At 42.7% G+C, this 144,179-nt stretch overlaps 1 protein-coding gene and 1 non-coding gene across 2 annotated transcripts; both read right to left on the bottom strand.

Annotated features, from left to right (window-relative positions):
* Window positions 1-28,495: 28,495 nt before the first annotated feature.
* On the bottom strand, window positions 28,496-143,146 carry DNTT (DNA nucleotidylexotransferase). The gene is made up of 7 exons (XM_040322156.1): window positions 142,959-143,146; window positions 102,016-102,190; window positions 68,097-68,213; window positions 51,340-51,510; window positions 49,461-49,532; window positions 37,767-37,890; window positions 28,496-28,851 (listed from the first exon to the last, which is right to left on the bottom strand). Exons 1-7 carry the CDS (start codon window positions 143,144-143,146, stop codon window positions 28,496-28,498), a joined length of 1,203 nt encoding a protein of 400 aa, XP_040178090.1.
* Window positions 98,977-99,134, bottom strand: LOC120912473. The gene has a single exon (XR_005743074.1). It is a non-coding gene; the product is annotated as a U1 spliceosomal RNA (small nuclear RNA).
* Window positions 143,147-144,179: the final 1,033 nt, after the last annotated feature.

The raw sequence follows: 144,179 nt of genomic DNA, 5'->3' as shown, positions 1-144,179 counted from the left end.
ACTATATATCTATCATAATTGAGAAATGTACAATCTCTATAGCATTTCAGAAAAATTTCTGGAAATTTTTTAGTTAAGTCATTAAAGTAGATTTTTCCTCAAAATAGAAAAGGAGGTTCATACTTACCTGCTCTGTGCAATGATATTGCAAATTTTGCCGCCCCTTACTTCTTCTTTAACGGTCCCCCCCGCCAGTGCTGCCTGCATCTTCTTCCTGCGGGTGTCCACATGACAAGCCATGTGCCATGGCAGGATCTGTGAGAGTGCGCTTTATAGACACACACAGCAGGTCGGTGAAACTCCCACTCCGTCTTCACAAGATTTGACTGACAGCAGCAGGAGCCTATGGCTGCCGCTGCTCTTACTCTGTCCTGTGAGAGCATAAAGAGAGACCAACTCTGCTGCAGATGAGACAGTGCTGGATTGAGATTGGACCCAGGTATATAGGGAGGGAGAGAAAAAAAAAGTAGTGGAACACTTTTTACCTTAGGCAGCCCACACATTAGTAATTTTTGTCATTCAACCAGAGAGTTGAGCCCAACAAAATTACCCAATTTCCCATCCACACATTCAATGTAGATGTGGGAATCCTTTCTGCTGGGTTATTGTATTCTGACAGTGGGGAATCTTCCCCACCATCAGAATACACTGATCAGTGCTGCCTGGCTATATTGCAGCACTAATCAATCAGGAAAAATCTGACAGGGTGGCTGTCCAGTAGATCAACTTCAGTACAACAACCAGCCAGCCCATACCTGTACATGAATCGAAAACTCATCGGGTCTCTGTGCTTCAGGATCCCCCCAGCCCTGCCTTATACTCACCTGAACCCGGATAGTAGATGCATTTTTTACAGTGAATCCATGGCAGTCAGCATTTTGGTTAAAGGGCATGTTAGCCTGTTTTTATTAAAAGGAAACAGAATAAAAGTTTCCTATGAGAGCAGGTTTCCCACATAGGGATCCTTCTTCAGCAAACACAACAAAAGTAAAATACTGAGCCACCTGGCTCTTACTCTCACTCAGCCTTGTTTGTAGTACCTTGCTGCTCGGGCTCACTACTGGCCTCCAAATATAGTTCTCCAGTCCCTCCTGGGTTTGCTCACTCTCTTTGAGACTTCCAGACTTCCTCCCAGCCTCCTTGAACTCACTAGCCGCCTCGGCTCTCCCAGCCTTTCAGACCTCTCTCGATCTCCCAGGCCCATGTAGCCATCCCGACCTTCCCAGTTCTTCAGGCAAGAAGTCCCTCACCAGGGATGCACTTTCTGCCAGAAACAACCAGGTCTCCTGACGGGTCTATCTTAGCTGCAACTGCCCTGAGCTATGCCCAGATCTGGCTTATATCACCTCTGCACAGGCAGCCGGCAATTAGCAAAGCCTGGACACAGGACTAAAGGCTCTGTCCCACCTAATACTCTTTGGGACCTTCAAGCTTCCAACCCTGATCCCAACTTACCAAATCCAGAGAAAACTTAAGACACAATTTTCGCTGCTCACAAAATAACTGATGATACTTTTCAAACGGACTCTTTGAAAGTAGTCCTGTGTCCTTTTTAAACCCATTTATATAGTGGCAGGGACTCTCACTGTCACAGTCTGTACATAGGGTAAATGTTGGATATATATTGGCAAGTAGTCATGCACATTAGAAACTATCATGTACAAACGGCAGTGATATTGGCACTCAGTGGCCTATACAGTATTACCTGCAGAAGGAATTACTGAGTGTTATTCAGCTTGTCCTTGTTTACCCAAGAGCTGATCTGCTGATTCTGCCCTACCTTGTATGACCCTACTTGCCTCCTGACCTGCTTCTGAACTTCTGCTTTTTTTTTGTGAGTGGGGTCTGCTTTCTGTACTTTGCTTATTGCCTTCTGCCTTGTACTTTGTTTGCCCAGCTGTTACTTACTTTGCTTTGTTAGCTGGACCCTGTCTTTGCCTTCAGATTCGGTACTACACTGCTAGACTGTTCCTTACCTTGATGTGTGCCCTGACTCTGCCTCTGTCTCCTGATCCGTACCACATTTCCTAACCATGTCCGCCCTTGACAAAGACCTAAACCTTGTTCCTGCCGCCTACTCCAGTACCATGGTGTTCCCATGCCTGGTTTCTGCTCCGTGATCCTCGGTTCCCAGCTCTACACAGATCTGGTAGGGCCTACAACTCTGGCACTTATGCCACTCTGTGCCCTCACACTCTCTGTCACCACTTTCAGGAGCATCGGGCAGGAAATGCAAGAGAAGCCTCTATATATACTCAGTCTCTATCAGGTACGTGATAAGAAGCCTATATACATCTGTGCAAGACTAAAGGTAAGGCTGGAGTTCAGATTTAACTTCTATATATTGTTGAAGGGAAACTGTTAAAACTAGTCAAAAGCCTTTTGTGTGCACTTGTTGAAGAGTAGTTTTAGATATTTTAAACTGATCTTGAAACCTATAGTCTGAACACGGTGTCTCCATATGTATATTTGTACTCTACTTCCATAGTAACCTTATGTTTCAAGAAGTGCACAGCACTTAGAACATATTGTACTCTTTGCTTGGCAACTCAGATTCCCTCCACTAAGCCTATTCACAATGGTATTCTAAGTACACCAACAGATGAAAGTATAGAACTCTGGAAATGTAAAAACAGAATGTAATTAATTGATTATTGAAGCAGAAAGATTAAAAGGAAAAAAATGTTATTTTCTCTAGCACAAGAGACTTTCCCTCCTATTCCCTAATTAAGCAATACAGCTGTTCATCCTAAATTTCCTACAAGCCAAACTTCAAATATATTTTGTTGAATACGGCTGCCTTAGGCAACATCCTTTCAAAATCTGTTCTTTTTTACAGGTTTTCAGAATGGTACAAATATTCTGTATTTTACATATGCAGTTTTCGATGTACGACATCATTGCTTGTTAAAATCTATTTATTCAAGAAATTTGTGCTGCTTGAATATGATGGGATCAATTCTATTTGCCCTGGGATCAAAATGAGGCAAATTCAAAGAGGCCATTTATAACGGATATTACGGACAAATTGATGCATAATATTGTTTTAATGGAGCTAAATCTCATGAGTTCAGCAGCTCGATTATACAATTAGTGACATGCGGATGACATTGCTCATTTAAGTGGTTGACATTAAAATGTCCTGTGCCCACACACCAGCACTTGGGAAAAGCTCCTAGAGACTAGCTTTAAAACATTCTTACGGATAAAAATGATGGGCTTTTCAGAGAAGATGAGTTTCTGTTGGTAGACACATGTGGAAAGGAAAATCCAAAGATGCTGCAAAGCCTGGATAAATTATAATAGACATTTACCGTGGTGTACTATATGAAGAAAAATACCAATTGTGTTTAACTTTAAAGTGTATATAAACCCAATAACAAAATGTAATATATTTTGCAGCTCTTAGATGCAGTTGCTGCATTTGTTTTATCTTTTTCAAGCTTTGTTTCTTTATTTTTACCTGGTGATCTTACCAGTCATGCCCCGTACACACGGCCGGGATTTTTCTGAGGGGAAAAATGGCCGGCAAAAAAAAAAGAGAACTTGCTCTCTTTTTTCCCGTCAGAATTCCAGACGGACTTTTTCCCCTCGGAAATCCCGGCCGTGTGTGGGGGGCATCATAGTTTTCCTAGAAAGAATGCTTATCCACTCACTTGATTTCTTACAGAAACAACGTTTTTTTTATCTGTAACTGTCAAACAGATATAACTAAACACTTTCAACTGTATATTTAACAGACCAAAAAACAGCAAATAGGAAAAGTTCATTTTAATGCCGCGTACACACAATTGGAACTTCCGATGAAAAAAGTCCATCATACTCTTTTGCGTCAGTGTTTAGGAATAGAACATGTTTTATTCCATCGGAAATTCCGATCGTGTGTACGTGGCTTTAGAGTTTTCATACACTTTAAGCTAAGCCACCGGAGAGATTTAAAAGAAAGTGCCGAAAAAGTGACTCATTTGTAAAGAAGTTGGATGGACTATCGATGCAATGATTTATGCATCTTTATTGATTTGCACAGCACATTTTTGTCATGAATTATTGTTTTTAATTATTTATTGATGCACTGATGTATTGATTTAATGCACTTTTTATTTGTATAGATTGTTTGTATGATTTATTCGTTTTTTATATATTTATTTTTTGGGTAGTGCTGCATATTGCAGTGACATCACTTGACCATAACAAAACTGCTGCTTTTTTTGAAGCTTCAGCACATTGATAAAGTGTTGCTGCTTGCTTTATAAGTGTGCTTTGTTTGTTTTTAAGTATATATTGATTAATTTATACATGTGCTTTTCTTGTAAAGCAAGTGTGATAAGCATGCTCTCCATATAAAGCGAGCATTGCTTGCTTTAAAGGGGTGCTTTCCTTAACTTAAACAGTGCATTGGGACAATGCAGCCCATTTAATCTAGAGAATAAAAGAAAAATAAAGTGGGCCAGGAGGAGCAGGAATCGTTTCATACGACTTGCTTAACCACTTACAGCTGGGCACTTATACCATCTTCCTAACCAGGCTAATTTTCAGCTTTCAGTGCTCTCACATTTTGAATGACAATTACTCAGTCATGCAACACCATACCCATATATATTTTTTTCCTTTTTTTCCCCACACAAATAGAGCTTTCTTTTGGTGGTATTTAATCACCACTGGATTTTTTTATTTTTGTGTTAAATAAAAAAAATACAGAAAATTTAGTAAAAACTTCACCCTTGACAGAATCTTGAAGGATTGTGACTTTCAGTGGCGGCTGGTGCTCTATTTTTTTGGGGGGGCGCAAACAAAACCCCAGTCAACCCCCCCCCCGCCACTCGCAGACAATGGGACCTGCAGACAGACAGAGAGACAGATAGATAGATAGACAGACAGATAATAAAACAAATAGATAGATAGATAGATATATAGATAGATAGATAGATAGATAATTAGATAGATAAATAGATAATTAGGCAGATAGCTATAGATAGATAGATAGATAGAGGGAGGGGGAGGGAGCGAGAGATAGAGCTATATATAATTAGATAGACAGACAGACAGATAGATAGATAGAGAGACATAGCTAGATAGAGCTATAGATAAATAGATAATTAAACAGATAGATAGATGGAGGGAGGGGGAGAGAGATAGAGCTATAGATAATTAGATAGATAGATAATTAGACAGACATATAGATATAGATAATTAGATAGATAGATAGATAGATAGATAGATAGATAGATAATCAGACAGACAGATATAGATAGATAATTAGATAGAGAGCGATAGATAGATAGATAGATAGATAGATAGATAGATAGATAGATAGATAGATAGATAGATAGATAGATAGATAGATAGATAGATAGATAGACAATTAAACAGATAGAGAGAGACAGAGGGAGAGCGATAGATAGATAGATAGATAGATAGATAGATAGATAGATAGATAGATAGATAGATAGATAGATAGATAGATAGAGCTGTAGATAGATAGATAGATAGATAGATAGAGCTGTAGATAGATAAAGAGATAGAGCTGTAGATAGATAATTAAACAGACAGATATATAGATATAGATAGATAATTAGATGGATATAGATAGATAGATAGATAGATAGATAGATAGATAGATAGATAGATAGATAATCAGACAGACAGCTAGCTATAGATAATTAGATAGACAGACAAATAGATAGATAGATAGATAGATAGATCTATAGAAAGAGAGATAGAGAGATAGAGAGATAGATAGATAGATAGAGACATAGAGATATAGAGCTATAGATAGATAGATAGATAGATAGATAGAGACATAGAGCTATAGATAGATAGATAGATAGATAGATAGATAGATAGATAGATAGATAGATAATTAAACAGACAGACAGATAGATATAGATAGATAATTAGATAGATAAATAGATAGATAATTAGGCAGATAGCGATAGATAGATAGATAGATAGATAGATAGATAGATAGATAGATAGATAGATAATTAAACAGACAGATAGATATAGATAGATAGATAATTAGATAGATAAATAGATAATTAGGCAGATAGCGATAGATAGATAGATAGATAGATAGATAGATAGATAGATAGATAGATAGATAGATAGATAGATAGATAGATAATTAAACAGACAGATAGATATAGATAGACAGACAGATAATTAGATAGATAAATAGATAGATAATTAGACAGAGGTAGCTAATAGATAGATAGATAGATAGATAGATAGATAGATAGATAGATAGATAGATAGATAGATAGATAGATAGATAGATAGAGACATAGATAGATAGAGACATAGATAGATAGAGACATAGATAGATAGAGAGAGAGAGAGAGATCTATAGAGAGAGAGAGAGAGATAGATCTATAGAGAGAGAGAGATAGATAGAGCTATAGATAGATAGATAGAGACATAGATAGATAGAGACATGGAGCTATAGATAGAGAGATAGATAGAGAGAGATAGATAGATAGATCTATAGATCGAGAGATAGATAGATAGAGCTATAGATAGATAGATAGATAGATAGATAGATAGATAGATATATAGAGCTATAGATAGAGAGATATGGCTATAGATAGATAGAGAGATAGATCTATAGATAGATAGATAGATAGATAGATAGATAGATAGATAGATAGATAGATAGAGCTATAGATAGAGAGATATGGCTATAGATAGATAGAGAGATAGATAGATAATTAAACAGATAGACAGACAGACAGACAGACAGAGAGAGAGAGAGAGAGAGAGAGAGAGAGAGAGCGGGGGACAGTCAGATAGATTAGATAGGCAGACAGAGATAAGAGATTTGTAAAGCACAGCTGCAGGACGCAGGCACTCTAAGCCCTCACACACAGACAGGAGATGTGAAGCACGGCACCCTCCCCCCTCCCTCCTGTCCACACTCAGTCCGATCACAGTAGTACAGGCTGAGCATACAGCATAAGGTGCTGGAGATAATGGGGTGGACAGGGACACTGGACAGGACAGACAATGAGACAAATAAAGTGTTTTTAATAAAGTTTCTTACCTTAGAGTCCTCCTGGAGTCAAAACCGAAAGTAACACTGCCCTGGGGAAAGCACCGCCCATTTCCTTCTGCAGTGAGGAAGCAGCAGGACCCAATTAGAGAGGAGAGTGGAGACACTGGAGAGTGATTGGCTCATGGCGCACAGCACATAGCCACAGAGCTTAAAAAAAAACTGCAAATGAAGCGTCTTGCCTGCTGCATTGGCATGACGCTTCAATGATGCTATAGCAGTGCACTGAGTCTTTGACCGGCGCTCACCCTGAACATGCACCGTCTTAAAGGACCTTTTTTTTTTCTTAAAGGGCCCAAAAAAAAAATTTTTTTCATTTTTTTTTTTTTATTTTTTTTTTATTTTTACTGGCTTTGGGGAGAGGGGGGGGTGGCGCCCATGTGCCCCCTATGGACGGGCCGCCACTGGACTGACTTTAAATGAGCTTCTTCTGCCAATCCCCACACCCACTCATGCTTCTTGTAAAAAAAATGGTATTAGTGCATCCCTAGTTTTAACCCCTTTTTTTTTTCATACGGTATCCGACTCACTTCTTTTTCCATGGCCACGACAAGAAATGAGAGGCAAGAGGAACGTCTGTCATGGTGAGGGAAATCTCTGAAAATATATAATAAAATATTTACAAAAATGTGAGGGGTGTACCCACCTTTGTGAGATACTGTATATATACACCCATCTTGTATAATTCACAGATTTTTCATGGATCCTAACCTCTATGTCTGTTCTTTTGGGTATCTGTTAACATTGCCAAGTAATAGGGTGTTTGTTGATTTTTATGTTATTTTATTCTAATTTGTAATAAAATTATATTTTATATAATTACTGCCTCGTGATATGCCCACAAAGTCCGTCTTTTTTTGAGAGAGAGTCTTCAACTCTCTCAATCCTTACATATTTTGGTGTTAATGGTCACCAGGACAAAAGAGAGGGCGAATCTCCCTAGCAGGAACACAGACCGCAATAAAAACCTGACAGGTGTTTTAAATACCTCCATTCTATCTAAAACTAAAAATATTTTTACCTTCAGTTGTACTTCTACTACTATTACTGCTAAATAAATCATATAAACAATCTATCTCCCATGTATTCACTATCACAGCGTGAATCTTGCAGCTAGAGGTGCCCTTTATTGAAGAGGATGGTAAATACTTATCATGAAGCGTTTAATTCACATGTTTTTGCAGTTTTGTTCCAGTCGTTTTCTACAAAGAAACAGAGCGATAAAGGAAAAAATTATACACAAATTATCCCTAATTATATATTTATAAATGATCCTAATCCTGCAAAATCCAAGCCAAAAATTGTATATTTTTTTTAATTTGCATTGTATTGATTGAAAAGGATGTTCCCATTGGTGTTAGTGGCTTTACTCAATAAATGAAAAGAAGAACTCAACAAGATCACTTGTCCTGGGTTAAAGTGTGACGTCCTAAGGGCCACCTCTGTACAATCTCTACAATATAAGAATCCAGTCTTCTCGGCAGCACATAAAGGTGACCAAGCCTGCGCTGAATGTATTATCTGCATGAAATATTTCCCATCCACAGGAAATGCTATTCAAGCTTTACCGAAGCCCATGCTGTGCACATGAAACAAACAGTAGGGATCCATCTCAGCAGGAGCCCCCGGGAAGGTAGAGGTATAATTACAATATTCGCATGGCACAGGAAAGCCATAAAACAAGTTTTCAGTTTTGTTGCGGAACTTTCCTCTCCTTACCAGTATCATCTGTTAAAGCTCATCAGTTATCTTTGGGAGCAGGAAATGTATATTTTTATATGTTGGAAGAACTGAGACAAAGTGTATTGTCTTTTATAATCATTATAAATGTGGCATTGAATTTCCTATTACAATGAAAACAGCAAATATTCAAAAACACTATATGAGCTTAAAGCTAAGCTTCAGGCAAATAAATAGGACACAGACTAATTCAGCTTTTATTCATTCATTATTACAGGGACGGCCTATCCATTAAGGGCACACGAGCGCCACCCCCCCATTCATTGTCACCCCCCCCCCCCATCAATGCGTCCGACCCCTTTCAGGACTCCAGCGTGTGGATTCCACTGCAAACGCATAATTAATTCACCACCGGATATGAAAAAGGGTTTTTAAACCACACATTTGAAGTATCGCCGCGATCGTTAGAGCGAGAGAAATAATTCTAGCACTAGACCACCTCTAAAAACTCTAAACATGTGACCTGTAGACATTTTTAAACGTTGCTTGTGGATATTGTTAAGGGTCAAAGTTTGTTCCCATTCTATGAGCAATTTTGAAGCGTGACATGTTAGGTATCAATTTACTTGGCATAACATTATCTTTCACAATACGCAAAAAAATTGCGCTTGTAAGACCGCTACACAAATACGTTGTGACATAAAGTATTGCAACGACCGCAAATTCTCTAAGTCTAAAAAGTAGGCCCGGTCCTTAAGTGGTTAGAAAATCAGTGAGCCCGTGTGCAAGTTGGGCCCTACTCTATTTGACATAAAAATAAAAAAATAAAAAAATGCAGTGTACTTAGTACACCACAGCAACAAGCAGGCATGGTTTTCATTATTCCAAGGGTGTTGCTAGGATTGTAAAATATCTGAAGCACCCTTAACACACATAATAGTGGAGTAATGTGGCATGCATAGTGTGCGTCAGCAAACAGTGGGTGTGGCAAAATTGTGTCAATGGTGGGAGGGGCTTAAATGTTGTAGCTAATTAAACAAAAGCCTTTTTGTACCCATAAAATATGCTTAGATTGTTGTTCCACAAGTACGAGTCTCATAGACATGTATACACCTCAGCAAAATCATGAAAAAAAAACCTCAAATAACTTTTTTAAGCATTTCCTTGCGTTTTAATGCATGTTTATGTGTTAAAAAAAGGGGCCTTAATCCAGCAATCCTCTAGCCAGTCATGTGACATCCCAGGTCCTTCCCCTTCTTATGTGTCATCAGGGGTGAGTGTTTTCTGTGCCAGTGTTCTAGAAAAACAGCCAACTCACCAAAATCCCCAAACATGTCACTTCTTGTGACTCTCCAGCAGCTGTAATTGGAAATTTCCACGACTTGGCTATTTTCACAGAACACCGGCTAAAGGGGAAAAAAGTTGTCGCCACCATGTTGTTGGTTATTAGCGGACAAGCCACATGCGACCCACCACTACAGCGGTATTTATAACATCATATGTGCATATCTGATGACGCACATATGCACATATGTGAGCGAATCTTCACTGTTCTTCATATGCAAAAGAAGAAAGATATGGACAACCGCACTCCAATTTCTTAAAAAAGACGTGCCCTTTATTGGGTAAAGGAAAAATGCACTACAAGTATCAGCACACAGTGGGAAAAACATATGACGCGTTTCGCATTGGATATCAATGCTTAGTCATAGCTACCATTGTTCTTCATCTTTCACTTTTACGAATATAATTCTGGATACATATCTTTGATTTGATTTCCCCATGTCAGGCATAGTGAATTGCTGATATGGACTTTTTGATCACCCTATAATTTATCAAAATGTTGCCAACATTGCAAACTAGATCCTAAAGAAGCCCTCTCTTCTATTGTGGGCGAAACATGTTGATCCATGATCCAATAACTTCTTATGCATTGTTTGCCTAGAATAGTCAGATAGTGTCCAATGTGTTGTTATTTAAACTAACAATGTTTACTCATTATATTGTGTATCATAGTGTATATGCTGCCAGTGTTCTGTGAAAACAGATGACTCTTCGAAATCTGCTGCTTGAGAGTCACCGCAAGTGACGTAATTGGAGATTTTGGTGAGTTGGCTGTTTTGGCAGAACATCGGCATAACATAATGATGTGCAAGCACCATTCATTGCAGTAGTACTGTGAGCCCAGACTCACATGATGAAACACCCATAGGGGGTGTACCATTGATATCCTAAGCCTACAGGAAGTGTGTTGAATGAATGTTCAATATTTCTTTTTACAACTAATGAGCAAACTATTTATTTTAAACATGGAATTCTTTTTTAATAAAGAAAACAACACCATATATCCTTATTTTATTCAGCAGTACATGATTATCTGATATGTAGTCTACACCCGCTGCTCTCCAGCCATGCTTAGTATAGTTTTTTTAGTGTTAACAGTGTTTGAGCTCTTCTAGCCCTCTTTATTAATTAATTTCTTTCTCACTTGAAAAAAATATATTCCTGTGCCATGGCAATAACTCTGCAAGGCTGTCACAAGACATTTAAAGCGGTGGTTCACCCTCCTTAACAACAGTCTAGCATTAAATTTGGCATAGTAGCGCGAGCTACAGTATGCCTGTCTGTATTTTTTTATCCCCGTACTCACTGTGCAATTGTATATTGCAATTGCCTATGGAGAGGGAGGATGATTGACGGCCGGCTCTGGCACGTCACGCTCCCCAAAGACAGCCGGAGTAGGTCTCGGCTCTTCACGGCGCCTGCGCACAGGCTATGCGCAGGCGCCGTGAAGAGCCAAGCCTATTTCGGCTATTTCCGGAGAAGCGTGACGTGCCAGGGCCGGCCGTCAATCACCTTCCCTCTCCATAGGAACGCCCATTCCCCGGAATCTTCAATATACAATTACACAGTGAGTACGGGGATAAAAAAATACAGACAGGCATACTGTAGCTCGCGCTACTATGCCGAATTTAATGCTAGAGGAAAAAAAATATATATATTTTTTTTTATATAGGGTGAACCCCCGCTTTAAGTGTTGCTATTTATATTTTAATTCACTCAAATTTGTCTTATAGCAGAAAAGATCCTTTTATGTATTAATGTTCATTGGAAAGAAAGTTCTTGAAGGAATATTAAATACGTTACAATAAAAGTATCAAGAAAGAAAAAAAAGGGGGAGTAATTTTTAATGACGTTTTGGCCAGCTATGTTTCTTGTTAATTTGTTGTATACCTTCTCTACTCCAAACACCAAAACTAGAAAGCGAATAACGGAACCCTATTGGATCCTGCCTCCCGACTCCAGTGGAGGCCAGGAAAAGGTAGGGGGGGGGGTCTTATTTAGAAGCACGGTTGGGGGACAGTAAAAATTTGCAGTTTGCCCATGTATTTACCACCCCCCCCCCCCCCCCATTAGACCCCCTTAAGCTGCAAAAGGCAAAATTCCCCGACACGTAGCAATCGCCAGGTAGCCCACTGAATGTGATCCATTCGGGTGAGCAGGGAAACACCTGCAACCGCTTGCAATTGTTAGCAAAAATGTCATTTAAAATAGGCATTGGAGAGGTGTCACATCACCTCATCATTGTCTGGAAATGCTTGTCAATTGCGTAGATTTATACACATCTAAATCTACACTAATAGGGTAGTATTTAATATTATTGCCTGTAAATGTTTAAAGAAGAAAGTGCCAATAAATAAGAGTGCTCCAGTCTAGTGCCCCACTCATGACTCTCACTACCCTCTTTCCCCCCATACTCTATCTCTATATCAGAAGAAAACTCATTAAATAGTTAGGTAGACAAAATCCTGATAAGTTAAATCAGGGCAGTCTTTCCTTCGCTTCAATGATCTTTGATACTACCCAAGGCTCAATTCCAATAGAGACATATAGTGCAACAGAGGAATTCCATTTGTATAAATAGGCATATCTCTGTAGCTTTACTGATGCTTATAATTTTAAGGGAAATAAAAACTTATCAAAAATAAAAAAGGGTCACCAAAGTGTGACATTATAGTAAAACTGAAGGCAATTTATTTATTTATTTTTGGACACAGTAGAGATTAGAACATCAATTCGATTTGTATTGAAGTCTGTGGCCCCATTAGGTAGATTCACTCTCTCTATTTGCCCTGTTTACCATCATTAAAAGTAAAAAAAAAAAAATTAAATACATTTGGGTTGTCCCTGGAAAGGTAATGGAGGGACAATCTTCCAATGGGGACACTAGTTCTGGCGACCTTGGGACCCCAAGAGATTCCCTTAATTTGCAGGGAAGAGGCAGGAAGTAAAGGTAAATCACCCCAATGGGATACAGATGGCAAAAAAACCTGACAGGGGTTATAACCTGTTCTTCTGCCCCATACAAATGGGCCGAATATCAGCCAATATCAGCCGGACAGTAAATACCGGCCGACATTTGGGCCGTGTGTACAGGTCCGTTTTAAAGAAAACAATCTCACGACTGGGTTCTGTTGAAACAGCATGATGGAAAACCAGCAGCTAATCGGCATCCGATCAGCGCTCTCAGCCAATGAGGTGACAATGCTCCTTCTTGATAGATACAGTACAATGAGTGAGTGTTGACATCCTAGGACATGAAGCCTGGTATTGGAGAATCACCATGTTAAAATAAAGAAGAAAAGCCTGAGACAAAAACTGGTCGCAGCCACAACATCTAATGCCGCGTACACACGACCATTTTTCACAATGTTTTTTTTAATGTCATTAAAAACGATTGTGTGTGGGCTCCAGAGCATTTTTAGCGACGTTAAAAATGAGCATTAAAAATTTAGAACATGCTCTAAATTTTCGCATTGTTTTTCACGTTGTTTTTAACGTCGTAAAAAATGGTCGTGTGTGGGCTTTAACAATGTGAAAAAAAAACGTGCATGCTCAGAAGCAAGTTATGGGACGTTCGTAATGGAGATAGCACATTCATCATGATGTAACAGACTGAAAAGCGTGAATCGTCTCTCACCAAACTATTACTAACATGAAATCAGCAAAAGCACCCCCAGGGTGGCGCCATCCGAATGGTACTTCCCCTTTATAGTGCCGTCGTACGTGTTGTACGTCACCGTGCTTTGCTCGAGCATTTTTTTTTTTACGATCATGTGTAGGCAAGGCAGGCTTAACAAGAATCGGATTGAAAAAAACTTTGTTTTTTTCTAGACCATTAAAAATGGTCGTGTGTACGCGGCAATAGAACCAGTGAACTGCAACACATTACATTATGTTTTTTGGGCTTAGATATGTTTTAGTAGACCTATGACCTTCCAATAAAAAATAAAATAAAAAAAAAAACCTTGTGCTACATTACTTAACTATAAATGCACCTGCATTACCATTTTCTACAAACCTAGAAGATCTCCAATTTTCTAATCTAGGTGTCCTTTTATTCTTGAAACCAGATTACAGGTAAAGTGAACCTGTACCCAGACTATGCACATTAAACTATATACATAAAATATGAACATGAAATATGAAGCAGTACATTTTTTTTAAAGGGATATTGGATATGGCAGTACAGAGTAAAAACCCAGAAAGCAAGCAATTGTGCTGCAAGTTTAAAAATGATTTACTAAGCTATTGCTAGACTTGCCAGGCTTCAAAAGTTTGTTGCACAATTGCAGCAAGTCCACATTTTATGACTCCAGATCAACTTCCGTATTTATCGGCATATATCGCGCACTATTTTCCCCTTAAAATAAGGGGGAAATTGTGGGTGCGCGATATACGCCCATAGCCGCTTCCTGCGCTCAGTTTGAAATCCTGCGCCGACATATACCGAGTGCAGTACACTCGGGTACATTCGGCCAGGCTCGGATTCGCTCGTGCTCACGCATAAAACGTCACAGAGCGTGAGCGCGAGCTAAGCCGAGCCTTGCCGAATGTAACCGAGTGTACTGCACTCGGTATATGAATGAATGAATGAATGACTTGTACAGCGCAACGCATGCGAACTGAATCTCCTCTGGGCGCTTTTTCCAGCCAGTATCTACTTGGCTGGTGCGGTCATTTTTACCCCGTAGGATCATGACACGCTAGGGACACACAGTCATACACACATATATACATATATACTGGGCCAATTTGGACGAGATCCAATTTACCTACCAGCATGTCTTTGGAGTGTGGGAGGAGTGGGAGTGTGGGAGGAGTGAGTGAGTGAGTGAGTGAGAAACTTATATAGCGCAACAAATGCGAACTTAATCGCCTCAAGGCGCTTGGCATCCAGAGTTGTACAGGTCTTTCAGAAGAGGTGGGTCTTCAGTTTTTTCCTAAAAACCCGATGGTTTTCTTCCAAGCGGATGGTCGTGGGTAGAGCATTCCAGAGCCGTGGTCCTTGGACCGAGAATCTACGTTCTCCCTTAGATTTGTAGTGAGATTTGGGGATTTGTAGAAGGTTTTGGTTGGTTGATCGGAGCACACGCTTGGTGACGTAGGGTTTTATTTTCTCGCTTAAATATTGAGGAGCTTTACCCTGTGTACATTTGTGGGTGAGGCAGAGTGTCTTGAATGTCACCCGGTCCTGTATGGGCAGCCAGTGGAGGGACCTCAAGGCCGGGGAAATTGGTTCCCACGGCTTTTTACCAGTTACCAGTCTTAGTGCCGTGTTTTGGACGACTTGTAGACGTGAAATCTGGTATTTCGGTAGTCCTAAATAGAGTGAATTTGCGTAGTCGAGTCGTGAGTTGATGATAGTTCCCACCACTACTGCTGTGTCCTGTTCCGGGATGAAGGGGATGAGTCTACGTAGCATGCGGAGCAGATGATGAGAACCGCTGACGACTGATCCTATTTGTGCATCCATCGTCATGTCTGCGTCAAAGATGACTCCGAGACTTTTGACTTTATTGCTTGGCGCGATAGTTTGTCCGAGAATGGTGGGTGGTGTCCATGTGGTCCTGGAGATAGATTTCCTATTTGCATGAAGGGTGAGTAGCTCCGTTTTGGATCCGTTGAGTTTGAGGGAGCTTTCCGTCATCCAATTGTCGATCAGTGTAAGACATTTTCCTAGTTCATGAAATTGGTCTTTTTTGTTGGTGATTCGAAGGTACAGCTGCGTGTCGTCCGCATAGGAGTGGTAGCACAGGTCCTGTTTGCTGATGATTTTGAGGAGCGGGCGGATGTAGATGTTGAAGAGTACAGGTGAGAGGGGTGATCCTTGCGGGACTCCGCATGTGATGGTCCGTGTTTCTGATGTGAAATCTCCAAGTTTCACGGTCTGAGAGCGATTTTCTAGGAAAAATGCGAACCACGGTAGGGCTGCGTCAGAGACTCCTGCTACTTCCTTGAGTCGTGCGAGCAGTATGTTGTGGTCTACCGTGTCAAAGGCTGCACTAAGGTCCAGCAGCACTAGGAGACAGGATTGCTGCTTCCAAAACCGGAGTACCCGGAGGAAACCCACGCAGACACAGGGAGAACATGCAAACTCCAGGCAGATGGTGTCGTGGTTGGGATTCGAACCAGCGAACCTTTTGCTGCTAGGCGAAAGTGCTACTCACTGCACCACTGTGCTGCCCTATATATATGTCGGCGGAGGAGTTCGAACTGAAGCGGGAACTCGACGTGAGGCACGCGCTGGAGAAGCCGGGAGGACACCATCGAGGCCGCAGACGGACGCCGGACCGGACGATGGACGCTGGGAAGACACCAAAACTGTAAGTAATAAAATCATGTAACTTTTTTTTACAGGAATTTAAGGGGCAACATTAGGGGTGCGCGGTATACGCGGGAGCGCGTTATACCGCGATAAATACGGTACATAGTTAGTCAGGTTGAAAAAAGACACAAGTCCATCTAGTTCAACCATAAAAGTCTGCTGCAAGTTCTGTTTCAGTCATGTTGTTCTATGATTGACCCAATGTGCACAACCATGTAAAATATACTGTACAGCCCTTCAACTCTTTCACGGCCAAAAACAGAAAACTTTTGAAACATTGCATTCTAAAGTGAGATTTGTTCTTTGCCCATATCTGCTCTCCCAGCATTGCACTCAGACTTCAGACCACAGCCTTATATATTGCTGAGAAAGCCAAAACTTTAACTGTTAAACACACCCACCAAAATCCCACATAACACCCCAGATAGAAAGTGTGACGGTATTGGTATGATATCCCCGTCAACGTTCCCTTCTTCCCATAACGAAAATCACCCCAATATTCCACGAGGAGGGATATCCCTGGAATCGCCCAGAAAGCCACACATGCCAAGATTACTGCTAGAACAAGACACTTTAATGACACAAAAACTCAGCTTATATGTGGTTACAGCCTGTTAGGAACGCCCCCCCTCACACAGTGGGGTTTCCCATACAGATTATAGGAGACAAGTCGGAGCCGACCATGCAGACACGTTTCTAAGGATAAAGACATCAGTGGAGTTAATTAATACACTGAAGCAATCAGAATAATTAACATACTACTTCTCTAATCATTTAGCCTGATGATACAATACACATCTTTTAAGGGTAAACACAGATCTTCTTCACACAACACAATAGATCAATTAACGTTTAGAATAGTGAGGGGACATTAGCACGTCAATAACCTGTCAGAGGAATGAATCACACATGAAATTCCTTTCTACCTCTACCCATATGGCTAGCAGGGAGCAGTAAACTGAGACATATAGGCAAATGTATCACAATGGCCCCCCTTTTGCTCCCTGCTCCGGCAAACCCGGTTGGACCTTCCCTGGTCCAGTAGGGTTGACGGGTTCAGAGCTTTTAGTCCGAGGTTAACTCCGTTTGGCATGACTGACCTCCCTTGACAACTGCTTCAGACTCAGGTATGTCACCGGGTCGTCAGATCACACGCCGGTCAGTCCCCAAGTCTTTGTGCGATCTGCAAAGTCACCAGAAGTCAGTGTGAAGACAGCGAATGGGTCTGTGCGCCGCCGTCTAGGTGTCCCGCTATGGGAGGGGGCAGGTTATGGCTCTGAAGTGACAATCACAGGAGATTCATAAAAAGAAAAAGTTATATTTGTTGAAATGCTGTAGCACTGGTGCTCAGAGTCCGGGGGGGGGGGAAGAGGGGACTCAGAGCCCCATAAGGTCAGCCACCCCCTGCTCCCTCCGCAGCCGCCGGTTCTCCTCTTTGAGCTTCTCCAGCTCCATCTCCAGTTCATGGAGCCTGGGGGGGTCAGCCCGCTGTGACCTCAGGTGGTTGTTCTCCTCCTCCATGCGGCTTATGCACTCCTCCAGCTCTATGTACTCACGGATCAGATCCTGCTTGCTCATGTCCTGCAGGCTTTCCACGTGGTCCTTCATCATCAGGAACTGGGTGGTGGTGTAAGGGGCCACCGGTGGGCCCTTGGCGAACATCTCGGCCCGCATCTGGGGCGCCCGCTGCGATTCCATCTCCTCCAGTCGCTTCTTCTCCTCCCAGGTCCGCTGGTTATATGACTTCCAGGACCTCTTCTTCTTGGAGGGTAGCTGGCGGTGCCTCTTTCTGCCCAGCTCCCTCCAAGGCCCCTCCGGCTCATGGCTGTCGCCCATGACCAGCTGACAATGGTGTTCCCTGTTGTCCGTAATAACAGATTGTACCATGAGGGCTTCGTAAGGGGTGCCCAATGGTTCTTCCTGACCCAGCTCCTGGGGATCCCAAGCCGAGTCTACACAATGGGCTGCTGCTGGTGGGCGGTACCCAGGTTGAGACCAATTTGACCTGGTGTTGTCATTCATGGGGCAATTCTGCTTGAAGTGACCCAACTGTTTGCACCGGAAGCAGCTTTGTTCGTTGTCCTCCTGGCGTGGGTAGCGAGGGCTATATGTCATCGGTCTGTTAGGCGGTTGGTATCTAGCGGCTGGTGGGTGTGAGGGCGCCGTTGGTTGTGGGGGTTGTACCCGTGGTGTGACCTGGTTTGTCTTGCGAGTATCCGCATATTCATCCGCCAACTTCGCGGCCTCTGGTAGAGTCATGGGCCTGCGATCTCTCACCCAATCCTTGACGTCCGTCTGGATGTGATTGTAAAATTGCTCCAGGAGCATTAGTTGCAAAATGTCCTCTGCGGTGGTGGCCTGGCTGCTGTTAACCCAGTTAGAGGCCGACAGGGACAACTGGCATGCCCATTCTGCGTAAGAGTCTTTCGTGGTTTTGCGTGAGTCCCTGAACTTCTGTCGGTGGGACTCTGGGGTTACCGCATAACGAGCCAGGAGCACTTCTTTAACCCTGGCGTAGCTATGGATATCCTGATCTGGCACGGTCCGGAAAGCATCAGAAGCTTTGCCTGACAGTTTGCCTGACAATATTGCAACCCACTCTCTTCTAGCTATTCGGTGCAGGTTACATTGTCGCTCAAAATCCGCCAGGTAGTTATCAATTTCACAGTCCTTTTCATCAAAAGCTTTAAAAGCGCTAAACGGAATCTTCCTTGCGTCTGCTGTGCTGTACTCACTGTTCGGAGAAGGTGCGGCTGCTTGTTGGACTGCTGCCAGTTTTAACTGTAGTTCTGCGTCCCTTATTTGTTTATCCTTCTGTAGTTCTGTGTCTCTTATTTGTTTATCCTTCTGTAGTTCTGCGTCTCTTATTTCTTTAGCCTCCTTCGCTAACAGGTCCATCACTCTCAGCATCACATCTGCCGTTGGGTTCGGGCCGAACCACGCTAGCTTCTCTCTCATTAGCTTGTTGGCTGGCGATTCCTCCTCCTGAATCACTGGTGTCTCCATCTCTTGTACTGCTGGCGTTGCTGCAATCCCGTCCTCCTGGTCTATCTCCATTGATTCTGCTATGATGACCCGCTTGGTTTTGTTGCTAGCAATCCTTCCACGAACTTCCAGTAGTTCTTCCAGTGTCTGCTTGGAATCCGGGTGTGAAGGGGAATAGAAGGGAAAAATCCCACCGCTGCCAACCAATTGTGACGGTATTGGTATGATATCCCCGTCAACGTTCCCTTCTTCCCATAACGAAAATCACCCCAATATTCCACGAGGAGGGATATCCCTGGAATCGCCCAGAAAGCCACACATGCCAAGCTTACTGCTAGAACAAGACACTTTAATGACACAAAAACTCAGCTTATATGTGGTTACAGCCTGTTAGGAACGCCCCCCCTCACACCGTGGGGTTTCCCATACAGATTATAGGAGACAAGTCGGAGCCGACCATGCAGACACGTTTCTTTAGATAAAGACATCAGTGGAGTTAATTAATACACTGAAGCAATCAGAATAATTAACATACTACTTCTCTAATCATTTAGCCTGATGATACAATACACATCTTTTAAGGGTAAACACAGATCTTCTTCACATAACACAATAGATCAATTAACGTTTAGAATAGTGAGGGGACATTAGCACGTCAATAACCTGTCAGAGGAATGAATCACACATGAAATTCCTTTCTACCTCTACCCATATGGCTAGCAGGGAGCAGTAAACTGAGACATATAGGCAAATGTATCACAGAAAGCAATTGTGCTGCAAATTTGAAAACGACTTGCTAAGCTATTACTAGACTTGCCAGGCTTCACAAATTTGTTGCACAATTGCACATCACATGACTCCAGATCAACTTTCTTTGCAAACAATCTGCTTGTCTGCTGCATGTTCTAGAGACTTGCCATGTAAATTTTCTATACATTGGAAAAGTGGCAACTAGAACTTGTGCTTCAAGTGCTCTGCAAGTGTAAAACTTGCCAGTAAAATTGTGCAGCAAGTTAACAGACTTACAATTCAACACTGACACAAATTTGTGGCAAATTATCCTTTCTATCTGGGAGATTGGCGGACTGTCATCGTATGTCTATAGTCAGGCAACTCAGGACTGGGTCTCCCATAAACTTTAAATTGAAGCCCAATCTGGCTGAACATGGCGAGGATGGTCAACTGTTATTTTATATCCACTATTTTTTTTTTCACACAATCTCAATAATATACTCTCTACAAGGTTTTCTTATAGGTTATAGCAGCCATTATGCCCAGCTAGTACCCAGATAGCAAGGATAACTTGCCACCAATTTGTGGCAGTGTTGAATTGTAAGTCTGTTAACTTACTGCACATTTTCACTGGTAAGTTGTACACTTGCAGAGCACTTGAAGCACAAGTTCTAGTCGACACTTTTCCAATTTGTAGCAAATTTGTGTGGCAAGTCTCTATCAAGTGCAAAGTTGCAGTGGTGAGTCTGCAGCAAGAGCTCTGCAAGTCTATAGCATGAAAATTCAGCCACAGTGACCCCTGTGGTGGGATGACTATAGCACAACATAACTGAACCAGAACTTGCAGCAGAATGTTTGCAAAGAAAGTTGATCTAGAGTCATGCAATGTGGACCTGCTGCAATTGTGCAACAACCTTGTGAAGCCTGGCAAGTCTGACAATAGCTTAGCAAGTGATTTTCAAACTTGCAGCACAATTGATTACTATCTGGGTAGAGGGTGCTCATCACAAATTGCCTTTGAGTACTTTTTACACAATGTGACATAGGTGATTGTTCAGCTCTGGGATAGATGCATTTTTCTGTAGTGAGTCCACATCAGACAGGCATTTATAGTTAAGGGACTGGTAGCCCACGTTTATTAACCACTTGCCGACCCCCCGCACGACTATTTACGTTGACAACACTCGATGTTCTTGGGAGGCCCGCGATTGCGGTCGGCAAGAGCAGAATGGGGGAATGCCTTTGTAAACAAGGCATTCCCTATTCTGCCTAGTGACACTGTCACTGATGTGTAAAGTGAAAAATTCCGCGCCTAACTAGTAAGTTAATTGATATACAATATAAGCTGCTCCTCACAAACAATAAAAATTGTACAAATGTGAAAATGGAAAATAGAGGGCGCTAAGCCCATACAAATACTATGTATAGTGCCGTGAACCAAACCAATATAATTGGCAATTAATTAATAATCAATGGTAAATAATTGAATAGAAAAATGTAAAAAACAATAAAATAAAGTCCCATATATTGCAGACAGCGCTGCACATTCAGAATAAAACACAGCGTGAAAATTCCAATGTGATCAATGTGAATATATATATCCCACAAAAATAGGGGAAATTGTTGCAGTCCACTATGTTCGTTGTGATTTTCTTTAAGAAGAGAGAAAGTGCCACCACCGCTCTATATAACTTCAATTCCACCCAAGGTGCTTGATATTAAATTGCTCTTACCAGAGCTAGTTGACCAGTTTAATGAAAAAGTGGTCAAACTAGCTTTTGCAGGATTGTGCCTGCGCACATGAGGATATGGACAACCAATAGACAGATCCAGGAGCTCCACATGGAATACGTTATGCAAGAGAAGAAAGCCAAGAAAGCCAATAGCGTAATAACGTTTATTAAAAGTAATTAAAAAGCACATAAAAACAGCCAAATGGCCTCTTACTTCCAAGGGTGCCCACCCGGCACTGAGGCTGCGGACTTGTCACCGCCAATCTGCGGTTTCAAATGTGGGATTCGGAGAGGGGGTGGAAGCCGCCGCTGTCACACCGCCGATAGATCCTTGCCGACACTCCACAGCGCAGGGGGGACGTCACGTGACCAGGCTTTCTTGGCTTTCTTCTCTTGCATAACGTATTCCATGTGGAGCTCCTGGATCTGTCTATTGGTTGTCCATATCCTCATGTGCGCAGGCACAATCCTGCAAAAGCTAGTTTGACCACTTTTTCATTAAACTGGTCAACTAGCTCTGGTAAGAGCAATTTAATATCAAGCACCTTGGGTGGAATTGAAGTTATATAGAGCGGTGGTGGCACTTTCTCTCTTCTTAAAGAAAATCACAACGAACATAGTGGACTGCAACAATTTCCCCTATTTTTGTGGGATATATATATTCACATTGATCACATTGGAATTTTCACGCTGTGTTTTATTCTGAATGTGCAGCGCTGTCTGCAATATATGGGACTTTATTTTATTGTTTTTTACATTTTTCTATTCAATTATTTACCATTGATTATTAATTAATTGCCAATTATATTGGTTTGGTTCACGGCACTATACATAGTATTTGTATGGGCTTAGCGCCCTCTATTTTCTATTTTCACACTGTCACTGATGACCGTTCCCCGTAGGCAAAATGGTCCGGGGCTTAAGCGGTTAAATGAAAAAAAAAAAAAAGTCCACTTAGGAGTCCCACGCAGGGGTTTAAATGTGATTCAGACATAACTGAAAATACAAGCACACCTGTCTACTCTTCAACAGCACTACTGCTATAGGTACTGGTCCCTCAAACCACCAGATCTTCCAGGCCCACAGTCTTGGATTAACACAGCTCTTGGTTACTTTAACGCACACAGCTTCAAGCCTCTCAATGCACACAGCTTCTGGCTCCTTGGACGCACACAGCTTCAAGCCCTTCAACGCACACAGCTTTGAACTTCTTAAAGCACACAGCATCTGTCCTTACACAGAGACTATCACTAGCAGCCACTGCTCCAACTCTATCTTCCTCCCCACCTTCTGCTCTCACCAGCCCCTCATTATATGGGCTGTGTGCACCTGGGCACACACCCTGCTGGCTGTCCACAAGACCCAGACACAGCATAGGAGATCCCGTCCCACCCAAGACTCTGAAGGATCTTCAAACTACAGAGCCCCTTCCAGAAATAGCAAGACCCGGAGAAAGCTACAGAGCCCCTTCCAGAAATAGCAAGACCCGGAGAAAGCTGCCAGAGCCTCGCTCTGCCACAACACTTATATTTGAATGTAATGCTCTCTGAAAATACACAGTGGCTCCCTATAAATGATATCAGTTGATATAATACACAATCATTATATAACTATAATTTTAATAACAACATAGAACAAATGACTTATTATGTTCACTCAAAAACTAAACCGAGGTCTAAGTGTATTAAAGTATTTGTCAGCTGCCGATGATAAATAAATATCCACATCAAGCAATGCCTTCTTGAGATCCTCCTGAACAGCATAACAGGGCTGATGAGCTTTTAAATAATGTAGGCACATCTGTTGGCAGGGAGAGGCACAGTCTCTCTTCTAATAAATAAATGAGTGTTATTGTTATTGAAGAATGGTAATCGCGGATCATTATTTTTACATGTTTTATAAATATTTACCATTTTGCATTATGCGTGCACACATCAAAAAGTTTAATACATATTAAGATTGACCCAATGTGCACAACAATTTACAATAAAATGTACAGCTCCTCAACTCTTTCACTGCCAAAATGTTTGAAACTTTCATTCTTAAAGTGAGATTTGTTCTTTGCCCATATCTGCTCCTCCCAGCATTGCGCTCAGTTCAGACCACAGTCTTATATATTTCTGAGAAAGCCAAAACTTTAATGCCGCATACAGACGATCGGATATTCCGACAACAAAAGCGTGGATTTTTTTCCGATGGATGTTGGCTTAAACTTGTCTTGCATACACACGGCCACACAAATGTTGTCGGAAATTTCGAACGTCAAGAACGCGGTGACGTACAAGATGTATGACGAGCCAAGAAAAATGAAGTTCAATAGCCAGTGCGGCTCTTCTGCTTTATTCCGAGCATACGTGGAATTTTATGCATCGGCATTGTGTACACACGAACGGAATTGCCGACAACAAGCTTTGTTGACGAAAATTTGAGAACCAGCTCTCAAACATTGGAATTGGTATAGGTTTCGCGCCACAAAAATTATTATATGTTACCTCAATAACACAAAAAGTGAATGGTTGGATTACAATTATGTGAAATAATAAATCATTAACATAAATTGGAAGCAGCCTCCCTAAAAACAGTGTCTGAACAGTAATATGAAATTGGTAGGGTAGGGGGCGCTACGTGCAAATAACAAATGAGTTATACCCTAATAACAAATTAATAAAGATAGAAATACAAAAAAAGTCCATGCGTAATAAAGTGCAATGTGCAAATAAAGTCCCAGGATATTGCATTCAATAATTTCCAAATATAACATTGAATATATGCAATAAGCGTTGATTAATGTGAATAGAATCTGTGCTCATGAAAGCCTTCACCATAAAATAAACATTGCACCCGACGTGGTCAGATATAAGATGGCTCTTTACCAGCTCAAGTTGACTCTTTAATTAAAAATAAGTCAAATGCGCTTGTTTGGGAAAACACTATCCCATAGGCCAGGGTTCCAGTATTGCAGTCAGATTGAGGATACATAAACCGGAATGAGAGACCATAATAGTGTGATACCGTTTATTAAAAAACTTTAAAAAAATAAAAAGCTAGCCAAATGGCTCCTTACTAGATCAGGTGCCTCGATCCCGGCACTGAGGCTGTAAGCGTGAGTCAGTATGGGAGAGGATCTCCGTTGTAGTGTGCTGCAGTGATGAAGCGTGCGTGTCACCGCCGACAACCAGCAGACCCGGAAGTTGCATTGTACGTGAATGGGATACGCCTCGACGTACGTTTCGTTTGGATTACGTCATCAAGAAGCTTGACACGGAAATTCCGACAGCAAATGTCCGATGGAGCATACACACGGTCAGATTTCTGACAACAAGCTCACATCGAACATGTGTACGTGGCATTACTGTTAAACACACTTACCAAAATCCCACATAACATCCCAGATAGCAGGCAATTGTGTTGCAAGTTTGACTTTGAAAATGACTTCCAAAGCTATTGCTAGACTTGCCAGACTTCCCAAGTTTGTAGCACAATTGCAGCAAGTCTGCATTGCTAGACTCCAGATCAACTTTCCTAAGCAAACATTTTGCAAGTCTGCTGCAAGTTCTGCTTCAGTAATGTTGTACTACAGTCATCCCTACCACAGGGGTCACTGTCGCTTAATCTTCATGCTGTACACTTGCTGAAGACTCACTACTGCAACTTTGCTCTTGCTAGAGACTTGCCACACAGTTTTGCTGCAAATTGCAAAAGTGTCAACTAGAACTTGTGCTTCAAGTGCTCTGCAAGTGTACAACTTGCCAGTAAAAATGTGCAGCAAGTTAACAGGCTAACAATTCAGCACTGCCACACATGTGTGGCAAGTTATCCTTGTTATCTGGGATAAAACCTTGCACATAAATCCTTGCATTAAGGCACCCAGCCTAAAGTGGCTGGGTGCCTAAAGTGTCACCCAAGTGTGGTCCATATATCACCCAAGTGTGGCTATATAAATTAGCAATGTGTGGTCCATAAAAAACTCATCTATTTTAGAGTTCTAAATATAAGGCATTTTCCAGTACATTGGTAGTAATTTATAGACTGTCCTACTATGACAGGCAGCCTCACCGGCCAATAGCAAGGCTTAGGAGACAGAAAGAGGCAATACCATACTCCCAGGCCAATCATTTCAACTATACATGAAGTCAGTATGTTTCAGTCCCCCTGCACTGGGGTGATATATATATATATATATATATATATATATATATATATATATATATATATATACACACACACACACACAGAGTATCCACAAAGGTGAGTACACCGCTCACATTTTTGTAAATATTTTTTTATATTTTTTTTATCTGACAACACTGAAGAAATTATACTTTGCTACACTGTAAAGTAGTGAGTGTACAGCTTATATAGCAGTGTAAATTTGCTCTCCCCTCAAAATAACTCAATACACAGCCATTAATGTCTAAACCACTGGCAACAAAAGTGAGTACACCCCTAAGTGAAAATGTCCAAATTGGGCCCAAAGTGTCAATATTTTGTGTGGCCACCATTTTTTTCCAGCACTGCTTTAACCCTCTTGGGCAGGGGTGTCAAACTCAATTTCATCATGGGCCGCATCAGCATTATGATTTCCCTCAAAAGGGCCAGTTGTATCTGTAAGATTAGATGTCCAGCGCATCCCTTCCCCTTTACATTAGATGTCAAGAGCCACCCCACCATCAGAAGTTGAGTCCCCTACTCTCCCTTACATCACAGTGCACTCCCCTTTTCTTATGCTGCTGCTGGGAAGAAGCTGGATGCATTGTTTGAAAGCAGAAAGTAAGGGTCTGGAGTAGGACCAGTGGAGGGCTGGAGCTCTCCTGCAGGTGCAGGAGAGGTGCAAGGGCAACATGAAATGGCCTGGAGGGCCAGATTCAGTCCGCAGGCCTTGTGTTTGACACCTGTGCTCTTGGGCATGGAGTTCACCAGAGCTTCACGGGTTTCCACTGGATTTCTCTTCCACTCCTACGTGATGACATCATAGAGCTGGTGAATGTTAGAGAACTTGCACTCCTCCGCCTTCCGTTTGAGGATGCCCCACAGATTCTCAATTGGGTTTAGGTCTGGAGACATGCTTGGCCAGTCCATCACCTTTACACTCAGCTTCTTTAGCAAGGCAGTGGTCGCCTTGGAGGTGTGTTTGGGGTCGTTATCATGTTGGAATACTGCCCTGCGGCCCAGTCTCCAAAGAGAGAGGATAATTCTCTGCTTCAGTATGTCACAGTACATGTTGGCATCCATGGTTCCCTCAATGGACTGTAGCTCCCCAGTGCCGGCAGCACTCATTCAGCCTCAGACCATGACACTCCCACCACCATGCTTGACTGTAGGCAAGACACACTTGTCTTTGTACTCCCCACCTGGTTGCCGCCACACACGCAATCTTCTTATAGCCTAAGGCATCTTTCTTACAATTCTTTTTTTCAGATCCTCAGAGAGTTCTGTGCATTGAGGTGCCGCATTAAACTTCCAGTGACAAGTATGAGAAAGTGAGAGCGATAACACCAAATTTAACACACCTGCTCCCCATTCACACCTGCGACCTTGTAACACTAACGAGTCACATGACACTGGGGAGGGAAAATGGATAATTGGACCAATTTGGACATTTTCACTTAGGGGTGTACTCAGTTTTGTTGCCAGCTGTTTAGACATTATTGGATGTGTGTTGAGTTATTTGGAGGCGACAGGAAATTTACACTGTTATACAAGCTGTACACTCACTACTTTACATTGTAGCAAAGTGTAATTTCTTCAGTGTTGTCACATGAAAAGATAGAATAAAATATTTACAAAAATGTGAGGGGTGTACTCACTTTTGTGAGATACTGTATATATAAATAAATATACACACGGTGGGCCAGTTTCAGAAAAGAGATACGATGGCGTATCTCCTGATACGCCGTCGTATCTCTGAGTGCGGGAGGTCGTATCTATGCGCCTGATTCAGAGAATCAGTTACGCATAGATATCCCTAAGATCCGACAGGTGTAAGTGTCTTACACCATCGTATCTTAGGCTGCAATTTCAGGCTGGCCGCTAGGTGGCGCTTCCGTATGTTTCCGCGAGGAATATGCTAATTAGGTAGATACGGCGATTCAGAAACGTACGTTCGGCCGGCGCAATTTTTTACGTCGTTTACATTAGGCTTTTTTCGGCGTATAGTTACCCCTGCTATATGAGGCATAGCTAATGTTAAATATAGCCGCCGTTCCCGCGCCAAGTTTTGAAATTTTACGTCATTTGCGCAAGTCGTAATTTACTTTCACGTCGAAAGCAATGACGTTTTGCGGCGGATTTTCGAGCATGTGCACTGGGATTTTTCACAAACGGCGCATGCGCCGTTAAAAAAAAACGTAAAATACGCGGGGTCAAAGCAAATTTAAATAAAACAAGCCCCCAACATCCCCATTTGAATTAGGCGGGCTTACGCTGGCCCACATACGTTACGCCGGGCGCAAATTCTTTCTGAATACGGAACTTGCGCCCAAAGTTACAGCGGCGTAACGTATCTAAGCTACGTTACGCCGGCCGGAAACATACGCTCAGGTATCTGAATCCGGCCCAGTATTTTTTTAAGGTACAGTATTGATAATAATCGCCTAGCAAGTCTCTAGGTCAGTTTAATACAGTGGTGTATACTCTTGTGATCTTGTGTTAACAGTGAATGTCCTTTGAAAGAAAAAATAATATTTTATTTAGGACTAGCAAATAACTCAGACACGTTTTATGTATTCTGGAATTATACTGTGCAAATGGTAATACTATTGTTATGGAACATCTGTCCATCTGTATGAGAAACATGTTAAAATATCTCTGCCAAAATCTACACTGATGTTTGGCATGGAGATGCAAGAAAATCCTGTCAGTGTCACAGTACCTTCTGAAGCCACCGGTGACTGTCACAATGGCATCTGATACAAATCCCCAAATAATGGTCCTGATAAGGCGCTCAGCCGCATCTGCTTCCGTTTTTGTTACATAACCAGCGATGTCTTCATAGTAAAGTAGCCCTGTAAGTTAGTACAGTGTATTAGTATTAAAATGAAATAGCTCCAGTCTACCTAAAGAGACTCTGTTACATATCAAGCAATATCACAATGATGAAGAATAGATGAAAACAATGCAGAAATCGCTGTTTTACTTTGTTCTATTCAAGCTGTCATGGCCAAGTAATCAGCAGGAGAAAATCAGGGTTGCTGGCATATCCTATCTAGATCTCTCTTTCACACCATGCTACATAGAATCGGAGCTTGACACTGCTCTGTGCCTGGAGCCTGCAGATACATACTCACAATGACTGAGCCCACAATGAATTTTATATTACATGGGAACATTAATCCAGACTCTGAAAGACTGGTGTTTATTTCCTAGTAACACATTCCCTTTAAAACTGAATATATTATAAAATAAAAATCTAGAATCATTAAATACAGCCTTCATTTTTACAAATTTTCTTGTTATGGTAGAAAAAAAAACAGCTATGATCTATTTTCCTAGCATAATAACTTTGGCGAATCTAGTGAAATATATACAATATATAAGAAAAAAAAACTACTATGACAACGTTAACAGTATATCTCTATTAAAATTAATAACTTTATTGTGTCGCAAATTTTGTAAGCCACATCCAAACCCATTGTCCATGCAAAATAATCTAAACCATTCTATTGTAGCTCTGGCTATATGTTTAGGTTCATTGTCCGGCTGCAAGGTGAACCTCCACCCCAGTATTTTGCAGACTTTAAGAGTTTTTCTTCTAAGATTGCCCTGTATTTGGCTCCATCCATTTTCTCATCAACTCTGACCAGCTTTCCATTACCTATTTGACGCCTAGCAGAATGGAAGAAAAGAGGAAGGGGAAGCATGGAGAACACGGGAGACGTCCCACAGCTCGCCGCCGCCAACAAATTATTGTTGGTACTTTGAATTTTATTGGTTGGGTGAGTGGAAGCCAGTGGAGAGATTGGCAGAGAGGGGTGGGGGACACTGAATGGTTGGTACGGTGGATGAGTTTTGCAGCATCATTCATTATGGACTGAAGGGGGGATAGTCTATTTAAAGGTAATCGAACGAGGAGGGAGTTGCAGTAGTCGAGGCGAGAGATAACCAGGGGGTGCATTAGAAGCTTGGTGGTGTTATACTGGTGGTTATACTGAGATTAAATTACACACAGATGGACTCTATTTACTAATTAGGTGACCTCCGAAGGCAATCTGTTCCACTAGATTTTAGTTAGGGGTATCAGAGTAAGGGGGGCTGAATACAAATGCATGCCACACTTTTCACAAATGTATTGGTAAAAAAATAAATTATAATTTTCCTTCCACTTCACAATTACGTGCTACTTTGTGTTGGTCTATCACATAAAATCCCAATAAAATACATTTACATTTTTGGTTGTAACATGACAAAATGTGGAAAACTTCAAGGGGTATGAATACTTTTTCAAAGCACTGTATGTAAGCCTGCATTTACCATTTTAATGGCATCACGGACTCATACTCTGTCTGTTGTGTTTAACATGTATTGTATACTTAAAATCACTAGATTTGTTGATATTGGTGCATGCTAGGAGAGGGAATAAATATTCAAGAGTGATCTTGGGGAGGGATGTTGGTGGCTGTTAGATCCTGTTAGCCCTGCAGTCTGATGTGCCTGGATAGTGGCTTAGGTTCGAGGCCTAGTATCCTGCACAATGGAGGAAGAACCATGGAGGAACGTCAGTCAAGCTGGCAGAAGTTTGGTCCTTGACCAAAGTGTGATGGTCTCTCCTCAAGGAGTCAGTTGCTGATACAACTAGTACTTTGTGGTCAGGAGCTGATTTTACAGAATGCTGGCTTTAAGGTCCTCTATTTTTAGTATTTTTTCTCCCTGATCTGGAGTCTGACAAGTTCCTGGGTGTCCTGCACCCTAAAGCCCCATACACACGATCGGAATTTCTGATGGAAAAAGTCAGACTGACTTTTTCCATTGGAAATTCCGACTGTGTGTATGCCCCATCGGAGTAATTCCATCGGAAATTCCGATGAATTCCATCGGAGTTTAGATAGAGAACATGTTCTATTTTACTCCGATGGAATTCGGTTGGAATTTCCGATGTGAGTTTGGCTTGGTAAAAGCCTGATCGTTTGTACGGTGTAAGAGGCATAACTCTCTCTTCCGTGAGATTTTATTGAGGTTAATAAACTTTTTTCTTGCATTGAAAAGTGGCAGGTACCAATCTGTCCCATTGCTCCACTAGACCTTGAGGTAAAATGCTAACCCACCCTGCCTCTGACATACTTCACATGCTTTGGGGGTCAGAACCAAGACTCATTAAATGGGTGGGACTTTAAAGGCACAAAACAATACAAATGATGCAAAACATTATACATTTTATTACAAATGTTTGTAAAACAATGATCATAAAAAGCGAATAGTACTACTCGCTCAGTTACATGGGGGTGCTACACAGTCAACTTGTTTCAGGGGTTAAAAGGTTCCACTTCATCAGGAAATAATAATAATTTATATAATGGATTCCATAATTTATAAACACATTTTTACTGAGGATTTACAATGAATACTACTATACTAAATGTTATGTGATATATCATATTACGGTATATTATAAGAACGAGTATTGGAAGAACCAAAGCAAAAATTAACTGAGGCCTAACTGTTGAAGTTCTAGTATTCTTAACCTACCAGATTTTGCTTACGACTGGGTCACTTGGGAATAATGACCCTTAGGGCTAAACGTAGTTTTTCTCTAAGGAAAGTGGTCAACATTTTCAAAGAAAAGTGTTGCAAGAACTTTAAAGAACTTGTGATATATCAAATGTTGTGACCAGATGAAACAATCTCCATCTGCTGCTTGGGAGACTTAATTATGCCAATGGAGACTGCATAATTAAGTGCTAATAATGTATATGGGAAATAAATTGCAACTGAACAGTCCCAGATGGCATCATTATCAGAAAAATCTGAAGAACAGAAAGAGATAGAATTCAATAAATAAATTATCAAACACAAATTACTCAAAAATAACAACAGTACAATCCAGCATGCAGATGGAGCAAATTTAAATGAAACAGAATAAACAATGTAAGTAATGGTAGCATTAGAAAATGTAAGCGAAATGGAATAAATATCTAATATCTAGAACTGGGATCCACTCTTTTTGGAGCTTTGACAGCTAATAAGAGATCAAATGATTTTGTTATGTTCTTTGATTCTCTATGGGTTTAGTTGTTACAGAACAGCAGTCAACATTGAGGTACACATGTACACTAGATTACAATGTAAGAACAATAGCTTAATCAAATAGTTTACAAGCTGTTAACTTTTGCTGTGTTTGTGTGTTAGTGTAATATATATATATAAACATATACACGCACTCTTAGGTAGATTTACAAAGAGTTAGGCCGGCTTATCAGTAGATAAGCCGACCTAACTCTGAATCTACGCCGGCGTTTGTTTAAGTGTATTCTCAAACAGAGATACACTTAAACAAAGCTAAGATAGGCCGGCTTGCGCCGTTCTATCTTAGCTTGCAATGTTTCTGTTGTCCGCTAGATGGCGCTTCCATTGCGCCCGGCGTAGATTATGTAAAGGAGGGGATACGCCAGGCCGACACCGTCGCATTACGTCGTTTCTGTAAGGGATAGGCCGCCTAAAGTTATTCCACCTATGAGGTGGAATAACAATGTTAAGTATGGCCGCCGTTCCCGCCGCGAGGTTCAATTTTTTTACGTTGTTTGCGCAAGTCGTCCGCGAATCGGGATTTACGTAGTTTACGTACGCGTCGAAATCAATAGGCCCGTACGGCCTACTTAGCCGCAATGCGCACTGGGAAATGTAGTCGCCCGGCGCATGCGCAGTGTCAAAAAACGTCAAAAAATGTGAGGTCAAGCCTCATTTCCATACAACACGCCCCCTCCAAGTCATTTGAATTAGGCGCCCTAACGCCCACTCGTTTTAGGCTACACCACCATAGATTAGCAGGTAAGTGGTTTGTGAATCACTACTAGCCTAACTAATTTACGGCGGTGTAGCCTAAAAAGGCTAGGCTAGGCCGTCCTAAATTTAGGCCAATGTACGTGAATCTACCTATCTGTGTGTTACCTGCTCTTGACTCTGCAATATATATATATATATATATATATATATATATATATATATATATATATATATATATATACACATATATATATATATATATATATATATATATATATATATACACACTATATTACCAAAAGTATTGGGACACCTGCCTTTGCATGCACATAAACTTTAATAGTATCCCAGTTTTAGTCCATCGGGTTCAATATTAAGTTGGCCCACCCTTTGCATCTATAACAGCTCTAACTTATCTGTGAAGGCTGTCCACAAGGTTTAGGAGTGTGCCTATGGGAATTTTTGACCATTCTTCCAGAAGCGCATTTGTGAGGTCAGGCATTGATGTTGATAAGAAGGCCTGGCTTGCAGTCTCTGCTCTAATTCGTCCCAAAGCTGTTCTATCAGGTTGAGGTCAGGACTCTGTGCAGACCAGTCAAGTTCCTCCACCCCAAACTCGCTCATCCATGTCTTTATGAACCTTGCTTTGTGCACTGGTCCAAATCATTTAGTTTGAAAAAATCTGTTTTTCAGGGGTCGGGCCTGGCCCCCTTGTTCCAGTGAAGGGAACACTTAAGGCGTCAGCATACCAAGACATTTTGGACAATTTAATGCTCCCAACTTTGTGGGAACAGTTTGGTGGTGTCCCTTTCTGGTTCCAACATGACTGCGCACCAGTGCACAAACAAGGTCCATAAAGACATGGATGAGCAAGATTGGGGTGGAGGAACTTGACTGGCCTGCACACAGTCCTAACCTCAACCTGATAGAACACCTTTGGGATGATTTAGAACGGAGACTGCGAACAAGGCCTTCTTGTCCAATAATGTTTAAACATTCTCATAGACGCACTCCTAAACCTTGTGGACAGCCTTCCCAGAAGAGTTGAAGCTGTTAAAGCTGCAAAGAGTGGGCCAACTCAGTATTGAACCCTACAGACTAAGACTGGGATGCCATTAAAGTGCACGTGCGTGTAAAGGCAGGCCTCCCAATACTTTTGGTAATATAGTGTATAAATGCATATACAGTATATATATGGGGGTCTGGAGGAGTAGGAAACATACGAAAAGCATATGTCAGGTGTAAGTAACACAGTAAGAGCAAAGGTGAGGAGTAAGCAATGAATAGAAAGCAGGGGTCCAGGGTAAGTAACATACGTAGAGCAGAGGTCAGCAGTAAGTAGCACAGAGAGAGTAAAGATCAGGAGTAATTAACAATAACAACAATCAGCTCAGGTTTTCTGAGTAAGGCAAAGTTGTAGAGGAGCAGCATGTCACAAGCCAATCGAGAAGGTCTGTGAGTCCTCCAAGCCCAGAACAAAGACTGTGTAGGGAAAGAAGCCTGTCCTGGATCCTTGGACATAAGGTCACTGCTGGCCGGCTGCTGTCAGCCTACTGCTGTAGTCCTACCACATGAGTCTTACCAATAATTTGAAATAAATTACAGAGTCTTACAGCGTCATTTTGCGTGCCTTAAGCCCCTGTCCAGTGCAGTGTTGACAATGTACTGCATTGTGGCCGGAGACATGTAGGGGTAGTGTGTTTCCTGGGGACAAATGGTAATCTTACAGATAGACTTTTAGGGTTGAGACAAAGTGCCAAGTAAACAGTTTGCTGTACATCTATAAGGGACCCCTTGAGTAGAAAACTATTGCCCAATTCTGATAGCACTTCAGTTTCGATTGTGAAAACCCAAAGTGGGCAAACTGAATAAACGCCATACCCTTACCACCCGTAAAAAGTGCAAGGTGGTCAGGGGCCACCACTGTAAGGATCCAGCTGTATGACATTAGCAAACACTGGGGTAGATTCAGGTAGCAATTACGCCTGCGTATCCATAGATACGCAGCGTAATTGCTAAGTAGTGCCGGCGTATCAACTTTCTGTATTCAGAAAGCTCGATACGCCGACTGTAGCCTAAGATACCACTGGCATAAGGCTTATATGCCTTCGTATCTTAGGCTGCATTCTGACGCTGGCCGCTAGGTGGCATTCCAGTAGTTGTCAGCGTAGTGTATGCAAATTGCATACTCACGCCGATTCACAAACGTACGCGCGCCCGGGGGTTGTGTTTTACGTCGTTTGTGTTCGTCGCTTTCGTCGTAAGGCTGCTCCTGCTATTAGGAGGCGCAGCCAATGGTAAGTATAGACTTTGTTCCCGCATCGCGATTTTTGAAATTTACGTTGTTTGCGTAAGTGGATCGTGAATGGCGCTGGACGCCATTTACGTTCACGTCGAAGCAAATGACGTCCTTGCGACGTCATTTACTGCAATGCACGTCGGGAGCATGCGCAGTACGTTCGGCGCAGGAACGCGCCTAATTTAAATGATCCACGCCCCCTACGGGATCATTTAAATTACGCGCCCTTACGCCGGCTCCTTTTACGAAACGCCGCCGCAAATTACGGAGCAAATGCTTCGTGAATGAAGCGTAGCTTCAGTAATTTACGGAGGCGTAGCGTAAAAACGGTACGCTGCGTCGCCGTGTCAGTGCGCGCACCTAGCTGAATCCACCCCACTGAGTCTATGTGCAGTTATCCTAGTCAACGCTGTATTATCAGGTTTGGACTTAACTGAATGAAAAACAACAGCACTCCTAGTAGTTACATGCCTCTCTGACCGTACTAAAGTTGCAATATACTGTGCCTATTAGGACCATTCAGATGTAGTATAGCTGCTATTATCCTGGACATGCCTTTTCCATAAAATATTTTGGTTGTTTAAATCATTGATTCAGTAAAGATAGGGCGATGTAAAGTGATGTGTGATGTTTGTTAAAAGATAAATTAACTTCAGGTCACATTTCAGGAAATTTGAAATTCATGGTTCCAGGTTAACAAATATTTTTACAACTGTGTATCATGCTTGGTAACATTTCTGGATTATTAGGTAACAAAAAAAAACAGAACATGATTTACATCACTACATCACTGACCTAGTCTCAAACTACCAACCTAATCATTCTCTTCGTTCTTCGCAAGACCTCCTGCTCTCTAGCTCTCTCATCACCTCCTCCCACACTCGCCTCCAGGACTTTTCCAGAGCCTCTCCAAGCTTATGGAACTCCTTACCCCAATCTGTCCGTTTATCTCCTACTCTATTAGCCTTTAGACGATCACTGAAAATCATTCTCTTCAGAGAAGCTTATCCTACCCACACATAACAACTGTATTTTCAGCTTGTCCATCTGATCATCCCCCACAGATATTACCCTTTTTTCCATTTGACCCTCCCTTCTAGATTGTAATTTCTAACGAGCAGGGCCATCTGATTCTTCCTGTATTGAATTGTATTGTAATTGTACTGTCCTTCCCGATGTTGTAAAGCGATGCACAAACTGTTGGCGCTATATAAATACTGTATAATAATAATATCATCCAGAAATGCAAGCAACATTCAGCAAATGTTGCTCATTAATTTGGTGCAGTCGCCACAACCCTATTTCTCCAGCCTGTGCACTAAATCACTTGTATTTTAGATGTACCGATATTTTAAAGATATTTTCATATTTCTCTTTTCCCTACTTAGTAAGTTGTGACTTGCTATGTTTTCTAGAGGACAATGCTTGAATTGGTGGAAACAGGAATAGTGACAAGCCACTCAATTGGCATATAAATTTGCATGAAATAATGTCAACTGCTACATGACAAGTTTCCAGCATGTTAAATGTATGGAAGAATGGAAGAAGTCAAGCTTTACTTGATGTGAACCAATGCTGATGTATATCAGGTTCTTATGACATCTGACATATTCCCATATGTAAACATCCCTTGTAAGAGGAATAGTGCATGACAGGTCCTCTTTATGGAGAGATGTGGGGTCAGTAAGACCCCACATCTCTCCTCCAGGCTGGAAAGCCTGAGATAAAACAAAACACTATCTCGGCTTTCCAGCCGAGTACACGGCAGTGCTTACAACTGCCAGGCAAGACGTGACATCATAACGTCGTGCCCGGACCTCTAAGAGCCATAGAGACTGCCAGTGCCAGGGACCATATGGTCACTGGTATTCTCCGGCTCGCCGAACACACGGGTGAGCCGGTAGATGCACTAGAGGGCGGCAGGAAGAATAATCAAGTGGCTAAACTACCGCTATGATTGTTCTTACAGTGCAGTGAATCGCCGGCTGAAAATAATCAATACCGGGATGATGCCTGTAGGTGCGGGCATCATCCCGGTATAACCACTGAAATTGGAAGATGTCCATGTACGCCCTCCCAGCGGGAAGTGGTTAATGAAGAATGGATAATTTGTTCATGGTAATCTTTAAAAATATTTGGGTAAATTAAAACTGAACCCCTGGCAGCTATACAAGACATACATTAATACAGCATTGTATTCATTATTAAATCATCAAAAGCATGTTTAATGCAACTAGTAATTATCTTAGTATAGGTAGGGAAGGGGGTGCAGCATTTGAAATCAATCAACAGCTCTGAATGCAAATATGCAGAAATGGAAACATTTGATAGATGAGCTCGCCAGTCTTCTGCTGCTCCTTCACTACCCTATCAACAGACTGGGGATGAAGAGATAACACATTATATTTCTTAGTAGAGGAAATCCCCTGGTTCTACTTTGTGACGGGGCTGTCGTAATCCCTGGAGTGAATGGTAAGAAGTGAAAATATTTTGGCAGGTAAAACTGTACATTCATATGTATTTTATCTGTGTATTTAGATGTTTGTCTGGAGTTCAGCTTTAACCTAGTAACTATTCATCTGACCCCTTCAAATTGGTGACTCTAAATATGACCTAGTGAGGATTCTTAGGTAACACAGGTAGGAAACTAACATACATAAAAACTCAACAAGCTAAAAGATTTACCATGTTTCTGCATTCTTGTAAACGTCAAACACTTATTACTTCTTATATCTTCTAATGTCCGGTAACCCATTCTGTACCACTTCTCTGCAGTCTTCAGTCCCACTCCAAAGACAGATGTAAATATCTGTAGGAAGAATCAAAGTTCTAAATATTTACACAAAATTTCAGAGCATATTGGCCCCTATAAAGGATAATCAGGGGAGGATGGTTACAAGTTACAAGAAGAAGGCAACTGTAATAAATACATTCTTCCTCCCGGTTTTTAAAAAGGAAAAGGAGGGGTTTAATAGTGCCCAAAAAAGACTAAAAACTTAAAACTAGAACTAAAGACAATTTTTTGGGGATAGTGCAAATTTTCTTTCTCCATCTGTGTCCCGTTTCGGAGATTTCCCTTCACTTCCTGTCCCATAGCCAAACAGAAAGTGAGAGGAAATCCCTGAAAATCCAGTGGGGACCCCCAGGTCACCAGAACTAGTGTCCCTATTGGAAGATTTCCTCTCTATTACTTTTCTGGGGACAACACAAAACTTTCACTTTCAATGATAACAGTAAACAGGGTGAATAGAGAAAGGGGCAGAGACAGCAATAAAAACTGACACTCTCTTTCCAAACGTTTTTTGAATTGCCTTTAGTTATACTTTAATGTGAATAAATCATTAGTACCAGATGGCTTACATCCGAGTGTCCTCAAAGAATTTAGCCATATAGCCAGACTGTTATTCCTAATTTTTAGGGACAGCTTATTAACTAGAATGGTACCAGCTTATTGGCAAAATGTTAACACGGTACCAATATTCAAGAAAGGACCAATATATATATACCTGGGAACTACAGACCAGTCAGCCTAACATCAATAGCATGTAAAGTATCAGTGGGGACGATAAGGGACCATATCCAAGAATTTGCTTATGAAAACAGCATCATTAGTAGTAACCAGCATGTATTTATGAAAGATCGTGCTTGCCAGTCCAATTTGTTAACATTCTATGAGGAAGTGATGTGTCATCTAGATAGAGAAGGGCCTGTGGACGTGGTGTATCTGGATTTTTCCAAAGCATTCGATGCAGTTCCCTATAAATCAATTTACAAATTAAGGTCTGTTGCCTGGATAGAAAACTGGTTACAGGAGAGTGGTGCTAAATAGTGTATACTCTGAGTTGTCTGGAATTGTAAGTGGGGTACCCCAAAGCTTTGTCCTGGGACCAATTAATTCTGTTGAATTTTTTCATAAATGATATAGAGGTTGGTATAAATAGTTCAATCATGGTGTTTGCTGATGATACAAAGCTAAGCAGGGTAATAACTTTATAGTGGTATATAGAAACTTTACAGGAAGACCTTGATAAAATATAGGGATGGGCAAATACGTGGCAAAATGAGATTTAGCCCTGGTTCACACTGGGTACGATTTGGAACGATTTGACATGCGATTTGACATGTCAAATCGCATCTCAAATCGGCGGCAATTGTCTGCAATGGCACTGTCCTAATCAGTGCGACGCCGCATCTGCGATTTCAAAAAGTAGTTCCTGTACTACTTTTTGCGATTTCGGGCCGCGATTTACATTAAATTGCGGCCGAAATCGCGCAAAATCGCGGCAAAATCGCGGCCGCAAATTCGCAGCAGTGTGAACCTAGGCTTAATATTGAAAAATGTAAAGTAATGCACTTGGGAGCTAAAAATATGAATGAAAATTACTTTCTAGGGGGAGAACCTTTGGGATGATTGAGAATGAAAAAGGATCTGGGGTTCCTAGTAAATCACAGGCTCAGCAATATGATGCAATGCCAAGCTGCAGCAAGAAGAGTATTAGCATGCATTATAAGGGTATCTACTCAAGAGATACGACTATAATTCTACCACTTTGCAAAACTCTAGTTCGGCCACATCTTGAGTATGCTATCTAGTTCTGGTTATCATTCCTCAGGAAGGATGTACTGGAACTGGGAAGAGTCCAGAGAAGGACAACAAAGCTAATAAGGGGGCTTGAGGACCCCTTTTTAAGGAATAACTACAAGCATTAAACTTATTCTCCCTGGACAAGAGGCACTTATTAAACCCAAAACCATTAAAGCTGATCTGGGGGCTTTAGTATAAATTAATCGTTTGGGCCAAGCTGACACAAACAAACTCTTTCGCTCACTAACATGTGCAGCCACAGGGGGTGGTTGGATAAACTGTATGTAGCTGAGGCTACATACAGTATACAGCACTGTGTAACGGGTGCAAGACAAGACCTTCTTGTCTCGCACCGGAACAAAACAGCGTCAGACTGAGCAGAGCTCAGCAATTTATAGGGAGCTTTGTATTTTTTTTAATGAGTATAAACCTTCATCTGATTGGCTGAGTCAGAAATTGCAACATTGTCAGCCTACCTCTCTATCTCTTAATAATACCTGAAGATGCTACCATGATATACCTTATTCAGATACCTCCTGTTCTGGGGTGACAGTTGTCTCCCAATTTTCTCCCCTTACTGAGACTTCAAATTTGTGTGGGCATTAGCCACTATTGACAAAAGTAAACCAGTCCATAGCAATAATGTGCAGCCCATACTGGAGCGAGTGAACATTGACTGACAGTGAGTGAAAAAGGCTGGAGGAAAGCAAATCAAGTGCTAAGATTAAAAAAGAATATAAAAAACAGAATAAAAAAAACGCATAGTGAAAAACACAATTGTTTATGCTATAAAAGTAAAATGTCTACTTTAAATAAAAGCTGAGATAATACAACGTCATGTGATAATCCTATCCTTGAATTTGCTTATTTTCTCATTTAGATTGTCTTCTTCTTCAGCTGCTGCTGACTGATCCTGAAGTTAAATTAAAGGGCAATAATAATAGGGTTCTTATTAATAAGAGAAAGTGTAAACCAAGCAGCAATTATGTTTTCTTAGTTTTCCATTTCTAGTCTAATGAACTGCAAAGGGGAAAGGTTGATTTATATGTGTATTACATTAATATTGGCTGAAAAATCAAGTATTTTAAATGCGTACTTACAGTGTTTTTTTTTTTTTTTTGCTTTCCAGAAACAATGTTTATGTACTTGCAATATGTCTTTGAACTTGCTTGAAAATGTGACTGCTCCAGGAAGAGTCAATTCCCCTAGCACAGCCCCCCCCCCCCCCACTTGTGTCATAGTCCTCTCCTCTTCTGGGAAAATCTCATTACTGTCTGTGCTGGCCAAGCTCCTTTGCCTCTACCTTCACCTTCTTATACATTTTTTATGTAGCAACTGAGGAAGGAGCACAGGTGAACACCGTAGAGCAACTTTTCCCACCCTGTTTTTTTGTTTTCAATCCTCTTTCTTAAAGAAACATTTTAATAGCAGTTACATAAGTTATCTGAGTGCAGTTTTACATGGTCAGTATTACAGTTGTACAATGGGGAAAAGCATGTGTACTTAAGACCACCTATATTAACAATATCAGTTTGCATTGTATTATCACAACTTTAGATCAAAAGGGAAGAGGAGAAAAGGTGCGGTAGGAGGGGATGGAATAGGAATAGGGGTAGGTGAGAAGGAATGTGATAAAAGAGTGAAGAAAATACAATACAAGGGAAGGCACGAGTGCCGGGGGGGGGGGGGGGGGCTAATGGACCCATGGCTCCATATTGCTTTGGAGTTTTGCCAGCAGTAACAGGGGAACATGGACTAGCTATGGCCTCCCCCTGTCGAATCAGAAGGGTAGAGGAAGAATGATGAGGAGTGATAGAGAAGGCCAAAAAAATTAAAAATAAATTGAAAAAAAAATATTTCATACTCACACGAAATACCTGTTGCTATGCGGATGTTCCTAATCTGCCTCTTCCTTATCCACGGTGGGTCTTATTCCGCATCCTTCTTCTGGGGAATGGGGCGCGCTGCCTTCTGGGAACTGTGTGTATCCCAGAGAGCAGCCGCCCATTCACAAAGAGCCCTCGCGCCTGTGCAGTAGGAAACGGGCAGTGAAACCGCAAGCTTCACTGCCCATTTCCCTTACTGAGGATGGAGGCGCGGGACCTGCAATGATCCGGATCGGCTTTTGGGGGGGTCCATTATCGCGAGCGCCTAGGACAGGTAAGTGTCCTTTTTAAAAGTCAGCAGCTACAGTGTTTGTAGCTGTGGACTTTTAAATTAAAATAATTGCGGGTGGAATCCCGCTTTAAAAAGTGCTACCTGGAGTTTGGCTGCAATTTAGTCAGGTCTATCTAAATTTGCTGGTGCATCCAACGTTATAGAGTGGAGTCACCCTTAAGACAGGAAAGTAAAAAACAAATTCAGCCACCACATTTAAAGATGTTATGCTGCAATTATTTTTTGGGTGGAGAGGGGGGGGTTAGATATGCTTTAAATAATGCTAATGAGATCTGAATCTAAGATTAACATTTTACTATGATTTCTCATCCCTTTTATTAATTTAGTTACTTACCTATTAACACTCTCCAAAACCTCTGATTTCCTTTGAGATATTCTTAATTACAAGGCTTATTATTCCTGGGCAGTCACTTAATGTGGGAGGGGGGTGCATCTATCCATTTCAAGTCAATAAAAATACTCCATCTGTACTTCCCCTTTGAAGCTTTATTTACCCAGCTATACCAATACAACACAGAAGCAGCACAACAATGATGATTTGATCATTCATTTAGTACTATCAGATTTTATTTCAAACTGTTTCTTCCTTGTCCCGCAGCGACCAGATGCAAATTTAGTGCGCAATATGTTTCTGATTGTTTCTAAAGTCAGAGTCAATAAATCTCTTCTTTATGAATGCAATATTTTCCATCATGTCTAGAAACTAATATTTTCTTAGTAGTAAAGAGTAATAAAAAAATGACAATGTTCCAAAGTAATTTAACTTGAATACTGCCCATTCTTATTGAAAAAAGCTTGGTACATTTCCTCCAGACACATTATTGTATTTCTCATTAAACGAGATTTATATCTGCTATTTTTAATTATTTTCCATTTATTATTTTTTTAGGCTTCATCAGAAGACGCTGCAGAGTTTCATTAACAGCAGCCTAACGCAGAGATGAAATTATATTAAATCTAATTCTATCATACAGGACATGAAAATGGCCATATAAAAAGGACAAAACCGTGATGTAATGTGAAATTAATACAATATTATTCTTCATTTAGGAGATTTCTTGTAAATTAATATAATTTTTTTTTTTTTTACACAGAAATATAGAAATACTAAAAGAAAATAATTTTTGGCATTTAGAACTGCTCTTTGAAATAGAACACACTCTACCTTTTCCTCTTCTGAATAAATATCATAGTGTGCAACAATGACAAGCTAAAGTTAAACTGTCAATGGTGAGAGAAGGAACAATGACCACACTCAGTACAGGTTACAGCTGTTCAAAGGGCAAGCTATACGCATATTACAACATTTTCAAAAACTGGTTTGTATAAAAATAACAGAAACAAGTTATAAATGATCAGAGTATAAAATATTAAAAAATATAGGCCCAGATTCATGTAGACGCGCCTATCTTTAGGCGGGCGTAGAGTATCTCAGATACACTACGCCGCCGTATAGAAAGTCTATTCAACATTTTTTATCCAACCACCAGTGCACACTGAAATATTTTGTTTCGGAATTTTGTTTTCGTCCGAAAAATAAATTTATTTAGTTACTCCCGAAATTCGTTTTTTATTTATTTTGTTTCGTTAAAAGATGCATTCGTCCGAAAATCTAAATTAATTAAGGTCGAATCTGTCATTGAAGGCTTATGGTGTCTGTTGAATGTTCTAAGAAGATTCGATGGGGCAGCTAAACTTTACGACGCCGCAATCCTACATTTCCGGTCGAATGTTCTGCCTACAAGCTATAGAAGAATTCTAATGTTGTATGACACTAGTAATAATTATGTTTATAAATTAATATTACTAGTCAACAATTCTTCTGTAGCCTATGGGCTGAGCATTTAACCGGAAATGTATTATTGCAGCATCGTACAGTTTAGCTGCTCCTTCAATGACAGATTCAACATTTGTATGTTTGTCGCTGCTTTGTCGAATCTTCGTCGTTCATGTCGAATGGTCTACCCCAACACTGTCTCTATAATGTCAAATCTTTTCTCTCTGTGTCGAATCTTTCCTCTCTATGTAGAATAATCTTGGACTAATAGAGATAAGGTTAGGCACATTCGACCGCAGATACGATAGACACACATTACTATTGTCAGTGTCATGTCGAATCTCCTATCTGTATCGAACTGTTGTAGCAACGAAAACGAAAATAAACATTTTTTTATGTCAATCTTTCGAATTTCGGATTCTGCACGTTCGTTTTCGTTTGTTAAAACGATAATGAAAATACCCGAAATTCGGACAAAAATTAATTCTATTATGTCTAATAGATTCAAATATCTTTCAATATATTAAATGCCACTCGTACTTTGTATGCTTCCACCTCATGTAGATAGTAAATGCTCACCATATAATATTGACCACAATAATAAATCAAGGTCAAAGTGTGCTTTTGCCCCTTCTTGGGCTATAATTTCCACAGCTCCTCGGACAGATGCCTTCTTTTCTTTGCTGGTAATGCACTCAAGGGCATGTAACATGCAAAACAGAATGGAAGTAAAAGTGCTCTCCGTATACATTTTTATTTTATTTTAATACAACCAAAAAATTAAATGCACTCACATATGGTGAAATGCACATGTGGTGAAATTACTTAATGTTCTAGCAGCAACTTTTGGTGCATTGATTTACAGTGTATATTCGGTCTGAATATTGACTGCGCTGTTTGCTTTGGGTTTTCTTTGGTTTACATCTAAAACCAAAGACAACTCAATGCCCTAGCTCCAGCGATGCCCCCTGCAGACTCAGTGCTCTGTCATCCAGCCCCAGTCCTCTTCAGGACTGAATGCTGCCCAGAGCCATTTAAACCACTTCATATGAACACAGTGCATCATTGGCGAGCCTCCTGGGGACATGTCATAAAGCCACCCTGGACTCACAGGAGAATGCTACATTTTGGACTTGCCTATACCTCCCAACTCTCTCAAATGGGAATCAGGGATGCCTATTAGCAAAAGTATGTAGGCATAGGACACAACCCCTGACACGCCCCTTAAAGGAGAATTGTTAAAAAAAAAAAAGTGCTTTTTTACCATTTTCTTTATATTGGCTTTTGAAATTTACGAATGCAGCAATATAGAATTTGGATGAAAGGTTTAGCACTGGAAAACACTTTTTGATAGCTAAATAGTGCATTTTTATACAGATATATAGATCAGAACAAAATGAGGGACAAATGAGGAGGGACAGAGGGACTTTGTTCTGAATAAGGCACAGTCTCTGGAAATCAAGGTCAGTTGAAAACTATGCTTACCCACTGTCAGAGAAAGAAGAAGATGGCCTGTGACGGAATGGTCTGGGGTGGAAAGTGGGGTTTCCCAGGGTTCTGTCACGGAGTGGGCAACTACATGGCAAATGAGGTTTAATGTAGAAAAATGTAAAATAATGCATTTGGGTGGCAAAAATATGAATTATATATGAAATATGAAAATATTCAATCTACTCACTAGGGGGAGAACCTCTGGGGGAATCTAGGATGGAAAAGGACCTGGGGGTCCTAGTAGATGACAGGCTCAGCAATGGCTGCATGCAAAGCAAACAGAACATTGGCATGCATTAAAAAGGGGATTAACTCCAGAGATAAAATTATAATTGTCCCACTCTACAAGATTATGGTCCAGCCGCACCTGGAGTATGCTGTCCAGTTCTGGGCACCAGTCCTCAGGAAGGATGTACTGGAAATGGAGCGGGTACAGAGAAGGGAAACAAAACTAATAAAGGAACTGGGGGACATTAGTTATGAGCAAAGATTATGAGCACTAAACTTGTTCTCTCTGGAGAGGAGATGCTTGGGAGGGGATATGATTTTAATGTTTTTAATGTACAAATACCGTACTGGTGACCCCACAATAGGGATATAAGTTTTCAGTGAAAGGGGATTTAATAAGCCACGCAGCCATTCACTAAAGTTAGAAAAAAAGCGGTTTAACCTTAAACTGTGTAGAGGGTTCTTTACTGTAAGAGCGGTTAGGATGTGGAATACTCTTCCCCAGGCGCTGGTTTCAGCAGGGAGCGTTGATAATTTAAAAAAACGATTAGATAAGTACCTTTACGACCACAACATACAGGGATATACAATGTAATACTGACATAAAATCACACATATAGGTTGGACTTGATGCACTTGTATCTTTTTTCAACCTCGCCTACTATGTAACTATGTAATGTAATGTAATGTAATGTAACAAGGCCAGACCATCATACCAAAGACTGGAGGATTTAAATATGCAAGAAGATGCGAGAAGACTTTGTGGGGGGAGAGAGAGTTTTCAAAAAACACTGAAGTTGGGCTGTGTGGTGCTCACATTAATAAAGTAACTAGTAAGGGGACTGAATCAGATTACCAAAAATCTGCTGTTTTTAACTCAAAATAGTTCCTTTCTTTGTGAAACGCATTTTCATCTAACAACCAACTCAGCCAGTTGCTGTCTTATCAGCAGTACCTTCAGCCAATCCTCCTTGCTGTTATGGTAGCTTGTTACCACTACTTTCTCTATTTCTAAAGCACTGACAAGGTAAGCAGAAAGTGGTAACTTATTTACCTTATTTATGCTCTACTGCACATGTGTTAAAAACAAGGCCCAGCTGAATCCAGCCCTCCAGGATATTTTATGTGGCCCTTGCACCTCTCTTGCAGCTGCAGCAACCCTCTCATTGTTGCCCTCATCTTATGTCAGCAGTCAGCAGCAGAGAGGAGGACAGAACTCCTCATACAGATCCTGCGCCTCTCTATGCAGCCCCTCCTCTCCACCTCCCCTGGTCTCAGCATTCAGCAGACTCCAGCCCTCCTCTGGCTCTCCTCTAGACTCTTTTCCCAGTAGCAGCACAAGGTAAGGAGGTGCACTGTGATGTAAGGGAGAGTGAGGGACTCTAGTCTTATGCCGCGTACACACAATCGGTCAAAACGATGAGAACGGTCTGATGGCCCAAACCAATTGTGTGTAGGCCCCATCGGTTATTTATCCATCGGTTAAAAAATGCGCTCGTTCTGGTAAAACTAGCGTTTGTTATGGAGATAGCACATTCATCACGCTGTAACAGACTGAAAAGCGCAAATCGGCTCTAACCAAACTTTTACTAACAGGCGGTAACACGGAATCAGCAAAAGCAGCCCCAAGGGTGGCGCCATTGGAATGGAACTTCCCCTTTATAGTGCTGTCGTACGTGGTTTACGTGACCGCATTCTGACACGATCGTTTTTTTAACTGATGGTGTGTAGGCACGACTGACCATCAGTCAGCTTCATCAGACCGTTCTTATCGGATTGACCGATCGTGTGTACAGGGCATTACAGATACAACCAGCCCTCGGAGGAAAACCATAGTGCTGATGCGGCCCTTAATGAAATTGAGTTTGACACCTATCTACTGTATTATAAAATTGCTCTAATGAGCGGAAGCCTTCTTAAATTATTATACATATAGGGTCAGATTCACAAAGGGGATACGACGGCGTTTCTCCTGATACGCCGTCGTATCTCTGTTTCTATCTATGCGACTGATTCATAGAATCAGTTACGCATAGATATCCATAAGATCCGACAGGTGTAATTGTTTTACACTGTCGGATCTTAGGATGCAGTACCGCGGCCGCCGATGGGGGGAGTTCGCGTCCTAAACCTAGTCGGGTATGCAAATTAGGAGTTACGGCGATCCACGACGGATTTTCGCGTTCGCTACGTCGCCGCTAGTCTAGTTTCCCATCGCAAATTTAGTCGTCGTTTTGGGTGCCCTAACTTTAGTCAGCAATCGTATTGCTGTCTAAAGTATGGCCGTCGTTCCCGCGTCGAAATTTAAAATTTAAAGTCGTTTGCGTAACACGTCCGCGGGTCCGGGAATACGGAAGTACGCTACACGCATCGCCGTTCGAAAAAATGACGTCACGGCGCGCAAAGCACGACGGTAATTGCGAAACGGAGCATGCGCAGTAGGTCCGGCGCGGGAGCGCGCCTAATTTAAATGGCACACGCCCATTTGAATTGGCTCGCCTTGCGCCGGAGGCCGCCGGCATAGTTTTCAGCGCAAGTGCTTTGTGAATCAGGCACTTGCGATGAAAACTTGCGGCGGTGTAACGTATCTACGATACGTTACGCCGCCGCGATTCTACGTGAATCTGGCCCATAATACTTTATCACTAGAAATTAGTTGTCTTAGTAAGCACTTGCACTATAAATTCTTTATTCCCCCTTCTCCCCTCCCCCCCCTTTTTTTTGGCACTTGGTGGGTGCACTTATTACTTTGGATTTTTAACAGATTCTACTATGTACCCTATTATTAGGTTTAAAGTAGCTAGTCTTTTTGAATTATTATATTTTTATATTTTATCACTAGATATTAGTTACAATACAGGTTCACTTTAGAGGGAATTAGCACTATGTTTTCTCCCCTCTCCTCTTTTTTAGGGGGGGGGGGTTAATTATTATATTTATATTGGCGTATTATAGACACATGTCACTATGCACTTGCACTTTAGAGGGTATCGTTACTAGAATTCTGGATCCTAAACACATAACACAAAAGAAGGACAATGTGGGGGATTAAGTTCCTCTCACCCCCTCCTCTTCTTTCATCTCCCCCCCCCCCTTTTTTTCTCTCTCTCTCTCATCTCTTTGATCTATTTTGTCTCTCTCCTCTCTATCTCTCTCCCCCTCTTTCCTATTTCACTCACCCCCCTAACTAGTGGATATAGACTATGGGGACCATATGGTTGGGTATATCTTACATAGGATGAGTAGAATTTCCAGTATAACTACTATCAATATTATTAGTCTATTTTCAATGTGAAGGGTATATGTGTTTTAAGTATTTTTGTATTGAAACGTATGTAATGTAATGTTAAAAAAGTTTAATAAAGAAAATATTATAAAAAAAAAAATTGCTCTAATGTGTATAAGGTTCATTTTTTAGCAATGAGTGAAATGCATTGAGTTGATGGTGAAGGTAAATTAAACAAAGGTGGTTTTTGGTGGTTTGTAATGGACTTTAACTAGCTCCTAAGGTTTATCTATCTATTATCCTAGATTTGTTCTTGTGCCAAATATGTCACCTTGTTAACTGAGTATATTATTATTATACACGATTTATATAGCGCCAACAGTTTACGCAGCCCTATACAATGTAGAGGGTGGACAGCACAGTTACAGTACAGTTTAATACAGAAGGTACAGAAGGGCCCTGCTCGTAGATCTTACATTCTAAAAGGACGGGGTGGTGGTACAAAAGGTAAAAGCTGCCAAGAATGATTTGATGGGGGTAGCATAGTATATGATGATAGATATTGAGAAACAAAGGAACCCTAAGCTTTCATAGAAATGGACAATAAAATGTGAAAAAATATTTAAATATTTTCTAAAATGATTTTTTTTTACTTTTTCTTTTCAATAGTATTATTATTTTTCACTTTTTTTTGTTTATCATTAAAGCCATTGAGTACAATGTCAATGCTGCCTGGCATGGTAACCCTGTTGGCTTTGTTAGTAAATGTTTTTCAAGTAAATTTCCCCTAAGCAGTCCAAATAGTGAACTTTTTTAATAACATTTTGGGGAAGACAAAGAGATCATAAATGTTCTCCCTACTCACAACATACAAACGAAATTGCCTTTGATTACCTTAAATGATTTATATCTCTCTGCACTTATCACTTCCTCGACTATGGAGCATTTTCCATCTTCAAGAATCTCCTAGAAATAAAATCATTGTAAGTTAAATAGGTTCATTAATACTGTACAAAATAAGGTCCCTTGGCATGGACCATAGGGTGAGTACATGGATTTAAAACTGGCTACAAAGGCGAGTTCAGAGGGTGGTGATAAATGGGGAATATTCGGAATGGTCAGGGGTGGGTAGTGGGGTCCCCCAGGGTTCTGTGCTGGGACCAATCCCGTTTAATTTGCTCGTAAACGACCTGAAGGATGGGGTAAGCAATGCAATCTCTGTATTTGCGGACGATACTAAGCTAAGCAGGGAAATAACTTCTCCACAGGATGTGGAAACCTTGCAAAAAGATCTGAACAAATTAATTAACTACACAGCAAACGTAAAATAATGCATTTGGGTGGCAAAAATACAAATGCAATCGATACACTGGTAGGAGAATCTCTGGTGGAATATAGAATGGAAAAAGACCTGGGGGTCCTAGTAGATGATAGGCTCAGCAATGGCATGCAATGCCAAGCTGCTGCTAACAAAGCAAACAGAATGTTGGCATGCATTAAAAAAGGGGATTAACTCCGGAGATAAAACAATAATTCTCCCGCTCTACAAGACTCTGGTCCGGCCGCACCTGGAGTATGCTGTCCAGTTCTGGGCACCAGTCCTCAGGAAGGATTTACTGGAAATGGAGTGAGTACAAAGAAGGGCAACAAAGCTAATAAAGGATCTGGAGGATATTAGTATGAGGAAAGGTTGCGAGCACTGAGCTTATTCTCTCTGGAGAAGAGACTCTTGAGAGCGGATATGATTTCAATTTACAAATCCCATACTGGTGACCACACAATAGGGATAAAACTTTTTGCGGAATGGAGTTTAACAAGACATGTGGCCACTCATTAAAATTAGAAGAAAAGAGGTTTAACCTTAAACTACGTAGAGGGTTCTTTACTATAAGAGCGGTAAGCGTATATTGATTGGTTTGCGCAAAAGTTATAGCATTTACAAAATAGGGGATAGTTTTATGGCATTTTCATTATTATTATTATTGATTTACTAATAATGGCGTTGATCTGTAATTTCTATCGTGACTGTGGCATTATGGCGGACACATCGGACACTTTTGACGCTATTTTGGGACCATTGTCATTTATACAGCGATCAGTTCTATAAAAATGCACTGATTACTGTGTAAATGACACTGGCAGGGAAGGGGTTAACCACTAGGGGGCGAGGAAGGGGTTAAGTGTGTCCTAGGGAGTGATTCTAACTGTGGGGGGGCTGGGCTACCAGTGATACGGACAATGATCACTGCTCCCGATGACAGGGAGCTGTAGATCACTGTCCTGTCACTAGGCAGAACAGAGAAATGCCTTGTTTACATAGGCATCTCCCGTTCTGCAGCTCCGTGACACGATCGCGGGACATCGGCGGACATCAAGTCCACGGGTCCCGTGGGCACGGTCACGGAGCTTGTGACATATATAGTCGTTAGGCGGTCGGCAAGTGGTTAAAGAAAAAAATCTTTTAGAACCACTTTAATTTAAATGTAATGATCCTTTTAAAAAGCAAGAGCTTTACTACAACAAAGTTGTTTTGCTTTAAAAAGTTGACACTGCTGCCAAGTGCGGCAACCATTCACAATTATTAAGCGAGTGTAGACAAATTATAGCTGTCTTGTGATTGGTTGATTCTGCAGACCATTACAGTCTGCATTGTTTTCTAAAATGAAGCCCTTAGTATATAGTAGTTATATTGCAAAATATTACGGAACAAGATAGATGGTAATAATTTTTTCATGACAAAACCTTCTTTCCCAAATAAACATGGTGTCCTTACTTCAATGATGTATTTCATCTGCTGTCCCAGGTGAGGCAAGCCTTCCACATCCTTCATTGTTACTATAGGAAATGAAAGTGATTTAAGCACAGCTGAGGCTCTCTGATAGGCCTTGCGAGGTCCTTTATTTTCCAAAAATTCATAATTTTCTGCCAAGATATCAAAAGCAATCTAAAAAAGAAAATGGGGAAAATAAATATCTTCTATAATCACGCATCATGCATTATATAAGTATGCTCTCTGTTATATACTGTTCAAAGTAAAATGTTAGTAGCTTTGCAGCCAACTCTCTAAAGAATACCTAAACCCAATCACTAAAATCTCATAAAACTTTTACCATGTTAATATGATTTTAAAGCCTCATGCACACTTTTTCTACAGTCATTAAACTCTCTATCATGTTATCCTATGTGTCCATGCACACATAGGCTGTTATCAGCAGTTTTGGACAGTGGCATTTTTAGCAGTAAAAAAAAAAATGGTAGGTTCTGATGCTGCGCACACACGGGGCCAGATTCACGTATAATCGCGTTAATCTGCGGCAGGGTAACGTATCACATTTACGTTACGCTGCCGCAAGTTCTACAGGCAAGTGCTTGATTCACAAAGCACTTGCCTGTAAAGTTGCGGCGGCATAACGTAAATCCTCCGGCGCAAGCCCGCCTAATTCAAATGATCCGGCAAGGGGGCGTGGATAATTTAAATTAGGCGCGTTCCCGCGCCCAACGTACTGCACATGCGACGTCCCTAAAATTTACCGATGTGCATTGCGCTAAATGACGTTGCAAGGACGTCATCGGTTTCGACGTTAACATAAATGGCGTCCAGCGCCATTCACGGACGACTTACGCAAACAACGTAAATTTTCAAATTTTGGCGCGGGAACGACGGCCATACTTAACATTGACTGCGCCTCATATACCCAGGGGCAACTTTACGCTTCGCAAATCTTACGTAAACGTCATAACTTCACTGCGTCGGTCGGGCGTACGTTCGGGAATTCGCGTATTTTGCTAATTTGCATACTCGATCGGGAAAACGACGTCGACGACACCTAGCGGCGAAAAAAAAATGGAATTTAAGATCCGACAGCGTAAGAGCCTTACGCCTGTCGGATCTTAGGCATTTCTATGCGTAACTGATTCTATGAATCAGGCACATAGATACGACGGGCAGACTCAGAGATGCGACGGCGTATCTCTTTTGAGAATCTGGCCCACGACTGTTTTGTGGGCTTCGTGTGTGGGCTTCAGAGCATTTTTCGGGTTCTGAAAAACGGGCAAATTTTCGGGTTCTGAAAAACGGGCAAATTTTTTTTCGAACATGCTCTATCTTTTCACAACGTTTTTAACGTTGACGTTTTTCGGGTTATAAACAATGATTGTGTGTAGGCTTTAACGACATGAAAAATCTGCGCATGCTCAGAAGCAAGTTATGAGATGGGAGTGCTTGTTCTGGTAAAACTACCGTTCATAATTGAGTAAGCACATTCATCACACTGTAACAGACAGAAAAGCGCAAATCATCTTTTACTAACACAAAATCAGCTAAAGCAGCGCAAAGGGTGGCGTCATCCGAATAGAACTTCCCTTTTATAGTGCCGCGCTTTGCTAGAGCATTTTTTTTGTTCACGGTCGTGTGTAGGCAAGACCGTTTTCAAGTTGAAAAAAAAATCATTTTTTCTAGAGCCTGAAAAACTTTGTTTTTCACAACCTGAAAAATGATCGTGTGTACGCGGCATGAGAGACATTTTTCAGCTGTAAAAATGCTCTAACGCTGATAAACTCTGAGAAACATTGATAAACGCAAACAAAAAAAAACATGTCTCACCAGTATTTTTGGACGTTTTTGATCCATTGAAAAAAATAATAATAATATGTTTTTCAACAAAAAAACGCTAACGCGGAAAGCCACTTAAGAACTGATAATAAACGCTATTGCAAAAACGGTAAAAAACTGCTGCCATTTTTATAACGATCTTCTAATGTCCAGTGTGCTTGAGGCCTAAAAGTTGTTTTTAGTCTTTGTTGCATTTGCAACTTCAAAAGATGCTACCATGTAGGTCGTTGTTCAGGGATTTCCTATTATGAGGGGATAATTGGGGCGAATGTACACAAGCAGCTTTGGCTCACTTTAATCTTTTTGGAGGCATCAATTTTCAATTAATTTATTTGAATTGACCAAGGTTTAAATGTTTGTTTAGTCCAGGGGTGCACATATAAAGGGAAATGCCTACTTTACTTAAGTAGAAATACTTACTTTATCGCTGGCTTTGGTAGGCTCCATGCAAACAGTCCCCTGTAGGCTTCTTTTAAGTGCAATTTGACTGCCAGTCACGTGCTTGACCCCAAAATATGAAATTCATGGTTATTACACAGACCAGAGCTTCAGTGAGAGGAGGAGAGTGCCAGAGCCAGCCAAGTGAGAAGTCAGGTAAGTTAATGTCTGTGCATCTACCCCCTAGACAAACAAGCTTTTAACCCTTGCAATGCAGGTTCCCTGACTACAAGAGTTATTTTGTCACATTTCTGGGGTTCAGGTGTAAAGTTATGTCTATCAATTTCCGACAACATTTGTGTGACCGTGTGTATGCACACAAATTTCAGCCAACATTCCGTCGGAAAAAAAATCCACAGTTTTGTTGACGGAATTTCCAATCGTGTGTACACGGGATTTCCCCTCACTTTGGTTTCTTCTCACTCCTTGTTGTGTCTTTGGAACTGGAAGTGAGGGAAACCTCTTCAATAAAGCACAGGCAGGAATTATAAAACAAAAAAACTACAGGGTTTCTAACCATTACCTACTCTATCCAAAGTTTAAAAAGTCTTGGTTATAAGTAATAGATCATAGGTGTGCGCATTAGGGTGTGCACCCCAAAGCTCAAACATATGTTTGTGTGTATGTGTATATTTACTGATGGTGTCATTAGAGCAGTGGACGGTGTTGTCAGTAGGGTAGAAATCGGTGTCAGTAGGGTAGTGGACGGTGTCAGTAGTTTTTATTATTTTATTTTGTATTCTTTTTTTACAATTTTATTTGTTTCATTTTTTTTTTAATAGGTGGAATATGTGGCACATGGGGTGATTAGGGTGTGCCCAGGCATACCTGGCACAACCTGTGTGCACGCCTATGTAATAGATATTAAATATTTATTATAAGAATGCTATTTTTTTTCTCTCTCTCATATGACCCATTGACACCTAATAAACACACCTTTTGTACCTGTAAAAACAGATGGCCACTGTTTATAAGATTAACGTGTTAGTAGGCGGCACTACTATATATAGTATGTACAATAGTAGGTGGTTAAGTTCAAGAACCGCCTGCAAATCACAGCCTGGCAAGTGAAGCTTAAGGTAACCTCTTATATGGCTGCATTGTGTCATTTGACATTTGGGTAATGCTAAGCTGGCTCTTTGTCGTGAATCCTTCACTCCTTCAAGTCCAGAGGGCACATTGCTTTGGAAACAAATTTCTAAAAAATATAGCCACACTTAAACAGCATTGCCAAATCAATGCCATTTCAATGTATCCGGTGTGTTGAACGGGCAGTTATATATGATAAACACATTGCACCTTGTGATTCTAAAATGAGCTCAACTTTAATGTGCTGCTTTTACTTCTTTTTATATGTATAATAAGAAGTCTCCAGACAAATGGGACACTTCACACTGCTTCAGGCAGCTACATTTTTTTTCCAGAGGACTATCAAAATAAGAGATCGTCTACCCGCTTCTATATTGCTACTTCCAGGTTTTATTTCACAGCTTTAAATCAGTTTTAACCAGCTAAAACTCCTGCATATACCTAGCTGGGTTTGTAACAGCTATCAGGCTAGAGTACAAGTTCAGTGATTAGCTGCTCCTGGACCCGTAGGACAGAGACTGGCATGAATTTATACATTTCTGCATATATCACAAAGGCCCATAGCTCCAAACATAACCTCATTTTGAGGGATTGTTCAATTATAGAACTTCTCTATTCTGTTATTTTAATTTGTTTTACTTCTATTTGGCTTGATGTACAGACCTCTATGTTAGGCCTCGTACACACGGACGGACTGTCTGCTGAAAACGGTCCGCCGGACCGCTTTTTAGCGGACATGTCCGCTCGGAGATTTCTGTCTGATGGTTGTACACACCATCAGACAGAAATCGGCGCGGACACGATATGCGGTGACGTGGCCACGTCGTCGCCGCGACGATGACGTGGCGACGTGCGCGGCCCTGGAAGGTCAATGCTTCCACGCATGCGTCGAATCACTTCGACGCATGCGAGGGCTTTCGGTCGAGCGGACATGTCTGGTGAGTCTGTACAGACGACCGAACATGTCCGACGTACAGGCTTCCAGCGCACATGTTTCTTAGCATGCTAAGAAACATTTGTCCGCTGGAAATCTGTCCGATCCGCCGGAAAATTGTCCGGTCGGACGTACAGACGACCGAACATGTCCGCTGAAACTGGTCTGCGGACTAGTTTCAGCAGACATGTTCGGTCGTGTGTACGGGGCCTTAGATGTAATATTTAATTAAAGTGTTTTGCTGCATTAAACTTTTCATTCAAACTTTAAATGATTGGATCTGCAATTTTAAAATGTTTAACCAATCATTCTTTGCCATTTTAAGATGTGTAACCAATCGTTCTTGGCCAATTGATTGATCACGGTCTGCATAACTAGGGGTGTGTCCTTTGCCTACATACTTTGTGCTAAAAAGTGTCCCTCTCTCTGAATTTAGAAAGTTGGGAGATATGCATAGCTTAGAGTGACCGGGCCTCCCACATATGCTATTTAAAGTCAGTGATAGCGCTTAGATTGTACAAGGGTAGTGCTGGGTGATTTGAATGGAGTGTTTCCGAGCTTCTCCGAGTGTCTCCAAGTGTCTCTGAGCGTCACCAGTGCCCTCGCACTGCTGGCCAAATGCCGTTCTGCACACATGCCTAAATCTTGCTCGTCTTGCAAGGCAATGCTCAGAAAGCGGGTCAGAATTAAGAATTGTTTGTTTTTGCAAAATGCTCATAAACTGCGTTACTCGCAATCCGAGGTTCCACTGTATTTCGCTGAATTTATATGGGGCTCAGGTAAATATTAGGGGGCTGCTGCACACAGAAGGCTTGTTATCGTAATGCATATGTAGTACACTCAAGTTAGGTAGGTGCTAGAGTAATGTCGCGTACACACGATCATTTTTCGGCATTAAAAAAATGTTGTTTTAAAAAAATGTCATTTAAAATGATCGTGTGTGGGCTTCACATAATTTTTCGGGTTCTGAAAAACGACAATTTTTTTTCGAACATGCTGCATTTTTTAACGACGTTTTAAACAATGTCATTTTTCGGGTTGTAAAAAATGATCGTGTGTGGGCTAAAACGACGTTAAAAACCCGCGCATGCTCAGAAGCAAGTTATGGGACAGGAGCGATCGTTCTGGTAAAACTACCGTTCATAATGGAGTAAGCACATTCATCACGCTGTAACAAACAGAAAAGCGTGAATCGTCTTTTACCAACGCGGAATCAGCCCCAAGGGTGACGTCATCCGCATGGAACTTCCCCTTTATAGTGTCGTCGTACGTGTTGTACGTCACCGCGCTTTGCTAGAGCATTTATTTAAACCAGGGGTCTCAAACTGGCGGCCCTCCAGCTGTTGCGAAACTACAAGTCCCATGAGGCATTGCAAGGCTGACAGTTACAACCATGACTCCCACAGGCAGAGGCATGATGGGACTTGTAGTTTCACAACATCTGGAGGGCCACCAGTTTGAGACGCCTGATTTAAACTGATGGTGTGTGGGCAACATTGTTTTAATGATGAAGTTGTAAAAACTTTGTTTTTTCTAAATGCCGAAAAAAATGATCGTGTGTACGCGGAATAAGGATTTTTGAATAGCATTACTTAAATTTAGGCAGGCCTGACTGGTCGCCAGGCCTGTTTGTTTTGAGGCTGGCAGTGGCTCAGAATAGCAGCTGGTCATTTACAGGCAGCATCACTGAGACCTCCACCTTCTTTCTGGAAGATTCTGGAAATTGGGGTATTCTAAGGAGCCCCGACCAATCCCCAACCTGGATTGGCAGGGGGCAGGCCTCCTTAAATACTCAGGGTTAGCCCAGCTGGGGAGGAGTTGTCGGGTGGAAGAGGTGGAGTAAGAGAGTGCTGAGGCTGTCAGAGCTCCCCAGTCTGGGCGGTTACCTTGGGACTGGGTGCAGTCGGGACCCCTTTCAAGAACACGTGAAAAGGTCCTGGACTAGAGGCACAAGAGAGAGCAAGGAGAGGATAGCCTAACCACTTTGTGCTAGCTGTCCCTGAAGAGATGGAGAGATGGAGTGTATATAGTAATCCCAAGCAAGTTTTGACAATTCTAAAGGGCATCCCATATTTCCCTTGCCTCATCCAAGTTCAATCCCCTCAATGAAACAAAAAAAAACATTGTGTTTTTTTCAAAAATTATGCTCTTTTTTTGTTTATAGCGCAAAAAAATAAAAAGAGGTAATCATTTACCACCAAAAGAAAGCTCTATTTGATGGGAAAAAGGGACGTCAATTTTGTTTGGGTACAGCATTGCACAACCGTGCAATTGTCAGTTAAAGCGACGTAGTGCCGAATCGCAAAAAATGGCCCGGTCATTGGGCAGCCAATTCTTCCAGGGCTGAAGTTGTTAACTTTCATGTCAAAATCGTAGTCACAAACCAATGAAATACAACTTAATTCTGTCAATACCTTACATGTCTGTACAAGTACAGTATGTGCTGAGATACACACACACACGTTCGAAACATGTACATACATGTAGGCAAGGAAAGACAAAACACTGTAATTTACAACAGTATGAGTAATAGAAAACTGATATACCTCAATACCATCAATACCATCTGGCCACTGAGATGTGATATGTGAAGGAGAACAGAAGCAGCCGCCATGATAAGGTTTAATCTCTTGTAATCTTTTTGCCAAGGGCCAGAAAGCAGGCAGTGCAGATGAATCAGAAATTATGGACAGTGAGCAGAACAGCTGTGGAGCATACTGTTCCTCTCAAAACAGTTACAAAAGACAAAAAAAATGTATATAAACTATATAGATACCATTATAAAATGTTTCGCTTGGCTTGGAAAGGAAGGAGAATTTAATTACTAGACCAGAGAACTGTGCTTGCATCCAGAATTTGTTTTTGCTTAAATTTACTTTAGAATTGTCCCGATACCACATTTTTTCAAGTACTCGCCGATACCGATTACCGATACTTTTTTTGGCACTGATTAAGCATTACTGATAGGTGGCACACACTGATGGCTGGGCACTGATAGGTGGCACTGGATGGCACTGAGTGATGAGCACTGATAGGTGGCACACTGATGGCTGGGCACTGATCGGTGGCACGCACTAATGGCTGGCACTGATAGGTGGCACTAACTGACTGGCACTGAGTGATGAGCACTGATAGGTGGCACACACTGATGGCTGGGCACTGATAGGTGGCACTGGCTGGCACTGAGTGATGAGCATTGATAGGTGGCACACTGATGGCTGGGCACTGATGGGTGGCACTGGCTGGCACTGAGTGATGAGCATTCATAGGTGGCAAGCACTGATGGCTGGCAGTGGTACTGGCTGGATGGGCACTGGCTGGATGGCACTTATGGGCACAAGAGTATATATTTTTATATGCTGCCTCTGCAACGCCCATCTTGGTACACCCTGCACTCAGCCTCAATAAAGTAGCAACGGACATCTTGTTACACCCAGCCCGAACCACATGGGCTGGGTGTAACAAGATGTCCACTGCTAGAATACTGTGGCCGAGTGCAGGGTGTAAAAAGATGGGCGTCTGGATTTTCAAAGCACTGACTGTGTAACGGCAACACGGAGCGTCACTTCTGTTACCGAATGTGACGGCTCCGGTCGCCGATAGATGATGCGGCTGCCCCCTGCAAGCTTACCCGCCCGAGGACTCGCTCACCGCACCGTTCTGCTCTCCACCCCGGAATCCGCCCTGCTCTCCGCCCTCTGCTCGCTGACTCAGAGCGCGGACTTCCTCTCTCCCATTCCAGGTATCGGCAAAGGCATCAGGAGCATTTGCGCGAGTACAAGTACTCGCGCAAATGCTCGGTATCGGTCCCGATACTGATACTAGTATTGGGGAAAACCTAGATGGCACCATTGGGTTGAGTCATTCTTTGTCTTCATATAGTACCTTTTAAACCCAATTGGTTAAACTTCTCCCTCCATATTTTATGTCTGACAAAATGAATGTCAAATTTTAAATAATATTAAACCCAAAGCAAAAATATTAGAATATATTGCAGGTTACCATCCCTTAGGCCCCATACACACGAGAGGATTTATCCGCAGATACGGTCCAGCGGACCGTTTCCACGGATAAATCCTCTCAAAGATTTCCGCTGATTTCGATGGGATGGAGTGTACACACCATCGCATTGAAATCCGCGCGGAAATCCTCTGCCGATGACGTGTCGCGCCGTCGCCGCGATTATGACGCGGCGACGGGCGCGACGCTGTCATATAAGGAATTCCACGCATGCGTCAAATCATTACGACGCGTGCGGGGAATCCCTTTGGACGAATGGATCCGGTAAGTCTGTACAGACGAGCGGATCCATCCGTTGGAATGGATTCCAGCAGATGGATATGTTGTGCAGCACAGCAAATATCCGATCTGCTGGAATCCATCCCAGAGGAGATTTCTCCGCGGAAACAGATCCGCTGGCGTGTACACACCATAGGATCTATCCGCAGAAACCCATTTGCTGGGATTTATCTGCGGATGGATTCTATCGTGTGTACGGGGCCTTAGATGTGGTGGCTGCATTATTTATTTATTATGCTTTTTTCCCCACAGGTTCTACATATGGTCCCCATAGTGGAATACTTTCCCAGGGGGGTATCTGACCATTCTCCGTTGGTTGCCTATCTTGTTACTCGTCCGGTCTCTTCCCTGCCCAGGGCCCCAGGGAAATTGAATGCCTTCTGGCTAAAGCTGTTTACATCCCACGAACGCGTAGTGTACCAGATAGAGCAAAACTTTTTAGAAAACCGAGGTAGCGCTGATCTGACAGTGGGCTGGGATGCCTTCTAAGGCTTGTTTGAGGGGCACATTTATTAATGAAATTACGTCCATCAAACGCAATTCGTCTGCTCTTTTAGAGCAGGTTGAAGACAAGATGAGGCAGTTGGAACTTACATTCATACTAGACCCCACAGATTCAGCGAGGAAGGCATGGATCTCGGGCCAGGATTCCCTGGACCGGTTGAGAGCCTCCGCCGCGGAACGGAAGCGATTGTTCACCAAGCAGGCCTAATATGAGGAGGGGGAGAAGACTGTCCGCCTTTTGGCCAGAATTGCCAGGTCTCAGCAGGCGTCCCCCGCCATAAGAGCAATCAGTGGCTCTCAGGGATATCTGGTGAATGACCCAGAGCTGATTATAGCAGAATTAGGGGTTTGAGCAGAATGCGATAAGCACGGAGGGATTATGAGCAGACTGATTACTTCACTGGTTGCATGCTGTGCCAAGTTGCTGCTAACAAAGCAAACATAATATTGGCATGCATTAGAAAGGGGATTAAGCGATAATTCTCCCACTCTACAAGACTTTGGTCTGGCCTCATCTAAAGTATGCTGTCTAGTTCTGGGCACCGGTCCTCAGGTCCTATATATAATGCACCAAAATGCATAAAAAATTATACACAAAACTGCATTATGTGTTACCGCAATGTAACTGTGTGAATCTGGCCTTAATGTATGTCCAGTAAAAATAAAAATATTACCAGCTTTGTTGAACCAAGGTAAGCAAGGCTCTAGCCCTACTACAGGGAACCTTTTAATGAGAAAACTGACTATAAGCCTTTCATTTTCACCTCACTCCATAATTTACATTGGCTTTTTTTGGCACCACATTGGTATTATTTCCTACTTATTTTTTAAATGTTGCTCTTACAATTTATAATGTGCTTTTAGGTCTATCACCTACAGCTTTCTCCTACACTTCCTGCAGGCCTGTCATTGTTATAGCGACATGCGAGAGGCCTTTGAATTCGATAGAAAACTGCTATATCCTATGACACCACTGTAAAACATTCAGATCCCAGAGAGAGAATAGTGCATCATTAACTACTGATGTTATGAAAGGGTTCTGTCAACTCTACAGGTAAGTATTCCATTATAAAATAATCTAAAGATGATGTTTCACCACATCTTTGTTTTGTTGAGTTTATACAGTACAGTAATGGAAATGATTATTTGCTAAGCTTTCCGAATATTACACAGAAGTGATTTGCTGAAATGCAATTTTTTTTTTCCATTTTATGCAATTTACACTCTCTCGCTTTTTGTATCATTTATGGTTGGTCCCGCCAAAAAAATAAATAAGGGATTCCACTATACTAAAGTAATAGATGACAGTTATGTATTAATTAAAGTGATTCAGTGAGGGAGAGTTGTCGAGCAACATATCGAAATCAGAAGCATTTCTAGTACATTAAGACCCCATTTAGACCCCCTTTGCTGTGTGATGTGCAATCCACATTCGTATTGCGCACACGGTTTAGTACAGAAACCATAGCTCCAGTAATACTGAAATTAAGCATTGACATTGAAAATTCAACACATCTAAAATCATTGCATACATGAGAAGGAGATATACGTGTGAACATGTTAACGGGAAAAATAGGTATTAGGGGGGTCTCTGCACCCCGCATGGCATTTTACACGGTAGACACCGGTATTATGAAAAAATAAGAAAAGGAGTGGCCCGACGGTCACTCAAAGGGAAAGGGTAGCATAAAAGAAAAAGAAAGAAAGTGGAAGAAAAAAAAAGGGCCTACTAACCATCTGTTTTAACCCCCAAATAGACATGCAAATTTTAAATGTGACAGCAGCTGTGGGAGAAAAACCCCCACCTGCTGTCACAGCCGAAGGTGCTCTGGGGGTATATGATTGCCAACATGATATCTGTTACACCCTAATACGGTACCTTGAAAAATATTCATACCCATTGAAATTTTCCCCCTTTTCATGTTACAATCAAAAGCATATGTGATAGACCAACACAAAGTGGCACATAATTGATAAGTGGAAGGAAAATGATAAATGGTTTTCAAAATGTTTTAAAAAATAATTATCTGAAAAGTGTGGCATGCATTTGTATTCAGCCCCCCCCCCTCCAATACTTTGTAGAACCACCTTTCACTGCAATTACAGCTGCAAGTCTTTTTGGGGATGTCTCTACCAGCTTTGCACATCTAGAATGGGACTTTTTTGCATATTCTTCTTTGCAAAATTGCTCAAGTTCTGTCAGATTGGATGGACAAGAATTTTCTGGTCTTGCCACAGATTCTCAATTGGATTTAGGTCTGGACTTTGACTGGGCCCTTCTAACACATGAATATGCTTTGATCTAAACAATTTCATTGTAACTCTGGCTGTATGATTAGGGTCGTTGTCCTGCTGGAAGGTGAACCTCCACCCTAGTCTAAGTCTCTTGCAGACTCTAATGCCCTGTACACACGATCGGTCAATCCGATGAGAACGGTCTGATGGATTTTTCCATCAGTTAACCGATGAAGCTGACTGATGATTAGTCGTGCCTACACACCATCAGTTAAAAAAACGATCGTGTCAGAACGCAGTGACGTAAAACACAACAACGTGCTGAAAAAAATGAAGTTCATTGCTTTCAAGCATGCGTCAACTTGATTCTGAGCATGCATGGATTTTTAACCGATTTACGTGCCTACAGACGATTGTTTTTTGTCTATTGGTTAGGTATCCATCGGTTAATTTTAAAACAAGTTTAAGATTTTTTAACCGATGGATAAATAACCGATGGGGCCTACACATGATCAGTTTGGTCTGATGAAAACGGTCCATCAGACCGTTCTCATTGGATTGACCGATCGTGTGTACGCGGCATAACAGGTTTTCTTCTAAGATTGCCCTGTATTTGGCTCCATCCATCTTCCCATCAACTCTGACCAGATTTCCTGTCCCTGCTGAAGAAAACCATCCCTACAACATGATGCTGCCACCACCATGTTTCAGGGTGGGGATGGTGTGTTCAGGGTGATGTGCATTGTTGGTTTTCCGCCACACATACCGTTTTGCTTTTAGGCCAAAAGTTAAATTTTAGTCTCATCTGACGAGAGCCTTTTCATCCACATGTTTGCTGTGTCCCCCACATGGCTTCTCGCAAGCTACAAACAGGACTTCTTATGGCTTTCTTTCAACAATGGTTTTCATCTTGCCACTCTTCCATAAAGGCCAGATTTGTAGAGTGCACAAATAATAGTCGTCCTGTGGACAGATTCTCCTACCTAAGCTGTGGATCTCTGCAGCTCCTCCAGAGTTACAATGAGCCTCTTGGCTGCTTCTCTGATTAATGCTCTCCTTGCCCGGCCTGTCACTTTAGGTGGACCGCCATGTCTTGGTAGGTTTGCATGCTTTCCATTTACAGATGATGAATTGAACAGTGCTCTGTAAGATGTTCAAAGCTTGGGATATTTTTTTTATAATCTAACCCTGCTTTAAACTTCTCCACAACTTTACCCCTGACCTATCTGGTGTGTTTCTTGGCCTTTGTGATGCTGTTTGTTCACTAAGATTATCTAACAAACCTCTGAGGGCTTGACAGAACTGCTGTATTTATACTAAGATTAAATTACACACAGGTGGACTCTATTTACTAATTACTTCTGAAGGCAATGGGTTCCATTTGATTTTAGTTGGGGGTATCAGAGTAAAGGGGGCTGAATACAAATGCACGCCACACTTTTCAAATATTTGTTTGTAAAAAATGTTATAAACCATTTATCAATTTTCCTTTCACATCACAATTATGTGCCACTTTGTGTTGGTCTATCACAGAAAAAATAAATAAAATACATTTACATTTTTGGTTGAAACATGACCAAATGTCAAGAGGTATGAATACTTTTTCAAGGCACTGTATCTTTTAAGCAAATGTATTCCCAATTTTTTGTTCCCACACTGTCAAGAACATGTGGCTCATTCCCCTTCTTCCATGTGGCAGTGCTAGCCAGTTAATAGCCCTGTTTAAGCTGTGACAAATTGGTGTGGAGCTTACATAGGTCTATCTTCCCTAGGTCCCAGCAGCCGAACAGAGCAGCTCTGGAGCAAGAAAAGTTATGTCCTGCTGGAGAGAGGGAAAGTTAAAAGGATGGTCAAAGGAAGTGACCACTCAAAAACATACCTGTTATTAGTAATAATATATTATAATATAATAATTGTGGCAAAGATTCAACAAAGTGTTGGAAACATTCCTCTGAGATTTTGGTCCGTATTGACATGATAACATCACGCAGTTGCTGCAGATTTGTCGTCTGCACATCCATGATGCAAATTCCCCCCTTCCACCACATCCCAAAGGTGCTCTTTTGGATTGAGATCTGGTGACTGTGGAGGCCATTGGAGTACATTGTCCTGTTCAAGAAGCCAGTTTGAGATTATTTGAGCTTTGTGACATGGTGCATTATCCTGCTGGAAGTAGCCATCAGAAGATAAAGGGATGGACATTGGAAGCAACAATACTCCGGTAGGCTGTGGCATCTAAATGATGCTCAATTGGTACCAAGGCGCCCAAAGTGTGCCAAGAAAATATCCCCCACATCATTACACCACTACCAGCCTTAACAGTTGATACAAGGCAGGATGGATCCACGCTTTCATGTGGTTTATGCCAAATTCTGACCCTACCATGTGAATGTTACAGCTGTCCAATTTTGGTGAGCCTGTGCAAATTGTTGTTAAAGGAACACTAAAGGTTTGTTTTTCATTAGATCAATTGATAGCTATAAGCTAGAGCATTTATCACTTACCTCGTTTTTCCTTTTGACCTCCAAAATACAGTAATCCAGGTTTGAAAATGCCATTTCCTGTCTCTCCTCTTCTTGCTTTCCACCAGCATCTGAGCTGTTTTGCATGGTGGAAAGCAGAATGTGCTCACCCCCTCCCTATGACTACAGCCCTGTGTGAAGATGCTCTCTTATCCCTCACAGGCATGGAGGCTAAGCCTAATGGAAACTGTAGTTCCCATTAGGCCGTGATGTAGCAAGAATGAATGCGCACCGCAAACCAGGAAGTCAGTGAGAATAATGATTCAGGAGTGACGGAGGTGAATAAAACTGCTCGATTTCAACAAGTATCAAACTAGTTATAATGCAAAACATAACTTTTTACTTTATCAGCTACTGTCAGACTTTAATTTAAGAGGAAAATATTTTTGTCTTTACAACCCCTTTAAGGTTAAAAAAAGATTTCAGCAAGCCTCATGGCAGTTTTTTTTTTCTAACCACAAGATAGCAGTAGTTTTGTTATTCAATATCCTCCAGGCCTGGCTACTTGGCTGCGGTTACATTTATCAGGTATTATTAATATTGTTCCTAGTGTTTTCAATATTATTGAATATTATTATTATTATTGTTGTTAGTAGAAGTAGTAGTAGGGGTATTATATAACCATTAGGCTACTTTCACACTGGGGCATTTTAGCACTACAAATAGCACATGTAAGGCGTCTGAAAAATGCCTCCCCAGTGTGAAAGCCCGAGTGCCAACAAGATGCTGCCTCCCATGCCTCCCCAGTGTGAAAGCCCGAGTGCCAACAAGATGCTGCCTCCCATGCCTCCCCAGTGTGAAAGCCCGAGTGCCAACAAGATGCTGCCTCCCATGCCTCCCCAGTGTGAAAGCCAGAGTGTCCCAAACTGCCCCAAAGCTGCTGCTTGCAGGACTTTTTCTAACTTTCACACTGGGGCGGTGCACTTGCCGGATGTTAGAAAAAGTCCTGCAAGCAGCATCTTTTGGACAGTTTGGAAGCACTATATACAGCGCTCCTAAACCGCCCCTACCCATTAAAATGAATGGGCAGTGCTGCAAAACGGGTGCTGTTAATCCTTTCTTCGGCCACTAGTGGGAGTTAAAAGCGCTCCACTAGCGGCTGAAAAGTGTCGCTAAAATGACAGTAAAGCATCGCTAAAACTAGAGGCGCTTTACTGCTAATGCCGGCGGGCTTTCAGTGCGAAAGTAGCATTACGGTTCAAGGGACCGCGTAAATCTAAGCGGGCGTAGCGTATCGTAGTTACGCTATGCCGCCGCACCTTAGAGAGGCAAGTGCTGTATTCACAAAGCACTTGCGTCTAAAGTTACGACGGCGTAGCGTAAATGTGCTGGCGTAAGCGCGCCTAAATCAAATGAGGAACAGGGGGGCGTGTTTTATGTAAACTAATCATGACCCCACGTAAATGACGCTTTTTTCGAACGGCGCATACGCGCGCATGCTCAGTATCACGTCGAATTTTCAAATTAAATTACGCCCGCTCAATGCCTAGTCGACGTGAACGTAACTTAGGTCCAGCCCCATTTACGGACGACTTACACAAGCAACGTAAAACACGACGCTGTTCGTACGTTTCCGACATCCATACCTAACATGACTTACCCCTGCTTTATGAGGGGTAACTTTATGCTGGCGTATGTCTTACGTAAACGACGTATCTTGCTATGCCGGGCGCACGTACGATTGTGAATCGGTGTATCTAGCTCATTAGCATATTCGACGCGGAAATCTACGGAAGCGCCACCTAGCGGCCAGCGTAAATATGCACCCTAAGATACGACGAATTTATGCGTAACTGATTCTAAGAATCAGCCGCATAGATACGACAGCTCTCATTCGGACTTACGACGGCATACATGGGGCTACGCCGTCGTAAGTCCTTTGAGAATCTGGGCCTATGTATTTAGTTCCTCCAATTTCTCTTACTTCTACTTCTGTAGAACAGTTTTTCAAAGGTTGGCTGAGTACATATTCATTGATAGTACATTCTGTCTTCAACAAGGAAGCGCTGCACCTTTCAAATATTGTCTGTCATACGCCAACACAAAGCATTTAATGTGCAATTGGCTAATAAACTAGACCGCTTTAGGTATATGTACACAAAGTACTAGAAAATAAGAAAATTGCACTTGTCCCCATAAATCTGTTTTTATTTGCGGAGCAAGTCATGCATGCTGTGACCTCAATATCCCACTATGCAGAGCGTGTCCCAGCTTTGCATAGCAAGCATAAACGACTTAGCTACAAGCCTTGCCAAGCGTCGAACACTGGGGCACCTTAAAGAAGTAATCTCTGAGATTATCCACAGCTGAACCATTGCCTTCTCCGAGAACTCAATAACAGTAAAATGAGTCGGAGAGCTGCAGTAAGTATATGTTTGACAAGAAAATGCATTTGATGTTTCTAGAGTGGAACATCACCTATGGATCTAAAGCGCATCTGAATGTGGCGGAGACACCGGGGGGAACAAAAACAGGAGGATATTATCGCTCTTTGGTTTGAATTTGAATGTCGTTTAGAAAGTGGATGTGTTGAAAGCAAGTATACCCAGATTAAAGCAAAGTGATGATCAAGTCAACTTTCACATTTTCGTGATTGTGAAATAATCCTTTTAAAAATACATGTTGCATTCAACATGAAAAATAGCCTGTAGTGGAAGAATACAGAAATGATTTTCGCTATTGATTCCTGAGTGTTTGGAAAAATCTCTGCAATTAACTTGACTCTTTTTGTCACTGCAAGCCTTGCTTGCCGCTGAGACGAGATTCAAAAATCGCAAAGAAATTCCCTTTTCACCGCCATAAAACTGACCCTAGAGTTTGCTTTCTTCCGCGCTACTGCCTGGTGTATCATTATTTTAGCAAGTGGTTTTGATGCCTATGTAGCCAGTAATTATTACCGTGAATATTCGGTTGATGTCCTGAAGCGGCGTCCGTCTCTGACACGCATATGGAGACACACGGACACATGATGAAGAGACTGGCGTATTGAAACTGGCAGGGCAATCTTCTTGCACCTGAAGTGAAAAATACATACAAGGACAACAGCAATGTTAGATAAATCAAATATTTCTAACAAACCCCCCCCCCACCACCCACAACCCCGTTCTTTTTAGAGAAACTCACAAACGTCTGTTTTACGCCGAGGGCAGAATGCACAAATCTGTAAAAAGAATATCCTCCAATTATGATCCCTGTGGTCTGAGGAGGTTTGCAATTGTGTGCAATTAACTTCACATGTGCAAAAGAACAATCAGCTCTGATTGCCCTTAGTATATTTATGTTGCAGCTTTTGAAAGGTGAAGTGCCGGATGAGAAGACGCGAAGTCTAATGCATGTAAAAAAATAATAATTCAGTGTTATTTTTATTTTTTCCAGAATGAAATAATCATGCCCAGTAAATAATAAGTTAAAGGAGTTGTAAAGGTTTGTTTTTTTAATTTCTAAATAGGTTCCTTTAAGATGCATTGTTGGTTCACTTACCTTTTCCTTCGATTTCCCTTCTAAATTTTTTTTTCTTTGTCTGAATTTCTCACTTCCTGTTTCTCCTCAGTAAGCTTGCCCCCATCATCCGAGCCGTTCTGGCTGGGGGTTAGTCAGCAAGAACAGCTTACTGAGGAGGAACAGAAAGTGAGAAATTCAGACAAAGAAAAAAAACATTTAGAGGGGAAATCGAAGGAAATGTTAGTGAACCAACAATGCACTAGCTTAAAGGAACCTATTTAGAAAATAAAAAAACCTTTACAACCCCTTTAAAGTGCATTTAAACTCAAAAACAAAAACATGGACTATGCTGCAGTTTACTAGTTCCCATATTTGGTGTCAACATTAGTGTTATTTTTTTCAGGTTTTCTTATTTCTTTTATATTCACCTGGCGATCATGCCCTAGGACAGTGATGGCGAACCTTTGCACCCCAGATGTTTTGGAACTACATTTCCCATGATGCTCATGCACTCTGCATTGTATTTGAGCATCATGGGAAATTAAGTTCCAAAACATCTGGGGTGCCAAAGTTCGCCATCACTGCCCTAGGACTTCCTGTCCACACTTCCTGTCCCAGGTGACAACACTCACTGTACTGTATAGAGGAGTGCCACTGGTATGATCTGCACGTAGGGCTCTTTCTGAAAGGCTGTAAGCTTACTGCCTTCGTAAAACATTCCTTGGTGGATTGGTTTTTGGATGGAGCTAGTACCACTTTTTTTCCAATTGCAGAATGGCAATTATACATGGTAAGAACGTGCCACAACTGCATACCAAGCAATTGGCTTGTGGTTGCAGTAGTGCTCCATTGATGTCAATGGGCAGGTTTGAAAGGCAGTGCCACCTGTCAAATACTTTGCCTTTCGGTCACGGCATATGTACAGTCCTTTCAAGCTGTAATGTTAGAACTACAATGGATGGTTGGGGGGCACCCCAATAGATACACATGCATTTAATGGATTAATTAATGGCTGTGTTAATTGATGTTTTTAACATTTGTCTTGCATCCAGATTCATAGCCAAATTTATGTCATAGAAATATATTTTTAATCAAATAGATTTTGTACTGACAGGCTTAATTTTCCTGGTCTTATGCAGGGTATACTATACCTTCAGGCTGAACGAAAAAAAATAAAAGCAGATTTCCCCATCCACACAGGTAAGGATGCTATGCCAGTGGCGGCTGGTGCTTAAATTCTTTTGGGGGCACAAACAAACTTAAAAAATGTAGAAAGAAAAAACATTAATTGCAGCCACTGTGCCCATTAAATGCAGCCACTGTTCAAAATGCTGCCAGTGTGCCCATCAAATGTCAGTATGCCCATTAAATACTGCCAGTGTGACCCCCGCCCGCTCGCTATCTGCCCGGCAGTTGCCCTGTCTCTGTGGGGCATCGGGTGACGGCAACAAGCAGGGTCCTTCATGCGTCTCTTGCCTCATCTCCAGTGCTCTCCTTCTGCTAGGCATCCAATAGCGGCACCTGTCGTTTCAGCCAATCAGGTGACAGGTAACAGACCCGAGCACCTGAATAGTTATTCGCTTTCCTAACACAGCTGAGTGGACTGGGAGCGCAGCATTTGGCACAGAGCACAGAGCAAGGTCCATAAAGACATGAATGAGTGAGTTTGGGGTGGAGGAACTTGACTGGCCTGCACAGAGTCCTAACCTCAACCTAATAGAACACCTTTTGGATGAATTAGAGCGGAGACTGTGAGCAAGGCTTTCTCATCCAACATCAGTGCCTGATCTCACAAATGCACTTCTGAAAGAATGGTCACACATTCCCATAGACACACTCCTAAACCTTGTGGACAGCCGTTCGAGAAAAGTTGAAGCTGCAAAGGGTGGGCCAACTCAATTTTGAAGCCTACAGACTAAGAATGGGATGCCATTAAAGTTTATGTGCGTGTAAAGGCAGGTGTCCCAATACTTTTGGTAATATAGTGTATTTTCAAGCATATACCAGTCACAAATCAAATCTTGCAGGTTACAGGACTATACAAAGATTAAAATGGTTAAAAAGTAACTGGACTTTTGTTGAGAAAAATAACATTGCCCTCTGAGTGATCTACGCACATTGCAAGGATTTTGCCAAACTTTTTTTTTGAAGATTCCAATCATTTGTTATTCTCAAGAAATAGGTGCTTGTTTGTCTGTGTCTGTGTGTAAAATTAATGTGTCTCAGAGTGATTTCATAATTTTCAATCAGCTGCTGGTGGCCCCTTCTAATGAAGAAAATTGCATCTCTTTAGACGTGATTGCCTATCGCAGGGGTTGCAAACTCAATTTCATTGTGGGCCGCATCAGCATTATGATTGCCGTAAAAAAGGGCCGGTTGTATCTGTAAAATTAGATGTCAAGCGCATCCCCTCCCCTTTACATTAGATGTCAAGAGCCACCCCACCATCAGAAGTTGAGTCCCCCACCCTCCCTTACATCACATTGCACCCCCATTTCCTTATGCTGCTGCTGGGAAGAAGCTGGATGCATTGCTTGAAAGCAGAAAGTACAGGGTCTGGAGGAGGATCAGAGGAGGGCTGGAGCTCTCCTGCAGCTGCGGGAGAGGTGCGAGGGCCACATGAAATGGGCTGGAGGACCTTGTGTTTGACACCTGTGGCCTATCGGGAATATCTCACCAAAAATTGCATTTTTGTTGCAGGGGATGCCAAAAATCTAACTTGTATCTTAGTGCAGACTTCTGGAAAAATTAGTAAGCCAATCACACAAGCAAGAAATGAAATTCCCGAGGGGGAGTTTTGTACACAGAGGGGCAGATCCACAAAGAAGTTACGCTGGCGTATCTATTGATACGCCGCGTAACTTCTAATTTGCTCCCGCGTATCTTTGTTTTGTATCCACAAAACCAGATACGCCTGAAGCTATGCTAGATCCGACTGGCGTACGTCTTAGTACGCCGTCGGATCTAAGATGCATATTTACGCTGGCCGCTAGGTGGCGCTTCCGTCGATTTCTGCGTCGTGTATGCAAATTAGCTAGAAACGGCGATCCACGAACGTACGTCCGGCCGGCGAATTTTTTTACGTAGTTTCCTTAAAAAAAAAAAATCGGCGTATAGGTACCCCTGCTATATGAGGCGTATCCTATGTTAAGTATGGCCATCGTTCCCGCGTTGAATTTTTAATTGTTTACGTTGTTTGCGTAAGTCGTTCGGGAATAGGGCTTTGCGTAGAATGACGTTCACGTCGTAAGCATTTGCTTGTTGCGGGTTCATTTCGAGCATGCGCACTGGGATACCCCCACGGACGGCGCATGCGCCGTTCAGAAAAAACGTCATTTACGTCGGGTCAAGTAAAATTAACATAAAACACGCCCACATCTTTAACATTTGAATTCCGCGCCCTTACGCCGGCAGAATTACGCTACGCCGCCGTAACTTTAGAGGCAAGTGCTTTGTGAATACAGCACTTGCCTCTCAAAGTTGCGGCAGCATAGCGTTATTACGATACGCTACACCGGAATAAAAATACGATACACTACGTGGATCTGGCCCAGAATGCCTCCAGGTAGTCATATTGCATTGGATTTTACAGAAAATTACAGTGCTGCAGATTGAAAAGAATAGGTAGTTTTAATACCATTATATTTAAAAATAACTTTAGTTGCAATTGTATTATATGTTGTATTGCTATATATTTTTTTTTTTATTTGCAATTTTTTTTTTACTCAGAGAAAGTGGAGTTACCCTCTAAGTTATAGAACACACCGTGACATCAGACCACATGGCGCTGCTAGAAAACTGAAATTTAAAAAATCTGATTATGTTACACTGTCAACTACTGGTTTGGGCCCTACGTGGAATATGCGACCAGATATGTAACCCAAACTGACATCCCACCATATGGCATTGCCAAGGGTCCAAATTGACTTTTTCCAAGCTGTCGGGTGACAAAGGAACAAATTGAATCCATAAATCATTGTAATCTTGATTCAAGATACATTTTGTTTTCTGCAAATTTTGATGAAAGTCAAGTTAATCATGCTGAAAATCAGGACGTTAGTACTCTTTTGCACATAATAACAGGCAAATAACAAAGACTCCTAAAGGAGCACTTGAGATCTGAGTAATATACGTATTACTCATGGCTACATGTCGCCTCTGTCCATATTCAGCAATGAAAATTCAGCAAGAATTAAGTAAAAATAAATAAGGTACCTATTCAGAGGAAACTGATTAAAATTATAACTCATCTAACCTTCAGAAATAACAACTTGCTGAACACTAATGGCCGATCATGTGCCTGTAAATAAATGTGACCTTTAAAAAAAGAAGACTAATTTCAAATAGTGCATTTGTATTCTGGATAGTCCAGGTCGAAGCTGGAGATCAAAGTCATAAAAGAAAACTAAAAAAGGGACTACTCTGTAAATTGCATAAAAGATGTCCATGTAAAAGAAGAAAAAGGGATTTATACTTGTTGGCTATATAGATTTTATATTTTGGGGTTCACCCTTTCAGCAGGTTAGTGTAAACCACCTTCTGTGAGAGAGCAATGTCAGTGGTTCAGGGACACCGAATAGGGTGATACCGGCACAAGCTGTTAAACAATAATGCTTAACGGCTTGCCGACCAGCCGCCGTCGTTATACTGCAACAGGTCAGCACAATCCCGCGAGCCATCGTAGCTGTACGTTGGCTCCCTTAAGCGGGATACCGCCGCCCAGAGGGGGTGCTGATGCTCGTGGCCGGCCGTCGCAATGATCGCAGGCCACACGCGATCACGGCACGAGAGGCAGAACAGAGAGGCTATAACTTTTGCGCAAACCAATCAAAATATGCTTTTTGCGCTTTTTATTACCACAAATATGTAGAAGAATACATATCGGCCTAAACTGAAAAAAAAATTCACTTTAAAAAAAAAATGGGGATATTTATTACAACAAACAGTACAAAATATTGTGTTTTTTTCCAAATTGTCGCTCTTTTTTTGTTTATAGCGCAAGAAAATTAAATCGCAGAGATGATCAAATGCCACCAAAAGAAAGCTCTGTTTGTGGGAAAAAAAGGACGTAAATTTTGCTTGGGTACAGCGTCGCACGACCACACAATTGTCAGTTAAAACGATGCAGTGACGAACCGCAAAAAATGGCCTGGTCATTGGGCAGCCAAATCTTCCGGGGGTGAAGTGGTTAAATAATATCTATAGATCTTAAAGGAGAAACCGCATAAAATTGAACATGGTAATAAAAAACACCACGTTAGCGGTGCCTTTTTTATTACCATGTTAAATTTTATGTGGTTTCCAAACACTGGTAATCTTACCATGTCCTATTAATGAGTAGTTGTGCTAAAAATATGCACTGTCACAGTATAAATGACACTGTTAGGGAAGGGGTTAACACCATGGGCGATCAAAGGGTTAAGTGTGTCCCTGGGAGGTGCTTACTAACTGTGTGGGGGACGGATACACAGGAGCAAAAGAGAGATCTGTGTTTCAGCTTAGCTGAAACATAGATCTCTCTTTTGCTCCCTGACAGATCAGAGGTTTGCTTTGTGGTAAAGGTAAGTTTTCCAATATCTCTGCTTAAAGCATATGACACCATAAGATACAGTGGAAATAGAGACTGAAAATCTCATTTTAATTGATTTGAGAACACTGAAAAAGAGAAAAGATTCAGGTGTTGCGCAAGCCTATCTGATTGTGCGTTTTCTAATTATAGCTGATTTTACTGACCTTACTGTTTTCAATAAAAATACATCTCTGCTACTGCATAGCTCTGAGCACCTTGTTTAAAAGAACTATAATTGTCATGTAATGGAATTTTAATTATATGCTGTTTGAGCCTTCAAACAATATAGAAATGTGATAAGATAATGATAACCTGGCACCCAGTGAAATTCCACTCCATAATCTCCTGCACACATTACGCTAAATCCAGACATCCCAACCTGCAAAAACGAATTTTAGGGAGGTGGTAAACTCATTTCAGGGAGGTGACCCCCCCAATAAAATGCAGCCTTGCCAGCGAAATACAGCCTTACCAGTGCCAATTAAATGCAGCCTGATAAATGCCAATTAAATACAGCTATACCATTGCCCATGAAATGCAGCCTTACCAGTGCCCATGAAATACAGCCTGATCACACAGCCGCTGGGGTTGGACTGCTGGTCTTTGGGTCAAGCTGCTGGGGCCAAGGGTTTGAATGCTGGAGCTGGGCTGCTGGGACCTGGGGTCTGGCTGCTGGTCCTGGGTTTTGGCTGCTAGTCCTGGGTTTTGGCTTCTGTGGCCTAGGGTCTGGCTGCTAAGGCCTGGGGTCCGGCTGCTGGAGCCTGGGGTCCGGCTGCTGGAGCCTGGGGTCCAGCTGCTGGAGCCTGGGATCTTGCTGTTGGGGCCAGCGGTCTGGATGCAGGACCCAGGCTGCTGTTTCTGGGGTTTGGCTGCTGGGGCCTGGGGTCTGGGGACAAGGGTCTGGCTGCTGAAGCCGGGGGTCTGGCTGCTGGAGCCTGAGGGTCTAGCTGTTGGAGCCTGCAGGTCTGGCTGCTGGAGCCTGAGGGTCTGGCTGCTGGGTCCTTGCTGCTGAGACTGTGGCCTGGCTGCTGGGGGCAGGGGTCTGGCTGCTGGTCCTGGGGTCTGGTTGCAATGGGGCCAAGGGTCTGACTGCTGGAGCTGGGCTACTGGTCCTGGGGTCTGGCTGCTGGGGCCGGTGAGCCATCCCAGTCAGAATTCCCCAGAAGAAAGGGGATGGGTGGAGGCAGAGAGAAGCTGAGCGCCGTGATCTGCAGGCTGTAGCAATTAAAAGGAAAAAAAAAAACTTTCCCCAGTCAAGCGGACTCTTTCTCCACTTTCGGGTGCCGCTGCGCAGTAATCACCTGTGCGACAAGTACATGACAGTCCTGATTGATATAGAAGAGACCAGGACTTTCATGTACTTGTCGCACAGGTGATAACTGGGCGGCAGCACCCGAAAGTGGAGAAAGAGTCTGCTTGACTGGGGAAAGTTTATTTTCTTTTCTTTTAATTGCTACAGCATGCAGATCATGGCACTCGGTCTTCTTTCTGCCTCCACCCACCCCTCTTCCTTCCCTGCTGAATCAGCCGGACCCGACCTAAAAAGAAGTACCCATACAGCAGCCATAGCAGGCTGGGGACAACAGTATGGGCTGTCCCCCCCTTAGCCCCAGCTCGCAGCACCTGGGTGCACCCATTCAGGATCAGCCTTGCATCTGCCTATCACTCAGCCACAGACAGAAAACAGAGAAGCCCGAGTGGCCGTACTCCATTCAGCCGCTTGGGCTGCTCTGTCTTCTGTCTGTGGCTGAGTGACAGGCCCAGCCGGGAGATCACCCGGTGCCCGCAAGTGTCCGGGAGCCCACAGCCAAATGCGGGAGACTCCCACGGCTAGCGGAAGACTTGGGATGTCTGGCTAAACCCCCATTCACATGGGTGCCGAGACCTGTAGTGTGTGAACCAGGCATTTGTTTATGCGACTGGAGCAGACTGGACTTGCGTGTAGACATTTAACATTATAGTGTCACAGCAGCTGTATGGACTATCTTCCTAATTTGGCATTTGAAATAAATGCTGCCTTTTTGATATAGTACCCTCCACTAGTTCACTAGTAAACTATAAAGCTAGGTTTAGCTAAGTTGCAGTAGGGTGGATTTGCTGAGATTCACAAACTACTAATAATGATCACCAAGAAGGAAACACCTTAATCAGACTTATCTGTAATAAGGGATTTGATGATGTATGTATATGTTAGCAACATTTTCGAAGAAACTTTCAGTACACATTATTTAATGTATACTATCTTGGGCATTACTTATTTAAAAAATGTCTTCTGTAAGGAAAGATCATTGGTCAGTTGAACAATTTATCCTTTAAGCTTATATTACTTAAAAACTACAAAAAATGCTTAAATACCCAAATGGTTTAATGTATTAGTTTTGTAGGACATTTACACTATAGAATAACTTTTAGGGGTACCTTAAAATGAAACTGCTGGGAGACGTGGTCTGGTTATGGAAGCGTGAAGAGTAGACCAACTTGGCTCCCAGATAAGTCTCACTTATTGTACCCTGTATTGATAGCAAACCCTCATCTGCAGACTGATGACTAAGAAAAAGAAACCCCAAGGGGTCCAATCCCCCTCTAAGACTGCTTTTGTTTGTGACCAACACACCAATTAACAAACCACACCCAAAATGTGTGGATGTGTGGATAACACTCCTGTCCCTTGTATTCTGTGGATAACACTTCTGTTCCCTTCATTATGTACTCCTAGACCCTGCTCTCTGTGTGTTATGTACTCCTGATCTTTGAACACATCCTGGAGTGCTGTTGTCATCGTTGGGTTCAGGATACATAACACAGACTGCAGAACTTCCTAACCCCTTCATTAAAAAAAGTTCCTTACACACTCCTGCTCTATATACAGAATACTGTACATTACATTCTTCTTTTCTATTTTCTCAACATTTGCTGGTTGCCATGCAGTCTCTGACTTTTTTTTAACAAAGTTCTTCTTTAAGGTAGGCTCAGACAAAGCAATCAAATCATATTTTATAGGTGCAAGTTTTGTTTAACCACGCCCCGTAAGCTCCTCCCACTGGTACGACTTTGGCCACACCCACATTGCCGAGGCATGCATAGAGCGCTGCAGGTCACTCCATCCTTCAAGTGTCCCTCATTCTGAAGTTAAAATGTTGGGAGGTATGTATAAACCTAGAGAAAAGCCAAATAATTAACTTGGCTCTGTTGTCTAGCAGAGGTGTTTAAATCTCAGGACTGGAGGATATAAAGACATCTCCCATGCATGTTTTTCAACTGTATTTTAGACGTTTGCCTTGAATTACGTTTTTAGAAAGGTTTATAAAACAAATACGATCTCAAAATGCAGCAGTTTGCTGCCCCTGTAACATTTTTTCTCCTTAAGCCCCAAGCCAATGTGACTTTTTTATACAGGTTTATACCTGCTTATGATGTCATAAAAAACTTTCAATGTGGGATCTGATTTTAACAAATGCAAAGGAAATGGACAAAAGGCTAACATATCCAGAACCAGGGACATGTGACTTCCTGAATGCTTACTGAAATCTAAAGCAAAAAGTATTCCCCAGATATTGTACTACTTCAAAGGGATGAATCTCTGTGGACTGTCCATCAAACTTCGATTATATTCACGTGGCAAAATGTCAGGTTTTTCTCATTTTACCCATCGCTGTCTCTTTGACAAGACAAAAGGCATATTTGAAAAAGTTCAGCCAGTACACTTTTCTGTTCAGTTCAAATTTGGGTTCAGCTGTGTCTAGGCTTTTTCCATTCTGTTTCATTATCACCCTCTCCATTTGAAGCTCTCAGTGATGATGTTCCTTTAATATTGAAGCTTCGGGGGAAATATAGCTTAAAAAAAAAAAAAAAAATCAGAACTTTCTCGGCCTTCATTTTTAATTGAAATGGGCAGCTTGGCTATGGAGCATTATATGTGAAATATTAAAGCACATTTTCACCAACAACCTCATCAGTGTATCTCTCCTGAGATTGTCTTCAGATAGACTGTGCATGATCCGCAGTTACCTGCTGCAACCATTACTGTACTAGAGGGCTTTATCCATGGCTATCATCAAAGCTGGACTAAGGCTAAGGATTGAAAGGGAGAAGCAGATTGTTTAACACTAGGCAACAAGAACAATCGTCACTCCTTTTGAGGAACAAGATGACTAGATCCCACCAGCAGGGCAGGACTTATGGTGGTGGGCTTGAGTCACTTTCGGGCCATACCTTCTATACATTACGAAAATGGGCGTGGTTCACACAAAATATGGGGCGGGGCTCAGAATGGGGTGTGGTTAGAGTCTGAGATGAATGAGGGATGGAGGGAGAAAGAAAGCGGGAGAGAAAGAGAGAAGGAAAGGAGAGAGAGAGAAATGGAGAGACAGCAGGCCCAGATCCTACACCACAATCAAAATATGTGTATCTATCTATTGATCTATCAATTCAACTATCCATCTTAAACATATAACAAGCTCTTTAATGCCTATTTGCTACCCCTGGCACACCAATGACTTTGCCGCCACTAAAATATCCACAACCAATATTTCTTGGTCCGAAAATAAACAAATAGGTAGATTCACACACATTGGCGTCAATTTATGGCGGCCTAGCCTAGCCTTATTAGGCTACACCGCCGTAAATTAGTTAGGCTAGTAGTGATTCACAATCTACTTACCTGCTAATCTACGGCGGTGTAGCCTAAAACGAGCGGGCGTAAGGGCGCCTAATTTAAATGACTTGGAGGGGGGCGTGTTGTATGGAAATGAGGCTTGACCTCACGTTTTTTGACGTTTTTTGACACTGCGCATGCGCCGGGCGACTACATTTCCCAGTGCGCATTGCGGCTAAGTAGGCCGTACGGGCCTATTGATAACTTTAGGCGCCTAAGGCCTTACAGAAACGATGTTAATCGACTGCGGCGGGCTCGCGTTCGTTCGGGAATCGTCGTAAAAGCTAATTTACATAATCTACGCCGGCCGCAATGGAAGTGCCACCTAGCGGTCAGCCAAAACATTGCCATCTAAGATAGGACGGCGCAAGTTAGAGAATACACTTAAACAAACGCCGGCGTAGATTCAGAGTTAGGTCGGCTTATCTACTGATAAGCCGGCCTAACTCTTTGTGAATCTACCTAAAAAGGCCCACTTGTGCACTCACCGGAGTCTTTGGGAAAACGAGAGCTAAATAATAAAAATAATTTATTAGTCATTACAGAAATATTCCCTTTTTCCTATGATTCACGTCCTAGTAATTACCATCTGACCAGCCTAATAAAAACCGTGATAAAACGAAGGTCAACTAGCAGCGACAAGTGTTCATTATACAATAATTACATTGTGATTGTGCAGACAGAGCCTTGAAACTGGTTTACCTTTCAACATGTTCGGCTATTTTCGGAGGCTCAGTTCAGGTTCGAACTGCGCAAGCGCCGCGATGCGCCTGCGCAGTACAGGGGAGTCTTTATCTGCCGAGGGAACTTTTTCGTCAGGACACCGGGGAACTTTTTCGGAAGGACACACGGTCAGCGTCAGACAGTCAATATCTCAGGGCGGGCGCTACCTATTTACATCACGTGTATGGAGAAGGACACAAGGGGGAGGCAAGGGCCCAGAGTACATTGCGGGGGCCCTACGCAGCTTGCATAGCAAGCGTATTGGGCGGATCGACCCTGGGAAGAGCACACACAGAGCGTGCCGTGTTTCAGTGGATGGGAAGCGCATGCGCTGGAGAAATAATCAAAGAAACAAGTAAGGAGACTTTAATGCCGCGTACACACGATCAGTTCGTCTGATGAAAAAGGTCTGATGGACCGTTTTTATCAGACGAACTGATCGTGTGTGGGCCCCATCAGTTTTTATCCATCAGTCAAAAAACTAGGAACTTGTTTTAAAATGATCTGATGGTTAAAAAACGATCGTCTGTGGGTACGTCCATCGGTTAAAAATCCCTGCATGCTCAGAATCAAGTCGATGCATGCTCGGAAGCATTGAACTTCATTTTTCTCAGCACGTCGTTGTGTTTTACGTCACCGCATTCTGAAACAATCGTTTTTTTTAACCGAAGGTGTGTAGGCACGACTGATAATCAGTCAGCTTCATCGGATATCTGATGAAAAAATCCATCAGACCGTTTTCATCAGATGAACTGATCGTGTGTACAGGGCATAACAGGCAGGGGCCCCCTATTGGATGGGACCCATGGGCTCGAAAACGATCGTCCGATGAAGGATCGTATGATATTCAGATCGTGTGTACACTACTTTCGAGAGCCGATCACGACAGTTCATCCGATATTATTCGATCGCACATGCACGAAAATTTTCCACGTGACTTTAATAACCTATTTTATTTTACTAGCAAATATTAAGCGAAAAAATTCATACGATCCGTCGTACGATATTCGGATGGTGTGTACGGGCCATAAAGATCTTAAAAGTTCTTAATGACATTGGCCATATGTTTGGGATCATTGTCCGGCTGCAGAATAAATTTGGGGCCCATCATACACCTCCCTGATGGTATAGTATGATGGACAGTGGTGGCTGGTGCTCAAAATAAAAAATTGCCGCCACTGTGCCCATTAAACGCAGCCACTTTGCCCATTAAACGCAGCCACTGTGCCCATCAAACACCGCCAGTTTGTCCCCTCAAATGCAGCCAGTTTGTCCCCTCAAATGCAGCCAGTTTGTCTCCACTGCTGGATATCTTCCGAAGTCAGAGGGAACTAAGCATTATGCTGCTGCTTCAGCTTTAAAGGGGTTGTAAAGCTTTGTGTTTTTTCACCTTAATGCATTCTATGCAATTCTATGCATTCTATGCATTAAGGTGAAAAAACAATTGCAGTCAGCCCTGAGCCCCCGTTTTACTTACCTGAGCCCTGAATCTCAGCGGGTTCGATCCTGCGTTGCTTTCCCCCAGCTACTTTTGGCTCTTCATTGGATGATCGATAGCAGAGCAGCCATTGGCTCCCGCTGCTGACAATCAAATCAATGACGCAGTGCACCGGAGAGTGGGGCTGAGTCATACACTTGGCGGCTATGGCCGCCGAGTGTATCACACATGAGTGGCCCGCACGGTAACCCCCTCGGGAGAGAGCTTCCCAGATGGGGCCAGATCTTGAGGGGAGAAGCCGCCGTGGGACCCCAGAAGAGGACGTTTAGGGCCATTCTATGCAAAACAAACTGCACAGTGGAGATAAGTATGACACGTTTGTTTAAAATAAAAATAAAAAAAACGAACGTTTAGTAACCCTTTAAGTTTTCATTGGCCTTTGCGTGTGTCATTATGCTTCTGCATAGTGACAGAGTTTGGCTGTTACTCACCCGGTTTTAAGCATCCTACACAGCTGTTTGTTTCAGTTAATGACTGTGGGGTTGATTTAATAAAACTGGAGAGTGCAACATCTGGTGCAGCTGTGCATGGTAGCCAATCAGCTTCTAACTTCTGCTTGTTCAATTAAGCTTTGGCAATAAAACCTGGAAGAAGTTAATTTGTTTCTTTGCAGAGCTGCACTAGATTTTGCACTCTCCAGTGTTAGTAACTCAACCCCAAAGTTTGAACCTACATGAAATTGATGATAATTAGCCCCTGCTTGGTATAATTTATTTAATTATACACCTGACTCTAATCCAGCAAAATCCCTGACATTGAGCAAGTGTAAGAATTTATGCTAATTGAAGACATAAGCTAGTCACACCAAATATTGATTTGATTTAGATTTTTCTTTACTTTTGCATTTCGTAAATTCATAAAAATAAACAATTAAAAAATATATTTTTGAAAGTATTCTTACTTTATAACATTTCTTCACACCTGCCTAAAACTTTTGCAGGGTACTGTAAATACAGCAAGTGCACTCCTCCGCCGGCCAATAGGAGAGAGGTGCGGGGCCTCGCACATGCGCAGTAGGTTTCCCGTCGTGAAGCTAAAAGGCTACACTGCCGGGTTCCCTTACCCACAATGCCGGCGGCAGCACCCGACTGCTGATGGAAACATCAGCTGCAGTGCCGACATTGAGGGACTCAAGGACAGGTAAGTGTTAATTTATTAAAAGCCAGCCGCTGCAGTATGTGTAGCTGCTGGCTTTTATTTTATTTTTTTGTCCGAAACACCGCTTTAAGATTCTGATTCAAACAACAATTTGGTTTTCTGCATATTAACGTTAAACCCAGGAGCACTAAAGAGTTTGCAAAAAAATAAAAAAGTATAATCCATAAATCTATAAAGTATGTCCATATATAAAAAAGGTAATTTAAATACCCTACAGAGTCAAACTATCCTTGAATAATCCATAGTATATTATCATTAGACCAAAAAGCTGGCCAACCTCTGTATTAGATACTGTTAAGCCTCGTACACACGACCGGTTTTCTCGGCAAAAGACAGCAAGAAAACTGCTTCTTGCCGAGATTCCCATTCGTGTGGCATTTTTGGCTTTCAGGTTTCTCGTCAGGAAATCTGGCCAGAATCTCGACAAGAAAAAAAAGAACCTGCTCTCTTTTTTCTCGTCAAGATTCTTGTCGGCCTGTTTCCCGACGAGAAACCAGAGAGTGTGTATACTTACCTGTCGCCGTGGAAACCCGTGCATGCTCGAAATGACTTTGACGCGTGCGCGGTAGCTTCCACGGCATAGGTAGGGTGAAGCAAGATGGTGGCGACGGCATCGAATGTGACGAGCGCATGCTCGTCATACGCGATGACGTCACTGCCTTCTTTCCTTTCAAGAGAACCGCGGTTCTTTTGAAACAAAAGTCTGTACACTCGGGTGGCAAGAGTTTCTCGTCAAGAATCTCGTCAGGGAAAACTATGGGTTTTTCCTGACGAGATTTTCGGTCGTGTGTACGAGGCCTAAATATAATCTTACACCCAATTACAGTCTCATATCATAAATTGTCCAAATGCCATTAGGGCTATCAACATGCACTCTTAAAAATAAAATGCTTTTTTGTCCATATAGGGATTGCATGTGAGTTATTTTATAACGTTGATCCAGGGAATGTCCAATTGCCTTTTGGGGGATTAAGAAGGATTTTTTTCCCCTACTGTCCCTGCTGGAGCAAATTGGATCATGCTCTATTGTTTTTTTTTTTGCCTTCCTCTGAATCGACTATGGGTATTGGATAATGTATGTGGAGGTTTTTTACTAGAATGTTTTTATTTTCTTTTTTTTTTTCTCTGTTGGTTGAACTGGGCGGGACTTGTGTCTTTTTTCCACCAGATTAACTATGTAACTACGTAATTAGCTACGTTCATTGCATACCCCGGTAAAGGTTGCATATTATTCATCAGATGTGATGCACGAAAAAGCTAGCTCCAACAATCTATATTTCGTAGCAAACTTTCCAAGTCAGGTTACACCTTGTCACCGGGACAGGAAGTTAGGGAAAATGGTCCGGATTCACAAAGGAGATATGACGGAGTATCTCAGATACTCCGTCGTATCTCTCAAGCCTCGTACACACGGCCGAGGAACTCGACGTGCCAAACACATCGAGTTCCTCGGCCAGTTCAGCACTGAAGCCGCCGAGGAGCTCGGCGGGGCGAGAGCTCCCATAGAACAACGAGGAAATAGAGAACATGTTCTCTATTTCCTCGCCGAGCTCCTCGTCGGCTTCCTCGGCCGAAAGTGTACACACGGCCGGGTTTCTCGGCAGAATTCAGCCAGAAACTCGGTCGGAAGCTGAATTCTGCCGAGGAAACTGGTCGTGTGTACGGGGCCTCAGAGTATCTATGCGACTGATTCATAGAATCAGTTACGCATAGATAGCCAGAAGATCCGACAGGTGTAATGAACTTACACTGTCGGATCTTAGGATGCAATACGGCGGCCGCCGCTGGGGGGAGTTTGCGTCGTAAACCAACGTCGGGTATGCAAATTAGGAGTTACGGCGATCCACGAAGATTTTTCCCGTCGTTACGTCGTCGCAAGTGTTAGATTTCCGTCGCAAAGATAGGGCACCTTTAATATGGTGGAAAAGTACTCCACCATGTTAAAGCATGCCCGTCTTTCCCGCGTCGCTTTTGATTTTTTTTTACATTTTTCCTTTTTCCCGGCATAAGTGCTTTGTTGACGTCGCGATTCTCAAAACGTCGGCGCGTCGTAATTTCGCGCAAAGCACATAGGGAAATTTGCGACGGGAGCATGCGCAGTACGTCCGGCGCGGGAGCGCGCCTAATTTAAATGGTACCCGCCCCATTTGAATTGGACTGCCTTGCGCCGGACGTGTTTACGATACACCGCCGCAAATTTCCAGGTAAGTGCTTTGTGGATCGGGCACTTAGACTGAAAACTTGCGGCGGTGTAACGTAAACGGTTTACGTTACGCTGCGCCGTGGGTATGTGAATCTGGCCCAATGTCCCTATTGCGCACAAAGATAGCAAAAAAAAAAACAACAGTTCTAACTCTTCCCATCTTTGTTCAAAGCTAAAAAAAATAAAAATTGGAGTTCATCATCAGCAAAGTTACCCCAATTGGGCAAAGCTCTGGCACTTTGAGGGACTGAGGTTACTTGCCTCCACACAGCCAGTAGGGCATTATAGTTATGGATATATAAGATGACTGGGGCAGGAGAGTGCTGGAAAGTTCCAATTGTACCTGAAAGTGTCAAAGTTTTGCCTGTTCATAAAAGTCCAAATTGCAGCAGAAGAGAGAATCACTTTAAATAAAAACACTGGTGTTCTTCTTTAATAATTGGGGCGAGGGGCCTCCTTTAAAGGAAACTTAAATGTTGCTAAAAATATTAAACGAAAAAGCAGAAATGCATCTGAACATTTCAAATGCTGTACTTCTTAAACACTATAATTCACTGCATTGGGTATTTAAGTGTGAAAAGAATAAAAGTGTATGGAAATGAGTAGAGTGGGGGGTGGTGGAGGAGAGAACACAGGGGGTTTCCATATTAGCATAATTTCAAAGCAATGTACTGTTCCCAGCTCAACATAAGATGCTGATAGATTTTATTTTCTATTTTATTTTCTTGCCCCACCACTTTAACCACAGAAAAGCATTACACATAATATAATACAGGTCCTCTGCTAAGCCATGCACAACACGTCATTTGTTATTCTGGTCATACATATTTAAGAAGAAAATAAAATGGTAATAAAAAAAATGTACCAGTGTTCAGTGAATAACCTAAAAATGAACATATTTTTTTTTTTATCCCACTGGCAAAATACTTCATTACTTCCTAGGGAATTTAGGATCTAAAACCGCTTTAGGAAAAGTAGCTTATGGCTCTGATATTTAACTAAAATCAAGAAATTGTTCCATAAAATCCCTTTTTAGGATTCTGACAGATCACCCTAACTAGCTGTACAAAATCCCTTTGGATATGTTCCACATCTACAGATATTAAAGACTAAAAAAAAAATGCTTACTCCTTGCTTTAGGGATTAAAGAGAATAAAAAAAATAAAAAAAAACACGGTTGTACCAGGGAAGGCTGAGAAAGATGTGGGATATGATACTGCAAGATCTACACAAAAATGACATTGAGCTATTGTGCTGGTAACAGTTTAAGTAAAGCGATATCTGCGCTCGGTGCAAGAATAAAAAAATTAGCAATAATGTTAATTAGTAATCAATAATCACAACAGCTGCACTCACAATATTGCACATAATATCAACTATATAAATACAAAATAAAATGTTGTCTTAAATTATGTTCATAACCTCATGTTAACTATTTTTATTTTTAAACAGTACTTCAGTACAGTTTAGTGCATAAGCGTTGAAAAAAATACTAAATCCAAGCGATAAGTATACCAAAAGTAAATTCATGCAATATTAGTGAGGATAAAGTTCACATAGGTCCGTGCTGTCAAAGATAAACTGAAAAAATGCAAAATCCACAAGGAAATAGTAAAGTAAAAAAAGTCCCAATGTGATTATTTGAATATTTGAAAGTAGTGCTCATCATGTGCACATTATTATTTCTTAGTGCTGCAAGTGATCACCAATCAGTGCTCCGCTCCAAGATACATAACAGAGCCTCTTACCAGATGATAAGACCCTTTACGGGTCTAATCTCGCCTTAGTGAGCTCACCTCTCACTGTGGGTTTGGAGTATTTCTCCCCTTAATATGGCCCATAGAGTATTGGTATGGAAACGGTCTCATACAGAATGGTATGGAGCAGATAAAAAAAAAGAAAAGCTCATTACGTAACGTCCTCCATTAAAAAAATATATATATTAAAAGACATCTACAGTACTTACAAGTCCCCGGCAGGCATGTTGACTTCACCCCTCCGCCCAACGTATGTTTCGTCATAATAGACGTCGTCAAAGGGACAACGGGGGGAATGTGCACGTGATGGTAACAAGGCTTCCAATAGTATGTACCAAAATGTATGGACAGACTTTAAAAAAAAAATAGTTTAAGGGCCTATTCACACTATGTGCAGTTTCCTCCTTGAGAACAAATGCAGGTAACTGCAATGACACACAGAAAACAATAGTTTAGTGGATTTTGAGGGTAAACCCCAAACCAAAAAAAACGGCATGGGGTCCCCCCACAATCCATACCAGACCAATATCCGAGCATGCATCATGGCAGGCCACGAATAGGGGGGATTGAGCGAGCAGGAGTATCTTTTTTATTTTCAGCGTGTCAGAGGCAGCTGAGGAAGAAGACATTGGCAGAGGAAAAAGACATTGGTGGAGGAAGCGGATAAAGAAGATATTGTCATTGACGTTGGAGCTACGATATGGTGTGAGGTTTACCCTCAAAATTCATACCAAAGGGTCTGGTATAGTCTTGGAGGGGTTTCCCCTCAAGACCCATACCAGACTTAAAAGGGCCTGGTATGAATTGGGGGGAACCCACGCCGTTCTTTTAGGGGATTTCAAATCAGTTTCTATGTGCACCAGTTTTAGTAAATCTCCCCCACAGTGTAGCACTGGAAGGCAAGACGCAGAGCCTGCATATCTAATAGGCCAACATGGCTGCCCTCAACTACAAACTATTTATAGAAGCAATTTTGAAAAAAATATTAACAGCCATTGATAAGATTGCAAAAATCTCTTGCATCTTAGTTTAAAATAACTCTTAATTTGAATAGACAGGTGGTAAAGGGTTGGATTTACAGTATGATACTCATTGAATCACCGCGTTATACCAACACCTCCTACACATCATGTATATGTTGTTACTTGACAGCTCCAATGAGTGTCAGTTATATCGGCTTGTCTTAAGCAGAGAAGTAGATTTGTTACACAGGTAGGTGTAATGTGGGTCATGGCATATTTAGGGTACGCATAATGAAATGTAACAACTACTAAGTGGCCATAGTTTTGACAGCAATAAATACACATTTACTATCATTGTAAACACCTTACTCTAAATTATCAGCACCTTTTATGCCATTCTTCATTCTTCTGAATCGATACTTTTTCAACCTGTGACACCAAAGCTGCTACTACTGTTACAAAGCAGTATATGTGAAATCTGTAAACAAGGACATCAGGAGAAATTTGATAAACATAGTAGCTAAAATGTAAGTGTGCGCGCGAGTGTGCACACCAAGCTGTTTCACCTGCCAAACAATTTGCATTTTAACCGCTTGACGACCAAGCCTTTTCTGGAACTTTTTGTTTAAAAGTTTTTAAATTTGTATTTTTTGCTAGAAAATTACTTAGAACCCCCAAACAGTATATATCTTTTTTTAGCAGAGACCCTAGAGAATATTCTCGTTAGATTTACAAACCGCACAGCCAAAATGGTGAGCTGATATTTCTCTCTTGCAGCTAAATAACAGAGATGGGTCACAGCTAGTTTAAATTGCATACTAGCACATCAAGTGAAAGAACGAAAAACCCTCTAGCGGTGTGCTGTCACTGCTGAAGGTGCCTCCATCTTAACCCGGTCTTCCTTCTGGGTTAAGATGGAGACTCCGGCTGGGTGAGTGTCCAGAGTCGCAATAAAAGTCGCTCCTGCGCGGGAGCCGCTGTTTACAGGTATGCCGTTCCTTCAGAACGAATGCGCTGGTGACGTCACCAGCTGCATCTAAAGTGAATATCTCCTAAACGGTGCATGTTTAGGAGATATTTACTGTACCTATGGAGAAGTCTTATTATAGGCTTAACTATAGGTACAAATCATTATTCCTAGTACTTTCTGTGAACCCACAAACACCTCTCCTATGTTATGAAGATGAGTAGAGGGGGAGGAGTTATGTCATGTCATATATGTGGTGTCATCTTAGGACAGGAAGTGTGTTAAAGAGGATCTTTCTCCGCAAGAAAACAGCAATAATATACAGTATAATACACTGCATAGAAATACACTCATCTATGTTCATGATGACTTTCCTTGTTGTAGATCCCTTTTCCGGCTGCCTCTGTGCAGCCGGTGTCCTTGCTCCCGTGCCACTATTTAGAAAAGTTCTGCCCATATGCAAGATGGAACGCATGATGTCATGTGCTTTGTCTCACGCATGCAACTTACGACATTACACTTATCTGTTTGTTTGCGTTTCTTAAAGGATATGTTCACTTAAAGGGGTTGTAAAGGTAAAAGTTGTTTTACCTTAATGCATCCTAATGCATTAAGGTAAAAAAACATCTGACAGCACCGCCCCCCCCCCCCCCCCCCGAGCCCCCGTTTTACTTACCTCACTGTTCGAAAGTCCCGGGCGCGTGCTTGTCATCCTGTTCGGTTCCCAGCCTGGCCGTTGATTGCCTAGGCTGGGCGGATTGATAGCAGGGCAGCCATTGGCTGGCGCTGCTGTCAATCACAGCGGATGACGCTGCGCGCCGGGGAGCAGGGCCAAGTGATACAGTCGGCGGCTATGGCCGCCGCTGTATCACGGGAGCGCACTCGCAAAAGCTTTCCACCATGCAAATTCGCTCGCATGAAGGTAGAAAGCTTTTGCGAGGAGGAGCCGAGACAGCCACCGAGGGACCCCAGAAGACAGGATTCGGGGCCACTCTGTGCAAAACGAGCTGCACAGTGGAGGTAAGTATAACATGTTTGTTATTTTTAAAAAAAAATGCACATTTTTTTGCAGATAAAACATTTTTTTTTTTTGAGCCTGTAAAGCAGGGGTCTCCAAACTTTTCAAACAAAGGGCCAATTCATTTTTCTTCACATTTTATGGGGGCCGAATTGTGGCCAGCAGGGGCAGAAAATGTCATGGGCTCAGCATCAGTAAAAATAAATATGGCCTCGGGGTTGGTGGTCAATAGGAGGAGAAGTAGTGCCCCCTGCTGACCCCAATCGGCAGATACCTTTTTTTCTTCTTTTTTTATGTTTTTTAACACATTCGAGTACAGTTCAGTGCAGGAAAAAGCAGCATGTTGTACTTTTTTTCTGGAACTGAAAAGCACCGAATGCACTGCGCTGGTGTGAACTATGCCATTGGAACCCATATAACCTACTCTCCATGCATTTGGAAGATATAGTGCCCCATTGTTGGTGTCAGTGGGGGGAATAGTGCCTCATATTAGTGGGAGGAATAGTGCCCCAGATAAAGGGCCAGATAAAGGCTAGCAAAGGGCCACATCTCCTCGGGCTGCAGTTTTGAGACCCCTGCTGCAAAGCATTGCACCAGTAATCAGCAGATCAACAGGTGCCATGCAGGACTGGAAAAAAGCATAAAAAAATGCATCAAACATGCACAGGACCCCAGTACATTGAAAAGAAAAACAGGAAAAAAAGAAGATAAAAAAGTATCTGCGTCTGGAACGCAACAAAAACGTGCATGCATAAACGCATCTGAAACGGATCTGGAGGACATTTTTGTTGTGTGAAAGGGCACTTAGGGGAATCAGGAAGTGGACGCAAAGCAAGCAAATTAAATCAAAAACTTTTTTTTTTTTTTATCCGTATTGGATAACTTCACATTAGCAATCCAGGGCAGTGTTTTGTTTTTAAAATGAATCTGATTAGTTCTGAGGAGTTTTAGACACACAGCTTGGACCACAGTGAAAAGCTGCCATGAGATTTTTCATAAGGAGCCAGACAAGCAGGAAGTGTGGAGATCAGAGCAGAATTACAGCAACTTCAAAGCAAAAACGAACAATGAGGACATGAAACCAGGACTGCAGTACGGTAAAGGAAGCTATTTAGCTAAAAAAATATTTTCCTTTAGTGATCCTTTAAACTAAGCTTTGACAGTAGCCAAGCCATATTTTTGTGCATTAAGGGCCTCTGCACCGACATCAGATAATGCCAAGATGCCATCGGCAGAATAACTTGCCTGACCAGTTCAGACAATTCTTAGCACAAACTTTGATAAAAGGATTGAGATAACCACACCGGAATGCATGCACAATGCTCCAGCTTAAAAAGTTTTACTTTGACTTTGATCAAATTTACATACAAAAAGGTTCTGACCATAAATTTGTATGAATTCCCTCGTACTTTGTTAGGACAATGCAGAGTTTTCCATCCGTTTGAACACATTTAGGATTAAAAATCCCTCTAGCTTCAGAAAATGTTGAAGAAATAAGAAAAGACTGCAGGAGGATTGGAAAACATTGCTTTGATGAACAGATCATAGAAATGAAATAGAACCACCGAACCTTTTCTATAATGTGCTCGGGAGCTGCGACCTCTCAAGATTAAAAATCAGCCAGGAATTTATAGACAGGAGTTCCTCCTGGCTGAGGGCTGAAAGTCGAAAACAAAATTCGCAAATGCCCTTTCCAGTGGCTGGTATAGCGTACGCACTTCATATGTTAATTACAAGAGAGGTGCACATCTATCATATACCAGAGTAAAATACAGAGGGATAATTATACCAGTCATGACATATTCTGACTCATAAGATTTATCATCATTGCACCCGAATTTATAGCCTGTTAAGGAAATCTTTCCCTATTAAAATGCCAATAGCAAATCACTTAAAAACCGACTCATTCATATAAAAAGGTCATTTGGCAATAGGATTCAAATACAACTAGAGTCAATTTCAATTCAAACTTCATGTTCATTCACGCTAAATCTTTAACACCAAAACAAGATCTCTATTATAATAGATTCATTGTTGACTCCAAAATTATTAACATGTAGAATGTGATTCCAAGTGTCACCAGCTTAGTTTAAAGAGAACTTGTCAAGTACTAAAATGCTTTCAACAAAGGACATACATATCTCTCGCGTCTCAATAGTCCAACGCAGTTCGAGTGTCAATCTCTGTGGTTGTCAGGGAAGGTTCCCCCCGCTGGTGTTACTGCCTGGTATTTGGCGTGCAGTACTGTGGCCCACCACCAGGTGTCTCCCGGCAGTCTTGGACTGCCAATGGAGCTCTCCCCTGGTGGTATTATCTGATCCTATGGCTGCAGTACTGGCGTCCACCAGCGGGGCGTTCTTGGCAGTATGGAGCATACAGCCCTTCCTGCGTTCAGGTGTGACCTGAATGCAATCAGCACGCCTCTATAAATACCCGGCGTGTGTAATCACTCCTCGCCCTGGTATCGTTATACCTCCTGGACCTGAGCCTGTTATCTGACCCTGCTATCTGGACTCTGTTTCTGTTCCCCATCCTGAGCTTATCCTGGACCCGTTCTTCCCTTTGCCTGTTTACATTGGTTCCTGTTCCCTCTTGGATTCCTGCCCCGCAGCCTGTCCATCCATCCGCTACCTGATCCGCTGTGTTCCCATCCTCACCCATCTACTGACCTCCCATGTGTATGACCTCGGCTTGGCTCGTTTATGAATACGGTATTCCCCTTTATTTGTACATACTGTTTGTCGTTTTATTGTGCACTGGTGGTTCACACATTTGTAAATAAACACCTTTTTTTTCACTACTCACCTTGTTTGGTTCCTCTGTGCGGTCACACAGTCTGATCTACCAGCATTCCTGACAGTGGTCCCCTTCTCTCCTGCATTGGCATGAAGAGGAGAGAACTAGTGAGAACTGTAGGGGTCCAAGAAGATCATTCGGGCAGTGCAGGCAGCAGGAGAGGTATGTATACATCCTCTTCTTTACAGGTTTGTCCTTAGCTGAATATATTTTAATACATGACTGGGTCTCTTTAAAGCAGACCTTCACTCCCAAAAGGGAGGTTTATCCCTTGAACTTCCTTTTATGAAAAAGCTATAATTTTTTTTTACCACAGCCCCGTTCCCCAAATCTTCTAATGAATACACCGGTTCAGTTGACAGCTGTCGATGTATCCTAATTTGGGAGGGGTAAATGATAAGTTCCAATGCGCTACTGTGAGTAAACAAAATGTGAAAAAATAGTGTATATATTATACCTGGGGCAGCTATATCTAAAGTGTTCACATAACACAAAAAGGGAAAACAAGTAAAGAGGGGGTGATAAGCGCTCCAGGTATGTGATGAATCACAACCAAGGTGTAAAGTATATGAATGAATCACAATCAAAGAAAGGAATAGTGACCAAACTCAAAATGTGCAGTGCGTGCTAAATAGGAATAATCTGGAAGTGGGTGTTCAGATACTGTGAAACCACTAGGGAATATCCAGTCCCCTATGAGTCTAAAAAAATATCACTTGTGCACTCATAAGAACAATATATAAATATATACAATATGAATATATATAATATATAAAAGGTAAAAATGTGGAGGTAAAATGTGTAATAACAACAATAATAGTGATGATCAAACAGTCTATAGATGGAGATGGTAAGGTGTTCTCATATATGGATAACTGTGTGAAAGCAGCAGTTTTAAAATCCTCATTGGTGTTGTAGTACCCTTACCATGAAGGTGCTATATGTGCGCATATAGTGATATCCCTCTGGATTTCCGATCACCTTTCTCCTGGGGTCACTCAATGAAGGTTGTTCCAGCTGCTGTATACCATAAAGGTGCAGGATGCATGTGTATAGTAGCAGCCCTCCGGATCTCCGATCCCCTTTCTCCTGGGGTCACTTGGTTCAGGTGGGTTCCAGCTGCTGTATACCTCCAAAGCAGTCCAAGTAATGATGGTCCTAAAGGAGCAATGGGGTGGGGAAAAAGAAAATTGCCTCCAATAGTGTAGTAAGTTTGGAAATCCAAGGATATTTATTGTGATAAAAAATCAGGTAAAAAGCAGGTAGCGCTACAAGCGCTTAACAATAAAACAAAGGAAGAAAAATTACCGCGCTAACAAATATTACAAAACAATAACAATAAATTGCTAATAAAGCTGCAACAACGGAGTGTTAATACAGAACACAACAGCATAGAACAAAGGAAAAAAGGTTGTTGCGCTAAAAATAACAAATCTAAACAATAAAATTTGAAAAAATATATAAAATTATGGAGCCAATATCCCAAATCGGTGCGGTACTAAAAAGGAGAATAATTGCAGTCCTAATGCATCCACAGAAATAAAGTTCGTATAGGAGTGGCAATGTTGAGGAGCAAATAAAGAAAAACACCTCGAACCAATAAAAAATTGGAGGCTTACCAGATGGCAAGCAGTGTGTGCTTGCGACTGCAAACCCCAGTCAAGGCCTTTAAATTGATCCTCGCAGGGAAAGATGGAAAAGGAAGAGGATTCTTAAAGTCTCCACCGGAAGCCAAATTAATGAGCCGTATCATAGGAAAAAATATTTCAATGGTGAAGTACGTTTGATCAGCACACATATAGGTAAAAAGTGACTTTAAGTACCACCATCACCAGCACCCTATAAATAGGAGGCTTACCAGAACAAATAAGAACAACAGCAAGTGGCTAAAACCCTAGCCTGGGCCTTTGATTCCTGGGCTGTAAAGATAGTCCTACGTGTCCTCCGTGTTCAGTGGGTACATAGAGGAAGTGATAGAGCCCACATAGTGAAGTTCGTTAAACAATGCGTTTAATAATAAAAAGATTGCACTTACAGAGTCAATGGAGATAAAAACAGAGAGAAGCCGGCCGGCTCGGAACAAACGCCCGTCCACTCTACACAACACGTCCTGCGTCAGCACGCTACCTCGTAGGGGTAGCGTGCTGACGCAGGACGTGTTGTGTAGAGTGGACGGGCGTTTGTTCCGAGCCGGCCGGCTTCTCTCTGTTTTTATCTCCATTGACTCTGTAAGTGCAATCTTTTTATTATTAAACGCATTGTTTAACGAACTTCACTATGTGGGCTCTATCACTTCCTCTATGTACCCACTGAACACGGAGGACACGTAGGACTATCTTTACAGCCCAGGAATCAAAGGCCCAGGCTAGGGTTTTAGCCACTTGCTGTTGTTCTTATTTGTTCTGGTAAGCCTCCTATTTATAGGGTGCTGGTGATGGTGGTACTTAAAGTCACTTTTTACCTATATGTGTGCTGATCAAACGTACTTCACCATTGAAATATTTTTTCCTATGATACGGCTCATTAATTTGGCTTCCGGTGGAGACTTTAAGAATCCTCTTCCTTTTCCATCTTTCCCTGCGAGGATCAATTTAAAGGCCTTGACTGGGGTTTGCAGTCGCAAGCACACACTGCTTGCCATCTGGTAAGCCTCCAATTTTTTATTGGTTCGAGGTGTTTTTCTTTATTTGCTCCTCAACATTGCCACTCCTATACGAACTTTATTTCTGTGGATGCATTAGGACTGCAATTATTCTCCTTTTTAGTACCGCACCGATTTGGGATATTGGCTCCATAATTTTATATATTTTTTCAAATTTTATTGTTTAGATTTGTTATTTTTAGCGCAACAACCTTTTTTCCTTTGCTTAACAATAAAAGACAGCGTTTGTGTGACAGTGCAGACGTGGCGTTTTAAAATTACCGCCTTGCGTCCTATGGCCTCCGGCTTGTACGAGTGTATTCCTCGGTCTCGACTATCAGTTCCCTACGGCGTTACGTCACGTACCTCGTGACTTCATCAGACCCCTGATGAAGTCACGAGGTACGTGACGTAACGCCGTAGGGAACTGATAGTCGAGACCGAGGAATACACTCGTACAAGCCGGAGGCCATAGGACGCAAGGCGGTAATTTTAAAACGCCACGTCTGCACTGTCACACAAACGCTGTCTTTTATTGTTAAGCGCTTGTAGCGCTACCTGCTTTTTACCTGATTTTTTATCACAATAAATATCCTTGAATTTCCAAACTTACTACACTATTGGAGGCAATTTTCTTTTTCCCCACCCCATTGCTCCTATTGGACCATCATTACTTGGACTGCTTTGGAGGTATACAGCAGCTAGAACCCACCTGAACTGAGTGACCCCAGGAGAAAGGAGACCGGAGATTCAGAGGGCTGCTACTATACACATGCATCCTGCACCTTTATGGTATACAGCAGCTGGAACAACCTTCATTGAGTGACCCCAGGAGAAAGGTGATCGGAAATCCAGAGGGATATCACTATATGCGCACATATAGCACCTTCATGGTAAGGGTACTACAACACCAATGAGGATTTTAAAACTGCTGCTTTCACACAGTTATCCATATATGAGAACACCTTACCATCTCCATCTATAGACTGTTTGATCATCACTATTATTGTTGTTATTACACATTTTACCTCCACATTTTTACCTTTTATATATTATATATATTCATATTGTATATATTTATATATTGTTCTTATGAGTGCACAAGTGATATTTTTTTAGACTCATAGGGGACTGGATATTCCCTAGTGGTTTCACAGTATCTGAACACCCACTTCCAGATTATTCCTATTTAGCACGCACTGCACATTTTGAGTTTGGTCACTATTCCTTTCTTTGATTGTGATTCATTCATATACTTTACACCTTGGTTGTGATTCATCACATACCTGGAGCGCTTATCACCCCCTCTTTACTAATTTGGGAGGGATTAACCTGTTGGGTCTTTAGAACAAAAAGTAAAAGGAAATCCCCATCCGCCCCGATAGGACAATTCTCAGATATCCCTACTGGGCACCTCCTCCAGACCTGTGTCTCCTGTCCTCCAAACGCACCCGCAGCCAGCAGACTCGCCATAACCAGCCCTTAACCCCTCAATCACGAGACAAGCCACACAGGTGTTGAGGGTTAAACATGCAGAGCATCAACTATATATTAAGTACCAAACATACAATTTTAAACACAGTTAGGGACACTCCCTTAACCTTGTCATAAAGGGGGTAGGGGACAAGGAATAACCAATGGAAACGCAACACTTGTATATTCAAACAACTACAGTTGAAACACATAAAGGGATTATGATAAGCAGGCAGCCCCTCCTTACACATCCCCTGCTGGGAGGTGTCTCCAGACCTTTGTCTATGTGCCATGACCCAACACAATTACACACAGCAACACAAGGAGGGGATGGGGGGAGAAGGGATGTAGCATTACATTACATCAATGCCATTTTGTCCCCAAGTCTCTCAGTCTCTTCTGGGCCAAAATCTCTGGGTAGGAGTCCAGCCCACAAACTCCTCTAGAACACACAGTGACAGTGGGTTCTGTCACAATTCCCAACTTTTTCCATAGCTAAAGTAAAAAAAAAAATATTTTGGCTGAAGATCTGGGACCCATGGGTCGCCCATATCCTACCGGTAAATTTTAATCATTGCTGCTGAATAGTCTCTGAATACCTACATCCATTCTGAGTGGACTTTTTTTTTTTTACTACAGCCCCGTCTATCTCCATTCTCGTCTAGGCAAGAAAAAAACAAAAACAAACATATTTTTAATTTCAGATCCCAAAGGGCATATTTTACTAATATTTTGCTAATATAGCTATTTTATCAAATACATATAGATGCCTGACATATGTCCAAACTTACTACCACTCACCCCTGCCTCACTCAGTTCCCTGATTTACCACCTGCACAGAACAGATACACTCCATTTTAAGCTGATATGTATTCTTCTACATATTTTTGGTAAAAAAAAATACAATAGGCGTATAGTGATTGGTTTGCGCAAAAGTTATAGTGTCTCAAAATAGGGGATAGGTTTATGGCACTTTTATTATTATAATTAATTTTTTTCTAGTAATGGCAGTGATCAGCGATTTTTAGCTGGACTGTGACATTGTGGCGGACAGATCAGACACGTTTGACACTTTTTAGGGACCAGTGACATTTATACAGCGATCAGTGCTATAAAAATGAACTGATTACTGTATAAACGAAACTGGCCGGGAAGGCGTTAACACAAGGGGGCGATCAAGGGGTTAAATGTGTTCTATATGGGAGGTGTTTCTAACGGTGGGGGGAGGGGACTGACTGGGAGTAGAGAGAGATCGCTGTTCATGATCACTAGGTACAGACGATCACTTCCCCATCAGAACGGGGATCTGTTTCTTTACGTCAAAAGATTCCCGTTTTGGCTTTCTGTGGAGCGATCGCCAGGGCCGCTGATAGGCCAGTACAACTGGCCCTGTTGTACCGTGCCCGGCCAGCAGGAGGGCCCGGGCAACCTGAACAGTAGAGTAGTTTAATGTAAAAAAAAAAAAAATCATCCAGACATCCCTTAACGTCCCATCTATCAAGCATTTTACGTTTTTTCTTCTTTTTTTTTTGGCGAAGTGAATGATTTGGAGGCGGCAGGGGAGGAACTATTTCTTGTATTTCAGGCGCGGAAGAGGCATTCTTCTGTGCCCGCTCCTCACGCTGGCTCAAGTCCCGGCCAGCGCGTCCTCTGTGGTGCCATCCCCCTGGCGCCGCGGAGTGATTCCTCTCTCTCCACGTGAGAAGTAGTAGTGAGAGGGGACTCAGGCGAGCAGCGGCGGCAGAGGACATTGGCATAGGCAGAGGCATCAAATTTCATGATTCCCATCTAACTGGAATAGTTTGTGGAGACTGGCAGCAGCAGGATCGGGACTCCTTGGGCCCAGCTAACACCACTACACAGGTGTGTGCTACTGTGCTGGCTTGGGGGGGAGGGGCAGCAAAATCTACTACTACTGCAGCCAGCAGCATCTATACATTATGGCATTGGCGGCATGGGTGACACTATCTGCAGGTAGCACATGCATTATGGCCCATAACGCATGTGCTGCCTGCTGAGACAGTGCCACCCATTCCGTAATGTGTTGCAGACAGTGCCACCCATGACACTAATGCCATAACGCATGTGCTGCCTGCAGAGACAGTGCCACCCATGCTGCCAATTGCATTATACTATTGGTGGCATGGGTGGCAGTGTCTGCAGCACATTATGGCATTGGCGGCATGGGTGGCACTGTCAGCAGGTAGCACATGTATTATGGCTCATAACATATGTGCTTTCTGTAGAGACAGTGCCACCCATGCCCCCAATCCCATAATGTGCTGCAGACAGTGCCACCCATGCCGCCAATGCCATAATGTGCTACAGACAGTGCCACCCATGATGCTAATGACATAACGCATGTGCTACCTGCAGAGACAGTGCCACCCATGCTGCCAATTGCATTATACTATTGGCGGCATAGGTGGCACTGTCTGCAGCACATTATGGCATTGGGGGCATGGGTGGCACTGTCAGCAGGTAGCACATGCGTTATTGCATTAGCGTCATAGATGGCACTGTCTGCAGCACTGTCAGCAGGTAGCACATGTATTATGGCACATAACGCATGTGCTGTCTGCAGAGACAGTGCCACCCATGCCGCAATGTGCTGCAGACAGTGCCACCCATCCCACCAATGCCGTAATGTGCTGCAGACATTGCCACCCATGACGCTAATGACATAACGCATGTGCTACCTGCAGAGACAGTGCCACCCATGCTGCCAATTGCATTATACTATTGGCGGCATGGGTGGCACTGTCTGCAGTGATAAATATCACTTGAAGACAAATCTGCACTTTGTTTCAAGGCGGGGTCTAGGGAGGGGCCAGGGGCGGGACTGAAGGAGGGACCAGGGGTGGGGCTGAAGGGGGCCCCATCAGGTAGACTGTATGGGGCCCCAAGATTTCTATCAGCGGCCCTGGCGATCGCGGGTGGCCGGCGGACATTGCGGCCTGCCGGTCACGCACATTTTTTATTTTACATTTTCAGCACAGCCGGAGTGCAATGGCTGAGCCTTGCCCTAAGAGAACCACCTTTGTGATCATGGTATCTCCCCTGCCAGGTTAGTATGGTCACTCGCATATGCTCCAGCGCCATGAAGGTGGCACGTGCGCACCTGCTATAGCTGTTAAAGGGACCGACGTACAGCTATGGGGATTCGTGGGAACAAACCAACCTGCCGCAGTATAATGACGGCGGATGGTCGGCAAGCGGTTAAAGACAAAATAACGAAAATAGCTTTTTCTGCTTTAACTTCAGTCCAGTACTCCTCAAAAGTACATTTTTCTGCTGCTAAATGTCCTCAATCAAGCATTATTTAACTGATTGGACAAAAGAGAGCTTGATATTAAAATACAATAGTTCATGATTCTGAGCTTTTTATGTATTTTTTAATTTTTTTGTCCTTTTTTTTAGCGATAATAATGAAACAAAATACTGTAAAATACAAAGCATTGTACATTCTCTTTAAATAGTACCGCTTTGATAAAGTGTGCTGCTTTTGAAAAGCTGTTGCCGCCTGCAAGTAGGCAAATCGTTTTTTTGTTGTTTTTTTTTACTTGACCTTATCCACATTTTGAATGCATTGAAAGTTTAATCAAAGTACCTCAGGACAAGTTAGTTATGTTCTAAAGTCTAAAAAAAAAAAAACATTAGGCGTGTGCCAACCCTACATGAGACCACTGACCTTATTACCATTTTAATAAGACCGGCTGTTGTGGGGAAATAAGGACTGAGTGCTCATTTGCATTGCATATCCTGCGCCACAAAGTTTTCACTCTCTGAGTTTTAAAAAGTTTGGAACAAAAAAATGGAACTACTATAATCCTGCAGCAAGATAACGTTGTAAGCAGTATTAATAACAAACGTCAGGGGTTGTCGGGAAAGCTATACTCCAGCCTTCCCACACAGCAGATGCCCATTGGAGAGAAGCACACAATGACAATAGGAATTCTGCTTGGATCTCTTATTTACATGCACATATTTACACTCTGCCTTCAGCAGCAGGTCTTATGCGAGCGTGGCAATCAACTTCTTGTTGCTGAGAGAGAAAACACTTTTTTTTTTTGGCCTGCGATTGTTTTAGGCCTGACAGCGAGGCTCCATCTGCCGCGTTGCTTCTACTTTGTCGGCTTAAATTAAGTGGTGGTTGCAATATTCAAATGAATAACAATACTTAAAGTGTATGTGAAAACACAGTCATTAAAATTTCAAATAAGCTTCAACTCGTTAATGGCGTTTCAAAAGCCATTTTATTAAAAGCGGAATTAATCCCCCGCAAAAAAATAAAATAAAAGAGAGAAAAAAAACAGACCCCAGGAGATTTTAACCATGATGTGCTAGTATGCACATTATTAGCTAGATTCGGGATGGCGAGCGCATACTTGCGGCGGCGTAGCGTATGGTATTTACACTACGCCGCCGTAAGTTAGCGAGGCAAGTACATGATTCACAAAGTACTTGCCTGCTAAGTTACGGCGTCGTAGCCTAAAACGGGCGGGTGTAAGGACGCCTAATTCAAAATAGGCTGAGGGGGCGTGTTTTATGTTAATTTGGGTTGACCTGACGTGATTGACGTTTTTTTGGAGCGGCGCATGCGCCGTCCGCCTACATATCCCAGTGTGCATTGCGGCAACGTACGCCGCACGGGCCTATTGGTTTAGACGTGGACGTAAATGACGTAAATCCCTATTCACGGACGACTTACGCAAACGATGTAAAATTTTCGAATTTCGACGCGGGAACGACGGCCATACTTAACATTACTATTCCAGCTATTTGATGGTATAACTTTAGGCCTGATAATGCGTTACGTAAACGGCGTATCTGTACAGCGCCGGCCGGGCGTGCGTTCGTGAATAGGCGTATCTACTGATTTACATATTCTACGCCGACCGCAATGGAAGCGCCACTTAGCGGTCAGCCTAAATATTGCACCCTAAGATAGGACGGCGCAAGCCGTCGTATCTTAGAGAGGTTTAAGTGTATCTCTGTTTGAGAATACACTTAAACTTAGGACAGCGCAAATTCCGAGTTAGATCTACTGATACGCCGGCCTAACTCTTACTGAATCTGGCTATATATTAGCACATTATGGCAGACTTACCTTGCAAATGATCCCCTCCAGCGCTGCGATGTCAGTACTCCCATTGGTCACAAGCCCTCCCTCTTTTCCCGGTCTTCCCCTTCAGGTTAGGACTCTTTGATTGGCCAGACCAAGATGATATCCAGTGGCGGCTTGTTTTTTTTGGGGGGGTGGCAAACAACCACCCAACCCCCCTGAGCAGCACCCACCAACAACCCCCCACCACACACTTTTTGCCGATCGGTCTAGCACTTACCCTATCGTGGTGGGTGGCAGGCAGTGTGGTGCAGTGGCTCGGCTCTGAGTCCTCTCCTCCATGGCAGCTTCCAGCTCCTCCCCTCCTCCTCCTAGGTGTCCAATAGGATTGCCTGTCCTTTCAGCCAATCAGGTTGCTGGTGTCCAAACCCGCTTCCTGATTGCTATTGTAATACCCTGGGTGGGCTCAGAGTTCACTCTTGGATGATATCACTGCCAAGCAGGCGCATGTGAGTCACGTCATATCTGCACAGAGCTGTGCCGTAAATATACGCTGAACTGCACATGCACGGCTCACTGTACACAAACACTGTTACCAGTTATGACATACGAGACCCATGGAGTATCTTCAGTCATAAAAGTCCAACTTTTCGGCTACTTTTCAATTTTTAAAAGGGTAATTCCACTTCTCTGGAGGAAAAAAAATGCTATAAAAAAATAGCGTATACAATTGCTGTACAAGTCATATTGTAATTGAATGTTTTTAACCCCTTCCTTACTGGGCCATAATAATATGACGCCGGCAGGAACCCTACCTCCCTCAGCCCCTGTATTTTTCCTTTAAGTCATACAAATATATGAATAGTAACAATGTGAGTGCGGGGGACTCACCGTGAGTTGGTGCCGGTCTTCTATCTGTACAGGACATCCCGCTCCCATACACTCCGTGAACCAGGAGATGTCCACAATCTGACATTTAATCACAGTGTCCAACTTCTTAGATTGCAGCCACTCCACAACTTCAGCCCCAGAGTTGTTCTCAGCCACAATATGAGTAACGCAGTCTCTGAAAGAAGAGAAGAGCAATATTTAACAACGAGTTTACATACAAAAGAAAGTTTTTTTATGTAAAAAAGTTTTTGTGAACAATATTTCCAGCAGTTTTTATATTCCAGTGTTTGGCAGTACTAAAACAGACCAGGGGTCCATACTCCAGCCACATAACTAAGATATGAATAAATATAATAACATATATTATAATATATACAGTAAATGTACTTTAAGGTGGTAGAAAAATAATTTTAAAAAATACAGTGCCCCTGCAAGTTAACAGCATAATGTGCTAGTATACATTGCATACTAACATATTATATAAGACCTAAAAAACAAAGCTCTTCAGCAGTGTGCTGTTACAGGGCTTTAATCTTCATCCGGTCTAGCTTCCGGGTTCATGGGCCATTTGAATGGCTGAGCCACGGTGACATTACTTCCGCACATGCACACAATTGTTACGGCCGGTGTCACAGAGCTCTGGATTGACAGCACATACACCCTCAATTCAGAGGACAGTGCACATTCGCTGGTGTCCTCACCGGCTGTAAAATAAGCGAATATTTCTTAAACAGTGCACTTGGAGATATACATTTTACCTATAGGTAAGCTTTATTATAAGTTACAAAGTGGAGTTTACTAAGGCTTTAACCACTTAACCACCCCTTAACCACAGGCTTTAACCACTCCTTCTGAGATTTGGTGTTTGCAAGTTAAAAAACATTTTTTTTTGCTAGAAAATTACTTAGAACGCCCAAACATTATATATTTTTTTCTACCACCCTAGAGAATAAAATGGCGGCTGTTGCAATACTTTCTGTCACACCGTATTTGCACAGCGGTCTTACAAGCACACTTTTTTTGGAAAAAATACACTTTTTTGAATTAAAAAATAAGACAACAGTAAAGTTAGCCCAATGTATTGTGAAAGATAATGTTACGCCGAGTAATTTGATACCCAACATGTTACGCTTCAAATTTGCGCCCGCTTGTGGAATGGCGGCAAACTTTTACCCTTAAAAATCTCCATCGAAGATGTTTAAAAAAATCTACAGGTTGCATGTTTTAAGTTACAGAGGAGGTCTAGGGCTAGAATTGTTTCTCTCATTCTAACATTTGCGCCAATATCTCACATGTGTGGTTTGAACACTGTTTTCATATGCGGGCGCTGCTCACGTATGTTTTCGCTTCTGCACGCGAGCTCGGCGGGACGGGGAGGTTTAAAAAATGTTTTTTTCTTTTTTAGTTTACCTTTTATTCATTCAATTTTTTTACACTGTTCATTTAAAAAAAAAAAGGTCACTTTTATTGCTATTACAAGGAATGTAAACATCCCTTGTATTAGAAAAAAAGCATGACAGGACCTCTTAAATATGAGATCTCAGATCTCATATTTACATTAAAATGCAATAAAAAATAAATAAATAAAATGTAATTTGAAAAGAATAAAAAAATAAAATGTCTCTTTTAGAGCATTGGGCGGAAGTGACGATTTGATGTCGCTTCCGCCCTGCAATGATATGGAGACCGGTGGGGGCCATCTTTCACTCACTCGTCTCCATACCAAGCCAGCAAGAGGACGCAATCGCCTCCACTGCTGCCGACGGCCCCGGTAAGTGTCGGAGGGCTCCGGAGTGTGGCGAGAGGGGGGCCCCCTCCAGCCACCGATAAAAGTCTGAAAGAAGGTTGTCCCACCCGATGTCTGAAAGCTGAACTTTACTTCAAGTTCCGATTGTTTGTACTATTCCCCCCTCCTCCACTGCCACATTTGTCACTGGTCATTTGTTAAAAATCCACGCATGCTCAGAATCAAGTCGACGCATGCTCGGAAGCATTGAACTTTATTTTTCTCTGCACGTCGTTGTGTTTTACGTCACCGCGTTGGACACGATCTGATTTTTAACTGATGGTGTGTAGGCAAGACTGATGAAAGTCAGCTTCATCGGATATCTGATGAAAAAATCCATCGATTCATTTTCATCGGATGAACCGATCGTGTGTTCATGGCATTAGGAAAAAATGGTTGTGGAACGAATCATCAGAGTTTCCATTATTTCTTATGGGGAAATTTGCTTTGATATACAAGTGCTTTGGATTACAAGCATGTTTCCGGAACAAATTATGCTTGCAATCTAAGGTTTTACTCTATAACCAATTTCCAAAATAGCTTCTAAAATACGAATTGCTTTGGAACAACAAATATACAAAACAAATCTGAATTAGACATCTGCAGAACTAAAAAATGTGTTTTGTTTTGTTTCAATTCGATTAGTTATTTACATAAATGTGTTTAGTTAAATTCATTTAATTTGTTTCATTTGTTTTTGGAATTTGTTTTGTTTATGAATTTTCAAATTGAAAAATAAAATTAATAAAATTAAATATTCAGGCTTTTCATTGACCTATTCCACTCCTATGTTCTGGAGCTTTCCAGACGGCAGGGAGAAGCAATCAAGCCTGCAGCCTGTGAGACCATGATCACTCCAAAGCAATCAGCAGCTGCTCTACTGATTACAGCTCAAAAAGAACTACCGTATTTATCGGCGTATACTGCGCACTTTTTCCCCTTAAAATCAGGGGAAAATCGTGGGTGTGCGATATACGCCGATACTGTTGCAGATGTGTTTGTTTTTTTAATTAGGCGCCGAGCGCCGCAGCCTAGAGCCGAGCCGAGCCGATCCAAGTGTACTGCGCACTCGGCTACGCCCGCAGCCACGCGAGAGGAGCCGAGAGAAGCCGAGAGGAGCCGAACAAACAGGAAATCCGGCTCCTCTCGGCTCGGCGCCTAATTCAAAAACGAACACCGCCGCAACCCCGGGCAACGTGCGGATGGAGGACTGGACAGACCCCGCAGACAGACACCTGGACGAACCCCGCGAGGAAGCCGCAGACGGACACCTGGACAGACACCGCGAGGAAGGCTGGACGGACCCCGCGCAGTGCCGCAAACGGACGCCGGACCGAACAAGGCCGCCGATGGACGCCGGGCAAGACACCAAAACTGTAAGTAATTGATTTTTTTTTTCAGGAATTTTCCTTCTAGATTAGGGGTGCGCGCTATATGCCGGTGCGCGCTATAGGCAGATAAATACGGTACATTTACCTGACAGCCTAGGAGGGTGTTACACCCGTCTTTTGAATACCTATAGTAGAATCTGTTTATAAATGTATTTGTTTTTCACCATAGTCCCTCTTTACATCAACCGACTTACTGTAGTTAGAATATTTTACATTTGTCTGTTCGGTATTTTATTCTCATATGCTAAAACTATCAAACATACTGTAGGGTTGATATCTTACATTCAAATGGAACTTGGTGACGTAACTATCATTTTTAGTCTAATATGCAAGGAACAGGTGACAGATTAAAGTGTCAGTTCCTTTGTCAGGTTATGACATCCAGATAAAGATGAGCATGTGTTTCTGTTTAGTTGTGACTCCGTTGTATGGATCCTGTAATTCCGAGTGACAGTGTGTGGCACGCTGTGTCTTCCTACATTGTGCACCATCGTTTCTTGTTTATCATCGTGCCATTCAACTTCCTCTAATTTCTGTGTATTGATAGTGTCGTTTATGTGGTTGAAAAATATATTTATAAATAACATTTTAGGATAGATCAGTGTTTTTGCCAAACTGCTTTTGTTAGGGGACCATTGTTAAATAATGGCAACCTCCAGCTGGGAATTTATTGGTGATATTCATGGTGGAAAAATGTGTTTTATTTCAGATTGATTTATTAAGGTAATAATAGAATTTGTTTTGTATATTCAGATTAGACATGTGCAGTTTGTTTCGTTTCCGTATTAAAATGTATCCAAATTTTTCTAAATTACAATAGTACCAAATTTAACCACTTCCATACCAGGTACTTACGCAGCTTCCCGCCCAAGCCAATTTTCAGCTTTCAGCACTGTCGCACTTTGAATGGCAATTGCGCGGTCATGCTACACTGTACCCAAACAAAATTGGCGTCCTTTTTTCCCCACAAATAGAGCTTTCTTTTGGTGGTATTCGATCACCTCTGCGATTTTTTTTTTTTGCGCAACAACTAAAAAAAGGCTGAAAATTTGGAAAAAAAATTACGTTTTTATTTTTTTCTGTTAATTTTTTTGTAAATAAGTTTTCTCTTTCAATTATGGGCACTGATATGGCGGCACTAATGGGCACCGATGAGATGGCACTGATGGACATCGATGATGTAGTACTGACGGGCACAGATGAGGTGGCACTGATTGGCGGCGCTGGTATGCGACACTGATGGGCACACATAGGCGGCACTGATGGGCACACATAGGCGGCACTGATGGGCACACATAGGCGGCACTGATGGGCACACATAGGCGGCACTGATGGGCACACATGGGCGGCACTAATGGGCACTCATGGGCGGCACAGATGGGCACTCATGGGCGGCACTGATGGATACTTATGGGTGGCACAGATGGGCACTGATAGGTGGGCACTGGGCATGGATGGGCACTGTGGGGTGGCACTGATGGACACTGGGGTGGCGCTGATGGACACTGGGGTGGCGCTGATGGACACTGGGGTGGCAGCACTGATTTTTGCCAGGTTGCCAGTCAGTGCCCATTTGTGGGCACTGACTGGCATCTTTTTTCTTTATGCTTTTTTTATTTATTTATTTTTTAGACTTTTTTTTTTCTGGCATTTTTTTTTTTTTGCCCACCCTGGTGCTCCAGGGTGGGCATCCCTGGTGGTCCAGTGTGGCGATCCGAGGGGGGGCTGCGCTGATAAACAATCAGCGCGAACCCCCCCTGTCAGGAGAGCCGCCGATCGGCTATCCTCTACTCGCGTCTGTCAGACGCGAGTGAGGAAGAGCCATCAACGGCTCTTCCTGTTTACATCGTGATCAGCCGTGGTTGGACACGGCTGATCACGTGGTAAAGAGTCTCCGCCGGAGGCTCTTTACCGAGATCGGCATGAAACCCTGCAGGACGTTCTAGAACGTCCTGTCAGGATTTCATAACCACTTCCCGGACGTAAATCGGCCATAGGCCATAGGAAGTGGTTAAAAGAATCCAAAATAATGAAAAAATTTATTTGGATAAAAGTTTTTGAATAGTTTTCAAATTTGAATAGTTTTTCAATTTCCTAACAGAACAAAATAGAATAAAAAATAAAAGAACAGAATAGACTAGATTATAATAGAAACAAATAGAATAGAATATAACCATCTTCTGAAATTTGAATTTCAAATAGAATAAATATGAATTAGAACACATAAGAAAATAATAGAATAGAAAAGAATAAAATAGAAAAAAAAAGAATATAATAGACTATAATAGAATTAGAAAATAATGGAATAAAAAAAAAAACAATAGAATAGAAAGAATATAATAATTTCCCAAAATTCAAATAGAATGAATTGAAATTTGAATAGAATAAAAAATAATAGATTAGCATAGAATAGAAAATAACAGAATCATATAGAAAAAAACAACAGAATAGAATAGAAAAAATATAATTATCTTCCAAAATTCAAATTTCAAATTGATTCAAATTCAAATTCATTCTAAAAAGAATAGAAAAGAAAACAATATAATAGAAAATAAAAACAATAGGATAGAATAAACAAATAAAAAAGGAGTATAATTCAAAAAACAATAAAATAGAATAGATTAGAATAGAAAGAGAATATAACCAGTCCATCTCCCAAGATTCAAATAGAATCAATAAAATCTATTCCATTCTATTCTCTTCTTTTATTTTCTATCGTATTTTGTTCTGTTTTACTCTATTATATTATTTTATTTTCTGTTATATTCTTTTCTATTCTATTCCTTTATTATCTATTTCTATTTTATTCTCTTTGAAAATTGTAAAACGATTTGAATTCGAAAATCTTGAGCAAACGTTTTAAATCGATACGAAATCGGATCCATCCCCCATCCCTATGTGCTTGCTTGCAGAAGAGTAGGTCGCATCTGTATATGTAAACGGTGTAAAAGCCACACATGTGTGGTATCGCCACGAATGTTAGAGTGAGAGCAATAATTCTAGTAACTCTAAACAGGTAAACTGTAAAAAAAATGTAAAGCGTCACCTATGGGGATTTTGAAATACCAAAGTTTGGAGCCATTCCACAAGTGTGCGCCATTTTAATGCGTAACATGTTAGGTATCTATTTATTCAGCGTAACATCATCTTTTACATTATGTAAAAAAGTGGGCTAACTTTACTGTTTTGTTTTTCTAATGCATGAAACTCCTTATTTATTTTTTTTAAACGTTTGCAACATTGCTGCACAAATACCATCCGAGATAAAAAGTTGCAACGACCACCATTTTATTCCATGGGGTCTCTGCTAAAAAAAAACATATACAGTATAATATTAAAAGTATCAAACTAGAACTGAAAGTCCAAATGATAAACAGCGCTGATTAAAGTTGGTTAAATGCCCAACTGCATAAAGGCATTCATGTGATGACGATGCAACAAAGATTTTCTACTGTGATGGGTGCTTCTAATGATAGTTATGTGATGGATCCTACACCTGCTCCCAATCTTCACCACAAGTGAGGCACACTCCCCTTCGGGGTACAAACTCACCAGAGGGCCGATAAAAATCAGCCTTTAGCGATAACTTTCACTGGAACATCCGTCAGCAGAGCCAAGCGGAGACGATCTGAGCCGTTCGGAAATGCTCAGAAATACAGGAAAACCTTGGTATGCGAGCATAATTCGTTCCAGAAACATGCTTGTAATCCAAAGCACTTGTATATCAAAGCATTTTTTTACAGGGTATAAAAGAGAAGAGAGGCACCTCTAAGTGTAGAAAAGTTGCTGAATGTCGTACCTTCGTTAAATGTAACCGTATTGCTACACTTAGAGGCTCCCCTCTTCTTCTTTTATACTCAGTTGTGACATGACGCTACTCTTATATCAAGACATTGCTTGTATATCAAGGCAAACTGTATTAAAACATTTTGCTTGTCTTGCAAAACGCTCTCAAACCAAGGTTTTTCTGTACTCCGTTCCCGGGTGTTTTCGAACCTTTCTGAGGTCAGCCAAGCTGTCCTCAATCATTTTTGAGGCTCTCTGGCCACCTCTGGCCACATGTGGTATTGCATGCCATTGAAGTCAATGCGGAACTAATTATTTCCGTTTCCATTGACTTCTCTGGGGAAACTCGCTTTAATATGTGAGGGCTTTGGATTACGAGAATTCTCCTGGAACGGATTATGCTCGTAATCCAAGGTTTGACTGTAATTTATTATTGGTTGTGGGGCAGATTCACATAGATTTAGAAAGGCGCAGCGTATCAGAGATACACTACGCCGCCGTATCTTACCTGGCTCTAAGTCGAATCCAGGAAGAATTTGCGCTGTAAGTTACGGCGGCGTAGTGTATTTCTGGCGGCGGAATTCAAATCGGCGGGTTGGGGGCGTGATTCATTTAAATGAAGCGCGTCCCAGCGCCGATTGAACTGTGCATGCTCCGTTTAGAAATTTCCCACCGTGCTTTGCGCGAAATGACGTCGCAACGACGTCATTTTTTTAACTTCCGACGTGACTTACGTCCATCCCTATTCACGGACGACTTACGCAAAAAAAAAAACATGGCAAGTCTATCTATATGCCACAAAATAGCAGCTTTAACTATACGCCGGAAAAAGCCGACTAGAGATGACGTAAGAGAATGTGACGACCGCGCGTACGTTCGTGGATCGACGGAAAAAGCTCATTTGCATACCCGACGCAGAGAACGACGCAAACTCCACCCAGCGGACGCCGAAGTATTGCATCTGCGATCCGAAGGCGTACGAAGCCGTACGCCTGTCGGATCAAACCCAGATGCCGTCGTATCTTGGTTTGAGGATTCAAACTAAAGATACGACGCAGGAAATTTGAAAGTACGCCGGCGTATCAGTAGATACGCCGGCGTACTTGCTCTGTGAATCTGCCCCTACGAGTTTATTAACACTTTAACTGCACTAGAGAAAGGTCAGATGACCACCATGGCTCTGCTGCCTGGTAGGGTTGTGAATATCTCAGGACAGTTCACTGTCTTCAGCTTGTATCACTTATTACCAAGGCTTCACATTAAACAGAAGATTTTATATCACAAATGAGGCGATGCTACTATTTTATGAACACGAGCATGTCTTAGTAAATAATGAATAATTAATAGGACAGAATTTGGACAACGGGAGCTTTGTTAATGTATGAATCTCCCACATCAAAAAGAAGCGTAGCTGATGCGAGTTTCTGGTGTAAGATCTCGCTTTTGTGCCGATTTTTATTACAGAAAGGAACTTCAATTTTTTTTCACTTCCATTTACAGAGAGTAAATCTGACTTGCCAACAGGAACAAATTGCACACATTCCTCTTATTCTTAATGAGTTCATAAAAAGTCATGAAAATATGAATATTTTAAGACATATTTATTCCTCCTAGGCAGCACTTTCAATTCTAGGTAAGGGTTTTAAAATGCTTTTCTCACAAATGTCGCTTCTTTCCAGCAATTGCTGTTGAAAATATTGTATTCCTGTAGGAGAGGTTCTTATTAACTGAGTCCAGGGTGTCATGCTTCTCCTGCACAAACCCAAAAGCCACGTTTATGGGTGAAATGTATTAGCTGCCTCACGGCGGCGGTAACCCATAACAATTAGTCAAATAGTAATTTTTTTTAGATGAGTCGCAGACTGAAACAAATACAATCTTTTGCATTCCTCTGTGCCCCTGCATCTCTTAAAGTGGCACTCAACCCATTGATTTAACTGCTCCTCAAATCGGGTATATTCACGGCATGCCATGAATGGCAATTGTCACAGTTGCTTGTGCTCTCATTCAAACTGTCAAGTCAATAAATTCCTGTTGTCATAACTAATCATATGTTCAGCACCATGGTAACTTCAAACTGCTGCGCAGGGTCACGTACCTAGTACACGATCCAGCACTTCCAAGTCTGGGGAGTGTACGTGCGCCGCCTCCGCCAGCCCGCTCCTGCTGTGATTATATGCAGAGGGAGCTGATCGCCAGATACCACAGACTTGATGTCCACGACACACACCGATCCTTCAGTCCTCTGAGAGAACGGCGGTCTGCCTATGAAAACAAGGCAGATTGCCGTTCTGTCAGTAGGGGAGGCATGGAACCTGTGTTCCTGCAAAGCAGGGACAAGGATCCGTGTCTCCACCTAGTAAAAGCACCTCCCACAGTACACAGAAACACAGGCTAAGCACACAGTTAACCCTTCGGTCACCCCTGATGTTAACTCCTTCCTAGCCAGTGTCATTAGTACAGTAAAGGCTCGTACACACGATAGGTTAAACCGATGAAAACGGTCTGAAGGACCGTTTTCATCAGTCCAAACCGATTGTGTGTAGGCCCCATAGGTTATTTAACCTTAAGTTTAAAAAATGGCAACTTGCTTTAAAATTTAACCTATGGATGGTAACCGATAGATCAAAACCGATCGTTAGTATGCAAAACCATCGGTTAAAAACCCGCGCATGCTCAGAATCAAGTATATCTGTTGTGCAGGCAGCTACTTACATTCATTATTGACAGTGTGGTTTTCCTTTCACCTTAAGATCTGAGAGATGATTAGAGGGAACCCCCTTCACACAGCATACAGGAGGAACAGAGCTGAGGCTGTCAATCATTGGTGGTATGCTGGTGCTGCCTTTCCTGTCACCATTTTTCTCTTAACCCCACCACAGAACCCCAACACCCAGCCCGAAAACAATCCTGCGCCACTACCAAGCGGGTCCTGTTCACGTGAATACCCTGCAGGCATGGATTTTATGCAGTGCAGTGCGTTATAATTGTAGTGCTACCCCCTCAGGGGCCGCTGGTTAGATTTGGGATCGGCGTATTTAAGTTACCTCCGTGATGTGTCTAGGGGTGATGATGGCAGTGAGAGCAGTGACGGAATGTCCAGACAGTTGGTTGACGTTTTTAATGCTTTTATTCTGACCCAACACGACCAACAATCAACTTAAGATAGATAGGACAGATTGGTGAAAAAAAGAATAACCTTGCAGATCCAGGCAACTGATGAACAGAAGCAGTCTTGCCTCTTGTAGTAACTCTTTCTCGTCGCCACTTCAGCTGAAGTAGGTAAAGTGCCCCTGGACAGGTCCCTCTCACAGGCCTGGCAGCCAGAGCGTCACTTAGCTTTCCCGGGAAGGAACACGTCTCTGCCACAGACTTGGCTATAATAGAATTAGGATTTCTGGGTGAGACCTCTGCCACAGGCCTAGTGCTTCAAAAGTTAGATAGTAGAGCGAATCCTACCGGTGTGTAAATTGGGGCCACCGACTGACAGTTTGCGGCGTACAACCTGTCAGTGTCCGGTCACCCAGATCCCCGATGGTTCGTTCAAGCCCTGTTGGATCACCTGCCTCCGGGTTCTCCTCAGACCGATCCCCCACCGAACAGCACAACTCGCTTGGGATCCTCTCAATAGAGATGGGGAACCCAGTAAGTCACTGGGGCCCCTTTGCAGCATCAGTTGCTCCGGGCCATGAGGACCCAGAGTCAGGAACTCCGCATAGCACGTGTGCCCCGGCCTGGTAGGCCATATCCCCGGGGACGCGTGATGTGCACACACCCTAAAGGTGGGTACCGCACCTGGAACCAGGAACCCGCAAAGAACCCAGAGCAAAGGCCTCCGCCACAGAAATACCCCTCCCCAGCATGTTCCGCGAGGGAAAACATCCTCTAATTGGCTGCTGGGGAGAAGCGGCTCCGCCTGGACCCCTCTAGCGCCACCTGCCTCCCAGAGATGAAACTGCATCTCTGAAACACAGAATGACCGACCCACAGGACAGTTCAGGGCTGGCGACAGCCAAATTTAAATGAATCAACACAGATGAGAGCAAGTAAGTCTCTCATCCTACTAGATTTAACAATAGCATCTGTACTGATAAGTACACAGGCGCTACATAATGTATAGCAACACATCTCAAAGTGCTACTGTGCATGATGTGAAATAAAATGTAATATAAATAAGATTCAAAAAGAGAAAAAAAAGCAAGCACTGCAATGAATTGTAGCAAAGCATCAGAGCACGTGCACAATGCACACCATAACGTGCTCCAGCTGGCGTGAATGGGCGCTTAGCAAATCAGCCCCGGTGTGAGGTCTGGCAGCTGGCAGGCCGGATCAGACATCAGGTGACCTCTAATTGTCTCAGCAACAGCAGTCTCTGAATAACAAATGTTATATGTTCAGATATGCTCCCAGTGTGAAATAGCCTCAAACTTTCACATGACCTTTTCAAATAGTCATACACTAACTGGCACCGCAACAGTTAACCAGACTTTACAAATGAACCCTTAAGGGATAAACAGCCTACCACAATGTATTGAGCCCCAGCTTAAAAAACAGTCACACCTACACAGTTGATCCCCATAGATATTAATGAGGCTGTTTCAGAGTATAGCTCACAGAACAACTGGCACATCTGCCAAAACGCAACAGGACCGCAGACGATGTTTGCAGTGCACTCAGGTGCGTGCCAGTACACATGCGCATGCGCACTCGGCCACAAACAGCTGCGAATATTAATTGCGTACAAGTGTGCGGCATGACACACGCAATTCTTGACAAATGCTGTGACTTATTTGAAGTCAGCAGTCTTATTCACAAGTTGCTGGATGATCGTGTTCCTGTGTTCCTGCCTATGCTGTTACTGGAACTCCTGCTACCGACCCAGGTTGCCTTGTCCTTATAGCGGAGGTTCACCCAAAAGTGAGCCTCCACTTTTCGGAACCTCCCCCCCCTCCGGTGTCACATTTGACACCTTTCAGGGGGGAGGGGGTCAGTTACCTGTATAAAACAGGTATTTGCACCACTTCCGGGTATAGACTCCCCTCCGCGTCACAACCCCCCCACGTTGTGTTCTGGGAAACACTCGGCTCCCAGAACACAACGGGGACCAGTGGGAACTGCACAGCGTGACTCCCGCATGCGCACTAGGGAACCGGGCAGTGAAGCCGCAGCGATTCACTTCTCGATTCCCTTACCAAGGATGGCGGCGGTCGGGTTATGTCCCCCAAAGCTCTTAGACCCCTTTCACACTGAGGAGTTTTTCAGGCGGTACAGCGCTAAAAATAGCGCTGCTATACCGCCTGAAAAACTCCTGCACTGCATACTCAATGTGAAAGCCCGAGGGCCTTCACACTGAGGCGATGCGCTGGCGGGAGAGAAAAAAATCTCCTGCCAGCAGCATCTTTGGAGCGGTGAGAGGAGCGGCGTGTATACCGCTCCTTCCCATTTAAAACAATGGGAAACCGCGGCAATCCCGCCCGCAATGTGCCTCTGCAGAGGCGCATTACGGGCGGTATTAACCCTTTATCGTCCGTTAGCAGGGGTTAATACCGCACCGCTAGCGGCCGAATCCCGCGGCAAATCTGACAGTATAGCGTCGATATTTTTAGCGGCGCTATACCGCCACCGCGTCTCCCGCCCCAGTGTGAAAGGGGCCTTACCGTGGAGCACTGCATAATATGCCTCCTTGGCCACAACACAACCAGGAAAGTTGATTGAAGATTTTTGTAAGTGCAAAGTACACTCAATAGAGAAGATCCATCCAACACCTAAAGACACTAGCAAAGAACTGAGTATTTCTGGGAGCCGGAGGGCTTATATGGGGGTCCTTGCTGCTTTTTTTTTACCAGTGTCCAATCTCCTGTCTGTGTCCTGTATTACATGAACAAGAAAATAGTTTCTTCTGTCTTTCTCAAGTAAGGCTTGAAATATGGATATTTTTCTGCTAATACAAGTATCCTTAACTTGCACGTCTACTGGTATCTTTTTATAAAATGACCTTGCCTTTGTTATCTAAATGTTCTCCATTTCAGGGAAATTTCTTGTAGAAGAGAAGGTGCCAGGTTAGGGAAAAGAAAGTTTGCTTCAACGTTGTTAAATTAAATATATTGTTTTAATAGTTTTGTTTTACACGTAACTGTAAAATTGCAGGTCTCAGAATAGGGTGCTTACTTATAATAGAAAGAAATAAGAGCTTCTCCATCATTTTTTAATAAAACATTGCCTTCAGCTGCATTACTACCAATGAGAAAGTCACAGTTCAATTAGGAACACAATCCATTAAATAACAGAAACAACATCCTGCCATCTACTGTTGGTTTCTAACAACTGCTATGACTAGTGCTGCTTGTGTGGGAATTTCCTTAGCCGATGATCCGTACATAACCGCTAAAGCCTCGAGTTCCACAGATATTCTTATCCAAAAACCTTTTAGCCTTTAAATTTAAAGCAGTGAAAGGATAGGCATGCGGTGCAGCCCCGCCAAATAAAGCATGGTGTCTTATATAAACCCAACAGGGCAATAACATTTATGAGTTAAAATATTAGTAAACTCACAGACTTAGGCCCAGATTCTTAAAAGAGATACGATGGCGCATCTCCAGATACGCCGTTGTATCTCTGCCTAGCGCCGTCGTATCTAAGCGACTGATTCTTAGAATCAGTTACGCATAGATATCCCTTAGATCCGACAGGTGTAAGTCTCTTACGCCGTCGGATGTTAACTGCAATTTTTTTTTTGCCCGCTAGGTGGTGCTTTCGTCGATTTTCCCCGTCGAGTATGCAAATTAGCTAGATACGCGAATTCCCGAACGTACGCGCGGCCGACGCAGTAAAGTTACGACGTTTACGTTAGGCTTTTCCCAGCGTAAAGTTGCCCCTGGGTCTATGAGGCGCAGCCAATGTTAAGTATGGCCGTCGTTCCCGCGTCGAAAATGTAAAAAATTACGTCGTTTGCGTAAGTCGTCCGTGAATGGTGCTGGACGTAATTTACGTCCACGTCAAAACCAATGACGTCCTTGCGACGTCATTTAGAGCAATGCACGCTGGGATATTTTAGGGACGGCGCATGCGCAGTTCGTTCGGCGCGGGGACGCGCTTCATTTAAATGAAACACGCCCCCTACCCGCCGAATTTGAATTCTGCCGGGTGATTTACGCTACGCCGCGCAACTTTACAGGCAAGTGCTTTGTGAATAAAGCACTTGCCTGAAAAACTTGCGGCGGCGTAACGTAAATCAGATACGGTACGCCCGCCCATTTTTAAGCCGATCTATGAGAATCTGCCCCTTAAACTGCTGAATTTGCTCTAGCTTTACTAGTTGTGACTGCAGATGATTGTTAAGCTTTTTTTTTTACAATTTCTCAATCAAAGTTTGTCAAGTAAGGCCAACCACAGCCTAAAATTTCTCCTTAGCTTATTGACACATTAACCACTTCAGCCCCGGATGGTTTGGCTGCCCAATGACTGGGCCATTTTTTTGCGATTCGGCACTGCGTTGCTTTAACTGACAATTGCACGGACGTGCGACGTGGCTCCCAAACATATTTGATGTCCCTTTTTCCCCACAAATAGAGCTTTATTTTGGTGGTATTCGATTACCTCTATGGTTTATATTTTTTGCCCTATAAACAAAAAATATCCCCAAAAAAGATATAAAAAATATATATTTTTCCTCAGTTTAGGCCGATATGTATTCTTCTACATATTTTTGGTATAAAAAAAAAATGCAATAAGCTTATATTGATTGGTTTGTAGCGTCTACAAAATAGAGGATAGTTTTATGAAATTTTTACTAACATATTTTTTTAATTAGAAATGGCGACGATCTGCGATTTTTATCATGACTGCGACATTATGGCGGATACATCAGACACTTTTAACGCTATTTTGGGACCATTGTCATTTATACAGCAATCAATGCTATAAAAATGCACTGATTACTGTGAAAATTACACTGGCAGGGAAGGGGTTAACTATTAGGGGGCAAGGAAGGGGTTAAGTGTGTCCCAGGGAGTGATTCTAACTGTGGGAGGGGGGCTGGGCTACCAGTGACACGACACTGATTACTGCTCCTGATGACAGGGAACAGATGATCAGTGTCCTGTCACTGGGCAGAACAGGGAAATGCCTTGTTTGCACAGGCATCCCCCTGTTCTTCAGCTACGTGACACGATCGCGGGACACCGCGTATTGAGTACGCTGGACCCGCGGGCATGGTCGCAGCGTGCTTTTCAAAGCAACGTACAGGTATGTTGCTTTGCCCAGCCAAGCCAAAAAAAAATCCCTTTGGAATATTTCCCCTCTCTTTTCTTGTGGCAACCAACAATTTTTGGATTTTGTTTATCTCTCAATAACTGTAAACAGTACAAATAGAGAGGGTGCATCTGCATGACAGGGGGCAAAATAAGCAATACAAAGCTGATGGGGGTTCTAATCCCTTTCCACTCTATCCAAAATATTTTGGACATTTTCATGCTCCCAACTTTGTGGGAACAGTTTGGGGATGTCCCCTTCTTGTTCCAACATGATTGCACACCAGTGCGCAAAGCAAGGATCATAGCGACATGGATGTGTGAGTTTGGGGTGGAGGCACTTGACTGGCCTGCACAGAGTCCTGACCTCAACCCAATAAAACAGACCTTTGGGATGAATTAGAGCGGAGACTGCGAGCCAGGCCTTCTTATCCAACATCAATGCCTGACCTCACAAATGACCTTCTGGAAGAATGGTCAAACATTCCCATAGACACACTCCTAAACCTTGTGGACAGCCTTCCCAGAAGAGTTGAAGCTGTTATAGCTGCAAAGGGTGGGCCAACTCAATATTGAACCCTACAGACTAAAGCCTCATACACACGATCGGATTTCCATCGGACAAAGCCGTGGAATTTTGTCCGAAGGGCGTTGGCCGTGAACTTGTTCTGCATACAGACGGCAAAACTTTGTTAGCTAACAAACAGAAACAACATGGTTTTTCTTCTCTTTAGCGCCACCCTTTGGGCAGTTTCTGCTAATGTTGTTTTATGGTTTGCATTAGTTCTGAGCATGCGTGTTTGCATGCGTGTTTTCTCGACGGACTTGTGTACACATGATCGGATAATCCGACATCACACATTTGTTGTCGGAAAATGTTAAAGCATGCTATCCCACATTTGTTGTCGGAAATTCCGACAACAATCGTTCGATGGAGCGTACAAACGGTCAGATTTTCCGACAAAACCCTGCCATTACACATTTCCCGTCGGAAAATCCGATCGTGTGTATGAGGCACAAGACTAGGATGCCATTAAAGTTCATGTGTGTAAAGGCAGGTGTCCTAATACTTTTGACAATATAGTGTATAAGGATTTTATAAATTACTATAACTGTGTTAAATTGCAGGTATTTCATAGCCGTCCATAGTTTTGCTTTAAAGTGGATGTAAACACGAAATTATTATTATTTTTTGATGTCACAATGTAGAGTATAAGATTTCCTATCATCTGTGCCCAGTCTTGCCACAAAGAGTTAATCCAGCTCTGAGCAATCCTCTTTTATTGTTCAGTGAAAATTAACAGACTTCCAGATAAAAACCTATCTAAATAAAAAGTCCTTTCCTCTCTCCTTGCTTTGAGTGACAGGTTATTTACATATCTAGCGTGGAGATGTTTATCATATGTTATGTTATGTTTATCTCAACCACTTCCCGACCGCCGCATGTAGATATACGTCAACAGAATGGCACGTACAGGCACATTGGCGTACCTGTACGTCCCTGCCTTTCCGCGGGTCGGGGGTCCGGTCGGGACCCCCCCGCTACATGCGGCGGTTGGATTCCCTCGGGGAGCGATCCGGGACGACGGCGCGGCTTTTCTTTTTTTAGCCGCTCCGTCGTGATCGCTCCCCGGAGCTGAAGAACGGGGAGAGCCGTATGTAAACATGGCTTCCCCGTGCTTCACTGTGGCACTGCATCGATCGAGTCATCCCTTTTATAGGGAGACTCGATCGATGATGTCAGTCCTACAGCCACACCCCCCTACAGTTGTAAACACACACTAGGTGAACACTAACTCCTACAGCGCCCCCTGTGGTTAACTCCCAAACTGCAACTGTCATTTTCACAATAAACAATGCAATTTAAATGCATTTTTTGCTGTGAAAATGACAATGGTCCCAAAAATGTGTCAAAATTGTCCGAAGTGTCCGCCATAATGTCGCAGTCACGAAAAAAAATCGCTGATCGCCGCCATTAGTAGTAAAAAAAAAAAAATATTAAAAATGCAATAAAACTATCCCCTGTTTTGTAAACGCTATAAATTTTGCGCAAACCAACCGATAAATGCTTATTGCGATTTTTTTACCAAAAATAGGTAGAAGAATATGTATCGGCCTAAACTGAGGGAAAAAAATGTTATATATGTTTTTGGGGGATATTTATTATAGCAAAAAGTAAAAAATATTGCATTTTTTTCAAAATTGTCGCTCTTTTTTTGTTTATAGCGCAAAAAATAAAAACCGCAGAGGTGATCAAATACCACCAAAAGAAAGCTCTGTTTGTGGGGAAAAAAGGACGCCAATTTTGTTTGGGAGCCACGTCGCACGACCGCGCAATTGTCTGTTAAAGCGACGCAGTGCCGAATCGCAAAACCTGGCCTGGGCATTTAGCTGCCTAAAGGTCCGGGGCTTAAGTGGTTAATCCAGCTCTGAGAAATCCTCTTTTCTGTTTTCAGGGAAATAAACGAACAAACAGGAGAAAACTTTTGTACGTTCTCGTGCACTAGCTTGAGACAGGCATTATTTTTTAATTCCCTCCCCCACTCCTTATCTGAAGTCATGTGGTTACTTTTCTGGATTTTGACTGGATGTTAGTGATCATAGCAGAATTTAGTGTAAGGAATACACAGGAGAAAATGCATGTTGACAAGGGGAGTGTAGAAGTGGGCGGGGAGTCTACTGACATCACGACTCCACCCTCAGAGCTCCAGACAACAGATCCACCCACAGAATCTGCAGTTTTTCAGTTCTTATAACAGACAGAGGGGAAACATTTGACAGGTAAGGATACATGCAGGAGGCATGTATATCCTTATAGATCAGCACTATGGCAGTAGTTTAGAAAGGATGAGAGTGGGTTTACATCCACTTTAAAGCAGGAAGCTGATATCAAGAAAGGATAATGTATTTACGCAAGTTCTATGCAATGAATAAATAAGTAAACATAATCATTTTTTTACATATATTCATAACTGCTTGGACTCAATGTTTAATATATAATCACACACAGCCAATTAGCACACTTCAATCCATAGCAAATATTTCAATTTCCTGTTTATCTGTAACAAGAAATATGCAGCTTGTTACGTTCTGTAAAAATACCACAGACCCCCGTCTGATTTTTCCTGCGCAAAGAGAAACCAGTTGGAGAAGGAACGGCTGCTTCCTGTGGTTTATCTATTTGATATACAAAGATTCACATTAATTGTTGCCCATGCTGCAAAGCTGGGAATGTTATTATGTGCCATACCCACTGCTGTGGTGGAAGCAGAAGGGTTGCTGATGGCACTACTCCCCCGATACCTGTACAGCTGTGCCCATTTCTTGGCACACACAGCTACAAACGCAGGGCACTCTGTGCTATACATAGCAGAAATGACAAAGCTGAGTATAAGCAACTGCAAAATAACAGATGCTCCATAATAATACACAACAAGCTGCATTCTGACCTGCATTTTACAGTTTGCTACAGAAGCAGCGGACTTGGTTTATAAATGATCAGCAAAGTTACTTAGAGTAATAGATAAAAGATGATAAAATAAGAATAATGGTACAATGCCATAGGATTGCATAGGTAGCAGTTATATGGTAGGTACACTATATTACAAGTATTGGGAAGCCGGCCTTTACACGCACATGAACTTTAATGGCATCCCAGTCTCAGGGCCAGATCCACGTACCCTGGCGCATGTTTCCGTCGGGCGTAGCGTATCTCTGTTACACTACGCTGCCGTAACTTACTTTTTTTTTGTATCCTCAAAGAATGCGCGCTGTAAGTTACGGCGGCGTAGTGTAACTTTGGTGGCGGCGTAAGGGCGCGCAATTCAAATGGATGTGATGGGTGCGTGTTTTATGTAAATACGTCTTGACCCGACGTAAATGACTTTTTTTTTCAACTGCGCATGCGCCGTCCGTGGGGGTATCCCAGTGCGCATGCTCGAAATTAAACCGGAACAAGCCAATCTTTACGACGGTGACGTCATTCTACGCAAAGCCCTATTCGCGAACGACTTACGCAAACGGCATAACATTTTCAAAATTCGACGTGGGAACGACGGCCATACTTAACATGGGATACGCCTCATATAGCAGGGGTAACTATACGCCGGAAAAAGCCGAACGCAAACGACGTAAAAAAATGCGCCGGCCGAACGTACGTTCGTGGATCGCCGTATCTAGCTAATTTGCATACTTGACGCGGAATTCGACGGAAACGCCACCTAGCGGCCAGCGTAAATATACACTTACAATCCAACGGCGTACTAAGACGTACGCCTGACGGATCGATCCCTCATTCAGTCGTATCTTGTTTTGTGGATACAAAACAAAGATACAACGTGGGAACTTTGAAATTACGTGGCGTATCAATAGATACGCCGGCGTAATTCGTTTGTGGATCTGGCCCTTAGTCTGTAGGGTTCAATAATAAGTTGGCCCTCCTTTTACAGCTATAACAGCTTCAACTCTTCTAGGAAGGCCGTCCCCAAGGTTTAGGAGTGTCTATGGGAATGTTTGACCATTCTTCCAGAAGCGCATTTGTGAGGTCAGGCACTGATGTGGATGAGAAGGCCTGGCCTGCAGTGTCTTCTCTAATTCATCCCAAAGATGTTCTATCGGGTTGAGGTCAGGACTCTGTGCAGGCCAGTCAAGTTCCTCCACCCCAAACTCGCTCATTCATGTCTTTATAGACCTTGTTTTGTACACAGATCCAAATCATTTGGTTGTGTTGGGGGGATTATGGTGTTGGGTTGTTTTTCAGGGATTGGGCTTGCCCCCTTCGTTCCAGTAAAGGGAAATCTTAAAGTGATTGTAAAGTCTTGTTTATTTTTCCTATGAGAGGGTATGTGGCCTGGTTTGGTTCGGGGGGGGGGGCTTGCTCCTCCTTTTCCTGACCTGCCGGGCTGCATGCTCGGATAAGGGTCTGGTTTTGACGTTGAAGGAGGCATACTTTTTTTTTTCAATTTTGGCGTGGGGTTCCTCTTAGAATCCATAGCAGACCTGAAGGGCCTGGTATGGACTGGAGGGGACCCCATGCTGTTTTTTTCCTCATAATTTTTAATTGTCTACTTTTTTTTTACAGTTAGCGGGGAAGCCACTGACAGCTGATAAATCATCGGTTGTTAAGGACGCGGCGGCCGGTTTCCGGCCTGCTGCTTAGCAACCAGCATTGTCAAAAAACAGTGTGGGGGTTTCCCGACCCCAGGCTGTTTTTTGACAAATCCCGATCCGCTCCTTAGCAGCCAGTTCAATGTGGTAAATTACTGCTTTAAATAATGTGGTAATTACTGCTAAAGCAAACAAATGCCGGTATTTAACCACTTCCCTACCAGGCACTTACGCACCTTCCTGCCCAAGCCAATTGCCCTGGACAAAGTCTGTCCCCGGTTTTGTCCCCGGATTGGAATTGAACAGGGGCTGGGGCAATTTTGAAGACAGTCAGTACAGAATTAAAAAATAAATACAGAATTACACCCCCCGCTCCGCTGCTCCTACTAGCTTAGGGGTGTTTTTTTCCATTATCTGTGTCCCTTTCTGATGATCATGTGCTGGTCGGAGCGGAGGGAATATTTCTTCAGTTTCGGGTGCATGCCCATTTTGCTTCGCTCGCATGTTCTTCTGCCTTGGCTCGAGTCCCGGTCAGCCACCTGCCTGCTTATCTTCTTGCCTTCCCTTCAGAGTGATCTTCCTCCGTTCTCCACCCAGTAGTAGCCGGGGGCCGTAGAGTAAGACTTGAGAGGCTGTGAGGCGGGCGGCAGCGACGGGCAGAGAGTCGCTGATTGACACCATTACTAGTAAAAAAAAAATGTCCCCAAATTTCATTGTAAAAATCTGGTCACCTTAGCTTAGTGCAGTCCTCCTTCACTTACCTCATCCTTCCATTTTGCTTTTAAATGTCCTTATTTCTTCTGAGAAATCCTCACTTCCTGTTCTTCTTTCTGTAACTACACACCGTAATGCGAGGCTTTCTCCCTGGTGAGAAGAAAGCCTCTTGAGGGGGGAGGGGGCGAGCAGGCAAGTCAGGACACTCTCTACTTTGCAGATAGAGAAAGGAGCTGTGTGTTAGTGGGCGTCCTGACTCTCCTGCTCGCCCCCTCCCCCCTCAAGAGGCTTTCTTCACACCAGGGAGAAAGCCTTGCATTACGGTGTGTAGTTACAGACAGAAGAACAGGAAGTGAGGATTTCTCAGAAGAAATAAGGACATTTAAAAGCAAAATCGAAGGGTGAGGTAAGTGACGGAGGACTGCACTAAGGTAAAGGAAGCTATTTAGGGAATTTTTTTTTTACCTTTACAACCCCTTTAATGCAATTAAAGTTAATTTGCAAAGGCAGGCATCCCACAACTTTTTATAATATAGTGTATATTAAAAGCTGTGCCAAGGAGGTCCTTCGGGGTATAGAAGTTTAAATGAACAGGTCGAGAACAGGTTCAGGCATGGATGACTGGACAGCAGTATAGAGGTCACAAAGTTTAAAAAGAGACAGTGGCTGCGTTTGATGGGTACAGTAGCTGCGTTTGATGGGCAAATTTGCTGCAATTGATGTTTTTGAGCACCAGCCGCCACTGTGTCTGAATACTGACCTGCCTACAGTCTGGGGGGGGGGGGTGGTTCTTGAACATTTTAGGATTACAGACTGCTGAACAGCAGTATAGAGGACACAAAGTTTAAAAAGAGCCAGTGGCTGCGTTTGATGGCACAGTGGTTGCGTTTGATGGCACAGTGGCTGCGTTTGATGGAACAGTGGCTGCGTTTGATGGAACAGTGGCTGCGTTTGATGGCACAGTGGCTGCGTTTGATGGCACAGCTGCTGCGTTTGAGGGCACAGCGGCTGCGTTTGATGGAACAGCGACTGCGTTTGATGGCACAGCAGCTGCGTTTGATGGGCACAGTGGCTGCGTTTGATGGCACAGTGGCTGCGTTTGATGGCACAGTGGCTGCGTTTGATGGCACAGTGGCTCCATTTGATGGCACAGTGGCTGTGTTTGATGGGCACAGTGGCTGCGTTTGATGGGCACAATAGCTGCGTTTGATGGGCAAAGTGGCTGAAATTTTTTGTTTTTTTTTAGTTTGTTTGTGCCCCCCAAAGATTTTGAGCACCAGCCGCCACTGTGTGTCTGAATATTGACCTGCCTACAGTCTGGGTGGGTTCTTGAACATGTTAAAGCGGGGGTTCACCCTTAGAGGGCACTTTTCCCCCTTAGATTCCTGCTCGTTTTTACTAGGGGAATCGGCTATTTATTTTAAAATATGTGCAGTACTTACCCGTTTACGAGCTGCATCCTCTCCGTCGCTTCCGGGTATGGGCTTCGGGAATGGGCGTTCCTTCTTGATTGACAGGCTTCCGAGAGGCTTCCGACGGTCGCATCCATCGCGTCACGATTTTCCGAAAGAAGCCGAACGTCGGTGCGCAGGCGCAGTATAGAGCCGCACCGACGTTCGGCTTCTTTCGGCTACGAGTGACGCGATGGATGCGACCGTCGGAAGCCTCTCGGAAGGCTGTCAATCAAGAAGGAACGCCCGCTCCCGAAGACCCATACCCGGAAGCGACGGAAGAAGATGCAGCTCGAAAACGGGTAAGTACGGCTCATATTTTAATACAAATAGCCGATTCCCCTAGACCGAACGAGCAGGAAGCTAAGGGGAGAAAAAATTTTTTTTTACAAATGGGTGAACTCCCGCTTTAAGATTACAGACTGCTGGATAGCAGTATAGAGGACATAAAGTTTAAAAAGAGACAGTGGCTGCGTTTGATAGCACAGTGGCTGCGTTTGATGGGCACAGTGACTACATATGATGGGCACATTGGCTGCATTTGATGGCACAGTGGCTGCATTTGATGGCACAGTGGCAGCGTTTGATGGGCACAGTGACTGCGTTTGATGGGCACAGTGGCTGCGTTTGATGGGCACAGAGGCTGCGTTTGATGGGCACAGAGGCTGCATTTGATGGGCACAGTGACTACATATGATGGGCACATTGGCTGCATTTGATGGCACAGTGGCTGCATTTGATGGCACAGTGGCTGCATTTGATGGGCACAGTAGCTGTGTTTGGTGGCACAGTGGCTGTGTTTGATGGCAAAGTGGCTGCATCTGGCACAGTCGCTGCATCTGGCACAGTGGCTGCGTCTGGCACAGTGGCTGCGTTTGGCACAGTGGCTGCGTTTGATGGGCACAGTGGCTACATTTGATGGGCACAGTGGCTGCGTTTGATGGGCACAGTGGCTGCGTTTGATGGACACAGTGGCTATGCTTTGTTTGAGTTTGTTTGCGCCCCCCCCAAAAATGTGGGCACCAACCACTGTGTCTGAATACTGCCCTGCCTACAGTCTGGGGTTGGGGGGTTCTTGAACATTTTAACATTACAGACCCAATGGAATGGATCATCCAAAATTTGTCCATACCACTTTTTCCAGATTGTAAAAATAATCATCATAAAAGTCTTGACAGCTTGGTGGTATTTACATATGGATAGCTGGGAACAAAACAGCTGAAAGAAAAGCAAAGAATACACAATCTAGCTACAACTATTGAGTGAGATGTTTAATGTTTTCTGTGCCCATGTACCTTGTGCTGAATCCTTGCAGCAGAACAAGCTGGAATTATGCATTTCCTGTGATACCTACATTAAAATTACAGATATAAAAGCAGCAGGAGAGGGAGCTGGCTTGAATAAGGTGTGTTACCATGAACATTTCCATTGCAAAGAGCAGGAATAACATTTTAGATGCAAACACAAGCATTTTCCCAGTCACTGGTTCTGCTGTAATTAATCTTTATAATTCCTGTAACCTGCGCAACCTTGTCCTCCCAAAAATCGTGGAGATATCTACAGAAACATCAACTTGTATACCTAAAAAATGTGCATACATATTTTAAGACAAATGAGGCTTATATTTGTACACATTGTAATAAATCTTGAGTTTTGTTTTTATACAGATTTTTAAAATGTACAAATTATTTAAAAATCCTGTGTTTGTACTAACAATTACAGTATTTAACAGATGAACACTGCCATCTTCAGATAGCAGTGGCATCTGCAGCGCCACGTATAGGCTTAAAGCGGTAGTAAACCGCAGAAAAAAACAAACCTGCAAGACAATAGCAAAATGTGCTAGTATGCATTGCATACTAGCACATTATAAAATACTTACCTTAGAACGAAGCCCTGGAGTGGCGCCCGGTCACGGCAGAGGGAGCTGACATGTTCTGCATTTTTTCTGGGATCGCTGGCTCCGGCGATGTGAGTGGTTGGAGCCGCGATAACGTCACTCATGCGCAAGCGTGCGGGAGCCCTCTGTGCCGGCAAGTTCCGGCAGGATACGCCGGAGCTGCAGAGCGCATGCGCTGCTGACGTCAGCGGCTGCATGCAGAGTCAATGGGCCAGATTCACAGTGCGGGCGTAACGTATCCGCTTTACGTTACGCCTCCGCAACTTAGACGGGCAAGTGCTGTATTCTCAAAGCACTTGCTCCGTAAGTTGCGGCGGCGTAGCGTAAATTGGCCGGCGTAAGCCCGCCTAATTCAAATTTGGATCAGGGGGGCGTGTTTTATGTAAATCAACTGTGACCCGACGTGATTGCCGTTTTTCCCAAACGGTGCATGCGCCGTCCGTGGAATTTCCCAGTGTGCATTGCTCCAAAGTATGCCGCAAGGACGTCATTGGTTTCGACGTGAACGTAAATGACGTCCAGCCCCATTCACGGACGACTTACGCAAACGACGTAACTTTTTCAAATTTTCGACGTGGGAACGACGGCCATACTTAACATTGGTACGCCGCACTTATGCCTCATATAGTAGGGGCAACTATACGCCGGGAAAAGCCTAACGTAAACGTCGTAACTTTACTGCGTCGGTCGAATGAATTCGCATATCTAGCTAATTTGCATACTCAGCGCGGAATTCGACGGAAGCGCCACCTAGCGGTCAGAAAAAATATGCAGTTACGATCCGACGGTGTAAGAGACTTACGCCTGTCGGATCTAATGGATATCTATGCGTAACTGATTCTAAAGGTTCGTACACACGGTCGGACATCCAACAAAATTTCCCTTGGATTTTTGTCTTAATTGATTTGTCCGATCACACCCATAGCATACACACGCTCGGACTTTTCTGCAAACTTTTCTAACACTTTCCCAACATCACGTGGTTTTACTTGCTCTTTACCGCCACCCTTTGGTTAACTTCTGCTATTGTTGGTTGAGTTTAACATTGGTTCTGAGCATGCGCATTTGTACTTTGTCCAAAAGTCCGATGGTTTGCTGTACACACGGTCGGACAAGGCACCATCGGACTTTTGTTGCCAGAAAGTTGGTCCGTTCGCAGACCCAACTTTTTGTCCGATGAAAGCCAAAAAAGTTGGTCCGATGGAACGTACACACGGTCGGACAAATACGAAAAGTGCCGGATTTTGAAGTTGGTTGGGCAAAAGTCCGACCGTGTGTACGGGGCTTAAGAATCAGGCGCATAGATACAACGGCTCGGATTAGGACTTACAACGGCGTACATGGCGCTGCGCCGTCGTAAATCCTTTCTGAATCTGGGCCAATATCTCCTAAACCGTACAGATTTAGGAGATATTCTTTTCACCTACAGGTAAGCCTTACTATACTGTAGGCTTACCTGTAGGTCAAAATCACCAAGCGGGGGTATACAACCACTTTAAGGCTTATTTTGTGAATAAAACTGCCAGCCTGCATGTGATTTTTAGAGTGAACCTATAATGCCCTATAACCCAGCAACACGTCACTCCCAAAAATCTGAAACTGATGCCATTGTGGAGGTGACTTCAGGAAAATTAATGTCTGCTGAATCCTTCCAATAGTGTCTTTCATTTAGTAGAGAGAAGAAGGAATCAGGTACTGGCAACGTGAAAAAATCTGCCACTCAAAGCAGAGCTTTACCCGTAACAACTTGCTTCTTGCTGGAGGCTGCCATTTTGCTGAAGCCCAGAGCCCTCAAACAGCAGTAAATCATAAAGTGGAACTAAACCCATTGATTTAACGGTTTAAAAAAAAACTGTTACATTCCTGGAATGCCATAATTACTAACTGTCACATTTGTTCTAAAAAAAAAGATGCACACTGCCATCTTCAGGCTGCAGTAGCATCTGCAGTGCCATCTGTAGGCTTAAAACGGAGGTTCACCCGCACATGACACTTTTTCCCCTTAGATGCATGCTCGTTTTGTCTAGGGGAATCGGCTAGTTATTTTAAAATATGATCCGTACTTACCGTTTACGAGATGCATCTTCTCCGCCGCTTCCGGGTATGGGCTGCGGGACTGGGCGTTCCAATTTTGATTGACAGTCTTCCGAGAGGCTTCCGACGGTCGCATCCATCGCGTCACGATTTTCCGAAAGAAGCCGAACGTCTGTGCGCAGGCGCAGTATAGAGCCGCACCGACGTTTGGCATCTTTCGGCTACTAGTGACGCGATGGATGCGACCGTCGGAAGCCTCTCGGAAGACTGCCAATCAAAATAGGAACGCCCAGTCCCGCAGCCCATACCCGGAAGCGACGGAGGAGATGCATCTCGAAAACGGTAAGTACGGCTCATATTTTAAAACAACTAGCCGATTCCCCTAGACAAAACGAGCATCCATCTAAGGGGAAAAGATAAAAAAAAAAACATAATTGGGTGAACTCCCGCTTAAGTGTAAACCCACTCTCATCCTTTCTTAAAGCGGTAGTAAACCCGCTGTCATTTTTTTTTTTTTTAAACCTGAAAAGCAAAAGCCATAATCAGCTAGTATGCACCGCATACTAGCTGATTATGAAATACTTACCTTGGAACGAGGTGAGAGGAACTTACCTGGTCCACGCCGAGGGAGATGTCATCTTTCCTCAGCATGTCTTCTGGGTATCGCCACTCCAGCGCTGTGATTGGCTGGAGCAGCGATGTCGCATGAGCGTGGTAGACTTCTCTCCGGCAAGGTCCGGCGGCTGCCGGCCCTTTAGCCGAGGATCCCCGCTGCACATTGCGGGGGGAATATCTCCTAAACCTTACTACCACTTTAACTATTGCCATAGTGTATCTCTATAAGGATATACATGCTTCCTGTCAAATGTCTCCCCTCTGTCTGTTATAAGACCTGAAAAACTGCAGATTCTGTCGATGGGTCTGTTGTCCGGAGCTCGGTGGGTGGAGTTGTTGTGATGTCAGTAGACTCCCCACCCACCTCTACACTCCCCTTGTCAACATGCATTTTCTCCTGTGTATTTCTCACACCGAACTTCTGCTATAATCACTAACATCCAGTCAAAATCCAGAAAAGTCACCACATGAGTTCAGCATGCCCAATCATCCTTGGGTGTGGAGCAGCCAATCCTGGAAGAGCTGGAGGAAAAAGGAGGAGGGGATCTGAAGTGCACAGAATGCCTCTCTCAGGCTCCTGCATGAGATATGTAAATCACCTGTCACTCATGGGCTCCTATTTTTCTGTGTCAGTTTTTATTTTACTGAAAAAAGATACCAGGACTGCTCAGAGCTGGATTAACGCTTTGTGGCAAGACTGGGCACAGATGACATGAAATCCTATACTGTACAAGGTGCAAGCCTTAATAACAAAAAATAATAATAATAAAAAAAATCTGGCTTTACATCCACTTTAAAGGGGAGTTCCAGCCAATATTTATGTTTATTAAAAGTCAGCAGCTACAAAAAGTGTAGCTGCTGGCTTTTAATAAACAGACACTTACCTGCTCCAGCGTTCCAGCAACGCGCCGGCAGGGGCTCCGCTCCTCCCCCCCCCCTTCCCCGGCCGGCGTCTTCATTGTCACTGTGGGCACCCGGCCGTGACAGCTTTCGGCTTCACGGCCGGGCACCCACTGCGCATGCGCGAGCGGCACGGCGCCGTCCGATTGGACAGGCGCTCGCCTACAGGGAGGGGCTGTGAAAAGGTGATTAAGCTAATCGCCTTTCCAGCCCCTCGGCGGAAAGAGGAAGTGGGACAGGAAGTCCCCTTCTCCTGAAGCCCCCACTCCCCCCCAAAAAAATTACATGCCAAATGTGGCATGTAAGGGGGTGAGGAGTGGGTTAATTGGAAGTTCCATTTTTGGGTGGAACTCCTCTTTAAGCCTTTTTTTGTGAATGTGATCCCTATCTCAAAGCTGACGCAGGGAACACATAATCCGAAATTACTGTTATTATTGATAGCAGGTACAGTATGTATGTAGCACAGTGTTGTCTGCTACCTGCCAAAGATAGATACAGTGGAACCTTGGATTGCGAGCATAATCCGTTCCAGGAGAATGCTCGTAATCCAAAGCTCTTGCATATCAAAGCAAGTTTCCCCATAGAATGCAATAGAAACTAAACTAATTTGTTCTGCATTGACTTCTATGGCATTCAATACTGTATGTGGCTAGAGGTGGGGGGGCGCCAGAGAGCCTCAGAAATACTCTGGGACAACTCGGCTGAACTCGGAAACCCTCAGAGAGGCTCTGGAACTGAGCATTTCTGAGTTTTTACCAGTATTTCCGAATGGTTCCAAACGGCTCCACTCATCCTGCAATCGGCTCCCCCACACCTCTGGCCAATTGCAGTACTGCACACCGCTGTGGATTGAATCCTGCTCGTTTTGCGAGACAACACTCGCAAGCCGAGTCAAGATTTTTTTTTTTTAAATGTTCGGATTGCGAAACGCTCGTTACTCGTGTTACTCTCAATCTGAGGTTTCACTGTATAGATGAACATACCCCCAGCCTCAGGCAATTTGCTGAGGATAGTTAGTTGACAGATTGCAGGCAGGAAGGGGTTAAAGACATAAAAGGTAGAGGAAGCCCTTTTGATTGCAAAGGTCATTGCTTTGGAATACTATGACAACTTTCTAATGAAGAGAAAAGGACCACACTTCAGATCAGATTAAGCTGTTATTTTGGAGAGATTGCATGATCAAATTCTATGGCATGTCATGCCTCGTACACAGACGGGCTTTTTTTCTCGGAAAGTCCGGCCGTGTGTAGCCTCCATCTGACTTTTTTTGTCGGAAGTCCGACGGACCTTAGATAGAGAACCTGTTCTTATTTTGTCCGTCTGACTTTTGACGGGGTCACGGCGGACTTTTGAATGGTCAAAAGTCCGACCGTGTGTACGAGGCATTAGAGCTGTTTTTTTTTCCTATTGGTCATTGAAAACAATATGGGGTAGATTCAGGTAGGGAGCGCGTATTTGTGTGCGGGCTTAAGGTATCCTATTTACGCTACGCCTCCGCAACTTTGACAGGCAAGTGCAGTATTCACAAAGCAAAGTTGCGGCGGCGTAGCGTAAATAGGCCGGCGTAAGCCCGCCTAATTCAAATGTGGAACATGTGGGCGTGTTGAATGTTAATTTATTGTGACCCTACGTAAATGACGCTTTTTACGAACGGCGCATGCGCCGTCCGTGAAAGTATCCCAGTGTGCATGCTCCAAATAAACCCACAAAAAGCCAATGCTTTCGACGTGAACGTAAATTACGCACAGCCCGATTCGCGAACGACTTACGCAAATGTCGTAATTGACGGAAAATTTGACGCTGGCCCGACGTCCATACTTAACATTGGCTGCGCCTCATATAGCAGGGGTAACTTTACGCCAGAAAAAGCCTTACGTAAACGGCGTATCTGTACTGCGACAGCCAGGCGTACGTTAGTGAATAGGCGTATCTAGCTGATTTACATTTTAGGCGTAAATCAGCATACAGGCCCCTAGCGGCCAGTGTAAATATGCAGTTAAGATACGACGGCGTAGGAGACTTACGCTGGTCGTATCTTAGACAAATTCTGGCGTATCTGATTCTTTGAATCAGGCACCAAGATACGACGCCTCACACTCAGAGATACGACGGCGTATCTGGAGATACGCCGTCGTATCTCCTACCTGAATCTGGCCCTATGTGTTTAGATTGAGTACAAAAAAATGCAAAAAGACCAAAACAAGAAATATAAAAAATAAAAAACGAAAAGAAAGCATGACAATCAATTAAAAAAACGTGTCATGGACTGTTTTCATCGGTCAAACCGATCGTGTGTGGGCCCCATCGGTTTGTTTTCCATCGGTTAAAAAAAACAGAACATGTTTTAAATTTTTCCTATGGATAAAAAAAACGATCGTCTGTGTGGAAGTCCATCGGTCAAAAATCCACGCATGCTCAGAATAAAGTCGACGCATGCTCGGAAGCATTGAACTTCATTTTTCTCAGCACATCGTAGTGTTTTACGTCACCGCGTTGGACACGGTCAGATTTTTAACCGATGGTGTGTAGGCAAGAGTGATGAAAGTCAGCTTCATCGAATATCCGACGAAAAAATCCATCGGATTAGATTCCATCAGATATCCGATCGTGTGTACAGGGCTTTATTCTACTACAGGAAACCTGCCGTAACGTTATAACTCTCCCAGTCATACAGCAGCTGGGATTAACATACTGTATGTACACATAGAAAATAAAGTAAATGCTATGGAAAAGGGCATCTGGATGTACATAATTGCTTCATCCCTGGATCAGTGTCTTACACTAGGAAGTAGATGTTGGCCCTGGATTATGCCTAAACAAAGATGGTGTTGATCTTCTGGGAAGAAAAGAAAAACAGTTCCGTTGATATCTTCACTGCAGGGATTCCCCGTCCTCTTCCTGTCTATAAATGTCCAGTACACAAGGGGTTGATAGCTTAGGGCAGTGATGGCGAACCTTGGCACCCCAGATATTTTAGAACTACATTTTCCATTAACAGTGGCGGCTGGTGCTCAAAATTTTTGGGGGGGCGCAAACGAAAAAAAAATTGCAGCCTCACTGTGCCCATCAAATGCAGCCACTGTGCCATCAATTGTCACCACTGTGCCATGCCATCAAACGCAGCCACTGTGCCATCAATTGTCACCACTGTGCCATGACATCAAACTCAGCCACTGTGCCATCAGTTATCACCAATGTGCCATGCCATCAAATGCAGTCACTGTGCCATGCCATCAAACGCAGCCACTGTGCCATGCCATCAAACGCAGTCACTGTGCCATGCCATCAAACACAGCCACTGTGCCATCAATTGTCACCACTGTGCCAATTGTCACCACTGTGCCCTTTAATTGTCACCACTGTGCCCATTGTTGCCACTGTGCATGTCACTGTGCTCTTTAATTGTTGCCACTGTTCCCATTTATGCCACTGTGCATGTCACTGTGCCCTTTAATTGTTGCCACTGTGCCCATTGTCACCACTGTGCCCATGTTTGCCACTGTGCATGTCACTGTGCCCTTTAATTGTTGCTACTGTGCCCATTGTCACCACTGTGCCCTTTGTCGCCACTGTGCCCTTTGTCACCACTGTACTCATTAATGCCACTGTGCCCTTTGTCACCTCTGTGCCCATTGTCGCCGCTGTGCCCTGTAAAATGCACTTACCTTACTCCTTCCACGTCCCTCGATGTCCTCTCCCGCCTTGGTGACGCTTCAGCCAATCAGGTAACTGATAACCAGAATTGGGGAACCTGATTGGCTGAGACGGCCATCAGTCTTATCCAAGGAACGCACCCCCCGTACGTTCCGAGGATAAGACATCCAGGAGCCGAGGGCTGTACTCGCTGGCTCTGGTAGGCAGTTCCGCACATCCAACCAGCTGCCGTTATTCAGGTGGCCTGCGCTCAAGTTCCGGCCATCTGAATAGACCAGCGGCAGCTGGCAACAATAACATACATTCATGCAATGCATGAATGTATGTTATTTGCGAGAGCCAAATGGGGCGGCGCATTTTAAGAAAAAAAAAATCTTAAAGGGCCTGTTTTTTTTTATTTTTTTATTATTATTATTATTATTATTTTGTGACTACAGGAGAAGGGGGGCGGCGCCCCGGGCACCCCCTATGGATGGGCCGCCACTGCCCATTAAGCTCCACTACTATGAGCTTCATAGGAAATGTAGTTACAAAACATCTGGGGTGCCAGGGTTCGCCATCATGGACTTAGGGCCTCTGAGCTGAGTTCAATAGAAAAAGCTCCTAATGGGGACAATATCCCTCCTCTCCTCCCTTGAGCAAAGTTCTTTCATTGCTTTCACTGGCTGTAACATGAGATATCAATGAGAGAGAATATTGTGACTCATCAGACTCTCCCCCATTCAGAGATCTTGTTGCAGGCTAGGAGGGGGCAGCTCCTCATTAAGAACTTTCTATTGAATTCAGCCTGCAGACCTGTCACAGGCCAGGAGGGGGCAGCTACTCATAAGGAACTATCTATTGAATTCAGCCTGCAGACCTGTCACAGGCAAGGGGGGGCAGCTCCTCATAAGGAACTTTCTATTGAATTCAGCCTGTAGACCTGTCACAGGCAAGGGGGGGGGGCAGCTCCTTATAAGGAATTTTCTATTGAATTCAGCCTGCAGACCTGTCACAGGCCAGGAGGGGGCAGCTCCTCATAAGGAACATTCTGATGAATTCAGCCTGCAGACCCAAAGCCATGGACGTCCGCTCCATAGGGCAAGGGGCGGGCAATTGACCCCCGCTGGAATCAAGAAGGTGTTGAAGAGTGAATATACCCCTCCGCGACTGAAGAAGTGATAGCGCCGCAGTGACAGGCAGGTTAGAACAGGGAGAGAGAGGCGAGCTGCTGGCCGTGGCGTTGCAAGGGGGCGTGGTCTGGTGCCAGGTGAGACCACTGCACCTGACCAACCATCCTTTTCTCTGTCTGAGCGGTCCCGGGCCAGATGTCACACAGGCACAGCGAGCAGAGTAAAGCCGCCTCCCCCTCCAGTGTTTGTGTACACGGAGGGAGGGAACCTGCTGTGCCTGTGTCGCCCTGATCTGAGGTACTGAATAGGATTGGGGGGTCCGTCTGTGCTGAAGGAGGGGTTTGTGCTGAATGGGGGGTCCATCAGTGCTGAAGGGGGGGTCTGTGCTCAATGGGGGGGTCTGTGCTGAAGCGGAGGTCCATCCGTGCTGAAGGGGGGGTCTGTGCTCAATGGGGGGGTCTGTGCTGAAGGGAGAGTCCATCTGTGCTGAAGGGGGGGTCTGTACATTCTCTAGGCTACATTTGTATGGGCATGGAGTGAAGCTGAATTATCTCAAGAGCTATTTCACACTGCCAGCTGGCCGCGTTATCGGTAAAGCGCTGCTAAAAAGCTGGGCGTTTTACCATCGTCTTAGCAGCGCTATTCGGCCGCTAGCAGTTGAAGAAAGGGTTAAATGTGACTGTGTATCACCGCTGCCGAAGTGCCCCCCCCCTGAAAAAAATTCTGCGGACGCCCATGCCCAAAGCTATTATGTGCTGGAGGTTTAGAGACAGGAAGAGGACGGGGCATCCCGGCAATGAAGATTTCTATGGGATCCAGTTACCTGCATGATGTTGGACATCCTTCACTACCTGTAAGTTAGGCCAATGTAGGGCTAAAAATTCTTTTTAGCTAAACTTCAGCTTTAAGATTTTAAACTTGGCAGAACTGGAGACAGAAAGAGCAGGCATGACAGAGAAACTAGGACGCAGAAAAAACACTTCCCTATTATGTTGCACATTGAGGTGAGAGGGATTATAGTGCCGCAGAGCCAGTGTTTTCATCTCCCTACAGCTAGTTAGAAGCTAACTGGATTTTTGGCAGGATCAACTGGCATTTTTCGACACTTGGAATGTTTTTAAGGATATACAACATGGGGAATGTACATGTATTGCAGTGATGTAACTACCGTAATATGTTTTTGTTTTAGCCCGGCTTTAATTTTATCTACCTTTAAAGACTCTGTGAGTAAAAACTGTTATGTACTTAATTGGGGTTTGTGATAATCCACCTCACCTAAATGACTGTGATAAAGTTCAATGAGGCTACAAATTGAAAAGGTTGCAAACAGAAAATGGGTCATTATTATGTCTGATTGTAACTACCTACACCAGAACATTGAAGTTATTTGTTCTAGTAAATGATGCACAATATAAAAAGGCACCTTACACAAGAGATGAATGACCCAAGAGAGGAAGCTCTGCAAGAATAGGTCATTTGTAATAGAGCAGATTCCATGTCTGGAACATCCTAGACAATAGTCCCATTCATACTATAAAAGTTTGAATAAAATATTAAACAAAAGGACTAAACATACTATCATTTTATAGAACTAAAGTACTAAAAACTCAGGCCTCGTACACACGACAGAGTTTCTCGGCAGAATTCACCGAGAAACTCGGTCAAAACCTGGATTCTGCCGAGAAACTCTGTCGTCTGTACAGTTTTGGCTCGATGGAGCCGCCGAGGAACTCGACGAGAAAATAGAGAACATGTTCTCTATTTTCTCGTTGTTCTATGGGAGAAGGCGGCCCGCCGAGCTCCTCGGCGGCTTCATCCCAAAACTCGACGAGGAACTCGACGTGCCAAGCATGTCGAGTTCCTCTGTCGTGTGTACGGGGCCTCACAGAGGCAACTTGTTTTGCTGTGTGGGAAGGTGCATTGTAAAAGAAAAGGGCAATTGACCTCAATGATAAATGTAACAAAAAATGAAATAAATAAAAGAAAACTAATATGACTAAATAGTTTAGATTTGTTTAATGCATAAAATGAATACTTTCATATGTCTAAAGGTTGAAGGCACAGAACATTACTTAAAGTGGTTGTAATCCCCCCTGAGACATTTTTACATACAGGTAAGCCTATAATAAGGCTTACTTATATATACTGAAAATGTCTCCAAAACGTGCGCCATTTAGGAGATATTTACCAAGCGGAAATCCATTATTGACCCCATTGGTCCTGACCAAATCTACAACTCCATTTGCAGAAATGCAGCCCCGAACTTGAAAGTAACCTTCTCCACAGGTGCCTGCAAACACTCATTATTGTACCGCTCCCCTTTGGCGAAGAAACTGCCTCCTGTTCAGTGCCGGCCCAAGACATTGTGCTGCCTGAGACCAAGAATGAAATGCTGCCCCCCCCCCAGAAAAAAAATCACGCCAAGGCCCCCACATTCATTATTTCATATCATGATAACTAAAGGGGACCCGTCATGGCTCTATACATGTATAAAGGAGTATAAAGAGGACCTGTCATTGCTCTATACATGTATAGGAGTATAAAGAGGACCTGTCATGGCTCTATACATGTATATAGAGGACCTGTCATTACTCTTTACATGTAAATGAATATCAAGAGGACCTGTCATGGCTCTATAAATGTATATAGGACTATAAAGAGTACTTGACATGGCTCTATACATGTATAAAGGAGTATAACGAGGGCCTGTCATGGCTCTATAGATGTATAAAGAGGACCTGTCATGGCTCTAACATGTATATAGAGGACCTGTCGAGACTCTTTACATGTAAAGGAATATAAAGAGGACCTGCCATGGCTCTATAAATGTATATAGGAGCATAAAGAGGACCTGTCATGGCTCTATACATGTATAAAGGAGAATAACGAGGGCCTGTCATGGCTCTATATATGTATAAAGAGGGCCTGTCATGGCTCTATACATGCATATACTGTAGGCGTATAAAAGGACCTGCCATGGGCTCTATACATGTATCCAGGAGTATAAAGGGACCTGTGAATTGCCGGCGGCCACAATGTCTTTTGCGCAAACTGATCAATGTACGCTAATTGTGGAGTTTTTTTTTGTACCAAAAATATGTAGAAGAATACATATTGGCCTAAACTGAAGAAAATAGTTTATTTTTCTAAATTTTGGGGATATTTATTATAGCAAAAAGTTAAAAAATATATATATGTATAGCACAAAAAATAAAAACCGCAGAGGTGATCAAATATCACCAAAATAAAGCTCTATTTGTGGGGAAAAAAGGACATCAATTTTATTTGGGTAGCGGAGCTGGCGGAACGGGCTGGCGGGCATCAGTATGCTGTCCCCCTAAAAGTGCTGCCTGGTACCCATGGTACCACCCGGTCCCATCATAGGGCCGGCCCTGCTCCTGTTACAGCCAAATATTTCAAATTTTGACTTATCAGTACAAAGCACCTGCTGCCATTTTTCTGCACCCCAGATCCTATGTTTTCATGCATAGTTGAGTCACCAAAAAAAAGTTTACACTTAAAAAGGGTGCGCTGTGTTAAAAGACTGCCACACCATAAAATCCCTGGAAAGTTGGGATACTCTAAAGAATAAAAAAATTAGGGCTGGGGAAATTAAAGATTAATTCCTTGATTAATCTTTAATTTTTTTGATCAATCAAAATTTTTTTGATCAATCAAAATTGTTTTGATCGATCAAAATTCTTGACGTCACCGAACAGCCTGGACAGTGAGACTTACCCTGCTGGATGCGAGAAAACTGCACCCATTGGATTGAGGTACCTTTGCATCTGTGGAGCAGGAGGATGCATCAGGCTCCATCAGGGGAAGGGGGCAAAAATAACCATTGTTTTCCTGTCCTTAGCAGTTTTGTGCAGACAATTCTTTGTGTATCGGCAACATTTGTTCGGTGTGAAAGACTGTTCAGTTCTTCAGGGTATATTGTCAATAAAATGCGATCATGTCTGCTTCCAGAAAATGTAAACACTCTGGTATGTCTGTGTGACTGGCTAAAGTGATGCCTACTTGCCTACTATAAAGTGACTGACAGTCAATATACTAGATAAGTTTTAAAATTAAAGTTAAACTAACTTTTTTATGTTTTTCTTGAAGTTTAATAAGAAAAAAAATACTTACGTCAGTGCTACAGTTTGAATTTAAAACATATTTGTGTGAACTGTGAAGTTAAGTCATGGATTATGGAAACTAACTAGTGTCGGGTGATTGTACTGTATATAGTGTATACCACATTTACCACTGACTAATGCAGAGTTGCAATGCATGAAGATCAGCTAAAAGTAGTCGAATCTGTATGTGCGTTATAATTAATCGAAATTAGTCGATTTAATCGATTAAAAAAAACGATTAATCGAACACGAAAATTTTAATCAGTAACAGCCCTAAAAAAAATACATAAAGTGCGCTGTCAATCAACTTGAGTGCAAAAACTCATGAAGTGAATGTTTGAATACCCTATGTATATAAATAAAGGGATACAAAAACTGTGTGAATGAAATGTGTTAATCCATCCATGAATCAAAAGCCGTGAAAAATGACAGTGTCCATCCAAAACCGAAAAGAACCGTGAAATTCCAGGCAACCTTATCCAGCCCTCCTTCACTACCATGTTTAACCACTTGCCGACCAGCCGCCGCAGTTTTACGGCAGCAGGTCGGCTCTGCTGGACGAGATCACGTAATATTACGTCATCTCGCCGAGCAGCCAATACGCACGCGCACCCCCCGCTCGCCCCTGACGCCGACGCTATCGCTCGTTACAGAGCGAGAACCGTGAGCTGTGTGTGTAAACACACAGCTCCCGGTCCTGTCAGGGGGAGAAATGCCTGACTGTCTGTTCATACAATGTATGAACAGCGATCAGTCATTTCCCCCTTCAGTTAGAACACACCCAGGGAACATAATTGACCCCTTCCTTGCCCCCTAGTGTTAACCCCCTTTCCTGCAAGTGGCATTTTTATAGTAATCAATGCATTTTTATAGCACTGATCGCTATAAAAATGCCAATGGTCCCAAAAATGTGTCCGCCATAATGTCGCAGTACCGATAAAAATCGCTGATCGCCGCCATTACTAGAAAAAAATATATATTACTAAAAATGCCATAAAACTATCCCCTATTTTGTAAACGCTATAACTTTTGCGCAAACCAATCAATAAACGCTTATTGTGATTTTTTTTTACGAAACGGAGGAAAAAAAATCGTTTTTTTATATATTTTTGGGGGATATTTATTACAGCAAAAAGTAAAAAATATTTTTTTTTTTTCAAAATTGTCGCTCTATTTTTGTTTATAGCGCAAAAACTAAAAACCGCAGAGGTGATCAAATACCACCAAAAGAAAGCTCTATTTGTGGGGAAAAAAGGATGCCAATTTTGTTTGGGAGCCACGTCGCACGACCGCGCAATTGTCAGTTAAAGCGACGCAGTGCCGAATCGCAAAAAGTGGCCTGGCCTTTGACCAGCAATATGGTCCGGGGCTGAAGTGGTTAAAGTAATAGATGGCAGCTTACCATATCCTAGTATCTAAATAAGCATGTCTCCAATCCACAAAGGGAAATCAGCTGTAAAGGATCGCTCTTTGAGACTCAAGCTGGACTCCGGCTCCACCCACAGGTACAGACATCTCAACCAGGTCCACAGACGCGTGTCCCCACCAAGGCAAATAGGCAAATGGTTTCCTGATGATCAGTCGCTGGGATATGGATAGAGCATTGACTTCATGTGCTCGGTTGATACCGTGTGGAGGAGGTAAAAAAAGTAACAGCAAAACAGTATTAGCACGGCTGCCAGCAGTGCAGTCCATGGTCCAAACGCCACACTGCTAGCTCCTAATATAACGTGTTTCCCCTGAATAAGCATCGACTGGGAATTTTTGTTTTTCAGACTTTGTTTCACTGGTTTGTTAAAACAAGTGTCTTGTTTTATCCATTTGTTTATATACATAGGGTATTCAAACATTAATGTTATGAGGTTTTGCACTCAAGTTGATTGACAGCCCACTTTATATATTTTTTTCATAATTGAGTCACTTAACCTTGCTTTCACATCAAAGGTATTGCTTTTTGGCTGCAATTCTTCCATGAAGACCACTTCTGGACAGAAAGACAGTAAATGGGTCCCACTGGTTTCCACCAGTTCTGTTCTGTTGGCACTGCTGGACATCTTCCGATGTTGAAGGGAAGTAAGCCTGATGTGTCTTTCACCTTGTGAATTAGGTTTCCTTGGCTGACCACTACATCTACAGTCCTCAGCATTGCGTGTTTCTTTGTGCTTCTTCAAAAGAGGTTAAAAAGCACATATAGAAAACCCTGGTCTGCTTTGAAATTTTTGCCTTGGATAGACCTTGCTGATGCATTATAACTACCATGTGTCTTGTTGCTGTGCTCAGACTTTCCATGGGGTATGACCTGTGACATGAAACTGTCTTCCACAACCTCACCTTAGTAGCACAGTTTGGCTGTTCCTCACCCAGTTTTTAGCCTCCCACACTTCTGTTTTTGTTTTAGTTAAAGGGGTTGTAAAGATTTTTATTTTTTTTCTAAATAGGTTGCTTTAAGCTAGTGCATTGTTGGTTCATTAACCTTTTCCTTCGATTTCCCTTCTAATAGCTGGATTCAGGTAGGGGCGCGCATCTTTGCGGTGGCGTAGCGTATTTACAATACGCCGCCGCGGTGTGGTGGAAGATTTTAAGAAGATTGAATCCTGTTTGAATATCACTTCACTTTATGGACTAATCATTTATTTATTAATTAGTTACATGTCTCGTGGGATTATTTATATACAGTATATATTAGTGATTGGTACTTGGGTACTGATCTCATGAGCGCTACATTTTTTTCCTATTTTCACAGTTTGGTTTATAGGTTGAAATTCAGTTTATCAGGTCAGAGATAATGTTGTGGAGAATTTTAAAGCAGGGTTAGGTATAAAATATCCCAAGCTTTAAACATCTCACGGAGCACTGTTTAATCCGAAAGAGGAAAGAGTATGGCACAACTGCAAACCTACCAAGACATGGCCATCCACCTAAACTGACAAGCCGGGCAAGCAGAGCAATAATCAGAGAAGCAGCCAAGAGGCCCATGGTAACTCTGGAGGAGCTGCAGAGATCCACAGCTTAGGTGGGAAAATCTGTCCACAGGACAACTATTAGTCGTCACAAATCTGACTTTTATGGAAGAGTGGCAATATGAAAGCCATTGTTGAAAGAACGCCATAAGAAGTCCCATTTTCAGTTTGTGAGAAGCTATGTGGGGGACACAGCAAACATGTGGAAGAAGGTGCTGCAGTCAGATGAGACCAAAATGTAACTTTTTGGCCTAAAAGCAAAATGAAATGAGTGACAGAAAACTAACACTGCACATCATCCTGCAGCATCCTGTTGTGGGGATGTTTTTCTTCAGCAGAGACAGGGAAGTTGGTCAGAGTTGATGGGAAGATGTTATGCCCCGTACACACGGTCGGAATTTCCGACAAGAAAAGTTTGATGTGAGCTTTTGGTCGGAAACGGGAAAAGTTCTTGTCGGAAATTCCGATCGTCTGCTCGGAATCAAAGCATTGAACTTAAATTTTTCTGGGCTCCTAGTAGTGTTGTACGTCACCGCATTCTTGGCGGTCGGAATTTTGTGTGACCGTGTGTATGCAACACAAGTTTGAGCCAGAATTCCGTCGTAAAAAAGTCCACGGTTTTCTGGTCGGAATTTCCAATCGTGTGTATGTGGCATTAGAGTCTGCAAAAGACTTGAGACTGGGGCAGGAGTTCACCTTTCAGCAGGACAACAAACCTAAACAGACAACCAGAGCTACAATGGAATGGTTTAGATCAACGCATATTCATGTGTTAGAATGGCCCAGTCAAAGTCCAGACCTAAATCCAATTGAGAATCTGTGCAGGACTTGAAAATTGCTGTTTACAGACACTCTTCATGCAATGTGACAGTGCTTGAGCTATTTTGCAGAGTTGAATTGGCAAAAATGTCACTCTCTAGATGTGCAAAGCTGGTAGAGACATACTCAAAAAGACTTGTAATTGCAGTAAAAGGTGGTTCTACAAAGTATTGAGGGGGGGCTCAATACAAATGTACACCACACTTTTCAGATATTTATTTGTAGAAAATTTTGAAAACCATTTATCATTTTCCTTCCACTTCACAATTATGTGCCACTTTGTGTTGGTCTATTACATAAAACATACTTTTTCAAGGCACTGTACAGTATATTTATTCTTACCTTAATTCACTTTCAATCTGGAAACCTCTCTTCCTTGCCAGTTCCATCAGGAAATTTCTCCTGCTTGCTCCCATCTTCCTCTCCACGAGAAACAGGACAATTCCTTTAAATTTCACTTCATAGCGGCAGAAGGAAGAGGACCCGTGTAGAATTCTGGGTCTCTTTTTGACAGGGACCAGCCCTGACATTCTAACAAAATCCATGATAGAAACCTATTGCCAGCGTGACCATAAATGAGCCAAACCTTCCTCTGCCAGCTGCTTTTTGATATCACAATCCATTTATGTCAGTTTTCCTGCTTGCCTGGTGGTTTTTATGCACTACTTCTTGTACATCTGCAGAGATAATTTACTTTGAACAGAAACTAAAATTATTTTATAACAACATATAACTAAATACCACCAAACAGATGTTCTTTGCATTACCCACCAACAGTACCTTTATTGTCCCAGTTACGTGCAATAACATATTTGTAATTTGCAATGTTTTTAAAGTATCTATCATGTTATGTAATGCTATAAAAAGAGACCAACAACAAATATATTCCAAAGTATTGATATTATTAATAAAGATGAGCCAACTCTGCATGAAGTCCGCAAAACACAAACTTAAAATTGAACACCATTGACATCTATGGGGGGAAAATCTTGATTCAGCATTCTGTGCATTTTCAAGTCTAATATGCAAGCTATTGTATTGGGTACTGCTATGAGGGACATTAAAAAAAGCAAGGGCCAGATTCACAAAGAGTTACGCCGGCGTATCAGTAGATACGCCGACGTAACTCCGAATCTAAGCCCGTCGTATGTTTAAGTGTATTCTCAAACTGAGATACACTTAAACATGCCTAAGATACGACGGCCTGCACCGTCGTATCTTAGGGTGCAATATTTACGCTGGCCGCTAGGTGGCGCTTCCATTGTGGTCGGCGTAGAATATGCAAATGAGTAGTTACGCCGATTCACAAACGTACGCTTGCCCGTCGCAGTAAATTTACGCCGTTTCCGTAAGAGATACGCAGCGTAAAGATAATGCTGCCCCCTAGGTGGCGTATCTAATGTTAAGTATGGCCGTCGTTCCCGCGTCGCAATTTGAAAATTTTACGTTGTTTGCGTAAGTCGTCCGTGAATAGGGCTGGACGCCATTTATGTTCACGTCGAAACCAATGACGTCCTTGCGACGTCATTTACCGCAATGGACGTCGGGAAATTTTAGGGACGG

Source organism: Rana temporaria, chromosome 8 (assembly GCF_905171775.1).
Source record: "Rana temporaria chromosome 8, aRanTem1.1, whole genome shotgun sequence".
Classification (NCBI taxonomy): Eukaryota; Metazoa; Chordata; class Amphibia; order Anura; family Ranidae; genus Rana; species Rana temporaria.
Note: the sequence above shows the minus strand (reverse complement) of the source record. Positions and strands in the feature narration are given on the sequence as shown.

Coding starts and splice junctions, on each gene's coding strand:
- DNTT (XM_040322156.1), bottom strand. CDS start 143,146: ATGTCAGGGCTGGTCCCTGTCAAAAAGAGACCCAGAATTCTACACGGG. Junction 102,191..142,958: donor CAGATTGAAAGTGAATTAAG/GTAAGAATAAAT, acceptor CTCTTCTTTCAG/AGACTGCGTTACTCATATTG. Junction 68,214..102,015: donor AAGACCGGCACCAACTCACG/GTGAGTCCCCCG, acceptor TTTTCACTTCAG/GTGCAAGAAGATTGCCCTGC.